The 121,896-nt window shown below is 42.3% G+C and overlaps 3 protein-coding genes across 5 annotated transcripts; 2 read left to right on the top strand and 1 right to left on the bottom strand.

Annotated features, from left to right (window-relative positions):
- The first annotated feature begins 4,820 nt into the window (after window positions 1-4,820).
- On the top strand, window positions 4,821-12,643 carry DLL4 (delta like canonical Notch ligand 4). Its single transcript, XM_062494860.1, has 10 exons — window positions 4,821-4,874; window positions 5,010-5,273; window positions 5,706-5,763; window positions 6,459-6,728; window positions 7,423-7,483; window positions 7,592-7,722; window positions 9,098-9,267; window positions 10,383-10,602; window positions 11,059-11,767; window positions 12,505-12,643. Exons 1-10 carry the CDS (start codon window positions 4,821-4,823, stop codon window positions 12,641-12,643), a joined length of 2,076 nt encoding a protein of 691 aa, XP_062350844.1.
- Window positions 12,644-43,137: 30,494 nt separating this feature from the next.
- On the top strand, window positions 43,138-44,216 carry CHAC1 (ChaC glutathione specific gamma-glutamylcyclotransferase 1). Its single transcript, XM_062495517.1, has 3 exons — window positions 43,138-43,380; window positions 43,482-43,517; window positions 43,785-44,216. Exons 1-3 carry the CDS (start codon window positions 43,138-43,140, stop codon window positions 44,214-44,216), a joined length of 711 nt encoding a protein of 236 aa, XP_062351501.1.
- A 13,157-nt stretch (window positions 44,217-57,373) lies between these two features.
- On the bottom strand, window positions 57,374-121,158 carry INO80 (INO80 complex ATPase subunit). 3 transcript variants are annotated; one of them, XM_062495871.1, is made up of 36 exons: window positions 120,985-121,158; window positions 113,526-113,711; window positions 112,112-112,278; window positions 111,948-112,015; window positions 110,242-110,403; window positions 108,337-108,457; window positions 106,920-107,134; window positions 105,848-105,901; window positions 104,177-104,380; window positions 102,735-102,930; window positions 102,474-102,541; window positions 101,954-102,163; window positions 101,298-101,378; window positions 100,104-100,199; window positions 97,451-97,510; window positions 96,729-96,871; window positions 95,563-95,647; window positions 94,952-95,069; window positions 94,483-94,568; window positions 93,477-93,644; window positions 92,888-93,021; window positions 92,152-92,219; window positions 90,958-91,051; window positions 89,660-89,837; window positions 84,166-84,306; window positions 78,985-79,210; window positions 73,861-73,988; window positions 69,543-69,637; window positions 67,190-67,262; window positions 65,632-65,790; window positions 64,245-64,347; window positions 63,595-63,683; window positions 62,666-62,821; window positions 61,418-61,577; window positions 60,425-60,634; window positions 57,374-59,746 (listed from the first exon to the last, which is right to left on the bottom strand). In XM_062495871.1, the coding sequence occupies exons 2-36, from the start codon at window positions 113,666-113,668 to the stop codon at window positions 59,529-59,531; spliced, it is 4,677 nt and encodes a 1,558-aa protein (XP_062351855.1). In that variant the 5' UTR covers window positions 113,669-113,711; window positions 120,985-121,158; the 3' UTR covers window positions 57,374-59,528. The 3 variants fall into 3 exon arrangements, with proteins under 3 accessions (XP_062351855.1, XP_062351858.1, XP_062351856.1); XM_062495874.1 differs by lacking the exon at window positions 120,985-121,158 and adding an exon at window positions 120,205-120,222; XM_062495872.1 differs by lacking the exon at window positions 120,985-121,158 and adding an exon at window positions 115,731-115,806.
- Window positions 121,159-121,896: the final 738 nt, after the last annotated feature.

The following is a 121,896-nucleotide window of genomic DNA, read 5'->3' on the forward strand; positions in this document are numbered from 1 at the left end:
TTTTTTTTCTTAGAGGCTCTCGGGGTGTGTCAGCGCTGAATGGATGAGCAACTTTCTAGCTAAGGGGCTTTAAAGCCATCGGGGAATCCGTCTCAAAAAGTGATGCTGTGCACATGGAAGGGCTGGAGAGCACTGAATAAATGGGCGAGTCTCTGACTAAGAGATCAAACTCACTCCGTGATCAAAAAGGTGACCAGCGAGGCCAGCCCCGAAACAGATCGTAGAGCCAGGAAGCAGGAACGCTCCCGAGAAAGGCGCGCAAGGTGCTCAGTAAAACACCGCACCGCGCTCGTACAGGCGCCAGGGATGCTGCACTGACCGACAAAATTGTAATTATAAACTTGAACAAGTGTAGGGCAGCCCGCGGGGCTCTGGAGTTGCGAGGGGTTTTTGGGCGCCCCGCAGCCCAGGACCCTGAGGGTGAAGGGGTCGGGTCCCGGGGAAAGGTGACTAAAGGGCGCCAAGGCGCGAGTACGCTGCTCCCCGCTCCGCGCCCCGCCATCCCCTCCCAAATGAGTGCGGAGAAAGGCAGGTGGGTGGGCAGCGGTGGCGGCGAGGGCAGGGGAGGGGAGAGAGCAGCCGTGCCCCTCGGGCATCCGCACCGCTCCCGGGCACAGGGAAGGGTCAGTCGTCCCCTAGGTTAGGGGAAAGAGGAAGATGCAGGGAGATGCTTAGCCCCCAGCTAAGATCGACCCGGCCAGGAATCCAGGCCAACTTGGCTGTGGCTTCATATTGCTTTAAGGGACAGCCTAGGACACCTTGGACACAGGAGAAGCAGGGACAGCCTCGGGCGTGTCCCGTTCCAAAAACCCCGGGTGGCACCACGGCGCAGCCGGAGAATCCGGCAGGTCCTGTCCCGGCCGTAGGTATGGATGCTCTGTACCTTCAACACCTTAAAAGCAGCCCAGCAGAAGCCACGCAGAAAGCTCATGGTGGCAACAGCATTACCGGGAGCCGCTTACGCCCAGACCTCACTCCCCGTGGGAATTTCCCCCCGTGGGTGAGGCAGGCAGATTAGAAAGCATGAAGCTTTCAGGAAAAGAGAAAAGAGGGGCTGATGGTCGCGATGCAGGTGCTGCTGGCTGTGTCTGTGCGGGCGATAGCGAGCCCTTCGCAGCCCCTTTCCCGGGTTTTGGCAGGCTGACAGCAGCACGACACGGGCAGCCGGGGACGGGGGGGCTCGGGCACGTCCCGCGGGTGGGGGAGCGCTGGACGTCCCCCCGGGAACGGAGGAGGGCAGCCTGGCACGAAGGCTCTGGGGGAGGGATGGCTTGGGCAGGCTGGCAACTTTCACCCGCCCGGAATTAATTAACGTTGTCTCGTTAGCGAGATGCGTTTGGCCCGGCCACGCGTATGCTGAGCCGGGCCAGCCTGGAGATAAATCGGCAGCAAATGGGGCGCGAAAGAGGGGAAGAAAGCGCCCTGACCTCGAGTAAGTGAGCTGGAGAGAGAGAGAAAGCAGGGTGGAAAGGACGGGGAGGCAGCGACCACCGGGTATGTCCGGTCCGGTCAGTGCCCAGCATCCCGACAGGGGCTGCGGGCAGACCCCCTTGGCAAAGCCAGGGGCCCTGCGGGCTTTTCCCCGTCCCTAGGACAGGAACCCCTCGAACTGAGCCGAGGATCTTAGGGGAGGTGGCTGGGCTGCTGCTCTCCAAATGACCCAGGATGGCGTGCTGGGCACAGGAAAGAGTTTGCAGGAGTTGTGCTTCTAATCTGCTCTCGGCCGACTTTCAGGCTCAGCTGTTTGATGCTATTAGTGAAACTTTTTTTCTCCCCTTATCTGAACTCTCTGTGCGTGTGTGTCAACATGCAGCAGGTGGTTTATTATATTCCCCTGTTATTATTTTATTACGAATTCTTTTTATAGCTGCAATCAAAATAATGGTCTGGAGTTTCGAGGAGGATTTAGCGTCTGTTTTGCACCACTCACTCGATCTTCTGAAAATATTTGGTTTTAGGGGGTAGGGAGCTGGAGCAACCTGTGCTCCCGCCGGGAACAAGCAAAGCTAAGTGTAAAGCTTGACTCGAAAAACAGCGGCCACTCAAGGGTTGTTGAGCGGGCTGAGGTGTGCTCGAGGGGCTTGCACCCCTTTGATCAGATCTGGGGGAAGGCAGAGGTGGCAGCTCTTCTCCAGCCGCCAAGGTGCACTCCTCCAGGACGGCAGAGAGGTTTGGCGGAGCTGTGAAAAGCAGAGATGAGCTTGTCTTGCTTTAACCTACATTAGCTCCGGGTCCATATGGTAGATGCTGCCTGTGGATCCTCAGCACCAAAGCAAGGCCCTATTCTTGCACGCCGCCCTGCTTGTGCCAGATGGTGCCTGGACCAAGTGGCCATGCGTGGGGTGGCTCTGGTTAGCCTAATAAACGTCCAATACAAGTCAAAAATCAAAACACACACATACTAACATCTGCTAGAGCCTGCAGTACCCAGCTAGCCTTTCAATACTGAATTAAAGAGCCCCACAGCCCTTCTGTTCCCCTAGGTTAGACACTCATTACCATTTATCAAGCACTGATGTTATCTGGCCTCTCATTTTATTTAGTACCGAAGCTATTAGCATCAGATTTGATTTTGACAGTTGACGCTGCTGCTGGTAAAGCCGGGATCTGGCCGGGTGGATCGCTGCAAAATTCCTAGTTCATCAGCGGCGACACATTCCTCCTTCCCACTTGTTTACGAGGCCGAGACAAAAGAGCTCCTCGCCTGTGCCCCTCTGCCTCGCGGCTTATCTCCTCCACGGACACGGCTCCCGTCCGCACAAACACGTACCCCCGGCGACAGCCGGGCTACTCGGGACAGAGCCAAGCCAAGGGTGCAGTCCCCCGACATTGCCAGAGTTTGTGCCTCCCGGCTTCGGCTTTCACAGGCGCAGTGGGGACCGGGAGAAGTTCTAATCCTCTTTTGGGTGGCGACCCCGACTTCTAGCCCGCTCCTCTGCCCAAACCAATCCCGGCGGTGCCCGTGGATTTCCCCCACGCTTTCTCTGAGAAGCCCTGTCGTGTTCCCCACCTGTCCCCCGGCCCTCCCGGTGACACCTCGGGCGTTTGGACCCTGTCTCCATGGAGAGCAGCCGCTTCAAATGTACGAAGGAGCACGACGGCCTGGGAAGTTTGACTAAAGTGTGCCCTCCCCATGGTGCCTCGCCTCCAAGCGATCCATACCCCCGGCCTTCCTTATCCCCCCCGAGCGAAGTCGGGGTGAGGAAGTAACGTTGCGAGAACAGACCCTTTGGGAGAGCAGAGGGGCGGGAGGGGACCGGCAGTGCTCTGCGCCCCGCGTTGCTCCCCAGGTGACCCACGCCGCGGAGGCCCGCAGCCTGGCGCGCCCGGCGCTGGCAGAAAGGTGGCAAGACCTCATTACCATACAGCTGAGGGTTTATCTCTCCCTCCCTCCTTCCCTCCCCCCCCCCCCTCCGGCCTCCCATCCATTTAACAAGCTGAAATAAAAAGCCACATGAAAGGCCTTCTCTGTGCTTGGCTTTAATGAGGGACACGCGACCCAACAATAAGCGCACGCTGCAATCAGGCCAAGGGCTTTATGGCACACGCCAGACCGCAACCCGGCCGCGGCCAGACACGGCCCGCGGCCCCGCTCCCTGCCCGCTTGCCTGCAGGCGCCCGAGTTTTCCCCTTGCCCGTGTTTCTGGGAGCCGGGACAGTCTGTGGAAAATCCAGCTCCGTCCTTGCTGTCGACCCCGGCCACCTCTCAGGAGCGCTCGTTCGCCACCGAACTCGGAAGGGCGACCGAGCGCCGGTCGATCCCCGCCGTGCCCGCCTCCCCTGCCATCACCCGCTCCTTCCTCGGTGGGCTCCGTTACTCGGGGTCAGCAATGGGGCCGGACCTGCGGCACGGGCGCCCCAGAGCTGGGGAGCCGCCCCGGGTGCCCGCCTGCCGGGCAAACATCGTTTTACTTTTGGTTTCTAGCCGGGGCCAGCCCCCGCCGGGCAGGGCAGCTCCTGCTCGCCGGCCGGCCGTGGCTGCAGGGCACCGCGCCGCCCCGTCCCGCCGCCCGGGACACGGCCGGGGAGGGGGGACACGCGTGGAGCTGTGGGGTGGAGGGCAGCGGGAAACAAACTGACTAACTAACTAACAAACTAGCGTATTTTTGAAACATTTCATCCTCTATTGTTCGGCCGCTGTAGAAAGCTGCCCTGTGGAGAGGCGTCTGATTTTCGAGGGAACTCTCTCTCCCAGGGTGAGCGCAGTAAATATCTCAACAGATGCTCGGCTCGTTCGTAATCAGCTCGGCTCCTCGGCGGGCAGCGCGGCAGCGGCGGCGGCGGCGGCAGCAGCAGGGTATTAATTCGGGATATGAGGGCTCTCCGCAACATTTGGTTCTTTTTTCCAGAAAGGAAAGATGGAAAAGGGGAGGGATCGCCCGTGAGTCTGACTGACAGTTTACATAATGAGCTTGTGAGGATGCGAGGCAACTATATAAACAGCTCGAAGCGAAGCAAGTTTTCCATTTACTGAGCGCTGTTAGCACCGGTTAAAGGAGGAGCGGTTCCACACTAAGCACTCCCCTCCGCGTCTCTCACCAAACCCACCCGGCTTTGGAGTTTATAAAGGCGACGACAGCGATCAGAGGTCGGCGGCTGGCTGCAGGATTAATTCCCAGAAGGGGACGGATCGACACCTGGATTTTACCTTCCGATTTCTGCTGGTCCTCGGGGAATATTGGGAAGAGCAGGTTGCTCCAGGAGAATCGCCGTGACGCCTCTCTTTTCTCCCTCGAACGAGAACCGCTTTCTTGGTCCATTTGAGGAATACAGAAGGAAAACCAAACCCACTAAGAACTGGAAGCTCGAATAACACAAGGATGACAGCCTTGCGCATCTTTGGCTTGACGTTTCTGTTAACGATTTTGCAGCAGGTAATCTCACACGAAAAAACAAAACAAAACAAAAAAAGGGTTGGCGAAACGTAAAGTGGGTGATGGAAACAAGTTTGCATGGCAAAGCCGGGTAAGGTCTGATTTGGCTGTTTTGTGTATCTCCTCTTTGTGCAGAGGGTGTCCGGCTCCGGCGTCTTCCAGCTGGAGCTACACGAATTCGTGAATAGCCACGGGTCTCTGGCCAGCGGGAAGACCTGCTCCCCCCACTGCAGGACCTTCTTTCGCGTTTGTTTGAAGCATTTTCAGACAGTGGTTTCCCCAGGCTCCTGCACTTTCGGCAGCATCATCACTCCGGTTCTGGGAATAAACTCCTTCAGCATCAAGGATACAGAGAGATTTGACAGCCCTATTAAGCTGCCCTTTAACTTCACGTGGCCGGTGAGACTCCACTTTAAACCCGATTGCGATGGTGGGGCAGGAGGGTGGCAAGAGCAGGTTACCCGCGGCGGGCTGATAACCTCTAATGCAAACAAACTACTTTTGCCTTTAGACTTATTGACAGAATTTCCTTTAAAAAAATTGGGGGGGGGGGGGGGGGGAGGAGGAGGGGAGGGGAGCCCAGTGAGAGAGCTCATCCAGATCAGAAGTACTTGGGATAACCAATGTTATTAAGAGAGATAAAGCAAGGAGCTGGGGGGCTTAGAGGTGGGGATGTGTATCCGTGGTCTGTAGGAAGGAGGGAAGCGCGTAGCCGCGGGGAGAGAGCGCAAATGCGGGGCAGGGCAGGGCAGGGCTGGTGTGCGGCGGGGCGCGGCTCGGGCCGGCTGTGCGCGGTGGGGTGCGGGGCTGACGCTGCTTTCTCTCCCGCAGGGAACCTTCTCCCTGATCATCCAGGCCTGGCACGCGCCTGACAACTACCTGCCGGAAGGTGAATACCGCGCGCGCCGCCGGCAGGGGGAGCCCGCGCGGCGGGAGCGCCCCCGGCCCGTCCCGAGTGTTCCCCCCCGCCCGGCGGCCCCCCCGGCTCAGCTGTTTATGCCATAACTCCAGGGCCGCCTTTATCCCACCATCAGGAGCCGGTCCCCCAACGATATCCATCAGGGGCCGCTTTGATTCTGCCTCGGCCTAATCTCCAACACAATTGCGTTTCCTCCGGTTTATTTTTGGCGTGGGAAAGCGAGGCGGGCTGCGGTGAGAAAGCCGGGAGCCTGCCAGCAAGCCCCGTCCGCCTTTTCCTGTATTTTACACCTTGCTCGAATTCCGCCCTTTGGAAAGGAATAATGGCTTTGGGATGTTTTTCTGAGAGGAGAGGAAAAGGATATTTCACAGCAGCCCTCCTTTCACAGGCCCCTCAGCTGAGTCCCTTTGGCCCGGGTTCGCACACCCTGGTGGCCACCCTTTTGTACCCTTGCATACATACATCGATGTCCACGTGCGTGCCTGTGTATATGTATGTGCGTGTGTCTGTGTGTGTGTGTGTGTATGTATATGTATATGTATATGTATATGTATATGTATATGTATATGTATATGTATGTACGAGCGGGGCATCCCGCTCCGCTGGCCCGGCGGGGTGGGACGCGGCGGGCTCAGAGCCGCTGACCCGCGCCCGCTCTCCCGCAGGCTCCCGGCCGCCCCCGGACGAGTGGCTCATCAGCCAGATGTCGATCCAGCGGTCGCTGTCGGTGAGCGAGGACTGGTCGCAGGACGTGCATCAGGGCCCGCTGACCAAGCTGCGCTACTCCTACCGCGTGGTCTGCAGCGAGAACTACTACGGCGAGAGCTGCTCCCGCCTTTGCAAGCGCCGCGACGACCGGTTCGGGCACTACGTGTGCGCGGCGGACGGGAGCCTGGCGTGCCTGCCCGGCTGGGCCGGCGAGTACTGCACCGAGCGTGAGTGCCGCGGGCACCGGGAGGGCGGGACGGCGGGCGCGGCTCTAAAGCTCACGGAGGCCTCCCGTGGCCCGGGCCGTGTTTTCATGCCGACCTCTCCGCTCCCTGTCTGGAGAGGCAAAGTTGCGCGCTGAGGACTTTGCCCCCTTTGGCTGCAACCACCCGACGCTGTGCTGTACCTCTGCTGAGCCTTAGCAGCAAAGAGCGAGCTGGCAGGAAAGGGACCTTGGCTGATAGCCCTGAATAGCAGTAGTTGTTGCAAGGTAAAAGGGTAGCAGCTTGCTCACGCAGTCGGCCACCAACCATTTCTGCAGCCAGAGGACATGAGACAGGTGTTGCAGTGCAGTAGTGGAAACATTTACTCTGAGCTCAGGGTACCACTGGGTTTTTTTAGCCTTTCATTAGCACAAGCCAAAGCCGTTTCTCTTGCTGCTTTTCTTTCAAGAGTTGCAAGAGTTCATGTTTGTTGCATAAACAGAAAAACCAAAGGACAACTTGTCAAGCATTGGCTCTCCTTGTTCACTTCCTCCTGCTCCAGAACTCCCTGTACCAAGAAATTTTAAAACAAAACTTTTAAAGTGTAAAACTCGTTTTTTAAAAGTGTTTTTTAATAGCTTTATATCCTTTAAAAGTGTCTTCTGTATCACCCTGTGTATTTACCTAAACATTTATGCTTTTTTATTTCTCTTCACAGCCATCTGTCTGGCCGGATGTACCGAACAAAATGGATACTGCAACAAGCCTGGAGAGTGCATGTGAGTAGATGGCAATTGCAGTCTGAACTTCAGTTTAAATGTTATCTAGCAATAGAAACTTAAACTCTTCTCCACGTCATTAATGTTTTAATTGGACTTTTCTTTTAGCTGCCGTCCTGGTTGGCAAGGCCGCTACTGTGATGAATGCATTCCCCATATAGGCTGCCGCCACGGGACTTGTAAAACACAATGGCAGTGCATATGTGATGAAGGATGGGGTGGCCTCTTCTGTGATCAAGGTTAGTTCTGAAGCTTGCACTTAGAGCTCTAGGTTGGGTACTCCTTCGTACTGCACTAAGGAATCTGACCCACTGGATCTGGAATTAAATTTCCCCGAGGTACATCTTCACAGGCATCAGTTTGTAGCACTACAGCCTTACATACCACTTTTTGTAGTAATTTTGCTTGAAAACAAGGAAACCTTTTTGGTAGCTGCAGCTTTTCTCTTGCAAAATAAGTTTCTCTTGGAGAAAGACCTAACAATCCGGATGAGTGTTGAACAGCCAAGTTTTCTGCCTGCTCAAGCAAAGTTTAACTTAGTCCTTGTACAAGTATAACAATTTAATAAATAGTTTCCAGCAGCAGTAAACACCATCATTTGGGCCTTCCTTATTTTGCATAGAAGGAAGTTAACTCATGTGATAAGTCTGGAGCATGAGAGAAAAATCATGTAAGAATGAAAAGTACAGGTTCCATTTTAAGGTACACCAGACCACTTCCACCTATTCAACCCACTGAATCACTGAACCGTAGCCAGCTGAGCAGTCATGTCCTCAAGGCCATATATGCATTGCTGGCACTGAGATCATTAAGTGCTCAAAGCAGGCTAAGTGTTTCCAGACAGTTATAGGATTAAGATGATGAAGGCTGAATTAAGCAGGAAAAGTAAAGTTGCAATTTTTTTTTTCTTCTTATAGTTATCTATTAACCAGTTACATTCAAATTACTCTATAGTATTTATAGAGATAATAAAGCTTTTCTTGCTTATGTTCTATGAGTTTACGCTTAACCTCTGTCTCAAAATTAAACCAGAAGAAATAAGACCATCAAGCTTGGCAGAACATTTTACAGTTTAATCTACTAACATCCATAACAAGAGAGCAAATAAACAATAAAAGATTACTAGTGTTTGTTTAAATCTGAAAGGCAAAACATCTTTTATTTTTCCTCACTGCCGTTCCAGGATGTGCCTCAGAGCACACCTTTTAAAGATGAGGCTCACTCTTTTAGTGTGTAACATGCAGTGTATGAAGTGTCCATAGTGCTGTGGTGTATATTTTGGAGAACACACTCTAATGAAGTACATTTTCCAATTTTGTGCCTAAATCCCATTGCAGCTAACAGTTTTTTGTCCACAAAAAAAGGGAGAATATACCAAAACACTATGACAGTTACATTTTTGCCAGTTCTCTCAAAATTCAGAGCTCAAGAGATAGATGGTAATCTGATTATGAGTGATAATAACCCAGATAACAATCTCCAGCATTCCCATTGATAGCAAAATTAAATGCTTCATTGGAAATTCTGTCTTTTTTTCTTGACTACAGCCTTTTTGTATGTATATTGTTTCCCAGCTGTCAAAGATGTTTCTCCTAACTCTTGGTATCTTTGCAGATCTGAACTACTGCACTCACCACAGGCCATGCAAAAATGGAGCAACTTGCATGAACACTGGCCAGGGCAGCTACACGTGCGCGTGCAAACCCGGCTTCACCGGCGTCGACTGCGAGCATGAGATCAGCGAGTGCGACAGCAATCCCTGCAGGAACGGCGGTAGTTGCACGGTAGGGGCATCTTAGATGTAAAGCCTTTGTGTGAAGCAAGCCGCGGTGTACCTTTTCAGAAACGGTTCTGTAACAACATAATGGGAATTCGATAGGACGCGGGTGCATTACTGACGCTCACAACTATCATACTGAACCCCGTCCGAGAGGTGTCAGGGGAGGAAGTCTGTTACAGGAGGAGATGTATCATCTAGACTGGAACTAGTCAACTGATCCTTGGGTTTCTGTGGCAGCCATTATGAGAACTCGGCAAGATCCAGGGTTGACGAGGGAGCAGATCTGTTAAAAATAAGCTTCTCGAACCACTGTTCATACAGAAAGGCACTAAGTCTGTATTTTAATAGCAAATAAAAGAAAACGTTGCTTTCCGCTATGAGAAAATAGTGTCAAACAGTAAAGGGGAAATCAGCTGAAACTTTCTGTAGAGCAGAATTCCACACTTTTAGATGCTGGTAGTTTAGTGTTTCAGCCTGTTTCTGGAACCAGTTTATGATAGATTCTCATCAATGATGCATTGGTAAAGGCTGGTTGATTATAGATATTAAATGTAATCTGATGCATGTTTAGATGAAAGCCAACGCAATTTTTAGATTAAAGCACAAGATCCTACCTCCTTTCTCTCAAGGCCTTGGACACACAGTACTTGGAAAGAAGAAACTGTTTGTTATGATTTAAGTGGTGGGACTTAGCCAAGCCAAAGCAACTTAAACCCTTGTGAAATAAAAAAAGGGCTCTCACACTGGGGATAAATGGCCTGATCACAGCTGTGAGGTCAACACATACCACTCTGCTCCAGGAAGGCCTCTGGGAACACCTCTGGATCCCATTAGACAGTAGTGGTGCTAGCAATGTTTTTGTCTAGCTGCCTGCATGCTCCCTGCAACTGCATCTGCTCTGCGTGTGTAGCTGCACGATTACTCCTGTACTCTGAGTAGGGTTGATCCACAACTCTGTCCCTCACAGTCCAACCTGCAGTTCTTTACTCTCCTGATGTCGTTTTTGCCACATCAGGCCGTGGATGGGAAGGGACTGAACAGTGCTTGCTGCTGACCAGAACTAAGTATGCAGGGAGGTATTTCCATTAAATAACAGCGACCTAATGTTGTGTTTTGCAGGATATTGAGAACGGTTATCACTGCCTGTGCCCCCCTGGCTACTATGGCACTCACTGTGAGCACAGCGCTCTGACATGTATAGATTCTCCGTGCTTCAACGGTGGCACGTGCTTGGAAAAGGAACAAGGGGCCAGCTACGCTTGCGTTTGCCCTTTCGGCTTCACAGGGTCAAACTGTGAAAAAAAAGTAGACAGGTGCACAAGCAACCCGTGTGCAAATGGTGAGTCTTTTTATCAAAAATCCTCATGACCCTGACTCCTTTGTGCTTTTCAGTGCAGAAGTGATAGAAATCCAATCTGACCTCCACTCTTCCTCTAGAACATTAGTCCCTCTCCCCCGCTGTATTCCACATCCACCCTAATTTTAGTCTCTTGCTGGGGCGGGACTTTCACTGGCATTTTCTGTGCAGCAAAACAATGCACGAGGTTTATCATATGATGGGGAAGATGGCAGAATTAAATTAAATAAACTCTATCACATATTTTGAAGGGGCATAATTTTAAGGGACGGTGATACAATTGGGTAAAGTAGAATGAACTTTCAGATGTGCACTTGTTTTGTAAAATAACCTCTCTCTTCTTGAAGTAGTATAACATGCTGATCAGGGAAAGGTTTAGATTTCTGAGTGAAGTGCATTGCAGTCTAATTTTTATTTTACTTTTTTTTTTTCCCTCAGATGGTAGTTGCTTTTACTTTGGGCAGATTCGTATGTGCCGCTGTCAGGCTGGTTTCTCTGGTCAGAAATGTGAGATAAACATCAATGATTGTGCCAGAAACCCATGTTCCAATGGGGGAACTTGTCATGACCTAATCAACGGTTACACCTGCACATGCATGCCAGGCTACAGTGGCAGGAACTGTGACATCAAAACCAGAGATGAATGTGCTTCTGGGCCATGTGAGAATGGAGGCACATGCTACAGTGGACTTTATAGTGCCAACTTTGTTTGCTACTGTCCTTCTGGCTTCATGGGCAACCGCTGTGAATTGCCAGTTTATTCAGTGCCCGTTACACTTCCTCCTAAACCAGTCCCCTGGATTGCTATATCCATGGGGGTGGGGCTGGTGGCTTTGCTCATATTGTTCTGCATGATAGCAATGGTCATCAGGCAGATGAGGATGCGCCCAGAGCAGGAGTTGGAGACGATGAACAACCTTTCTGACTTCCAGAAGGACAATCTCATTCCAGCTTCCCAGCTGAAAAACACCAATAAAAATAAAGACCTTGAAGTGGACTGTGGGCTGGAGAAATCAAACTACAAACCCAAGAACCATAAACTGGACTACAATCTGGTAAAAGACCTGACAAGTAGAGGGACACCGGAAGATAAATATTACAAAAGTGAAAAGTGTTTAGGAGAGAAGTCTCCCCTCCGACTACACAGGTGAGAATGCAGTTTTTATTATAGTCTTTCTTAAAGCCATTCATCTTTGTATCAGTCTAGAAGGAGCATATGAGGGGAAAAGAAACCTCAAGCAGATAATATAGAAAACAAACGAAATCAAAGCCAGGAATCTTCATACTGGAGTATGTATGTCACAGCCAAGTGGTATCCTTAGCTAAGTCAATTAATTTGAGTGTTTGTGCTGGGTGCTGTTAGTATGGATACTGTGAAGGAACCTGGATTGGTTAGGCCAGTGGTGGAAGTAAGAAATGTCTTTCCTTCCTCAGTAGATCTTGGAGGAGGAACAGTTAAGGCATACAGTAATTAAAAATATTTCCCTTTGTAAGAAGGCAAGATGATCTGCTTGCTGAGAAGAATGATGGAGTGAAAACAACTCTTTCTCAGAAGGAGAAAAGGGCGGGTATTCAGTGGCTTATCAGTCTTCTGATTCATGTACTGAAGGTCTTGTCTGGGATCTGTGTGTGGTTGCTACACCAAGGGCTCTGAGGAACATGCTGTTAGGTTGCACATGGCAGGAGCATGGGAAGGCTCTCACTATTCCTAACCTCCACTTCTCTAGCATAATATCCTGACAGACACAGAACGTGTGAAACTTGATCCCATGTACTTCCCTTTCACATAGCTATCTCATTCCACTGCTCCATATTCATGGTAGATTTTGAGAGTCAGGCTTGTTAGTAGTCAGCTAATGTTCTTTTTTCTCTGCCCTGCCTTAGTGAAAAGCCAGAATGCAGAATATCAGCGATATGCTCTCCGAGGGATTCAATGTACCAGTCCGTCTTTGTGATAACAGAAGAAAGAAATGAGTGCATCATAGCCACAGAGGTAAGTAGGTACAAAGGTGGACAGGCATAAATTCACAAAGTAAAGGGGCAAATTATCCTTTAGTATTGTATCTGAGAAGGTTCCTCTGTTTCCAGGGATCATGATACTTTCCAGCATTTTCCTCTCCTCTTCTGTGGCCCACACAGAACATACAAATGTGGAAAATTAGCCACTCTGATTTTATTAAACCAGAGGTTTTGGGCATAGATAAGTCAGTCGTAGATGAAAACACAGAACATCAGCCCGTAAAAATTCAGCACATTGTAGGATTATTTCCTCTTAAATAGGTGGTCAGAAAAGATGGAAATAATAATAATTCTTAGGCCTATTGATGTAAAGCCATGTTTTTTCCTGTGACTACAATGGATAATCTTTGTTCTGTGGAAGCAGGCAAAGCTATAGATTTCTAGCTGAAGATGGAGGTAGCAGAACGAGTTAGTGGATAGGCATAACAGCCATTTAGGAAGTCTGTTACAAGGTAATTTCAACCTCTTAGCATTTAAGCTCCAGCTAAATATTCTCTAACGGAAGTTAATTCTGTTACTGATAAAAAACATCTCGATTTTTACGTTGTATTGAAAAGTGGGATGCACAAAAAAAGGAAAGGCCTAACATTGAACTTTAAAGACTAAAAAGCAGGTACTGAGGAACCAACAAGTTCCTGAAGCATTACTAGCCTTTTGGAAAAAGTCTCAGTGGAAGTTAAAGGCAATTTGATGTTAACCAATACCTGTCTTCTTTGGTGTAGCCATCTTTAGGATTACTTTTTCACCCTGTAGGAAAGAGAAGCTTGCTGTGCCATACAGCAGTGATCTGTGAAGTCAGATCTGCAGGATTCAGTCTCCCTTTCCAAGGTGGATATCAGATTTCCCCTTGAAAGCAAGCTGGAACACAAGTCAACCAACAATATTAAAAGTTTAAGACCAAGTGAAAGCATTCAAAGATACAAATGACAGCTGGACGCTTCATTCCCATTAAGTCACCTAAATGCTACGTCTTCAAAGATCTTGCTGACCAAAGCTAGGGTCCCAAATTTGCATCAGGCATCTCCAGAAATGTTTCTATTTTCAGAAGGACAACCCCTAGAATCTCTCTCTGCATCATTCAGTCTTAATGCTTCTAAACATAAGCTGTTTAACTATATCATGTACTTTTCACAGATCCCTAATGTTAATCACCCAGGTTTGTAAGTGTTCTCCCCCTCAGGCCAGGTAGAGAGGCCACTCATCACACAGATGACTATTATTTTTGCTGGTAATTCTTTGCCTCTGGACCCAGCTGAAAGCACTGAGCACTGAGAATTAAACTGCAGTAATGTTTGGCTTAAATAGCTTTGGTTTGACATAGCTGAATTATAGTTTGTTAGTTCTGCACTACTCTGTATGCTGTGATTCCTTCTCATTCCTAGTGTTATTTTATATCCTGACAGGTATAAGACTGAAGATTGGCCCATTTGCACCTCAGATTTGGTGATGTCAGTAGATGGACGTTTCTGCTGCATTGTTTACAATTCAGAACTGGATTGGACTGTTTTTAATTACATGCAACTTGCTGCTCTCAGGCGGAGGATGGAACTGAGTGAACTGGACAGACTGTGAATTTACTGAAAGATGCAATACACCTTTTTGTTCTTACTGCCCTTGTTTGAAGTTTGATACCAGAAATCTCATTTGCTATTGAAAAGGGGAGGCAGAGGGAAGAGAGAGGTTAAAAATGTTGGTGTTTTAAAAGATGCTGAGACCAGTTCCTCATGGACAGACCCCTGGCTTTCCAGAACTCTGGTTATGGGAGGTGCTGGTAGATAAGGAGGCACATAACTGTAACAAGTGTTGCCATGGAAGGTGCGAAGCAAGACACATTGCTATGCAGATAATGGACACAGCATAAATGAGGTCTCCATTTTTTCTGGGTTTAAAAGTGCCTATAATGTGTCGAGAGAATCTAACAAGCCCAAACAGAAACTTGACTGCTCTTTTTGCAGTTACCTGAGCAGTACTGGGCAGAGGTGGTTGATACTTCCTGCTACACATCCATTTGCATCTCCTCCCTCCTGCTGCATGTACTGGAGACTGTGTAAGGGGTGAGAGGAGGAGGAAAGAAGAAAACTGAATTTACATGTCATCTCATTTGGTGATGCTTTGGAGAACTGATTGACTCAAGCCATGATGTGGAACGTGATTTTTGTGGAAGTTGTGATAAGGAATGTGTACTGCCTCGTCCCCACTGATTGGGAGGAGGTGTGATCCCAGCTCTATATAAAGCCTTACAAATGCGTTTAAAATCAATCAGCTCCTAGAACCTTTATGTGCTGAGCTATCTCAGCTGTTTTCATGCCCTTTGCACTACCAGTGATTGTGAATAGACATTACTTCTTTTCTTCTCCTTCCTCATTCTCTTCTCCCCGCCTTATTTGACACAAATTCAGGGGTTTATGTCGTGTTTCTGAATTACATGCCACCTTTTACTGCAAATAGTCTCAAAATTGCAGCTGTTACTTTCTGAAGAAGCAGCAGCTGTGTGACACAGCCTACTTACCCCCTATTTCTCCATCTGGTTGCAAAACTCCAACTCTTGTTCTTCATCCTGGTTCTAAATGCCCAGTAGTGAAGCACCCACTGAGATGCCCTCTGCCAAAACAGGTGGAGATTAGCGTTAGAAGGTTTTAGGTTCATCCTGTTTCTTTCATACCCACCCACTGCTGCATGGAAAATATGCTGTGTCTGTCCCCGGAAACCAGAGGTGGGCAGAAGCTCCTTTATTCTATACATATTTACAGCAATACTACCAGACACCCCAGTGGAAAGTGCCGTGACACTCGTGAATGAGACCAGGGCATGGGGCAGAATGAGGAGGGAGAAACAAGATCTCTTAGAAGAAGCCTGGACTGTGCTGTCTCTCAGACAGCGATATTCCTGCCCTTGTAAAGACTGTTGTTGGACTAGCCCATCTACTCCCTTGAACTGTGCAGACAAGACCCCTCCATATTGTCCACTACTGACCTTCTGCTCTGACCACGTAGGACCATTTTGAAGATGACCTTCACAAATCAATAATATGGGTTTTAGTTTGTCTGTTTGTAGTTTATTTTGAAGACTAGTATTTCAGTAATTTAAAAAAAATCAGAAGCACTGAACTTTCTACATTTTATAACATTATTTTGTATATAATGTATATTTATAATCAAAACAGAAGTGTAAATATGTTTATTACTTCTCGTGTAATGTTTTTAATGTGATGACAAAGTTTGAATTTTATTTTTTTTTCAAGCAATGAAAATACTTTCCTGCTACTACAAAGTTTGTTGTGGTTTGTCCTTTTACACATGTTATTCTGGGACAGCCAAGGGTAGCGAAGCCCCAGAGAAGTAACCTTGTCTGCCTGGTCCTTGCAGTCCTACATTTGCATTTCGCACACTAACTGATGTCAGCTGCTTTTTGTAAAAAAATTATGGTCTAAACGCATGTCAACAAAGTTGTTCAGCTGAGTGGCATTCAGCTGACATTTTGAAATATTATACATAATTATACTGTGATAGATAATACTTGAATTACATATATATATATATACATACACATACAGACATATTCTCTTGCTATGGTGTGGGACTGAACTGTCAGGCAAGTTATTTTTATTAATGCTTCACTCTTCCTCTCCCCGGACAACTCATCACATGAAAGATGCAGATTTAATACCATCACAAAGTGGCTTAATAAATGTGTTGTCTTGGGGTTCACTTACAGAACGAAACACTAGTACTACCTTTTTTAATCCTATTTCTTTAAATGCTTTTAATAAGATCCAAGCCTTGTCCACAGGTTACTCTGGCACAGCATCTACATCTACACATGTAAGATTGTACCCTTTTTTGTTTGATTGCAAGGGGCAAGATTTGTCTTTCACTTGTGGGATTAGGGGGAGTTTCAGGCTTTCTCCTCCTGAGTCCCCTACACTGCATCAGCAGCTGTGTCCTCCCGGCCCGGGGCATCGCAAAGTCATTATCCTCTACAGTGCTTTTGGAGGACATTTCCACCGAAAAAATAAAAAGTGTAAAAAGCACACTTGTATAAACACTCCCAGCAGGTTTAGTAGCCTTTGAAGCACATACATTTACAGGCAATTAAGTCTCTCACTAAATCAGCTAGGTGCAATACAGCCAATATCTGAGTGCACAAAAGCAAAACTATAAGAACAGGAAACTACTGCTGCTCTATTTTAAAATCAGGGGGTTTTGTTGTTGTTGACAATGTGCCAAAAAAAATCATCTGAGTATTGGATGTCTTTCCTATCTTTCCCCAAAATAAAATTTAAGCAAAATCTGCTACTTTTTTTCAAAAAATGAAAAATTTAAAACCCCAGTGACATTTTAAAAGCAACATAACAAATTCTTATTACTTTGTCATTAAGATACTGCAAATAATGATTCATAAGGGCCTTTCTGAATGTATTATTAAGGTTACATAAATACTGTTTACTTTAGATGGTTTTGTTTCTCCCTCTTTAGACCTTTTCACAGCAAAATTAACTTTCAAATCCCAGCCAATTTCCCCAGCTACCATAAAAAATAAATTTAATATGAAACTCAGAAATAAAAAGCCACCTCCCCCTCCCCAAACATTCACCCTGTAGAGCAAATTATGAAAAACAAGCCATTGACAAAAAGCTGAGCAGATGCTCCCTGCTTGCAGTCCTTCCTCGGCAATGTGAAATAAACCCAACAGATGCCTCTCTTAATTGAGCACATGGATTACATACACACATGCACTCTGTCCTGCTTAAAACAAAACACACACAAAAATCAAACAGGAAAATAGACAGAGAACTCTTCCCAATGCCTAGGCAAGCAGGAATGCTAAGACCAAAAAAGACTTGGCTCTTCCTGCTCAAAACATGACAGGAAACTGTACCCATAGACAGAAGGGAGTTGAAATCCATTAAAACCTGTGGACCTGATTATGTAGATCCCATGGGGGTAAAGCAGGTACAACACATACCTTTGTGTATCCACACAGGAGAGAGGAAAAAAAAACCAAAAAAAAAAGCAAGCATCATCTTACAAGGAAATCTGTGAATATTTACTGGAGGCAGCACTGCACGATGCAGCTACCAGAATAGATCACAGATCCTACACAGGAAAAACAGGAGCGGTGCTGGCTTCCACACAGGGGGAGATGGAAAGCATATGTGAATCTATGCACGTGTGCACATCCCCAAGTCCTTGCCAAAGAAACCACAAGCAAATTAGCTGAATAATATAACATGACCAGGATTTAATCTACATCTTTGGCCAAAACCTTCTTCACCGAGGGCCACTGTGCTCTGACTGCTCAGCAGCCTGGCTCCCCCAGGTGAGTACATCTCTGAGCCACGGTGTGTAAATTCACTGGGAGGAGCTGAGATCCTTCTGGCTATAAGACTCCTCAACTTCAGTTTCAGAGATTCCTCTTGAGGACCACAGACCGTGTCAGGACCAATATGTTGCAATAAGCAGTGCCTTTTCTCTTAACAAGCTCTTAACGAGTTGATAGACTTCTCAGACCAAATTGTACAATTTATTGCTTTCAGCATAATTTGCAGTAACTATGGTAAGATTGTGGATTTGGCTCAAGGACTGCAGCTAAACTTGGCATCCAGTTTTAAAAGACAGCACAAATTCACTTGAAAGCCATGTGACAGAACAACAGTTTTAAGAATGGACTCTGCTTCTGAGAAACTCTTTCATGTTTATTAGCACCTGTTAAAAACTATTCCATAGCCACGCAGAGCCCTTGAGTCTAAGTGATTTTGGAGCTGGAATGAGTGAGAGGGGTACTGCTCATGTTCAGCTCCCGCCCTACATCACTTTCCTCTTTGACGACTCTGCTGATGAAGGGAGACAGATGCTGGGATATACTCGTAGCTATAGCACCCACTGGTGCTGAGACAGCATGCAGCAGGATTCAGCACAGAGCACAGAGTTTACATAAGTGGGTGTAGGTGAGGGGTGCTTGTAAAAATTAGGGTCAGTACAGGACATGCACAAGACTTGACCAGCAACAGCTTTCAGACTTGAAAGAGCTGCTGAGGAAGAGTTAATTAGTTAGTGTGCAATTGCAGCCACCTAGTGCAACAGATGAAACTATCTCTGCAAAAATGCTTATCAGGTATTTTCAATGCTCCTTGGTCTAGTCTTTCATTAATTTATGCTAAAACGAGAAAGGCACCACAGGTCACTAACAAATCTCCACCACAGCAGCTTCAGCTACAGAGACAATTACGTATATATATATTTTTTTTGTTTGCCTGTCATTCCCTTATCACCCCTACCTGTCCCATAAACACACATTGCTTTTATGCAGCAAATATGACACTCCCAGTACATTTTTCTCTCAATCCAAACTCCAGTTGTGGAGAATTGACATCACTCAGTGGCCCTCTGCCATGCTTCATTGTTTTCAAAACTTCAATTTTATGCCCTCTCCATCAAGATTCCCTGACCTCGTTTTGCCTCTCCCTCCCTAAGCCCTGCTCTCTCTCAAAACTTAAAAAGTTTTGGCAGCTTAGCTCCCAGGGCTGGCAGGTTGGCCAGTGACACCCAAAGCAGCAAAATTTCTCCTTGATCATGCTTGCATCTGCTCCAAACCATCCTACTCTGCTCTCAGACATTCTCTGGGAAACAGCCCCACAAAGCTACCCTTTCTCCTGCTTCTGCTGGGCATTACCACTACCATCCTTGCTCCTCTTTCCTTGTACAGTTCTGGGGCATATTTCTGAAGCACAGTGGTCTATCATGCTGCAGGGCTAGGATGGAACTCTCTGGTCCATCAGCTAACTGATTGTGTACCCAGAAATAATTTTAGATGCCAAAGCAATTGCTCCACTGACAGCATTTGATTCCAAGGACCTTTGTACATTGAATGTACCTTTGTTTCCTCGCTTTAAAATCTTGATGACAGACCATCATCTTCCCAGAGGTGCTCCATTCTCAGATACATCAGCTGTCCCCTCCAACGAGGTTTTAGTCCCTCGGGAGATGCAAAGGGAAAGAGATCTGCTTTCCAAAGCTCACCCAGCAGTCACTGCCACCCAGAGGTCTTCACTGCATTCCAGCAGCACTCCACACATCCGGGAGGAACTCGGTGGTGACAGGTTCTGTGCAGCTCTCCACACTCCAGGAGTGCTCCCCTGGACAGGAAGAGTAGGTCAAGTTTAAAAGTGCAGGGCATGGAATGGACTGGAAAATAACTCCTGCTGCCCAAGTCTGCCTCTCACCATCCTCCCCTCTGACTGGGTCACTTCTGGCTGACGTATCATGTGAGAGGGGACACCTGCAGCTAAGGCACATAGAGGGGTCTACACCTGGAGATAACACAGCCCTGGTCGTTGTGTGATCTGTGTAACACACTGTGGAGGGGCTTAAACCTTCTTCATTTCCTCTGCAAGCATTCTGTTTTTCCTCTTGCCAGCCAAGTCGGAGACAGTGCTCAGACTCCATCTATTCCTGCAGCCAACCCACCCTGCCAGCTGCTCTGCCTGAAGATCAGGTCTTCCCCAGGGAGAGTCCAAAGGTTCAAAAGGAGCACCTTGCTCATAGTCATGTTTTGCAAACACACATTTAATGGAGGAAATCATGCAGTTTGAGGAGAGGCTGTTTGGTGATGACATGTTTCATCTGTACTTTATAGCTTATTTGTTTAATTGTTGCTTGCTTCACAGTGGTTTTGGTGATTATATTCTTAACTAATTGCCTAGAAGGTCACAGAGGCACCATGTTTGTTTTTACAAATGAAATTGAACTAAGCTGTATTTAACATCCAAACAGATTTGCTGTGAGTGAGGTTTATAGCTGGAGAGGCCTTCACCAGTCAGAACAGGATTTGGCTTTCTTGGCACCATGAAAGAGCTCTGATGATCCTCATACTGGGGCACATGGCTCCCATGAAGGTTTGTGAGCAGGGTTCACAAAAATCCCTGGTGCAGATATGAATCTCTGTGCAATTGAAATGACTTCTCTATTAACACTGTTTAATATTTGCCTTACGTTTTCTACTTTGGCAGAAAATACCAAAGCATTGCCAAAGCGTTTTGTTCTTGATCATAAACTCATTTGTTGTCTGGAAGATTGTCAACAAAGAAACAAAAGACAATCTGAACAAAATGTGTCTGGGGGGTAAAAACCCACATGAGATAAAAGCTTGGTAATTAAAAAAGAAATGGCCCTGTTCTAATCCTCTCTTTCAAATCAGCCCACCAGGTCCCGGTGTTAGTTTCTTCAATAGCTTTCCATCCTCTTATGTCTCCTTTTACTACAGAGACTATTTTCTTCCTCCCAACCCTCTCCCTTCATGAAGATTACACTGATTTTCATGCTATTAATGGTATTTATGTTTGTCATAAGTTGCTCAGGAGGAGGTTTTTGAAGTTCTTCAAAATTCTAGATACAATTCAGAATTCCTGTCCAGGTTTCTGGAGGTAAGAGTTCACTTACATCCTAGGAAGAGGTAGAAATACCTGTGTGCTTATAATTCCAAAAATCTTCTTTTTCACAGAGACAGTAATGTTAAGGAGCCCTTGCATCAGATACACATTTTTCAAACATGAAGAGGAAGAATTTCCTTGCCTTTTTGGCAGTTGCTGCACAATCTGCTCTCAGTCATCTCCAGCAGATGCAGATTCATCTCACCTCACTGCAGCCATCCAAGCGTGAAGCATCTAGTTTAAGCCAACCGTGTGACTTATCTAGGGTTCACAGAGAAAGGTAGATCCTTCCAGTGTTTGCTCCTGGAGAGACATCTGAAATAACTGGGGGTGAAGGATGATACTTGGAAGGGTCAATGTCATTAACTGAAACCTGACAACTACTTTTGAGTAGTTTTAAGATGTTTAACTACTTTTAAGATGTTTTGAGCTGGGCAAGAGGCACCCTTAAGCATGAATTTGAGAAGCAGGCAGTGCTTCTCTGAAGGGATGGGATGCAGACACTTAACCCTTACATGTCCTTGAGGAGGTCACCATTTTTATGGCTGGCTGTTTCTCCGTCCCGACATACGAGGTGAAATTGTTAATGCTATGTGACTCCGAAGGATGTTGTAAGGGCTCCTTCAGTCTCCTCATGGCTAGGGAAGTGCAAACAAGCCTTTACCAGTTCTGACTTATTGTTTAAGCAGCTGCTGAGGACAAAGAGCCTCTGGGCACACCAAGCCGTGGTACAGGGTGCAGAGCAGACAGTGCTCCCTGCCTCCCTCACAGCCGAGCAGCGTTTTCCTTGAGTTTGAGCCCAAACTGGGCTGCGCTGCACTGCCATCATCGCTTCCTGTTTGTTACTCACAACTCCATTTCCCGTTTCCTGCCTGATTATGACCATGCCAACTGTTTTTCCCAGTCCTGAACCAGCTTCCCAGCACCCCCATTTCGACTTCTACAAAAACACCATCACAGACACTGTCCTGGTGGCAGAGGGTGCTCCTGTGAAGCGCCATGTGAAGTACAGCCCTCTCCCCACACTGTCACCTTCCCTCTCCCTGCCCACTTGGGTGCCCGGTCCCAAGCTAAAGAAGCGAGTCTCACACATTCCATAAAATAGAAGAGAACAACATGCAGTGGTGGTGATTCCCAGGGATTTATTGCAAACCAGCAGAAGGCAGCAAGGTACCCTGCAGACCATGAGTCAGCTGGACAGAGAAGGTGGGGATATGAGGGACTCATGGGGCCGTCTCTACAGACACCCTCTCTGTCACTGGGCTGTCTGCTTACCCAGAGACCTGGCACTGAGCTGTGGAAGATCACACGAAGGCATCAGAGTACAAAGGACTACTGTGGTTTCCAGTACTAGTCCCAGTCCCATCATCCCCATGGTAGAAATGCTTCCACTTCCATAGCTGAATTTGCTTTCATCATCCAGACACTTCTGGTTATGCCTTTCTCCACTCTATTTAGGGCTTATTAGCATGTGGTATTTTCTCATTACTTGTAATAAAGTGATGTTCACAGTCTTGTTTTGGTACCTGAGGCAGCTGAGCCCTTTGAGTCTCTCTTTGAATGTTACATCCTCTAAAACTGAGGTGAGGTCCCTGCCTCACGTGGGAAGAAAACCTTCCTTTTACTGCTCTTTACACCCTTGTTTAAGCACCCAAGGAACTCATGGCCCTTAGAAGATGTCCCTTTCCCCCACTTAAGGGCTCTTAGTAGGTGTCCCTACTCCTCCAGCACCCAGTTCAGGACCTGACCTAGCTAATACATATTGCCAGTTACTTATTGTGTTGTGTCACCACTTTTCAGATATGAAGAGAAATAGAGAGCCTTTGCAGACATGCACCAGAGGTGTGGTACTTTGAAGCTGGTACTTTTATTTCAATACATCTCACCTACAGTAGGCAAAAAAAAAAAAACAAACAAAAAACAAACAAACAAACAAAAAACACAACAACAAAATCCAAACAACAACAACAACAAAACCCCAAGCCTGTTCCTTCACCTTTTGCCTTTCCAGTCTGTTTAAACTGTAAAGTATTTGAGGAAGGACCTGTCCTTTGCTGCAGCTTTCGTAATATTCAGGTGTTTCACAGATGCAACACAGGAAAGACCCTGGGCATTCTAAACTGCAGAGTGAAGACAGGGAAGTGGCAATAAAAAAAGCTGATTTCCTTAGCTGACCCTGAATGAACACAATGTGCATGTTTGTACTACGTGTTTTCTTACTAAAACACCTGGTAATAAGACTGTACCACTACGAGTAGTCCCCTTGCAGTATAAAGCTTTATGACCACTCCATTTGAGTGTTCTTACGAGAAAACTGAGCAGGCAACAGTAGCAGGGCACTTTCTGTACATTAAATTTAGAATAGACTCTCCCACAACAAGTGACTGTGGGGTACACTGCTGGAAACAGGCTGGAGAGGAATGGATCATGCCAGGTGAACCTGCAGCATCTGAGAGTGGAGAGAGTGCTGGTGTGGAAGGAGCTCTCACTGTGTACAAGCTGCTGCACTCAGACTTTGTCTTTGGAAAGCTGAGTATGTTCATCTGTGCCAGAGAGTGGGGAGAGCAGCAAGCAGGAAAAGGGAGTGTTTGCACCAGTTCCACAAGTCTTGCAGTCTCTGAGGAGCCGGGAGCACAGCATCCCTGAGCAGCCCTGTTCAGCCAGTAGAGGTCTGCAGAGTCGGCACAGGCTGAGCCTGCAGCTGCAGGCTGACTACATCTTCCTGTCACAAGGCACCTGGACTGAGCAGAACTGTAGGTCTCTTGGAACTGAAGGCACACCAGAGCTCTGTCCCCGTGCACTGTGGTTAATGGGGAACAGAATAGTGGGGCTTACAAAGGGTAAATATTGCCAGTAAGATTTGTGGCTGCAGGGATCCCTTACTAATACTGGGAGTACAGATGCATCATTGCATGGTCACAGTTCACAGATGTCTGGCCAAAATGGGTTCTTAAACACAGTTAAAAAATAGTTTTACACAGCTCTGGAACCCCAATTGCAAAGTCAAAAGTGACCACAGAAAGTGCACTGAGGCATTGCAAAATATTGCCTTCAAGGGTCAGGTTGGAGTCATGGGAGGAGGGTGTGTGGCACCCAAACCCACATTACAGTACAGACAAGATATCAGAACGTTCCACAGCAGCCAAGGGAAGGCAACTCGGGCATTTTCAATGAGACTCAATGTTAACACCCTCTCTAAGCTGTAAGAGACAAAGCAAACTCTACTCTCTGAGAAACCCACAGGGATCAGGGAAGTCTTATACCCTGGCCTTCAGTGACTACTTTCTGCATGGCACATGATGCAGTACATCAGGTAATACACATTCATTCAGTGCCAGTGTGCAGAGGAAGGGCATCTCTGAAAGTCACTGCTCATGTTTCAGCTTCAGCCTGCAGCTCCAGACGGGGAGCATTACTGCGGAGCAGCAGGCACAAGGAGAAAACAAACAGCATCCTTTCTCCTCAGTACCAGATTCTCACTGCAGGACCCTCCTCTGGTGTGCTCCCCAGCCACGAGCTGGGTTGTGGGCTGCAGCTGTAGCACCAGAGGAGTTCCTCGGTGACAAAAGACACTGTGTGGGAGACAGCAAGTTGCATCTCCCAGCCCAGTATCACAAAACAGACTGAAAATAGCTGAACCAGAAGGCTGCAGAGAAGCCACCTTCCAGTTGGTGTTTGAAGGCACAGAAAAGCTTTCTGCTTTTCTCAGATGTCCCTTTGCTTTAGGGGACACCTGTACACCTGCTTCAGCAGCAGTAGTATCCTTGGCAGCACTGGAGCCCTGGGGGAGGGGGGGGAGGCAGGAAACAGCTCCAGACTTCCCAACATGCAGAATTGTATTTCTTGTCAGAGGCTCATTAACATACAGGTATTTAGTCGGTGCCTCCAGGAAAACAGGGAGAGAGGCCATAGAGTATAGAGCTTCCAAAAGTTTGCAAGAGAGGCAGCACTCCTGTCAGCAGGACTTCAGGCTCAGAAAGCCTGACCTCCAGGGCAGCCTGGAGGCAGGTGGAAAGAGCAGACCATCTGCTTCTTTAGGTGTGGTTAAAGATGTCACCAGAACCAGGGTCCAGCACAGTTAGTCACTTCTGCAGCACTGATGTTTTGGGTGTGGCTGGTTAGCTTTTGTTTTCCTTTTCTCAGGTTTACACACATGCTGGAATTATACTAGTGAAAGGGCAGTTAGAACAAACAGTTTAAGGAGTATTTGTAAGTCTATACCAGAATTAGATAATACCTGATGGGGAGTGTGAGAGACAGGGAAAGAGGTGAACTCTGCAGTGGGCAGTTGCACAGCCTGACCAAAAATGGATGCCCCATCTCTGGAAGTGTTCGGAGACAGGCTGGGTGGGGCTTTGGGCAACCTGCTCTAGTGGAAAGTGTTCCTGTCCATAGCAGGACAATTGGAACTAGATGGTCTTTAGGGTTCCTTCCAACCCAAACATTCTAAGATTCTATGAAAAGGCATCAGAATGTCATTGCAAATAGCTGCACTGTGTACATTTACTTCGAGAAGGATTTCTCACTGCTGACCTCTGCTTCTCTTTCACTTTTGCTTCATTGCTTCAGACTCTGTTCCCTCCTTCCCGAGTAACTAACTGCAGCTCTCCAACCTTTCTGAGTCATGTTCCAGAGAGGGAGAGGCATTCAAGGCACTTCTAGGCAGCACACAGGATAGATATCTCGGGAGAAAACACCACCCCAGACCTGCAGACATCAGCCATTTCCAGAAGGGTGGATGCCATTCTCTGTATCTTGCTAAGTGCCGTTGTTCACTCCCATAAACACCACCTTTGCTTTAATGCTGTTAGTCCAGCCATCCTCTGTGTCCTAATACCACAGGGTTGCAGTTGCCAAATGAAAGAGAACCCCTCTTCATGGAGGCACACATCTGACTTCAGGGTGCAGAGCAGCCTCACCTTTAGTTTTGCAGAGCTGGATAATTAGGTCCAAAATGCCTTTGCATTAACCTGTGCAGTATTTGATGCACACATCTTATGTTCTCCTTTGGTCCTCTGCTTTAGTTTTATATAAAAAGCATCGCAAAGCAGTTGTAGCATGTAATTTCCTGTAAGCTGGATGGAGTGTGCTCTGGAGTGTGAAGAAAGCTTTGCTAGTAGAGCAAAGAACAACTGGTGAAGAGACATAGAGCTAATTTTTGTATGTCTCAGCTAGATTTCCTAATAGCATAATTGCACAGACTCCAACAGTTACATTTGTGTAAATCAGAATGAGAGAGCTTCAGGGTTAGGGATCCATTCCCTCTCTTCTCTCCCAGCTCCTACTGTACAGTCTCTGCAGCTGCCCTCAGCAGAATCCCCCATTTTTCTGTTCACCATGTTCTCCATCCGGTATTGTTTATCCACTGTAGGTTCCAGCAGGTTTGTACAGTGCTTGGAGATCCTCTCTGGACAGAGGTAGTGTTAACAATCAGGACAAACCCCTCTCTGCAGTCCTGTCCTCCACCTTGCTGTCACTTAGCACCCTGTGCCCAAGAAAATGGCACAGCTCCTACACTGACACAAGCAGAGCCCTGAAGAGGCAATACTGGAGAGATTCCTTTCGGCTGCAAACCCGGACTGCTGGAGCTGACTGCTTGTCCAAACAGAGGTGTTATTACCACAGCATGGCGCTGTGGGTCCTGTGGGCACTCCAGTTCCTCCACTCTGAGCTGGACAAGCTTAATACTGAGGAGACAGAAGAATTAAGAGAAAAGAAGAAGGGTTGGTCTTTACCTGGTGCTTCACTAACTTCAAAAGATTTCTGCATGAGTTCATTCTTTGCCCCTTCATCCGTGTCTCAACAAGAGGACTCAAGATCCCCACACTGATAGTTTCATGTGCAAACAGAAATCTTCATAAAAAGGAGAGCAGCCCTGCCACTGAGGACTGTCTCAGTGCATAGACTCTTTGCTTGCCTGATGTGAGACATACACATTTCCCATCATCAGCTGTTCCTTTAGGGAACAGTTAAGGTGTGTTTTTTCTGATATATTCCTGATATTTTCTGATATTTTCCAGTCCATGAGGACTGCTCAGGGGATGGGAGTGTTGTTAAGCAGTCACATGAGTCTTTTGAATAAGTCCATAAGGAATCACCCTTTAGGTCATAATTAAGTGTATTATTATATCTTTATTACTGCTATACTCTGGGGTTTCCAGCAGGCCACTGTCACTGACACAGGACTTGCTCTCCAAATTGTTATGAATGCTGTAAAGAGAAGATTTTTTGCATGGCTTCTCCTGGAATACTCCAATCTCAAGTAACTGCTCAGTACATGATCAGCTCTCAAATTCTAATGTTCAGCAAAAATTCATCCACCATAGACGATGCTTATAAAGGGAGGTATGATCTTTGCCAGCTATGATTTACCATAGATACAGTGCAATAAATAGGTACTTCTTGCCTTGCATGCCAAGGCTGGACTGAGAAAAGCAGAAGGGGTGGTTGGTTGGTTGGTTTGTTTGAGGCTTTTCTGTCTTGGGAGGTTTTTTCTTTGGGGTTTTATTTGTTTGTCCGTGTTTTTTGTATTATTTTTTGTTTGAATGAATACCTCACTATTTCTACACTTTGTCTTCATATTCCAGGTCAGCAGCTGGTGGTGAAGTTTGAGATATAACCTTGAAGGTTGAACCCTTTATGTCCTTTGGACCACAGGAACTGACTTTTGATCTCTTTAAAGCTACTTGCTCACACTTTCTTGCAGAAAAATTCCTACTAGTTCCAGGATGACATTCCTGCCAGACTCTGAATGTCATCATATGGAGATCTGCTCCCACACAGAAGGGTGCAGAAAAGATGATGTGCTAATGAGCTACCTTCTTATCCCTGCTGTCAGTTCAGTGACTCTCCCTCCTCCTCTTCCCTTCCCCTGAACTGCAAATGTAATTGCTTTCCAGCAGCACTGTGAACAGCCCAGTCCATCTGCAACCCTGGAATCCCTCCAGAGGGCAAAGTCTTGGCTTTTTCCTTCAAATTATCTTGTCTTTTCTTTAGAGGAGAAGGAAGGAAATACCAACCAGGGCACTGATGCAGCCAGACTGAGCAGTTGAAACGAGGCCAGCATCCCTTTTGCCATCAGAGTACCCAGGCTGTCCTCCTGCCAGTGCTCAGCAGGCCAGTGCAAGCCTGTTGTCTGACTACCATGTCACTAGCACAGTTACTCTGCTTGGCAATGCAGCTTGTGCCCCTGAGCCCACTCCCCTCAAGCATTTCTCAACACATTACAGCACCCAACAAGCAGTATAATATCTAATACAGAATGTTAGCCCAACACTTAACTCCTCTCCTGTGTTCTGCAAGGAAACTCACCATTTCTGCATGCACAGGGCTCGGGTGCAGGCAAGCAGGGTATTTGACATTGCTCACGCTGGTTGCCAATTAAACTTGGGTCAAGCCACTTTCCCCTCCCACTCTTCCTAGCTGTAAAGTGGGGCTGGTACTCATTCATCTGCCAAGAGGGATAGTTTAGACTCAATTAACTGGTGTAAAAAGAGTTCTGCATATTACTAGAGGACACTGATGCAGCATCTGAGCCTGCTCAGGCAAGAGGTATGCTCAAGCTAGAGCACTGAATAGAGCAAGGTCAACACTAACTTTGATAATACTTGTGGTCTACTAAAGCCATAGAATAATTTCAGATGTCATGGTCATCAGCATCTTTCTTTCACATCACCTCTCCATATGCAGATTAGAGTTTGCTAAGAAGAACATGATGTGATTCTTGAGGCTGTCCTGTGCAGGGCCAGGAGTTCAACATGGATGATCCTCTGGGGTCCTTCCAAACCAGAGTATTTTGTGATTCTGAGTGGTACTGCCTAGAGCCCTTGGAAATGAGGTGAATGAGAGATCAGCAGAGGATCAAAACCTGCATGGGAAGAGGAATTTGCCTGCTCCGTTTTCTTAAGAGGATCCATTGGTACAATGCTTGTCAAATAACATTTGCTTTAATTTCTCTCATACTGAGGCAACATACCAGGAAAAAGATTTGTCAATAAAAATCTGTCAAAAAACAATGATGCTTTCAAACAGTGTTGTTCCCCAACTCCCTTGTTTACAAAATCTATGCCAGCCTTTTATAGCTTTTTCAATTTAAAGGGTCATATTAAGAGCTCAGCGCTGTTTCCTGACCTGCCTTTGTTTCTCAGTTTCCCATTTGTAGATGTTTTTTGACCAGCCTGCTCACAAAGCATAAGATCAATTGTTTTCAAAACCAGAGCACTATGTTCCCTACAAACACACAGAAAAACTGGGGGATTCAGCTTGTAACTATTTTGATCTGATACCTTCTGGGAAAAGCCACATGTAGCCACCAGCTGGCCTTCCCAGACGGATTTCTCCCACTTAAAGGCTCTTCAGATGGTCTTTAATGCTCAGCCATATGATGCAATCTTTGCCACATATATCATGGATGCTGTAATATGCCACAATGACCCTTCTGCTCAGGTACTGAGTCCTCTCATGGCATGTTCTACCATGAGCAATACCTAAAACGTGAGGCTATTGCACAATCATATCATTACACCTTCTTTCCATTACCTCCAGCACAGAACCTCGAAATTCCTTTTTAATTGCTGTCAACATCTTCCTCTACTACATCTCTAAAGAACAGCCAAAAATAGCTCAAAGAAAATAGGCCAGCTCTGTTACAGGGAAGTGGTTGAAATTTGTCTGAGGGGTTACCTCTCAGGCTTAAAGCTCCACAGAGGATGCTATGGAGTCTAGCTTTGACTTTTCTTTGGTGTATAACCCAATGTTATGACAGAACTAGAAGACCTCACACCTGCTGATGTTTGAAAGAAGACACATGGCAAAGATATATTTATGTTCAACATACACCAAGTCACCCTGGCTTGAAGGGAGGAAGATAAGAGACAGTTCTTGGCTTAGATTTGGTCTCCCATATTTGTATTGCTTGACTGAAAAGAAGTGCTGTACATGGGCTTTGTTAGATGAATGAAGCCTGCTTCAGCTGCACCATCACAGCTTGGTGCCATTCCATCACCTTGCAGCGAAGTCTAAATCCTTCTGCTTCTGCATTTAGCCTGCCTATCCATGTATCCCCCCACAAATGCTCTTTTACAGCCAAGCCCTCGACATGCAGTAGTTGTCTGCTCCCCTTCCTTTTGTCTGCTCACCCATGGAACTCCAAGGTCTAAGAAATTCTAAGGCTCTACTGTGATGCTTTGCAGTACAGGGAAGAGACAATTTTGTAAAGCCAGTTTAATGAGGCAGCTAAGGGAAAAGAGGGATGCTTGGAGGTGGACTCTAAGCTACTGTGCCATCAGATGTTATCTTAAACTGCTGAAGAGCAGTTTGCTTGTCCTGCTCATTTAGGATAAAACATACACACACAGCTCTGCCAGCAGGTCTGGAGAAGCAACAAGAAAAGCTGTGGCTTTCCCACCATCTGGATCTAGAAGAGAATAGCCATCCACAGACTTCATTTGAGAAAACTTTGTGTTAGAGGCTCCCATTTCAGCACAGAAGGTAATGGAGGGGGGGACAGGAGAAGAATGGGTGGAGATGCAGCATGAAACAGTCCTTGGGCAATAGTGTGATTACCACAGCCATCTTCAGGATTGGAGAGAAAAGGCACCGGCAGTTTTGGAGGGATTCTTTCTGACTCTGAAGACCTCTCACACATAGGCTCAGACTTAAAGGAATCACTAACTGCTGAATCTTAAGCACATTAATAAGTTCAGCATCAAGTGATTTAAACACATTCTTATCAATCTTCAGTCAGGAATCTCTGATCCTTGTTTTCTTCTCTAAGTTTTAAAACATAGTGGGGTCTGATGAAACATGCAGATGGTCAGTCTGTGAGAGGGCAGCATTGTGACTGCCCATTCCAGTTTGAGGCAGTGTGACATGGGATAAAGCTGAAGGGTTTGGCATCAGACTGCAGTGACAAACTTTAGGAATAAGTTTTTGCCAAATAAGATCCTAGAGAAGAGAACACTTTTGTCCTTTCACCCTGCATCCACTTCTGCATGAAGCCTCTCTCCTCCAGAGAGTGCCCAGGTGCTCCAGCTGATGCTGTAAGCTACTTGCTGCTAGGCTGGGGTCTTGGCAGATTATAGCCAAGTGCTGTGGGATTGGAGGTTGAGATTAGAGGCCAATTTTAAAAAGGTAAAATTATTATCCTGAAGAATTATTAACCTTTTAAAGCCTTTAAGGCAACAGCCTTCCTATCTTAGCTGGTACAGATTTCCTAAAATGGGAACACAACTAAAATAAATGAAAATATATTGGAAACCGTCACCATTCCACAACATGGCATGTATGTGTAAAATTAAGAATAGGCTGTACATGTCCCAGAACTGCTGATAGCAATGCCACATTCATCAGAAACCAGAATAAAAGCAGCTGTACAGCCAGTTTGTTACAATGGTCAGGAGGCTCCGGGGGTAAGACCTTATTTATTTTCTTACTGAAAAGATGTACTCAAGGAATTGTTTCTATCCAAGACAGATAACAGGACAGATGACTTTACTCAACAGTGCAATCTGTACCAAGGTGGGATTCACATATGTCTGAGCATTTGAAATCTATGTGTAAGATGAGAGTCCTGAAATCTTATACTGAGGATATCATCAAGGGAACATTTTGAGGCTTCTCCTTGAAATAAGGGGAGGGAAATACCTCTCAGAAAAAGCTGACACTGTCAGCTGTTGTCCTGGCACCAGTCTAGTGTTCCCACCTCACTAAAAGCTGTGTGTGCTCTTCAGCCTGATGTAACCTCAGGCTATGTGTAACATCAGAGTTAGTAAACAGGTGATGGTGCCTCTGCTTGTGTACAACATTCCAGTCTGATCATTATGTAACATACCAACCACTCAAGCTATGACTTTGATATTCCACTGACACACCAGTCATCAGCTTCCAGTGTCACTGCCACCAGAGTGCCTGCAGGTTTAGTCTGTCTCGGGAGAAGATTCCCCACAGTCAGCACTGTGTCTCTCACTTCCAGCTTTCACACTGGACATTAAACGGGGAGGGTGCCCTGGTTAAATCTGGATCTGGATTCAACCAAACTACAACACCCTTTACTTTGTGCTGTTACCATTGGCTTTGGAGGAATGAGTCCTACAAATATTGTTACAGGGATGCAGGTAGAATTCAGATTTGATTAATTTTAGTAGATTACTTCTAAAAAAGCACATAAGCTAAATCAATCTCACTCTCCCTCTTTTCCACCTCCTCTCAAAAAAGTCCCATTGTTTCTTAAGAACCAACTGGGCCCAGGTGCATGTAGTACTACAGCCTACACTATCCTTTACTCCAGACAAGACAGATAAACTGCACTTACATTCTGCTTTGGCGACATTGTTACTGCTGCCACATACAGATATAACTAGGCAGGGTATTTGGCATTGGGAAGATACCACAGCACCTCAAATTACTGAAAAGCTGCTGAGAGATGACATTAGAATGGGAAGAATGACAAGGAAATCTCTGGCCTTGATATAAAAATTTGAAATTACTGAATTCAGTGTGGCTCACCTGAGTTTCTGCTCTCACATCAGTTCTAAAACACTCAGCCTCTAGCAGAGTTTCAGATAAGACAAGGTTAGGAACATTAGAAGAATTAAAATCTGCAGTGGAGATGTGTCCTGGCAGAGCTGGAAAAGGTTCATGCCAGAACAGGATTGATAGCAGAACCACATCAGACAGAGAAAAGCAATCTCACTGGGAATATTGATAGGTCAGGGTCAGCCAAAAGAGCAGCAACATCAGGACATGGTGAGTGCAGGAAAAAGTTCAGACTCACACTGCAGTTACATGCACAGAGAAGTTACACAAGCAGACAGGTTAACAGTAAATACCTTGTTCTGTCAACACTGGATGTTGTTTTCAGCCACAGCTATTAAAACCCTGGCAAAGTATGACAGCTCTGGATGGAGCAGAACTCTATTTGCTGGTGCCAAAAGGTCACTGATAGCTGAGGATCTCCTAAGAGGAGCTCAGATGACTTCAGTCGTGATCTTAACCAGCCAAGAGCTTGGTCACTGTCAGCCTCTATCATTTTGCTGTCAATCCCACAGCTTCTGTGCAGTCCAGTGCCTGTTCTTCAAGTCACTACGTTGCCTGCAGAGAAGAGGATGCAATGTCTCATGAGTCACTTTCCTGTTGCCTCCCAATTAGGAGCACGGCCCACAGAACTGCACTGTCAACACTTCCCACACACTGCTTACATGGCGAGAAGGTGCAGCAGAAACATCTTCTCTGCACCTAGAAAAGCTGTTGAGTTACCCTTCCTTGCCACACATTCCATCAAAACCTGGCAGAAGCCTTCTCACACATGCACTGGGAGCAGGGAAGTTATAACTAGTTCACGGAGAGTCTGCTCGGGGCTGCAGGAGCCCTGCTTGCTCAGAGGTTTTGACACAGCGCAGTAACAGATCTACCATTGCACACAAAGCATGTCCGCGACTTAGCCCAGAGAACAAAAGCAAGACACAGCTTCTGGCTAGGGACTTCTGGTTTCTGCCTGGAAGAGGGAGGTGAAGTCAGTGCCTGCAGGCACCGACGTGTCTAGGTGACACAAAGGTGGGGCAGAAACACCAGTGGTCACTGTAAACCCAGCTGCCAGAGCCGTGCAGCCCAGGGCTCTACTGACAGCGCCCTGCGTCACAGGCAGCACAGCACAGGTGAATCAGCCCTGCAGCTCCCAGCCTTATACGTGCCTGGAGTCAGCTTCCCCCAAACACACAGTGCAGCCACGGGGTATTCATCTCCATTTATGCCAATGCTCTGACTCACCCTGTTGATCAGCTTCTCTCTTTGCAGCCACTACAGCAGCAGGCTGGGTCAGGCAGCCAAATGCCTGAAGCCTGGACACTGGTGTTCCTCCTACCTATCTTCTGTTACCACCACAGCCTATGACTTGATAGAATATGTTCTCAGAAACCTTCTGTTTTCATTTTAGTGCAGGACAGCACAACTCATCTGCTACAGTGTTCCATACAGGGCAGGAAGGAAATCTTCCCTCCCCAAAAAGAGCACAGTAAGACACACATATCGCTGGGGTTTTTGTAAAGCCAAACCAGATTTCAAAGTGGCTGTGACCAGAGCCATTGCCTAGTAACCAGACCACAAAAATAATGACTTCTGTTCAAGACAGGATTCATCTTATTCCACTAGAAAAATTCTGTTCCCACAGGAGCTACAGCTGCTCTTTATGACCTCTCATTACAGAGGGCTTGGAAGCATCATATCTGCTAAAAACTCAGCTGAAAGAGGTTCAATGTTGAAATAATTTTATCTTCATAATCTGCATACCTTGAGTGACACGATATCCCCGTGATGGAAATGATAACACCGAGCTTTCTTCTACAGCAAACTGCCACAAAGGTTATGAGGCATGGAATGCACCAGGACAACCCAGGACTAGCCACAACCAACACACAGGACAGCTCTGTCCAGGCAGATGCTTTTCCTGTTTTGATCTTGCATGTGGTTGCGTGTAGAAGAACAATGTCCATCATTGGCCATACAGAAAATCCAACAGCTACTGATTACTTTTGAGTATTCTCAGCTGTCCATCCACACAAGATTTTGCTGTTCCCACAGGCAAGAAGGTGGTAGGCACTTGACTTCAGAGAGCAGCATGACTGGTTACAGGCAGGAGTCTACCCAGCTTTGCAGAGATGCTCCAGAATTGACTGGTGGCCCACAGGATGGGAAGGATGGTGTGGACTGACTGCTGGGCGGCACATGTTACTTATGCATTTGTGCTCCAGGCTGAATGAGAAGTGTTTCTGTGGAACCTGTGTGTCTTCACACAAGTTCTCATGCCTGTTATCCTGGCACTCATTTTTGTCTTCTGGGGCAGAGACAGCACGAGCTGATACACAGATGCTCTCTCTGAATTAAAGAGCTGGCAGATCTTGCTTATCATATTTGCCAGGGCACCACAAGGAAGACAGGCAACACTTAGCAGGTGTGTGAGTCATTTCTTGGCTTATTAAGTAGCTTTTTTTCCATAACATTTTGTTCTAAATAAATAGCATTGGGCTTTAAGGAAGGTGGTGATCACTAGTGTGTTCTGCTCCTCATCTTTGGAAAGAGCATCTGTAATTAGGAAGGAAAGGTCTTTGGATCTGCTGGGCTAATCACAAGAAGATTCAGAAAAGGAAACTCCAGACTTAAGTTGCCAAATTAAAGTACAATGAAAGCAGGGTTTTATCTTGAGACAGCTGAAAACTAAGTGCCCAAAACCTGAGTGGACATGACTTAGGAAATCACAAAAGGAATGGAGCTACTGTTGAGACAGAATCTGTCCTGTTAATGCCACAAAATCAAACATGCTAGATCACATACAACAGATTTACACCTATTTTTCAAACCACAGTTTTCAACGTATGTCCCAGAGGTACTAAAATAGAAAAACAAATATTTTCAGCAGGACTGCAAATTACCTTCAGACAGAGAGGTAGTCTTTACATCAGAACACAAAATTCTTCCCAGCATGGCCACATTTAAAGCAAAATCTCTCAGTACTTGTCACTAACAATAATCTGCTTGCTATGAGCCACAGTCTCAGGACGATTTGGGGGTTTTGGTCACAGCAAGGAGACTTTCAGTTATTCTAGAAATACACAAATCTTATTTACTGATACAACAGGATAAAGCATCTGTCTTCCTCTGTATTAAGCACCACATTAGGTAGGTCATTTGATTGCAACTCAAATGTTCAGAAGAGTGAAATATGAGTCGTACTTACACATTAAAAACTGTAGAGGAGAAGGGATTCAGGGAAAGAGGAAGTTCTTATCTAGACAGCTACTTATCAGTCTTTCTCTACATTGATCCATAAGTCCACGCACTGAGTGGCTGGGTTATTGCTTTGATTGTACAGTCAACACACACATCTTCCTGCCCCGAGCAATCAAGAGTCTAAACAAAAGCACTCTTACTACTCTCCTTTTTGCCTTGATAAGGACTTGTATGAGTGGGTAGCAGGTGGGTTTTCTTCCTCTCTCAGATGAAGACTATTAGTGACTATTCCAGGTACAAATTCATCCCTCTGGCTACTGCAAAGAGGGGCAGGGCTGCTAGGAGGCTGGCTCTCTCCTTACGGTGGGGTATGTCAGCATTAACAGATGTCAGGTAGAGGGAGGACTTTGTTCCTCTTTGTGCTGTTTAGTCTTGTAGACTTTGTCCTTACTCTCTCTTTAGAGGCCCCTCTCTCATCTCTTTAGCTGTGTGTTTTATGGGTTTTGTCCCTGAGGAGGAATCTCTTGTGCCTTTATTACACTTGGCAGCTTGCTGTTTCCTCTCTTTGAAAAGCATGCTGGCTACTCGTGGTCCTTTCTTAAAGTCTGGGGGTTGACTTTACAGCTCACTTCTCTGCTCCCGAGTAGAACATGAATTTCAACTTCCTTATACTCTTTGGAATTCCAGGTGATACTGTAATATTGCTTTATCTGGAGTTTCTCAGTAGTAAAGGAATGAGATGGTGATTCAGGATTTGCATTTGTTCTGCAGCCCTTGCTTTGCCATTTGTATATCAGATATTTCAGGACCCTCAGCTTGTGCTTGTTTAGGGCTCTGTGGTCATACTTTAGCTAGCTGTGTTGTAGAAAATAAATCCATAGTATCTAAGCCACAGAGAAGTAATGCTTGTTATGAAGACACTGTGACGATCTGGGTAAGAGCAGCTGCAAGCACATCAGGACAAAACCTTATCACTGCAAACTGATGAAGCCTCTCCAACACTACCAATCTGTGGAAATTCTGGTACCTGGCTATACTCCAGCTACTTCCTGTGATACTCCTGAAATGAAAGTAATGAAACTCTGCTCATCAAACAAGAGCACTGGATGGAAAGGCAGTAGGTAATAGAGGTAATGACATCACATAATCTCTGTTGCAGATAAATCTACATAAAAAACTTATTTTTTCTGTTATTGGCCCTTCATATGGAGGAGTGGGCAGGAAGATTTATAAATTTGCTGCTCTGAAGGTTAGGAAATTCTTCTTAATCTTCAAGCTAAGCCAGTCATGTCCAGTTAATGCTCATATCCCTCTGTGTGAACTCAGTTTCAATAACAGAACTTTAGTTTGCTCAAGTGTGATTTATTTTTCATGTCTCAAATGCAGGAACCACTTGGTATTTTCCAGTCATGGTACCTGCCCCACTTAGATATTTACATTATTTGCTAATAAACTTTTGGTTTGTGTTTTGTTGTTTTTTTTTTTTTTACCTTGCTTGACACAAGCACCAGGAGTTCTAAGAACAGTGCTTTTCCTTCAGATGTGGTAATTTTTAAAAGGACTCACAGCAGTCACCATCCTGTCTTTTATTGGTTTGCATCGAAGGTATCTTTGGTGTTGACAGTCATATCCCTGCCTGTAATCTCACTTCTATCTTGATCATCTTTTTATTTGACTAGAAAGCTTCTTACTGGGTTTTAAGCTCTTCGTAAATGTGCAAATTGGCCCTAACTTCTGCAGCTATTACTTTATTACATAGCTAAGTGCCGAAAGAGAAGTTTCTCTGTTGCATTATTCCTTTTCAATCTTCTGTGAGTTCCCTATAATTCCTTAAATTGTTCTTGAAATCAGCTGGTTAGCTCCCTAAACAGTTATCCTTCCCTACTTAGGATGCAAATCATAGATTTGCTTTCTACCTTTGAATTGAAATTTCTCTGGTTTTCCACATTTCTGTCTTTGGACTCTTCAATCTACCTGTTTGTAACAACCAGTTCCTTCATGTATTTCCTCAGACCTATTTAAAACTTTAGCTATAAACCCATTTTTCTTTGTTTTATACTGGAACTGAAACTAAATCACTTCTTGAAGTGAAACTGCTAAATGAAATTACATCAGCCCAGATAAGATGCTGACTTTTACAGCCAGGGCTGAAGTACCCAGTGCTATCCTTGTGAGCCCATGCCTTCTCCATCCATGTCTCGCCTTAAAGCTGCCACTGTGGACATCCACATGACTCCTCAAAGTGCCCCTCTAGTGTCTGGGTGGCAGAGTGAGGCCAAAGAGCACTTTGTTCCATGGGGAGCAAAGAGAGGGGGTTATACTGTACCAAAAGATGAGCCAATCTAATTCATGATTCACAACCTGGCATTCAGATGAGCTCCCAGGTTTGGGACACTGTGGGCTCAAGCAAAAGGAGTTTCCACAAGCCTGTACTCATGTTTTAAGATCAGTGTCCAATTTGTTCATCCCTCAAGCTAAGCTAGTAGGGAGTGTTTGAGCTTCTTTCCTACTCTGAAGGGAAGAAAGACAAAATTCCCTAAGCTCCTGCTACAACTCTACACAGTTTCCTCACTCTCTGCTCACTATATCTATTTTTAACCAGTAAAACAAAAAAGTCTGAAATTGTAGTTCAGATTCTTTATAGAGAATTTTTTAATGTACTATTGCTGGGAGGGACTTTGTCAGCAACATGGAGTATGAGAGAGGGACAGGATGATCAGAGCAATCAAGTCCAGCTCCTCCCAGGGGAGTCAAAACTGCCCACCAGCTTGAAGTGAGAACAGGGTGGGGGAAACTCAGCAAAACCCATTGTGCAGAGGATCACGCTGGTGTACAACTCAAAAGCCAAAGTGATAGTGCTGGGTTTTCTTAAAGGACCCCTCAGCCAACTACCAGGCCACTGGTATGATGGCATGTTAAAACACTCTTTAGATATATGGATTTATTTTTCCCTCTCATATAACTAACTCAAATACAAATCAAGTTTGTAATGTCTCCATCAAGTCTGCCATTCTCATTTGTGAGTTGGGCACACAGCAAAATCTCCCAGCACAGCTGACAACAGTCAGAGCTGTAGCAGTCGTGGGGTAAACAGACTAAATATGGAGTAGATCAGCATAAGCTTGAGTTCTGTCCTGCAGAAGAGTAATCCAAATTACCACCTTGTCCTAGACTTGTTTTTCAGTCTGATGTCCTTATGGTACTTTTCCCCCTGGATTTTACAGTTGCTCTCTTTCACACACCAGTACGTCCTTTGCCATTTTTTAGTTTTCTTTGCTCAGTACTGTATTTAAACCCATGAGTTAACGCATTTAACAATGGAAGTGTGTTTCCTTTGGATGGAGCAAACAAATTCAAATGCACCCATTTCCTACTGTTCTATATGTCTTTCCTGATCCCCGAGTTTTAATACAGAAGCCTTGACAATGTGGCTTCTGCATTTCCATGTTTGAAACAAGACTGACTGCATGTTTCTATGGTAAGTGTTCACATCTGGAGGGGATTTGTAAATGCCATAAGAATTGGATTCCTCAAACAGAAGTAAGACCCCTGGTGATGCACATGGATGTGGCTTTGTGAATATCAGGTGAATAGCACTGATTTGCATTGCTTTATAAAGTCTGTGGCATTGTTTGAACTTCATTTCCAACTCCAGTACCTGTAATTTTTACTGAAGCCTTCAGGAAAAGAGGACAATTAGTTTTTAGACTCTCCTGTCTTATCATTGTAGAGAAGAAAGCAGTGTGAAGTTGTTGGAAGATGAATGGTATCTGGAAATGAGCTGGTAATTCTCCTATCCCCAGCTGATATTTTCTGAACAGAACAACTTTTGGTAAGACCCAGTACATGCCCTCAGCTTACTGTAGTAAATAAGAGTCTTACACACAAGCCACTGCTATGTGTCATGCCAGTCCTGTTGTTGGCTCCTCTGGCTCTAAGGTGATTCACCACTATCCTGAAAAACAGGCAGTCCTGGCACTGCTGGTCACCCCACACTAATATGAGAATGCTTGCTCTGGGGAAGTACAGCACATACTGCTAAAGAGAAACTAGCTCTTCCTTTTCCTGAGACATTGAAAAACTTGTTTCAGGACTAACAAACAAAGCTGTTGATTCCCTTTTTCTCTTTCCCAAAGGTTCCAGGGCAAAGCAAACATTCTTACTGCTGTTAAGGGGGTTGTTTCATTATTAGTATATTAACATAGTATGACCATAATAAAGATTCCATTTATTTTTCCCTTAGGCACTTTTAAACAGTTGAAATTCTGTGGATTTTTTCCACCTCCTTTCGTTGTACTACAAAATCTACATCATATTCCTTAACAGTTAAGTCCACTGCTGCTCCACATCCTTTTTCACATGTTTGAACATTCCTGCGGTTCAGTTTGGTGGGCTGTTCCCCTGGCCTTTTGAACACAAGCTCCAACCATACCAAGAGACACTAAACCCTCTCCTTGATAGCCACCTGCTTCACTTAAATAGCTGCACCTATACTGCCTGCAGGACACCTTTTCTGCTCGGGCATTTGCCCCTAGTGATCCTCGTGCCCTTAGTTTATTTAACCAAAGTACAGTGAAGGTACAGTCAAGGTAAGAAATGAATGAAAGACAGCTTGAAACAACAACAACAAAGAATTTCTTAACCTCTTGCTGTATATGCTATAATGTCAGTTACAGTCTTCCCTCAGGTTGTGACCTGATGATGGAGCAATATCCCAATTTACACAAGAAAATCAGGGACTTGGGAGTTTCTAACCTCATGCCTCATTGACCTGGTTGTACAGCGCTGCAGGGAGCAGAGAACTGTCGTGTTTAACTGGTGTGGGATCTGAAGCTGGTCCCCTGAGGCTTTTGCTGTACCCATGGACTCTCCATTGCAAATCTGGCTTAGCCATGCAGCAGAGCCTTTTGGCAAAGACAGACACACAAATGAGACAGCTCTGCAAAGGAAAGGAGAAATTTTTCTCATTCACTCACCAGCAAGCAGGCAGTCGCTTCCCAGTGGTATAATTCTGAATTTCTTGGTCTAATTTTCCCTAGCTTAGTATCAGCAGATGAGATACCTAGAGCTTTGCTTGTTACACATGCATAATTCAGTGCATTTCTCAGATCACACAATCACAGAAGCTGCTGAGCTGGAAGGGACCCATCAGGATCATCGAGTCCAACTCCTGACTCCAAGAATTACACCATCCACCTGAGAGTGTTATTCAAACACTTCTTGAACCCAGACAGGTGCTGTGACCACTTCCTTGGGAAGCCTGTTTCAGTGCTCAGCCACTTTTGGATGAAAAACTTTTTTCCTGATATCCAACCTAAATCTCCCCTGATTCAGCTTCATGATGTTTCCTCAAGCCCTGCCCCTGGTCATGAGAGTGAAGAGATCAGCACTTGCCCCTTTGCTTCCCCTCATGAGGATGTTGAAGACCACAATGAGGTCTCACCTCAGTCTGCTCTTCTCCAGACTGAACATCCAGGAAAATTGAGAAAATTCATATCCTGGGAAAAGATGAAGAAAGAGGTCAGATTTGTTTTTTTTAAAACTAGTGTTGCTAAGACCAGAACCTAGCAGGATCTTCATCTTATCTTTTAGACTGACTTGTCTCTTTTTGTGCTCTTAATAATGAGGATGCACCTACAGACAAGTGCTTTAATTCTTTTTTTAACTACATATCAGGGGTTTGTTCAAATTTCCTTGATTTTAACAGGAAACAAAAAATAAAGAACTAAATATGAAAAACATACACTTGTTCTACACATACAGTGGGACACAGAAGACTGGTTTAATTCCCAGAGGACACTGGTTTCACTTGATTGAAAGGCCACACCATTTTAACATTTAGCTGAGGCAGGAGTCTTGTATGTTAGGGGACAGGAACCACATGACTGAAAAAATATAAGACTAGATTCATTTCTTGTTTTGCCAAATGGAGCTTTGATAAAGACAGCTGATAAGAAAAGGTTATGGAACATTTTCTGGTCTGACTAAGGATTCTGAATAGGGCAGCTGTAAAGAGGCAACAGATTCGCCTTCTGCCTATGGAAAGGAGCCTTCAGAAAAGGATTAAGAGGCTGCAATCCTGTGCCAGCATGGGTGTGTGTGGTGTGAAGGGCTGGGAGCATGCCATGCCAACCCCATACCTCTGAGCCTGAGTAAGACAGAGAAGGTGACTGGGAAAAGCGCAAGTGGAGAGGAAAATTAAGGAGCTCTGGGCTCTGTTACAGGGCTGACCTTGTGAAGGGTCATCCATGGTGACAAGTCAGAGAGTCAGTCGTGCAGGGCAGGAGGAAAGGACGTTCTCTCTAAGGCACGGAGCAGCAGGGCAGATGGGAGAGCCGTGCAGGCTCTTGTCCCCCGTGGTGAACACACCACAGTACAGGGAGCGCCCAGCACAGACCGTGGGTGTTGTAGCTGCAATGCCCTGTTAAGTGGAATGGAAAGGTGGGTGACAGCTGGATGGGCACCAACAGGAAACTTAGAATAAGTCTATAAATAGCCTGTTTAGACTGATTAAGTGCAAAGGAGAAGCACAATAATGAGAAACACTTAGGTGGTTTTGTTTCTCATTCTTTCTCCTCCTGTCTCACCAAAATGAGTAACTTTGTAATGTGAAAGTCTATCTCTTTAGTTGTCACAACATGCCTAAAGCTGGTTGACAGCTGGGTGTCCATCCCATACACAGACAACACTTGCACCCCTCCACATAACAAGTGTTACGTATTACAAGCTGACACTTCAGCTGACACTATACCCCAGTACAGTAGTAGGGAAAATGCACTCAAGTAGCTGGATTCATCACCATGTCCTTGCCTTAGTGTGGATGGTATTATTCTGTTTTGCCCACGTGCCTTATGCCTCGGCCCTGTTGATGTCAGGAGCTGTCGCGTTGCCCTGTCAAACATTAACTGCTTGGTTTTTCAGCGCAGCACCTCAGGTTCTGGGATAAAGCCAAAGCCGGGAGCGTGGGGCAGGCACCTGAGGAGGGCTGGCCCGCTCATTCCATCCCAGCTTCTCCCTTTTGGGCACGGCGCGCTCTGCTCCAGCGGCCCCGCCGTTCTGCCAGCTGCTGATCCCCTGGCATCTCCGGGCAGGAATCTCGTACCCAGCGCTGCCGGACGGGCCGACCCCGGGCCGGACAGCCCCGCCTGACGCAACCCGCGCCCCGCTTTGCCCCACTCGCGGCGCCGCGAAACCTCCCGCCCTCGTTGCATCACCCGTGCCGTGCCGTGCCGTGCCGGGCGGGGCCGGGCGGGGCGGGGCGGGCTGCCCGGGCCGCCTTTAAAGCTCCGCACGGCCGAGCCGCGCCACCGGCGCTCCGTGCCTCCCGCGGCTCCGGCCCCAGCCCCGACATGAAGCGCGACCCGCAGCTCCCCGAGGAGCGCCCGGAGCCCCGGCCCCGCCCGATCCTCCCCTGCTCGCCCTCGGGGCAGGCGGAGGGCGCGGAGCTGGTGGCGCCGCTGTGGATCTTCGGCTACGGCTCGCTGGTGTGGAGGCCGGGCTTCGAGTTCACGTCGCGCAAGGTGGGCTTCATCCGCGGGTACAGCCGGCGCTTCTGGCAGGGGGACACCTTCCACCGCGGCAGCGAGAAGATGGTAAGGGGGGGGGGGGGGGGACGGGACGGCGGGGGGGCCGCGGGGCGCCGGTGTCGCGGCTCGGCTCGGCTCTGACATCTCTGCGTTCTCTGTGCCCGCAGCCCGGCCGGGTGGTGACGCTGCTGGAGGACGGCGGGGTGAGTACCGGGGACGCCGGGAGCTGGCTTGGGCGGGGGGGTGCCCCGCATCACCACCTGGAAAGGTGTGGCAGCAGCCGAGTGCTCTTGAGCCCCGCCGGGATCGTGGGGGGGGGGGGTGGTGCGGTGTGTTACCCTTCTGTGCCCTGTTATCACTTGTGCAGAGACACCCCGAGTAAGGGAGCCTTGATTGGGAACATTAGCGGGCGGCTGGACGGGCCACTGCCGTTACAGCATCCCGTAACCACCCTGCTCCTTCACTTTTAGGCGTGCACGTGGGGTGTAGCCTATGAAGTCCGTGGGGAACAAATCGCTGCATCGCTCGAGTATCTCAACATGCGAGAAGCTGTCCTGGGAGGCTATGACACCAAGCTGGTGACGTTCCACCCTCAGGAGAAAGATGCAGAGGAACCCATCCTGGCTCTTGTTTACATTGCAACACCCCAGAACCCTTCCTACCTTGGCCCGGCATCTGAAGAAGACATTGCAGCTCAAATCATTGTCTCAAGTGGTTGTGCTGGTCACAACATTGAGTACTTGCTGAGACTGGCAGACTTTATGCGCTACTTCTGTCCTCAAGCAGAGGATAAACATCTCTTCTCCATCGAAGAGGCTCTTATTTCCATCCTTCCGTGTCTATACTACACAGAGGAGTCACTAGAAGAAACTGCAAGTGTCCCTCAGAAGTCTAAGGGTTGAAATAGGAGGTTTTTTTTTTTTGCAGGGTTCAATAGAAGGGACATAAGGGAGAAGAAAGCAGTGGCGACAATCTTAACTTTGATAAATTATACTGGACTGAGTGAATAAAAGGAGAATTAGCAAGTATTTGGGGAGGGAGGAAGTGGAGAGTAAAACGCTTGCTATAAGACTTGCAGTTAGTACCTGTTACACTCCTTACCTGTAGCATCATAATACCCATCACTGCTTTCCAGATGGAGAGCTGGGATCTTCACAAGAACTCTGCTCTGTAAGACTTGCTTCTGGAAGTCAAACCTGAGGCACCCATTTTCTTTAGAGAAAGAGACTTACCCTGTGCACTTCCTCTTTTTCTCTTTTGTTCTTTTATTTTGTTTTCTTTGAAGACTGGTTGAGCAGGACTTGACTGGGTTTAAGCAGTATATATGTAATTCTACCTCAGATTGGCAAAAAGATGTTTGTATGGTGGTGGAGACTTTGGCAGATTCTGCCAAATAAAACTTTTTTTTTTTTTCCCCTGCCTTGTCCCACCTCTAGTATAATGACCTGACACTAAATTTTAGAACATTTGTGCAATATAAAGTGAACAGGCCACTTTGTATTCTTGTGGATCCTACTTCCTTACGTTGTGAAGGATCACAGTAATGCACTTATTTTCTAAAATGTTGTACTGTATTTATAATGTGATATGTTTCCTCCTAGGAGGGGTATCTAAACTACTCACATGCCATAGTGGTATGCAGCCCACACTCAGTCTTGCATTTGTGCCTTCTAGTTTTAAATCTCTTCTGAGGAGCTAAGCCTGCTTTAATGACAAGCTTTTTTCCAAGCTTCATTGTCCCTGTGATGTTCCAGACATAACTGACTCTGTAAGAAATGGTCTGCCTGTGTGAGAAGTCTGTGCTGCCTGCAGGATAGCTGTCAGGATGCAGGAGAGTTTTAACTAGCCCTGCACTGGATAAACCTCTGGTGCTTCAGGATGACATGGTTTTCTGTAGAAACATTTGAGGGTTCTAGTTCCATACACAGGTGTCTGTCTGGCACATTTCCATTTGACTGCAGAGCACCATGACTGAGCATACTTGTAAGGCCTGTGAGCTGCTGAAAAGCCTGCCTTGATCACGTTAAGCAGAGGCACTGCTGCAAGCTCAGACTTTCACATATTAACAGCATGAAAACCCACAGTATTTTGTGAGAAAACTGCTGCTACTGCAACTGCAGCAAAATAGCTCTTGAGAGCTGACCCCTGGGACTATTGGCTCCTCCCAAATACCATGTGTTTTTTTTTAATTATAAAAAAGGCTAAGGACTGTTTGTATTACTGTGGCTTGTATGCATATGAAATGGTACCCTGCTGTGCCCAGTAATAAAACAAACTGACAAAGTCAGTCTCATGTACTTTGGTGTTGGTCTTTTTCATTACAGACTTCGAGTTCAAACTAAGAAGTCTTGATGGGTTTTTTTGTTTGTGGGCTTTTTGGGGTTTTGTTTGGTTTTTGTGGGTTGTTTGTTGTTTTTTTTTTTTTTTTTTTTTTTAACAAAGCCTTAACTGCTAATGCTGCTGAAGTTCCTATGTATTTTTTTGTGGGTTTGGTTTGGTTTTTTAATCATATTGCTTCTGAGCAGCATGCCTCTGCCAGATCTAGTGGAAGAACCAGTCTATTCTTTCCCTTTGAGAAAAGGGGATTCAGTGACTTTCTCTTTCCAGCTCTTGTTGATTGTGGACTGCTGGTACTGATAACAGACACAAGCCAGCCTTTCAAACTCTGCAGGGCAGGCACAGAAATGTAATTCTTTCTTGGCAGGTGAAAGGATTTTCATTCTGAGTGTAATCTGGCATTGCTATTTCCAAGAAGTAATAGTGGATGGACAAGAAACTGCAGCTGCAGCCAGATCTGTTGGCTGCAGTAAGGCAGTCAGTTATTTTTCTTCTGCCTTGTGCCCCACGTGATGTGTACAGGGGTGATGTGCACATTCCCATTCCTCTAGTTACCATCTCCCTCAGCACCAGCAGATCACTGTACCTACCAGTATAACCTGTCTCAGGACTTGAGTGATGGAGTGAAAACTAATTGAAACAACTGAATACACCACTAATTAAAGGCAGTCACGTGTTTCAGGGATAACAGACTAGGGAAAAGTACAGTTTCATGGTGGAGGCTCTCACTTCAGCTGAGCAGCTGCACCATGGGAGCTGGAGTATCTTCCAGTTGGGAAATCAAAGGGTTAAAGATTGAACTTATCTCCAAAGAAACACTCTCACTAGTACAAGACTGGAGTCAGAGTCCAGAATAACTCCAGATAAAACTATCTTCACACCTTTCAGATCTCCACAAAGGTGCCACTGGCAAGAATTAGTATCCGATGTGCACTGAGCAACCTGCATTGCCATTGCACAGGGAGAGCCTTGCCTTGTCCTGCCTAGTGTGGGCTGGCCACATGATCTTTCACATCTGGTAAAAGACAAGCAGGGAATGCTTGTGAACAACACAGCTGCACTAGGAATGTTCCTTCAGTGGATGTTTCTTCTTCCCTGAAAAACTTCACTGTTCTAAGCACAGGTACACTACTCCACTGTGCTACCATTTTCTTCCCAAGGAATTCTTTGTAGTGGACTTTCAAAAAAAGGACCCCATTTTCTCATCAGAAGTGGTGAATATGGCAGCTTGTTGCTGTCATCCTGTCACTGCATCTTCAAGTCAGTAAGACACTGAAGTAATTATTTCTCCCAAGGCTTTTACTGTGTCCTGTGAGTCTGGGAACTGGTCATGTTTTGGTCATTTGAGGAATTTAAAAGGTTAACATCCCAGATTTGAACTTTGGACATGTGAGTGAGGAGAGATGGCACCCTGCAACATTTGCTATGTGCCCAGATTTTGTACTGCTACAGAAAAAGGTGGGGGCTGCTTACCTCTGAGGAACCAAGTGAGAGGAATAGAACTGCTGCCTGGTGGCAGTCTCACAGCCATGGCATTCTGGAGTACCAGGTCCATGGTGACACACAAAGACACTGTCCTACCCCAGATATATTTCCCTATAGGTTTCCTCTCCCCCTGCCATGACTTGCCAGCCCAAACGAAGCAGCTGGCTCTGGGTGCAGCTCCAGCTTCCAGCAGCTCTGCCACTGACAACTGGCCTGGGAAAAACACTCACTATTGTCAGACGGTGGGACAACCAGTGTTGCCAGACACTTCTGGGGATGCTTCCTTATCCAGTGTCTTCCTCTTTCATGTACAGTTTTCTCTGACTTCCCTATGATAAGCTTGTGCCTATCAGGTCACCTCACATTAGAAACCGATTGCAATGGGAACACATTTACAAACACTATCAATTGCATATTTCCCAGGTCTAAAACCAGCACAATACATATGATTTCAGCTCCTTCTTCAGCCTTTTCCATTTTCCTGCCCATTGGTTCCCACACAGTCTTGAAACAGGGGCCTGAGTAACCATTTCCTTGAGTACTTTGAGACAAGATCTACCCAGCTGCTTTGCAGGGGCACAAGCCAACTAAATAATGTAGAGTTAATCCAGCCCCAGCCTTCATATGTTAAAGCACTCCTGAGGGAAAACAGTCCTTAAAAGGCAGGGGAAAGGATAAGCAAACTCAGCAATGTTAAAAGGATTCAAAGACCAAACCAAGAGGAAAAATCTCCGGGTTTTAGATGCTACAATATTGTTACAGTTTGAAGGTGGAGTGTCCAGAATAGCAGAGATCACACAGGTAAATCTACCAAAGTGATTCCAGCTTTAGTAAAAATGTAGTTTAAATAAAGCATCTCCAAGGTGTGAACTTACCTGTGCTTCATGTACTTTTCCAGACCAGAAAATTAATGAGACCAAACTCATATTTGTGGCTGATGACAATAAATGCATGCAACTTGGCAAGGGAAAGAGGTGGTAGGAGAGGGGAGAGGAGAGGGAACAGGCCAGATTTCTTCAAATGGGTGTGAAAGCAGCCAATGGCTTGGTCAAGTCTACCTGAGGAAAATGTACATTTGAGCATCCCAAGAGTGGGGCCAGCACAAACTTTTAATGCTATTGAGGAGCCAGCCCAGGATCTCAGTCCCAGGAGGAGCTGAAGGGGGAAGGTGAAGAGCTCTGCATGCATGCCCACAGGCTTGAGAGGCTGGTTCCCTGGGGTTCTGCCATGTGTGGCAGGGAGAGTCTTGCAGGTGGCCTGCAAGTCACAGGGAATGGCACATGCTGGACCTAGCATCTGTTACAGGAACTGCAGCTGGTTGTATGTAGCACACATTATTCCATATGCATCAGCTTGCTGCTCAAGAGACACTGAAATACGGATTTAATTACCTACAGATGTTTCACAGGCAGAGGAATAGCAAAAGATAAAACCCCAAAGAAAGCTTATCACTGCTCCAGGCCAGCCCCTGCAGCTGGAGCAGGCGAGAGCAGCCGGTGCTCCTGTGAGACAGAGCCTGCGGAGGCTGTGCTGGCTGGCACTCCCCTTGCAGCAGAGGCACTTTGTGTGCACTGAGCACAGGGTGGATATGTCCAGAAACCACACCTGGCTTGGTAACAGCCTGTTCTTCTGCTCCCGCTACCAGAAAAGCTTGGAGGGAAAAGAAAGCAGGGGAAAGAAAGAGGGTCTAACTGGGTGTACAGCTGCACCAGGACAAGGGAAACAGACTTTGCATGAAGAATCCAGACATTGTCACCTGTGTACTTTGACACTTCTCCATGTAACACATTCCAGAATGTTCAGCACCAGAATGGGGGCACAGCTGACATGTCCCAAAACCTGGTAGTCAATCCTTGGGCTGAGACTTTAAATCTTTAAAGGTTTTATCACATCCAATACAGTAATTTCAGCCCAAAGGCAGAAGGGAAAACAAATGAGCAGAATTTGGATGGGAGTTGTTCCCTGAGTCAGACTTCTTTTTCACTTTGATGTTTTCAATGACAGGGCACAGAGTTCAGTAGCACCAAATCCAAATGTTTGTTAGAACTCAAGGACTGATGCAGCATAAAAAAAGTGCAGTCCCAGTGCATGATTGAACAGTGATGTGCCATCAGCACGCAGCCCAGCTCAGTTCAGAATCAGTCCCTGTGCATGGGAGGAACAGGAAAAGGATTAACAAAATTGATTTATAGTCAGGCTGTGGAAAAACTACACTTATAGCAAAACTAGCTGCTGCTCAAAGAACTTAGGAATTTCCTACTAACTAGTTGCCTTGACTTAGGTGAGAACCTCCCTGATTTATATGCTGTATTAAAATCATGAGAGAAGCCCCTTGTGGCTTTGAAGGAGCCTTGAGCCCTGGAGAGGAGGGCGGAAGGAAGTAGGCATTCTGGGCAGCACTGGGGAAGCTCTACATGCTTTGTTTACAAACCCTGTACACTTTTTGTTTGGCTTTTGGATGCGTTTTATCCCTTCTCAACTCCCTTTTCATCTCATCGTAATGCCAGCCACACTGATGAGTGTTTATGCTTGTGAATTCCTGAAGCACAGCCAGTACCTTGAACTCCAGAGAATGAGACTGAAATAACGTAAAAGGTCAGGGAAGTTCAAAGACAGAGGTGCTGTTTTCCTAGCTGGGGACACCACACTGTTCCCAGACCACACTGGGCTGCTCTGGGAACACAGGAACAAAGACTTCTCTCTTATGTCCTCCTGTTTACGCTGCTTTTTGCCTCCCTCACCTCATTGCTTTAAAAGGACTGATTTCCATGAAGCTTCAGTTAAAACCACCAGGGATCAATTTGGCCTAAGCCTGACAACTGAAGAGACACTTGATAGCTACCGGCACTTAAAACTCCTGTCACCAAAGGAAAGGGGAAGTTTTTATCCCACCACCCAAATCGTGCTGGCTTACAAGCTGCTTTGTCCACAAGCAGGTACCAGCTACTGAAGCACCTGGAAATCTGTAAATTTCACTCACAGAAAGGCAAGTCAGAGGGTGACTTTTGGAGAGCTTGGAGAGGAGAGGTTTCATGTATCCATGCTGGTTAGCAAGCCTGACCTTCAGAAACATGATGAACCCACACCTGAGCTGGCTAGGCACATGCTGGGTACGTGCAGCTCACCTGTGCCCTGCAGAGAGCTCTGGCACACCGGGCACCTGCCCAGGCTCTGTCTCTGCAGGCTGGGGGCTTCCCTGCCAGCCGCACACAACACCACGCGATGTGGATGTGCCCACTGGCACGGCCACCACCTGCCCCAGGGCCCTCGTTCACGGGTGAAGAGAGGCTAGGGAACGGTACAGGCTGGTGTGAGCACTGCGTTTCACTGCTTCCAGGCCTCCGCTCTCTGCTTTGCCTTAACCCGAGGCTGTGGACTGAGAGACACCAACAGCACAGACAACATGGAAGTCATTTCACAGACACACAGCCAGCCCACTTACGGCAATTACATCCTTGTGTACAACCGAAACGCCTGGGGGGCAACCACAGCCAGCTTGCTGAAATTAAACTCTGTCTACATAAAGCATATGTGACATTTGAAAACATTTAGAAACGAACTTCTAAAAGCAGATTTTCATCCCCTCCTTGTCTAGACGGCACACCAGCCTTTCCAAATTCTGAGTCCGCATCGAGGAAGCTCGTGATGCCATGGGAGGGAAGGGGGGGAGAAGGGGAGAAGGGAAGGAGAAGAGTGGACAAGGGGAGGAAGGAAGGAGGGAACCAGAGGAGGGGAGAAGGGAAGGAGGGGAGAAGGGGAAGAGGGGAGAAGAGGAGAAGGAGAAGAGGGGAGGAGGGGAAGAGCAGGTGCTGCCCTGGCCGCCGGGGCCGGCCGGGAAAGGCAGGGGCTGCCACCTCTGCCCACCCCGCGGGCGCCTGACGCGGGGCAGCGCTGGCAGGTGTGCGCTTCCACCTGTCACAGCACCGAGCGGCTGCCGGCGCTGCAGTGACCTCCCAGGACTGCGGCTGACTCGCGTTGGATGTGCTGGAGGTGCACAGGGCAGGGAGATCCTGTTACAGACTGCTGGGGTCAGCAGCTGTGTCCTCAGGGTGCTTCTACCGGCGTCATGGGCTGAAATCTCTCACTTATTCTTGTTTTCCAGTGAAGTACTCATTTCTTTAAGTAAAACTGAGCCAAAAGTATGTTTCAAACAGCTAGCAGGTTCTCTGATTGTACATAAATTAATTTTAGATTATACATACATTCGTTGTTTGCTCTGCTTTATAGGAGCGTGTTTTACTTCAAGTTGTTACTCTCCACAAACACATAATCCCATTTTTAGAGAGGGAAAAATGCAGGAGTGCCCAGTTCCCCACAGCTATGATAGATGCTGCTTTTCATCTTTCCTTTGACAGCAACTGTTAAGACTCAATTACCTCTGGACATACTAGGCAGGAGACAGATGAAAGCGTTTCTTGCTGCTGCACAGCACAGTTGATTCTGGCAGCATTTCTGTCTCTAAACTACAAATATACTGAATCTATTTCTGGAATACATCCTATAATTTGAGGCCAGATGAGCTCAGGACTGAGGGAAAAAAGTAACTGTGGGACTAGGCTCATTCAGAATAAATATCCACTACTTTTTTTCCCAGAGGATTGCTACCTCATTTCATTTGATGGGAGGACATTAAAATGAGCAGCAGTTCAATTCCTTTTTCTTTTGTCTGGTCCTGTATTTGCTTATGCCTTTATGCACACAAATGGGGACTGTTCCCCATTTTGGCTTTTCTCTGGCAAATCACTATAGCAACATCTGCCTATCACTGTGGCACCTTGGCAAGCTTAAATTCCTCTGTGAAGAGGTGTAATTTCTATTGTACAGATGGGGAGCAGAGACATCAAGAATATGATTTCAAAAGTGTACAATGACTTTCAAAGCATACTGGGAAATATTGAGGGATGATGTTTTTCAGAGCACTTGGAACTGTACATTGGGTGTTCAGTGATACCACGCTGGAAAAGAGATAGTGTGTGCTCCTGTTATCAGCACTGCATCCTGACGCAGACATGCAAGAGTCATCTCATATTTTCATGGATACTCTTATGTTTGCAGTTGCACAGTGAGGATCTGTGTGGTTTCAAGTTTAGTGATTTGCTCTCAGTATTCTTAAATTTTCACATACCAAAGCAACTAATATTTAAGCTCAGCAGAGAAACATTTTTTATATAGCTTGGGGTGTTTTTGCTTTATAGGCACCACTCAAATTTCTTGCAGTATCTCAAGCTCTTTTACCTGCTGACAGCTCCAAACATCTCACTTGTGTTAATTCCTGTAACACCTCAAACATGAGATCTGGTCTAAATTAGAAATTTAAACAACATTACTTTTCCCATGTACTATCAATTATATGACTGCAAGGCAGAGCTAGACTTCTCTAATCTGTCTGTGAAGTTTCTAGTAAAACAGCTCTCACTCTTATTTAGTTACTTGATTCCAAACAGACACAATGATACAAAGGACAGCATACTGCAGTGAAACCAAATTACATCAATTACACAATATATACCCCTGATAGCATATGCTAACAGCAACTTATCAAAGCCAGGGAAGCTGCAAAGCTCATGGTTGGTTGTTTCAAAATCATATAAAGCACTTCAAAGCAGCCAATAAAAAGAATTGTTAGGACTTCCAGTCCCAAGTCAACACTGTTTCAGAAACCTCCTTATGCATTACAGATTCAGCATCATAATGTCAGTAAGCTTCCAGGTAGTCAATTGGAATTTATCTGAGTGTCTAATTACTAAAATATTAAGAAAAAATTAATTTTTTGGGCTGACCAGATTAAATAAATATCTCAGTAAAATTATGACTGCAAGTTAGTTACAGTAATTTGTTCCAAACTCCGAAAATGCAGAGAATGATGAAAGACTGCAGTCTTCTGAACAAACAGACATTATGAAGCTGAATTAATATGTCAGGGGCACTTGAAATCCAGAGACTGGAATTTCCCATTATGCACCTTTAGAGCTATTTCGAGATCCACTTCAACAAAAATGATGTTCCTGCCCATAGTAGGAGGTTGGGAACTTCATGACCTTCAAGGTCCCTTCCAACCAAAATCATTCCACAGTCCTACAAAATACCATAGTACTGCGATTGTAAATAAGATTAAATCAATGAAAAATCTAGATTAAATGGCAAGAAGAGGGATGTCTGCAGGCATGCAGATGTTGTTCAAAAAAGTGTTCACACAAACTCTATGGAAAGACCAGGAGCAGCAAGAAAAACAACACTCAGAAGGGCCCTCCCATTGGCACCCACCAGATGCATGGAGTAACCCCCCAAAACAGGTTTTTGGCAGTTCATTTTCAAAATTCTCTGAAGGTTCACATAGCCTGAACACCTCTTCTGTTTCCCCTGCTTGCAAAGGTAAAACATAGGAGCTTTGTCACAGACAAATGAAGTATCACTCAAGGGTGTGTCCGGCCACGTGCCATTGCATTTACTGTGCAGAAGCACACTCCACTGATCAGCATGTAGCTAATTGCAGTCACACGCCAAAAGCTTAATGTAGTTCAAAAAAAAACAACAAAACCCCAAAGCAACATTCAGCCAACTACATGTGAAATTTGATGACTCTCCCGTTCTTAAAATACCCCATCAGCCTTCCATAGGCCAAGTGAAATACAGACAGGTGCTCTGCGCTGCTGCTTCCGACTGACTGTAGGGAGAGCAAGGGCTGCCAAAGGTGACTGCTTTGGAAGCACTTCTGTGAGGAACTCAGATGGGTTTAGACCAATCCTGATACAAGTTTTGACTTGTCTATGAAGGAAAGTTACTTGAATTACAGAAGGCTGTGAATTAGAGAATAGGCGTTCCCAGCTAACGCGAATGTTCTTCCTCAGCAAAGAGCTTATCTGGGAGGGGAATTCTTCAGGAATATTGTTGAAGAACAAGCATCACAAAACCACTTGTCTATGCAGCAGCTGGAAAACTCTAAAATGTACCCATTGAACTGAATAAAAATGAGAATTTCTGTGTTTGAACTCTACTGTAAGATCAAGGGAAACTGTAACATTAAACTTGAAAAGAAACCTGAAGGACAGTCACCTGAAAGATAGATGACATCTTACCACGGAATGGAGGGAGGGCTCCCACTGTAATGTATTTTGATGAAGACCCAAGTTGGGAAGTTAAGATGTAGGGATATATCAGAGGAACACAGGAACAGAGACAAGAGGTGAGATTAACAGGATTTGCATCACCTAATAAGAGAGCATTTCTTAAACACATCTTGAGAAGAACGCTGCTAGTTTCTTGTTATGAATAAGCAAATTTGAATACATTTAACAAATAGTCAAAAGATCAGTTTTGTGAGACAATCCAAAACAGTAGTAAATTTCAAAATAAATTGCAATCTCTGAGCAACAGTAAGAATTTTTCTTGTATGCTTAACTTTATCTTAATTCTCAGTCCTCACAACAGAGGTGCAAGGCATAAGGGTCATGCATTTAAAAGTTAACACTTTAGACAGAAGCATTTCCCCTACCAACCACTGAAGACAACACTTGGGTCTTAAAAAGAGTTGGATAAGGTTGAGGACAGGGAGGAAAAAAACAACTGCTTGCAAAAAAGGGTCACAGATATGACAAGAAATACAGTAGTGCTTGGATGTCTAGAAGCTCACACAGTCACCTGTTAAGTACAGCAGACCTAACAGAACCAGCAATACTGACAAAAAGGAAGAGGCAGTCCATGGGAAACTCAAGAAGACACAGAAGTGGTGTTCCAAAGCTTTCATCCCTCATTCTATCAAGGATGCTCACCAGCTGAGGAAGGAAGGAGTGATTGCTTCATACCTGAGTACTGAAACACTTCCTCCTGCTTAGGATGCAAAAGAATTCCCTCATATGCCCCTAGAACATTCTATAAATAGAGTACAGTACAAAATGCCTAGAAGGCCCACTTTGGAGTAACCTCACTTTTCTGAAGAGGTAGGCAGGATTGAAGAGGAAGCTGAAGGAAACGCAACTCATCTTATCATGCATTCCTCCATTTCAAGAGGCTTTTGTTGGATACTTTTCAGACGAGCACAAGCTAATTTGAGTGCTACAAGAACAACTTGTTTACTCAATAGATCTGCTGGTTGAATCTGAGAGTTGGGGCATCTGTATTGTCCTAATAGATGCTCCCGATAGAAAGACTGAATCATCCCTTCCCCTCTCATTCACTGCCATGCAACTGGTGCAGGCTGCAAATAAAAAAATCCTTCACAATTCCAGGAGTATAAGATATGATTACCTTTATTTTAGTACATACGTCTCAGTTATACTTCACATGCAAGCAGCATCCCTTTGGGTAGTGAGCTACAAATTGTTTTCCAGCCACTCCAACAGAAATTTCCAGAGATCAGGGCGTGTGCCACCATCCCTCCTTAAGCACGAAGGGGAACACAAGACATGCCTGTAAGGCTCCCTGAGAGTTATAATGTGTGTTTCAGATAGGAGAGTCAACAAAAAAAAAAAAAAAGATGAAGGCAGAAGTGAGAAGCTGAGGAGCCTGTAAGTCTATCTGGGAGCAGAAGCAGGCCAGCTCACTCCACTGTGGAGACCAGGACAGGACATGCAGTGCAGTGGTCACAGGGCAGCACTTCTCAAATTACACTGATCCACATCCTGCACCAGAGTGATTTTATCAGTTGTGCTCTTCCTCCTCTCAGCTGCAATTTGGCTGTTCCTGAGCTACAATCAAAGTAGTGTAGATCCTATTCCTGCTGCATGGAGCTTTTCCCACTGAGCTTTGTGTGCCTCCCCCACTGGGAAATGCTGCTGAAGGAAATACTTTGGGGATATGGAAATAAAGCAAGATACAGCTCTAGGCAGACAGATAACTTTCTACAAAGGGGACACAGGACAGTGAAGAGCAGGGACACTGTGGTGGGGAAAGCATGCGACAGAGAGGGGAGAAGGCACAGAAATAACACTATATTTGGACAGTGCAGCAGTAATATCCTGAAGTGAAGAATTAAAGCAGCTCCTGGTTCAAACCATCCTGCAGTAACCTGCAGTTCATCTCTCTGCAGAATAAGGAAAGGAAATTTAGTGGCTGGCAAAATGGAAAGGACAACAGACTTGAGCCATAATAGAAAAGAGAAAATGCAGGCTAGGGGACAAAGGGTGTTCTGGGGACCCTTCTGAACTACACAACCCTAATAGGCTAAACTACAAAAAGATGTGTGAGGCTGAGACACTACAGCCCTTTTAATATAAATCCCAACTTCTCAGGACCTAAGAAAATTATCACCTTTAAATGTCTTCAATAGTAGCATTGAGCAGTGAACCGTATTTAACAGTTTTGTAGACATCAGTGAGTAAAATGCTATCATCAACTAGCATGAGGAATACACAGCACTCCCAACATCCCCCAAACCATACTGAAAGCTATTTCACCATTCCAGCTCAATACACAGACTCAGCTCATTCAATCATTGTGTCCACCTTTTGCAAACACCTTGATCTCTTGGAGTAAAGGGACTTTCTCTGCCATTAATCCATATGAGTGCATAACACACAGTTGGAGTGAAAAGATGCTCAGATGAAATTATAAAGAACAAAGCGTCAGTGTGCACTCTCATTTGCTCACTTCCCCAGGTATTAATTACAAAACTACCTCTACCTTCTTAAATAAATTCCCAGTCTTTGTCTTTATAGTACTGCTTTCTTCCCCAAACCAAGAAATTAGACTAGGACAGCCATGACATGATTTCTTCCAATTTCTTGATTACTATCACAATCTTTTCTCCTATGATGCATAATACCAAGAATGTTGAAGTGTAATGTCTTATAGAAATTGAACTGACTATGATCTAGCAGTTCATTTATTTTACAACTATGTTAGATCTTCATGAACTTCTCAGCCTGACACAAACTGTGCAAGCAGATGAGCTACCACTGCTTTTGCCACAACTTGTGATGTCATTTGGTACTTTTCTTGATGACTAAATTGTTTTTAATATTTTAAAATTTTATTTATATTACATTAAATATATTTAAGTTTATTTTATAAACATATTCCAAATGTATTTATATTCTTAAATACGTATTTTTATTTTTATACTTATCAGTGTTTTAAATATCAGTATTTTAATCTTGCAAAAGTATAGCATGTGACAGTATGTATTACATTTCTGCAAGCTTTTCAAATTATGATTTTTTTTCTCTCCACTTTGGATTATAAATTAATGCAACTGTCTAGCAGTTTGGAGAGAAAGACTGTGCATAAAAAAGTCCTTTTAACTCCCACTGGAAAGAAAAAAAAAAGGAAAAAATAAGAAATAACTGTAAGAGAATGGTGTCTTAACAATCAACTGTGCGGAATTCAACCACTGAAGTTCAGGCACTGCGTAATTACATATATTATAGTTGCTTCTGTTTTCTTGTGACCTGCTGCACACTTACTCCAAAATAGATTATGAGGTCATTAGTGAATACAAACATGGGGTAAGGGTACAGTTGTAACTGAAGAAGGTTACAAACATGATACTTCGCAGAGCACAGACACTCTAGAGCTTTACACTGAGCAGGGTTTGTCTCCAGAAGCACTTCCAGATGCACACCCCTCCATGCTCTCTTCCCTAATCCTCTCATTCATACAGCTATATGCATAAAAACCACAAAGACACTGATTTACATAAAATTATCTCACTCCATTTTATTTAAGATTTTCTCCTCCAGTTAGTAAAAGAAAGATGTGTCTCTCTTTATACATATGTACAAGTTCAGTTACAAAAATAGACAGCACATTCAAAGAGAAAAAAAGGCTTGGCATTTGTCTGATTCCCTCTAAATATCATATATACATGTGAATAGAAGGGGACGGGGGAAGTCTTCATGAGTTAATTAAACATCACCTCCCCCTCAATTATCCCCTGCAAATCTGTTCAAAAATCAATCTAACTAAGTTCAGTTCTGCTATTTTCAGGTGTGCAAATCAGAGGCAGAACCAACAGGAAGCACTCGCTCTACACTGTAGGACGCCAGGCAAAGGATTTGGGGTCAGAAAAAAAAAATTATAAACATAAAAAAAGAAATCATCTTCCACTGTCACAGCCCAGACCTGCAACTCAACTTGCTTCTCTCAAGGGATGAAAGTGCCCCGGCAGAACAGCCTCTTAATTCAAAGTGTGAGACAGAACAACTGTCCCACACCTAAATCTCAGTGCAATGCAGACAACGCTTACAGCAAAGCAAGGGGCTATGGGCAGGGTTTGTGCATCCAGAATGGGGAAGGAGCAACCAGGGAACAAGAACACGGATGGGTGCCAGCAGCACTGCCTTCTATCAGCCTCATGGGACAGGCTGCTGCCCGCACACTGCAGTGAACTCAACCACGCAGGTAATGTGTGATGATCACAAAGATGAAGGGAAAACACATTGCAAGAACAGTCAATGGGATGGCTGGGATAGGAGACAATTTTTTTTCCCCAGAATTTGGCTGGAAGGGGGAATGGCACAGTTTTCTCTCACTCAGGATTGTTTTTCATTGCTCCTCTCACAGCACTGCAAGCCGCAGATCCATGTGCTGCTACAGCACGGTGAGAGAAGCAGCACAAACTCCTCCTCTGCACTTCGGTTTTCTTCCTTCTCAAGATTTGTACAAATAGAGTGTTAATTTGTTTCTAAGCTTTTAGTAGTTCTGCGCACTTCATAAATGAGAGAAATCATTCTTGACATGGTGAGTGTTTATGCTGAGGAGAACTCTGAAATGCAAACCAATCACTGGCCTGTGGTTTCTTCCACTGTGTGAAGTAGAGGCTGTGCTGCTGCTCTCACGAGGCCTGACAGCACTCCCTGTATTCTGCAGCTCTGAACATCTTCCTGACAAATGCTGCTGAAAAGAGTCCACTCCCTGGAAACCACCTGAGACACCTTCCTTTGAATTTCAAGGCTTTAAAGAATCCAGAGACCCACACCAGAAGAAGCCAATAATTTTTTTGATCACACGTCACCTTCAGCATAGCCCCCAATTACTCCTGCATGTTCACTGACCAGCTGCCAAGACAGAAATGTCTTGTGACTCTACAGGATTCTACTGGGATTCAGATACTGATTTCATAGCCAAAATTAATGCTGGGCTTCACCTCAGGCTACAAGAGAGGAAGTACATTGGTGTGACTTCAAGCGCACACAGGTGCAAGATATTGCATGGAGTAGTTGGATGCTTTCTTACCCCAGACTCCCTTCCCTCCTTCTTGCAGTGTCTGCAAAGATAGTTTTTTGGAATACACATAATCAAAGTGCTCACATCAACCACCCACTCCCACTGTGCTTTGATTTCCTTTCCACACGTGCTGGACAGCAACAAGGCATTTGTTAGCATGCCTTCAACTGGCAGGGTGGTCTACTCTGAAAGCCAGTGCAGTTCAGAACAGCTTTGGGGGTTCAAAATTACTACCGACCACCTGAGGTGTGGGCACCTTTGCTTTGCTTCCGAATTGAAGTTTCTGATATGAGACTGCTGGTCAGGTTTAAACTTTTGGAGGTCCCACAGACATTGTTTCCTTTGCTCAAAGGGGAGCTCAAGGGAGAAGGGGCGTTTGAAGGTCCAAAATCTGCAAGTCCGGAAGGCCGAATGATTGCTGTTTGTAGAGGGCTACTTGCAGACATGCCTAGCAATGGAAAAGAGAATCACATTCTACATTAGCATATTATTCCACTTGTGGTTCTTCAACAGCAGACAATGTACTAACAATCAGTCCTAAGACTACTCTGCGTTCAAGACTTACAACAGTGTAATGAAGACGGAGGTCCTTAAGATACAAAACATCTTACAGTTATACCCTGGGCTATCTTCAGCTGGTGTAAAGCTGCAGCTCAATCACCATAAGTTTAGCAGGTTTTGGAGTGCGATAATCTAACTTCAACATGATGCAATGCAGGAAAACCAGAGCCATAGCCATGGCATAAACAACACTATCTGATCTGTCTGAACACCACATAAAATAACGCCCAAAACCAACAAAAAAAAAATTACCAAAAGAGAAAAAATAAAGAAACAAAAAACACAACAAAAACAAACAAATAAACCCCTCAAAACAAGAGGAAAAATATTTGATATGAGATAATTCAAAGGGCAGACAAAACTCAAGATCATCTGAAGTAAAACCGGCTATCCGCTCACACCCTTACCATGTCACACTTTGCACTGCCTGGATCTTAGAATATAATGGACAAGCAATACCAACAACACAACACTTAACCTATCTGTTGACAGGCTGTAAAGCAGCCATGACACGCAAGCTGTGGTGGGTTTGCTCTGTGCCTGGTGCCTGCCCTGCCCCACGTACCTTTGGAGACGTTGTACCCGTAGGCTGCGTACGCCGCCGCAGAGGCCGCTGCTGCCCCCGCCTTGGCCCCTGCCATCGCTGCTGCACTCCCTGCTATCGACTTCCGGCTCCTGCCCTTCCCAGTGCCACCTTTGGAGCCACCTTTGGGACGACCTCGGCTTCGACTTGACTGGCCTCTCGCAGTGAGAGATGTATCTTGCATTGAAACACCTGAGAGAGGAAAGGATGTACAGTGTTTCACGTGCCTCACCAGTGAGTGCAGCATCAAAGCTGCCCACCGGTTACATTAATACTGTTCCTATGTGCATTTACAGTAACAGGGACACTGTGAGCAAGCAGAGGTCTCATGAAAGGAATTATGTATACAAAACTTCACTCTTCAGCAACAGTGTCTTACTAACTGCAACTACTTGTGTTATTATGAATCCAACCTACAAAGAGATGGAGGATTCTGAGTTCTACTTTAGGATTATGCGTTTTCTTATTTGAAGGTGGAGATGCAGTTATCGTCCATCTGCTGTCTCTGAAGAAACTCATCAAGAATGATTCTGAAAACTACAGTAATTAAAACCACTTGACATTATTTAAAATCACATTACACTTGAAAAAAATTGCTCCAACCATGCACTGGAGATAGAGAGCTAATTATCAACCCAAGAGCAAATTCAAGGAAAAGCTTAGAGATTAATAATTCTGTGATTGTCTGTAATTTGGTAACAAACTTAAGGGAAAAGTCCTCCATAACACAGGAACAAAGGACACAACGTTTTGAAGTAACTAACACAGAAAAGAATTAAGTGTGGTGAATCACAGACTATAAACAGGTATTTCCTCTCAAATCAGAAGTAACTTTGCAATGAAAAGGCAATTATTTTCCCCCCAAATCTTGCCAACCATTCATATATCCTGGGTAAAATTCAGCAAACCCATCACTCAGTCATGCAAAGTCAAGTTTAATAAATGTTAATAATAAATCAAGGCAAGAGTACCTACCATTCACAGTGTCTGAAACTGAGCCAGTAATGGAAGCAGGAGAGTTTGTTGCCCTTGACTGAGGTGCTGACGAAGCTGGATCATCAACAATCACAAGCATATCATTACTACTCTCATCAGGAGGGATAGAGCCCATATGTAATTCACTGCTGATGGATATCTAAATGTGACAGAGAACAAAGCCATTAGCTGCTCAGCTTAGGAAAGAGCACAAAGATAGTAAGATCTTCAAAACCTACACAATCACAAGTAATTGGTACTTGTTCTTTCCCATTTCCTCTACAATAGCAGCATAGGCAGGACACATCATCTGCCTGATCACACCACACTTTACTTACACCCTGAGCAGCAGTAAAGACCACCACCCACTATTTAATTTCAGTTCATGAAAATACGTGTTAAATTGTGATGCAAAAGACTAATGGGCTCAGCAGAGATTTAAGTAAATTGCTGTTCAACTGTGCATTTTCAACTGCAAAAGAGAAAATAGGATTCTTAACCCACTACTACTGCTAATAAAAATCTTGATCAATAAAGGAGGAGTACAATACAGAAACCTTAATCGACATGGCACAGAACAAAATACATTTGCTGCTAAAAACAGTTTGCAACTCTTTACACAGAGATGAAGAAAAATAAGATGTGTCCACTGAAGATTTTTAATTTAAATTCCAGAGGAGAAAAACCACAATAATTCAGAACCTGATGCAAGTGAGGAAGCAGAGATGGAGACACAGGCAAGACTAGTGAGGGGTACTTAGAAAGACAATGAATGTCAAGGAGCTATTTGAGGGATACTGTTTGGCTTAGGAGCAGAGTGCTCTTGCTATGGAAGATATTGGTATGGGAGAGGGCACATGGTTATAAATGTGAGCATGAGAAACGCAGGAAAAAGTGACAAGAAAGAAGGAAGAAAGTAAGTGGGACTCCAGGTAAGAGTAGAAAAACTTCACAGACTGGAAGGGAGGAATGCCAAGGCATAAATTCACTGTAAGGAAAGGGAGGCAGAGAGTAAAGGAAGAGGAGGATAACAGAATGTCAAATAACATGAGGAGCTGTAAGGCAGCTTATTAGCAGCTGTTGCATTTTCAATAAACTACTTCCATTTGCATAGTTCACCTTTAAGACACGTCCCTTTCCCACACACTCAAAGCTCTACAAGAGCTAAAGTAACAGACAGCAAGAATCCTACAAGATGTAGGTCCACAACTGAAACAGTGTGTGGGTTAAAGCAGTGGTGAGTCTTACCTCACTGAAAGGACTGGGCATGGCAGAGTCTACACTAATGAAAGAGTCATCCCCATCAGCAGACAGGTTGGAGTTATCAGCTGAGGGAACAAATGGGACCACAAGGTTCATGTTCTCTTTCTTTCTCTTCCCATCCAATTCATCTTCCTTCTTCTTCTGAAATAAAGAAAGTAATACCAGGACTGAAAAGGCAATAAAACAGAAGAATGGGAACAAGCAACCCAAAATCTCAAAATCTAGTGCAGTATTTTAACTCAAGGAATGCCTCATAAACAATTTCCCAAAACAAGTTTCTGAAGGAAACAGATGGTAACAGAACCCTTTAATGCTCCTTCTTTAGATTTCAGAAGGGTTTGTTTGTTTTTCTTCATATAATAGCTGGAACAATGGAGTATTACTCTTACAAAATTACTTTGACTTCTAGTACCTTTTGGAGTGAGCTTGTTTACCATTACACAAAGTTCCAATTAATTAATGCAAAGCCTCACTGTCTTAAAAATCCAGAATTTTCCTAAACTGTTTTTAGTGATGCTTTTTAAACAAACTGATCTTCTCTAGTTCTACACAAGGCTCATAGCTATGTGGGTTTTATCCCTGTTTGGAGCTTCCTTTACATTCCCCATTTGTTCTTGTAGAACAAAATCATGATCAAGTCACCATCAGTTGATTGTCAGGTTTGTTTGGATAGGCAGTACTTCCCTAATTTTGAAGCTGCTAATGACTAAAATACAGGTAACTATGCATTACTTGTTTTGTAATATCCCTCTTCTGTGTCAGAAACAACCACAGACTGACATACCACAGCAAAGGCAAGAAGGTTTACTCATTAAGACTGCCTTGGCATAGAATGTTTTCACATTCCCTAACAGTGATCCCAAAGCTCTTCTGGCTCTATCTCTGACACAGGCAACCTCTCTGCATCAAAGTACCTTCTCAGCATATTTTTCCCTTTTACGTTTACGTTCCTTCACACGATTTGTTTCTTCTTGCTGCCGTTTCTCTTCTTGACGCTGACGTACTGTTGGAAAAGAAATACAAAGCTGTCACCACTGGAAAGATATTTCCTATCCTTTTATGAATCGTACAAGAAGTTCTAATTCTAACAGAACTGGGAAAAAAAAAATCAGCTGTACTGAAACTAAAACACATTCAAAACATTCCTCTACTAAAACTATTTGTTTCCAAGTCACTAAAACGTCTTACAGGGAAATTAGTCTTTCAAGCAACATGAAAGAGTATGCCTCTAACTTCAAAAATATTATGAAATACAGCACTTTTACTTATCTTGTCATGACCTACATAATTCTTGTCAAAGCTCTGTCATTCAGGAACAATGTAATGATCCTGAATGAATGCCAATGAAAACTTAATCACATCATCATGTCTCATTTTGCACAACTTCATTCAACTCAGCAGTGATATCAAACCAGCTTGTACTAACAAGAGTTGGCAATACAAAAAGAGACAGGAAACAGAAGTTGTTATCAGCAATACATGTGTCTGTAGAGATAAAAACACAGATTTCATAAGGTAATGAAGTGGAAAATGGAGGAATTGCTGAAACACCAATTTCACATACATTTCTTTTCCAGTTCCTCATCATCCAGCAGAAGGCTGACCACCTCTTTTGGCTTCAAGGTGTCAGGTTTGAAATTGCCACCTGAAATTACCATCCGTTGAATCTAGAAGGAAAAAAACAAGTGAAGAAAAGGAAAAATTAGTCAAAGCAGCCATGAAACATTTCTCATTACCCACCAGTGAAAGCCAGCTGCAAAAATCATACATCTCTCTAAGTCAGACTTGATCCAGTTTCTCTATCGTACCAAAGCTAATAGCAAAATTTCAGGGTATACAAGAAAATACAAGAAGCAACTGAGAGAGAAAGCAGAAAATTACCATCCCTTATGGAAAGTTACATATTTTTGAAGCAGTATGTGATAGGCTACAAATTACAATAGTATTAATTAATATACTGCCAAACAAAACAAAACAAAAATACAGCAACAGCCCTCTCAGGTATAATTTACCCATTCAAATTTTCAAGTAGCTGCACAGAGGATCATAAAAGATCACATTCTTAAAGGTTGCAACATTTTCAGTGTCCTTGACTGAAAACTGTATCTCCACCCTGAGTCATGCTGCAGTTTAAGCAATTCACTCAGCCTCTATTACTACAACTACATTAAAAAAAACTCCAACAACTAAGAAAAAGCGTAACTTAACAGAAGAAAACAAGCTTTAACATAAGGCAATTTCAATGATTTTGATCATCAGCAGAAGACTACACCTAATTTTCAGGCTGATTTCAGGTACCTCTAGTGCAGTTTATCAGAAAAAATGGTTTCAACAAATGAAATTTGAATGCATTCAGTTGCTGCAACATCATGAGCAGCATCCAAGTAAGACAAAAGCCATAAGAAACTCCAAGTACACAAAACATCTGAATGTTGTATATAGTGTACCTACTGCTACCAAAAAACATTAACCTCCTTAGTTATTTTCTTGCCAATAAAGTATCATGAGGTTTAAAGTTCTTAGTACACTTACTGCTTAGCGCTGCACAACTCTGAGCTTTTCTGGCAACCCTTACACCTCAAATAATTTCCACTTGATTACCTCCCAAACATCTTTTTTAAAAAATCAGCTGTTGTGTAACATGAGAGGAATCAGTAACTCTGACACAGCAAAGACAGAAGCCCTAGTCTTAAAGAAGCCTGAGTAGTTCCACTGCAACATAAGAAATAATTTTCATGAAGTCATACTATAAATAATTAGCTTCTTTCCAGTTCATATAAAGTCACTGGACTGCTGCTGTGTTAGAGACGCATATTTGAAGAAAGACACTTCCTTTTGCCTTCTCTTCTGTCTCTCCGCAGACAATTTTTCTGTGTCTTTACTCATGCTGACAGGTGCTTTATGATACCATTCCTGTAACTTCTCGTTCCAGGTGAGCTCCTTATTCCTACCTCACTCTTTTCCTTTGCCCGCTGAAGGATGCGCTCCTCAATGGTGCCTTTACAAATCAAGCGGTACACGGTCACTTGTTTGGTCTGACCCAGCCTGTGGGCCCTGTCCATGGCTTGCTGGTCTACTGTTGGGTTCCAATCACTGTCATAGAAAATAACCTGCAAAGCAACACCAGAAAGGATTAAATAAAAACATACGTTTAGAGCACCTGGTGATTAAACACACAGAAATCCAATATACTGATAACAATGACAGTTCAATCATGGTTCACAGAATCACAGCCCTGCTGTAGGCTTTGTTAAACCAGCCTTGCCCAGTCCTGTGAAGTCTCTTCCACTGTATTTCAGGTGAATTTAAACTAACTGACACTATGAATGTTTCAATTTCACAGAACTTTAATATATTTTAAAAAGACCTGACTGGGAGGCTCAAAATTCTGAAGTTTGTTAACACATTAAATAACTGTCATACAATTAATTACAGACTAACCACATCATAGACGCATTTTAGTGTTACCATCGTATCAGAATTTTATGCAAAAAGTAATACTCCAATTTTTATTCAAAACCCAGATTAAGTCTAACATTTCTAGTACTTTGACTGTAAAATCTGAAATGCCACATTAAATTAATATTGCACTATCATTCTAATAGTACTTTATGCACAATAAGCAGAAAAAACAAAAGCATTTTTAAAAATTTTAGACAGCAAAGTATTAAGAAAGTTACACTGAAAAACACAGACCTAAAAGTGCCCATGCAAGGAGCCTGCCTGAGCTTCCATCTGTTTATTTCTTCTTTTAAACCCTGAAAATCCTACAGATACTTGTTTTCTTCTCATTTCTTGTGACTGACAGCAAGATATGATAGGATTTTTTTTGATTGAGAGATCTTTGGGTTTGTGTGGCTACAGACTTGAGGTCAAATCTGCAAGCACACCAGGTGCAGGTTAGAAGCAAAAGAATAGCTATTAATGAAAAGATGAATGGTTCATCAGTATTCCTTCCCTAGTGATTAGTGGCAGCTGCTCCAGAGTACAAATCCTTGCAATTCACCTAAATCAGTTTGTCTTTACACCTCAGGGGAAGAAATTCATCCTTCCTGACTAGCTGATCCTCAACAACAAATGGTTCCCTACTTTCATAGGCATTGTTTCATTCCTCTGGGGGAAGAAAAAAGGGTAACTGATAGCTATTCCACTGGTTCCTTTGCAAGTGACCTTAGGAGCAAAGGGTCATTCATACAGTGAAGGCTGTTTCATCTAAGTGTCATCTGCACCTGTAAACCCCTTCAGTGATCCAACTCTTTTCTGGACTCCGTATGTGTGGAGTGGGAAGAAATTTCCAACTGTAACCAAAAATTGTGTACCAAAATGTCCAATACTCTACACTTTATCATCAAGATAATATTACATTGCAAATAACAAAGTAAACAGGCTATGCAATTTCACAATGTAAATAGCAATATTAAAAAGATTGATCAGTATGGGCAAGAGAGTGTCAACTTTTGGACAGAATGACCAATTTTCCCATAGAAATTGTTACCAAATTTCACCTACCGTATCTGCAGCTGTAAGGTTAATGCCCAAGCCTCCAGCTCTTGTACTTAACAGGAACACGAAAATATCATTCCTGTAAAGGAAAGAGATTAAACCCCCTTATTTTGTGCATGAGCAAGGAATAACCACAGAAGCAATTTTCTGACCCATATGAAGCGATCAGGGCTATTTCTATTACTTGAACAGTTCAGAACACTTTGTGCTGTTCATTCAGAGTCAAGGAAAAAAAAAGTATGAAAGAGCTGAAGAAGGTAATCTACAAATGAGGACTGACTGAACATGTCAACACTCAATTCTCATTAGCATTCTTATTAATCTGAATCAAAAGAAACCAGGGCTTGTTTATCTTGCCCACAATGGGAATTAAGATTTCATATAGGCAAAGAACAAGCTATTGTTTCACAGAACTGACCCGATGTTAAAGAAATTTTGTCTTAATGATGCTTAACTGATACAAAAAGAAAAATGAAAGTCAGTATTGTGTAGATGCAAATTTTGTTCAAAATTTGGTGCTTTGAACAGAACAAACAAGGAGACAAGCCTACATGTAGCATGACCAAGTACTGATGAAAATTCAAGTGATAACAGCAAAACCAAGGCTTCTGCTAGGGTTGTGAACTGCACTAGTATCTCTGTAAGGTCAGCAGTATTTAGAAGTGTTCAAAATCTTATGGATCTGTGAACAGACTGACACAAACAAAGCAGACAATACACTAGTAAGGACTCCAAAGACATTGACATATTGTCCTTCTCTGATTAAGAGAAGACAGTTTGGAATGCCACATCCTTTTGGTACTATGCTGTCTGAACAATTTGGCAAACGTAAAACAGTAAAGTACCAGAAATTCTTGCTGAATGAACGGGAAGGAACTAAACCCAATCTTTAGACTTTATCTTGCAGGTAACAAAATCAAAGGAGTCAAGAGGTGCCTGTTTGCACTGAAGGTAATCCTTGGCCAGGTAATCTGTTCTCTTGTAACAATACTGGGTTGTGTGTAGACAGTCACCTCAATATCCAGCTGTGAAATGCTTCTGGATATGCCATATGGGAAGGAAAGTGGACAGAGCCACAGACTACGTGAATAAATTATCATCCCATATTTTCAGCACCTTACAAGGATATCCTGTGGAATAGTTTAGTCTCAGTCATGATTTTTCTCCTGGAAATATTTCTCATAAGTAAATCATGTATAAGAGGAACTCAACTAACACTTTAATAGGAATTCTTGTTTAGACCGGCTGACCTACATTTCAAAGGGATTTCCTGCTGAAATTATTATTTTTCTTCAGTTGTTTTATTCATTAATAAAAACAAATTCTGTTCATTAATAAAACCACCTTTTTCCACTTTTTTGGAAGAAGCCCTGGGATTCCAGGAGGATGTCATAACCTGCAAGGAACTTGTTTCTGACACCTGAAAACAGGCAGAAAGAAAGGTACTACACAGTACTCTCACTTACTTCTGCACATATTCAAGTTCACTAGAAGACTCATCATTGCAACATAGTCCTTCAGCCTCATGAACCAGTGACCTGAAAGGCCTTGACTCCTATCTTCAACTACAGTACTTTGGGACCAATAGCATAAAGAATTTTCTCAAGTCTAGAATGTTGCTTTCACCCTGCAGTAAACAACTATCTATGAACCTAACTCCACTGAAATAGGGAAATGACCTCCTTACAAGCTCACATCAACATATACGAAGGATAACCTTACTGTGAACTACTATACCAAAATGACATTGCATCAAGCCATAGCTCATGATTAAAAGGAAACTTAATAACCATAAATTCAATCATTGTAAGTAATGCACCCTGATTTGCTTATTAAAATTGTCAGGACCCATTTTGGTTTACTTAATGAGAAGAGTTACCCTTTCTTTCTAGCTAATAAAATCCCCATTTTATCTTTTCATATAATGGGTACACTAGTTTAAGGTTTCTTAGTAAAATACGGTTAAATGGTTTGTTTTGCAGAAAACTAGATCACTTTGAAAATCTTGCAGATGCTAGCGTACTCAATCTCATCTTTACAGTGTCAATTGTCAAGGCATTTACTAACCATTGAACATGTGCTGCTTTTCTAATGAGCTTCTTTCTAAGCAATGGCCTATTTGGATTAGCAAGGAGTACAATAGGTGGCTTACACTAAAACTGCTTCCAGTTCTCTTTCACAGATTCATATCAACACCACTGACTACTGGTCAGCAAACCACCAAGAAACTGTTTCAGATAAATGAGGTCAATTTGCTATAAGGAAAGGTAAGTGCAGATTTCATTTATTTTCACTACATCTAACACCAATTTCCTAGGTACATGTATTCAGCACAAACACACCTTTCAGAATACATTACCTGTTCTGAAAATCTGCTACCATGTCCCTTCGTTCAGAAATCTTTGAAGAGCCATCCAATCTCATGTAGGTATGTTTCCTATAAACCATGTATTCCTGCAAAGAACAGACACCAAAAAAATACAGTTGTTCTTGAAACTGTCCAATCTTGTTTCTTTCAGAACTCCCCCCTATAAACAATAAAAGCAGGATTGCCCAACTACAACAAGGTTCCACAAACATCATCAACAAATGTTCTGTAAGCAATAGCTGATAACACAATCCAGAAATTAAAGCTACTCAATCATATGTTGGCTTCTGCATTTCATGTAAGATATAAATGCCAATGTCAGTTTGGAGCTGGGGAGATATTTGCTACACTGCAGACCCGGTACATACCTTTTCCTATAAATAAATAGGTAAATAAAAATCACTAAAATGGGAAGTTTGTTTTCACAGAGTCTGAATTTTTACTAAACCTGGAGTTTTGACTCTGCAAGCAAACCTTTCCAAATAAATCAATTGCACCTGCTCCCTGTTGATTTTATACCATTTGACTGGTAGTTTTAAAAACCTGGTGCTGTATAATGTCTGTCCAGGCCTTATCTCAGCAATGAAGAGCCTGTGAATCTTTTTCATACAAGAACACTGAACATTACACTGGTGTGTCAGCCCACAGCTCCTGCCAAGCAGCAGAACTGAAACCATTTCCTGAGACACAAATCAAATGGCATCAGCTAGGAATGCTGTAGGCAAAGGCTTTTTCCATTCAGACGTATTTGTCATGCTTTAAGGTTGTCAGCATTTTTTGATACCTGTGCAACTATCAATAAAATCTGAATTACCTACAAAGCTCAAATAAACACAATTTCTCTGGAAAGATATCCTCTGGGGTGATTAAACAATGGGATCCTTGCTTGGGTGACAAGATGCAACATCTACTGGTTACACGAGTTAGATTTAACCATACTGGTGCATGAGTCTTTCTGAGATGCCATGAGTACAAATGAAGACACAAGGGAACAGACAGTGCTTTAGCAGCAAGAACTATTGGATTCATCTTGCTCCAAGTCACAGTGCTCAGGAGACACAGAACTGATGCTCTGTGAGAAGACATGACAGTGTTTGCTCTCTAATGAGCCTTCTGACAGTATCATGCCCAGTTCTCCTTTTCACCTATCCTTCAGGGATCCTGATCCCTTTATGTTCTGCAGAAATAGCAAAAGAGTTGCCATATTGTAAGGAAACTGAGAAAAAGACTGATGCAAGAGGAAGCAAGTTTCAACATTAGGCAGATGAAAGAGAAAACCAGGTAAATAAAACAGTGTGGAAATGGCCAAATCCACACTTGGACTACCTCTATGAAATAGAGCTCATGGCTGGTAGGATTTCTGGAGTACAACAACAGAAAGCAGAGAACAACTACTTCACTGCACAGACAAACAAATCCTAATTAACTATTAAATTATTCAAATTCTATGACAGGTTTCTGTCACCAACTAAAACCAGAGAGATGGAGTTGTCAGGCACTATGCCACCTTTTCTCTAGATTTGATCAATTCTTTTACTGTTATCACAATATCTCTTTCATTTCTTTGTTACTGTCTCTATCTGCCTTTATGATGATTCAATCTTTTGATCTTGATTTGATCTTCCCCCATCTGTTAACCATCTTTTCACTATCTGTCTTCTAAACAAACTTCAGTACAAACAGAACACAACTTCATTCATTCCATCAGGTGCATTCATCTTATTCCAGACTTCATACGTTTTCACAAAGGCATAAAGTGCAAAAGAACAAGTTATTCTAACACCTGCAGTAGTGGCATTTATTCCCCCAGGTCTGTAAACTAGCTTTGTACATTAAGCATTAGCTAATGATCTAACAGGTTCTGGTCTGCCTCCATCCACCTTCCTCTGATCAAGGTGGATGCTTCACAGTAGTGCAACAGGGCTCACATGAAACATCCTTTTGCTGTGAACTGGTTTTGTGCAGTACTTTCCCAAATATTAATAGTAGACCCTTTCAATTTAGAAAAAAAGTTCCACATTGTTACTCATATCACACTTCTCAGCAGTTCAGTGTTCTGATCCCTCATAGAAAAGGCATGCTTTTAGCTAAAGAGAGAACCCTGATGGCAAAGAAGATATTTAGAAGTAAATATACCCGGTCTCTACTGCAGCTGTGGAAGGCACTTGATGACTACTCCTTTTCCTAGTTCCCCCTAAGGAATGATGGAGTGGGGTAGGGGAAGCCTAACAGGGAGGCTTCAGTTTCATATAGAGATCCTTGTATTAGACCTGCTTGAAAAATCTACCTGCCAATCTTGTTTAGTGTAAGAGGTCATCAAGCCATCGGAAGCATCAGCCTAGGAAAACAATAAAAAACCCTTGCAACAGAGCACCTACACAGGAAACAACACACGGTGACCTGAGTATTGTAAGAATGTAGTGCTGCTAAAGCCACTGCTCCTCTGGGCTTCCACACTGATACTTTCTCAGGAAAATGTTTTCCCTTCATATTATTTCACAGTCTAAATTGAGTACTCTTATATTTCCAGACACTCATTAACTTTTGGCAGATTATAACCAAGACATTTTACTTCATGCAGAACATAATTTGACCCCTTATCTTATGAATACAATCTGATCCCCACTGAAACCATGGAGACAATTACTCTTAAAGAAGAGAGCAATCAGATGGAGAAAAACAAACAAAATCTTTAAAGGATGAAATACACATCTGCATGAAAAAACAATACTGAAATTATAAATTATCCTCTTCTGTTGAAAGACAACAATTTTCCTCATTGCATTTATATCTGCTATTTTATAATGGCTGAACTATGCAGCAACTCTTCAGCTGAAGCTACATAAAACAAACATGGTTTTATAACTTTGTAAACAACGTCCTTTGTGCTCTCTGCCCTGCATAGATTAGGTTAGTGCAATATAATCCAAATACTGTTAAAAAAGACATCCTGTTTTTTCATATTTAAGTAGGCAGATACATTTGGATAGATCAGGAAAAAATAAATATCTACAGACACACAACTTTTGCAAGGATTTTCTTACTGAGTCCTTACTTGTTTTTCAGCTTGCTAAACTTTAGCTTCAGTTACTTGGGTGGGGAGAAATAAAAACAGAGGACTTAGTAGGTGGATTATTTGGATAATAAAACACAAGTGAAGTTGAACATTCAAGAGATGGAATAGCAAAACAGTGCGCTTACAAGTCTTTCAAATGGAATGTTAAGAGAAAAGACAGAAGCACTAAACACAGCTTTATGAGCTTCATGGTGTAATGCAGGGTATCAACAAACCTACACCATGTCCAATGTTTGCCAAAAAAAGACGCATACAAAGCAATGCCAGGCAAAGTGCCAAAATACAGAATTGCAACCATGCAAGTTCTGTTTTTCCTCACAGCAGCAAAAACAAAACTCAGCTTGTGATTTGTTACTGAACTATTAGCTGCTGACCTTAAAATATGCGCTCCTGTTCATACAGAACTCATGACTTAGGCAGCTATTGATTTGGGCTTCTCACTTTTTCTCTTCAGTTTACTGTGGAGAAGACAGTATCCTAGCTCTCTGATGGCATGGCTGCTCATCAAATAAAGATTTATGTTTTTTTTCTTCAGAGGCAGAATGTCTGGTTTTAAATTATAAGTTATGACTTCATTCCTTACTTCTTTCCTATCCCATATGCCAGAGAACCTCTTAATTGGTTATGAAACTTCTGCAGAGGAATCGGGTATTAGAGGGAAATGGTAATAGTCTGTGAAATTACAAGCAACATAAAAACTGTAAAATTTACCACGGTTCTTCCTCTTCCTTCCAATAGAAGGGCATGTAGGCATCAAATGAAAAAGAAGGAACCAGTTCAAACCAGCATAAGAGGATAATTTAAGCCATGCAACCCTTGCCACAGGGCAGTGCAAATGCCAACACCTAACAAGGTGTCAAGATGCAAATGAACAACTTCATAAAAGGAGAATCCATGTTGGAATACTGAGTATATAGGAGGCATACTCAGTTCAGAAACCCCTTGAACTGCACACTGCTGGAAATTGAGTGAGTAATGGTGAAGCATCACTATTCTGGTACACTTTCCCCATACCATCTGCTGTTATACACTGGTATCAATAGAACACTAGGCTGGACCTTATGTCTAACTTTGTATGGCAGTTCTTACAGTCTCATACTAATGCATTAATTTGGTATCCTCTGGTAATTTTATGGCAAGTTTGCTGCATCCAAAATATTGTACTTTCTCCAAAACAGTGTTGCTAAATCTCCATCTTCATAATTTGTCTTCTGTCAGCTATAGCTCTCCTACCTCCAGTAAGTCAATCATCCGAGTCATTTGGGAGTAAATGAGAACTCTGTGTCCTTGAGATTTCAGCCTTGTCAACAGAAGATCAAGAGCATGAAGTTTTCCACTGTCAGTGATCAGACTCTCTTTATCTAAAAAGAAATAGAAGAAAAGCAGGTAACCAATAAAGCAAACCCAGATACATGCAACAAGTTATCTTCTAAGTTTTCCTAGCACTTCCCTGCATTATAAACTCTGAAGTAAGGAGCTGTGATTGAAGAAACTGCAATTTCTGTTCTGGCTGATACTGTTACCATTGTGATTTTAAGTAACTTTTGTTTGGTGTGATGGGAGCATATGTATATACTACACATGGTGAAATCTCATTACAAATTGATCACAAGTAAGTGCTCAATCCTGTTTTTGGACAGCCATATCGCTCATCTAAGGTTTTATTCTGAGCAGATCAATAAGCACTGTATGCCTTGACCCTTGATGAAATATTTGCCACTTCACACATCAAAACGCTGTCTTCTGCACATTTGCTGCTACCTGCTGCTGAGCTTTAGACTTATCCTCCACAGATCAAACCCCTCAGGCCCCCAGAAAAAAAGAACATTGTCTATGTCACTGTAAAACAACAATCCCTCACAGCACTGCCTAGTTCTTCCCTGCCCTCTCTTTTTTGTTTTTCCTTTTGTTTTGTTTAAGAAATGTTTCCAGATGGCAATCTTTTCAGTCACTTCAGATTTTATACTTCATGTCCTCTCTATTTCAGCACTGCTCACGAAGTATTTTTCAGGAAGGAGATCTTCCTGTTTGTACATTCTGTACATAAACTTCAGTAAACAATACATTACTGTTGAAAGAGGATGAAGAGAAATTTTCTTCCAAAAAATTATCTGTTGGAAAGGCCATTGATGATTCTCTATTCTTCTGGATGTCTGAACTTAGGTTTACAGCCAAAACGGAAAGCTGACAACTGCAGATGGTGCAGGCTAGTACAGAACCCAAATATTTTCAACATGTCTAGCAGGTAATGTTCTCTAATGTCTAGCAGGTAACACTTTTGCACACTTCCTCCTTCATAAAATGAATTAACTCATGGGCTGAAAAAAATTTGCTTTCTGTAAGGCAGTTAACTGTCTTGCCCAATATCCCAATTAGAAAAAGTTACATACAAAATTAATTATTTCATCTGACCCCCGTGCATTTTAATATAACCCAAAGCAGGTTCATACTAGTAGAAGAGAGGAGCATAAATCACATAATAGCACTCCCAAAAAAGATCTTACAAGCACAGCAGCTAATATAGTCCATGGGTACCAAAGTGATGTCGTAGCTGTGCAGTGATGTGACAGAGTAGTCAGTGATTCCTGCAAGTACAGCTATGGGCTTGCTGAGAAAAGCAGGAATAAAGCTGTTCTCTTTCAAAAATACCTTTGACTTAAATATAAATAATGGGTTTGATGCTGGAATCTACATCAGAACATCAAAAAATGCAAACAAATGTCACCTTTCTGAAATAAAAAAAAAAATATCTGAGTTTCCATATGGTTTAAAATAATTAGCTATTCCACTTGCTCTAAAAATCAATACTGTGAACACTCTCTCCTATGGTAATTTTAGAGCCATGCACCTGCAATTCACTAGCTGACAACCCAAGACAAGATAAGTCTGTTCTTTCTCTTTTGTCTGCCTATCTAGATAGTGACTGTTTTTCCCCCTTTTGCTCTTCCTTTTGGCAGTGATGCTCTTGTTGTGCCTGGAGCAAGTACCACGTCATTGCTTTAACTGTTAGCAACTACTTCAGGGAGTCCATTAACTGGAGAGTAAAGCCAAGGAAATGCTGTAAGGAAAACTCAAGCCCACACATCAGGTTGCATTTGTTCTAAGTGCAACATAATGTATAATGATGCACTCATCTCTAGAACAGCATTCAGTCTCAATTACAAATAAATCATTAATGGCTTCACATGTTCTTCTAAGGAAAACCAAAATTTCAACTTAGGCAATTAAGCAAAATAGAAATTACTTACAGCTAGTTGGTTTTAAAATACACCTATGCTAGTCAAAACCTCTGCACAACAGCAATGTTTACTCTTTATACAAAATGTTATTATTTACTTTAATTATAAATACAACCATGACATTCTGCTATCATTCTAATTGGTCAGCTTGCTATTTCAGAAAAAATTATATTGAGTGAAGCTACATGAAAAGTCTAGATATACGTGACAAACTACCATGATTATTAACTATAAGCTACCTCAGAGAACCAACAGGGTTCTGTTCAAAAGTCAGTGTTGACAGGATCAGATTAACATATTAGCAAGTTTCCAAAAGTAAAATGCTACTGTTTTCTTCACAAAGGCATGATTAAGTAGAATTAACCTTTGCTAACTGGAAATGATTCTTGTCCTTTGCTGCTGGCTCCTGAGGTCTCCATTGTATAAGTTACTATTTTTACATCGCAATGAAATGCAAATTACAAGGATTTATTTGCAGATGATCTGAAAAGTTAGTAACTCGTTAACAGTTCATAAGTCATCCAGTATTTCAGCAGCAGAGCAGACTGCACTAGTGAGAAAGTTTCTGAGTTTTTTTTAGGAGAGCAAAACAGTACTACCAAAAAAGATTTATCATCTCTGGAAGAGAAAATAATTTGTCCTTAACCTGGCACCTTTAAGCATGCTATCATCCTGATGCCATTGTGTTTTCCAAGATCAAGTATTTTTCCATGATGAAAGACTGCCACCTAGTGCTTCAAACAACAAATTCCAGAAAATGTACTTGTGCCATCTTCAGAAAACACCAAAATTAAACAAAAGAGAAAAAAACACAAAACCCCCGTGTCTTCCACCTCTAGTTTTTCTCACTTCTATTCTAACTTTCTCTGATCTACAAGAAGAAAAGGACAAACTATTACTTTTTTTTTAAAGGGGATTTCCAAAATTTGCAGTTCTACATGTTTCTACTTTTAATGATCACCAACAACTTCAAATGACGAATTCTTTGGATTTTGTTTTCTTTTCTGCTTAAAATAAACGTTCAAAACTTTAAGTCAGTCAGGAGACAGAGGTCCTGTACTGCATTGTCTAAGAGCTCTCCCTAGGTCACAATTTTTGGGTTCTTCAGCACTGTATGAAATAAATAAGAAAAAGGAACCAGATGAAATGGCTGTCAGTCGGGGAAAAAAACCAAACCCAACTGCCTTCAGCCATGCTAGGATATGGACATAAATTATCTACAAGGGGATACAGTGGGCCTGGGAAGAATAGTTACAAATGATTATGACTCAGAATAACCTTTGTCAGGAGCTGTGGCTCATGACTGTAGCTGGGCTCAGCGCTCTCTGGAGAATGAGAAAAAGTGCCTCTGGACATGCAAAAAGCAGAGGAAAGAGAGATAAAGCCTGGGTTCCAGTTGACACCCCTGGTTCCCCTCCTGTCGGCACAATGGGGTCAGTGAGGAGCTAGCTGGCTCTCACAGTAAACAGCCAGTGAGGCCAGAGCTTTTTATCGATACTGAAAGGACTCAGACACTTCCTGCCATTTAATCCAGGACCATTTTTCTTTCAAAGAACAGGAAAAACCTCAAGAGATTCCCACAGTGATCACAGCTGAGCCTGCTGCCAGGGTACTGGGAACGCTGAGTCTGGGAGAGGACAGATCAGGGTTTAGGAGAGAGGTGTCCCCCTTTTCTTCTTGTCACCTATTTGCCACAGACCTTCACAGCAACTATTCCATTTGACATGTGCTAGACTTTAGCCTTGCAAATGGCTCCTTCAGCACATCACTCACCCTCTGTAAGACACTGTGCCTGTTTCTATACCTATGAACACAGCTGTCCTGTTGTGGTGTGTGTCCTTGCCTCTTGGAGTGAGTTTAGGTTTGAGTGCTACTTTCCACTTAGTTAAAACACAGATGTACAACACTACTTTTTTACCCCACTTCTAGATCCAACACTTCCTAAATTATGTCAGCTTTATGTAACACATTCATCCCAACCTCCTTCTCAACCAAATTCTGTTGTGTTTTGACAACAATTTGCCTAACCTTGCACCTGCTCTTTTACTCCTGAAAGCTTCTTGTACCCTACCTTTATTCCTCTAAATTTTTGGTGATAACGAAGTCCCCAGCTTAAAATGGAAGTCTTTCAAGAGAATGCAGCACTGTCTCTTTTCTGCATTGGCTACTTTTCTGCATTTCTCTATCCATGTCTTCTATCTTAATTTATCTCTTTAATACTTCCCACTTTCTGCTACAGAGAATAATTTTCTTTTTCCAAATACCTGGCAAACAATAAAGAGAATTCCTGAAGATATTATAAAATCATCAACTATGACTGAGTATTAATCCATTGCAAGCTCATGAAAAATGGTTTCTCTGTTACTTAGGTACAAATGTGCATGTGCTTCAAATTGCTCCAAACACTTAAGAAGGTACCTCCTTAAACTGGACTGTAGCAAGCAAAAGGCCATTTTCCTTTTACTGTACTAGCTTCCCCTGCCAAGCATCCTTGACCCAAAAGGGTCTGGGAATAACTTTGCATCTGGCAGTGTAAGCTGTTTTTCCTCTTGGCTATCTATCAGATCTCTAGTACTTTCTACAGAATTCTGCTTGCTGCTCAGGACCATCTTCTGACAGCTAGAGCATATCTGGCCCACGAAAGTCACCACAGTACTGGCAATCAAACCCTACAAGATCTTGGACTTCTTTAATTCTATGAAAAAAATAAGTACATTTATTTTATTGGTACCTTTTTCCCACTTTACAAGGAAATATGAGTAAGTCTTCTTTATTACAATCAAAATTCAGTAAATCCCTCATGCCTTATTTTTCAGGTCAATTTCCTCTGAATTTGGTCCTCAAACCCATCCTTTCTCTTTACCTCATTTGGAGGTCTGACATGCAAAGAGAGGTTTGTAAGCATTAGGAAAACCTGTATTCGATTTTTTTGGCATCCATTGAAGATTTACTTCAGACAGAGGATGCAAAATCATGGTGTATTTTAAGATACCAGGGTAAACTTTCAATCACGAGGAAAAACAAACACACAACCATCCCCAGACAAGCATAAATTACCACTAAAGAACAGATGTCTTTATTTATGTCATTTCCATTCCACTACAACTTCCAAACTTACCTGGTATCCTGATAAAAGACCAGCCATTCTGAGGCCTGATCCCTAGCAGTCCTCCTGGATGCTCTGGGAAGAACTGGGAACACTGCTTCAGCCAGTCAGCTGCTAGCTCAGGGGATCCATGGAGTACACACTGCTTTGCTTCAAGACTTCCTCCTTCCCTTAGTGCTCTGCGCTCATATTCTGCACTTCGGTCATTGCAGTAGAACTCCAGTGGCACAGCTGTCACCTACAAGTAAAATAATAATCATCAATATTATTGTTCACATTTCTCCCTGTCCCCAAATCCCCAGTTGAAGTACCTTACCACAAGATAAAATATTAAAAGTCAAGTCATTACAAAATGTAGAAGCAGACAACAATCTTTGGTTGGACTTAAACCAAGCAAAGATGCAACATCTCTCCACACAAAAAATACTGTATGAACGACCAGGCACAGAAAATCTGCCTTTTGATAAACTATGCCTTGTGCCAACTGCTACACAACTGACAGCAAATCTTGAAGAGTAATATCCTTGCTCTACCTCCCATATTGCCAAGATTTAATTATTTATTTATTTTTAGTTCCACTCTTCACAATCAAGTATTTTTCTTATTAGCAGAAATGACATGTACTGTCCTTAACAGAAATTAATGTGGTAATTCAAAGTTAGGGAGAGTCATAAATTAGAAGGGAGGGGAACAAAAGGAACAGCATATTTCTTGGGCTTTACATCGGCTTAGAACAAAGTGGGCCACAGAAATAGCCCTCTTTTTCTTGTGGCATTCTATGAATCCTATGCCCTATTACCTGCTTCAGTATATACAACTCAGCTGGACAGACCAGTGTTGCAAACACAGGAAGTTTGATTTCATGCCATGTGAGCTGTTCTGGAATAGCTCCATCAGTTTAACTCCCCTTTTTTTCTGCCCCATCCACCCAAATCTGTACAGAGTGGAAGGTGCACACGAGCCAAACAGCTGAATGCCAATATCAAGATGCTGAAGAAAAACCTCTGTTCCAGCAGACAAGGCTGGATTTTGTAAAACCTGCAGCTTTCTCTTATCTCTCCCTTACCACAGTAAAAGACAACAACCAAAAGTGAAACTGAGCCATGGTACACAGCAGGACAGACTGCTCTGCTGGATCTAACTCCAGATACTTCACCAAGAGTTAAATACCATGATCCAAAGTAAACACAATTACAACACTTAAACACAAATATAAATGCAAAACAATCCACTGTCTAGCACAAAAAAAAAAAAAAAGAAGCAGATTACCAACTTTTTTTTTGAATGTAAGTCTGTTCCGGGAAAACATTCTGGGGTGTTTACACAAACTATTTATAATCAAGTTTATAAAAGCTAATAGAAGCTTTTACATACTATCTAAAGACTTAATAATGTGCTATAATTTATTTTCATTTCTATGAGTAGAAATGAAACTAGAAATGAAACTAAATTTTACTATTTAAGTAAGAAATGAAAATAGAAATAGAAAATAAATAGAAAAATAAAAATAGATATTAAATACATATGAAAATATCTAGAAATTAAAATAAATTTTACTATTAAGACAACCTTACAGTATAGGCCAGTAACAGAGAAATTTCAAATGCCATGACAATTTTTTCACCAATGCAAGAAGTAATGGTATCATTAATTTAGAAGTCACTGTTGTTTTTATTTCAGATGTACAATGAAAAAAAACCCCATGTACAGCCATGTAAGTTAAAAATATTGTCAAAAATCCTAACAGTGTGCAAAATTACATTCCCTCCACAACTATGAGAAGAGAAAATCAAGCTTGTCAGAGTTTTCCCATTTAAAAAAGTCAAGTGGGGATGTACAGGAAGAAACAGTACAGGAGCCTATAGGTTTTCATGGTGAACAGTAAGCAGTGGACTTCCTGCAGAACTGAGATGGGGTGGAAATTAGGGTGATAATGGGATATCTGAAACATTAAACACAATAAAAGAACTATGTTTGTATTGCAGATGAAAAACTTCTATATTTGAAGGGGGTTTAAATTTTTGTTCCAACTTACTCTGGTGTGATGAAATTGCTACATATTGTAAATAATATATACAACATTGTATAATGCAAATGAAATTATTTTAACAGCTTATCTAAATGATAAGCAATAAGATAGTTTAATTACCACCAGTTTTAAACACTGCACTTTAGAACTGTAAGGTAAAGAGAGCAACCCATACCTCAGGACTGCCTGTATCTTAGATGTTTGCTGTACCTCTCTGAACATTTGTCAGCTAACTCAAAGTAACAGGTATTAAGAAAGGTTTCCTAGCTGGAACTGCAGCCCATACCAGTTTTACAGGTGCTCTTCTCATAGGAATAAATTAATCTCATAGAGACCTCCCTTTACAAGGGCCAAACAATTGTTTAAATGGATTAATGAGCATAGTTGTAATATGCAACAAAAAACCCCCAAACCAATGAAGAAGCACACAGTCTTCGCAATAATGGTAAAGCCACTGCTTTTCAAGATGCCAAGAGCTATTTTAAAATCTATCTATGGGTCTTACACAAAGCCACACAAAACACTGCAAAGTGAAAGGGGTTATGACTTTGAAACACATTTCCACTAAAAGGTACTCTTAGAGTTGCTGTTATCCTGTACTGCCACCTGCAGTCAAAGCATATGTTTGACCTTTGTGAGAAAGGGCAAAACCTCTTTGAAAACACAAAAAAATTCAAAATGCTAGCAAGTTCTGTCACTTGAACACTGCTATAAACCACAAATAATGCTACAGACTTAAGTTGTTTAAGAGACACTATTCACCATCCTACTTCAGTTCATTGTTTCTACACTAAACAGACTGGAACAAATACTCTTTTCAAGCACAGACAACTTGACATTCTGATTTCCAGGACCAAGATTTTCCACCCCTAGAACAGACAGTCAATACACACAAAACAGAGCAGACTAACTTCTGGCACAAAAACATACCTTATCTACTGAAAAGACTACACAGATTTATACACCAGGATTTTTACAAGACAAACAAAGTCAGAAGATTCTACAAGCCATGTTTGAGGAACACCTCAGCCTAAGGAAGAACTAGTAGGAAACAATCTTGTGTCAAACTCTGTGTGCCTCAGTGTTATTTCTACATTAACAAGAACTAATCTTCCTTCGTATCTTGTACAAAACTGACTGACCTCTGAGAACCTAAGACTATCCTTACCACCAGTTCCTTTTTTTTTAAGAAGGCAGGCACACATTTCTAGAGTAGAGTCCTGTAACTTCTACATGCTCTTACAAGAGAAAACAACACTTTTCTGAAACAGACCAAAAAAATTATCTTTCATTCAAGTTTGTTCACTCTCCTCTTTATTTTGTCATGGCACATTTCTTCAAAATTTTTCCCCAAAGGTTTTTGTGGTTTTATTCATAACAAAAGGTAGAGCAGTCCTTAGTACTAAACCCTTCTCTGTCAACACATTATTTTCAAACTGACTGATTGTAAGAGTCATGGTCCAGAGACACATCAAAAATACAGTGATAGAGATGTATGAATGCACTTCCACCCTAAATTAAACAACTTAGTTTAGCTAAGGGAAAACCAAATGCTTCCTGAATTTATCTTCATGTAAAGTTAACCTTTCAGACATTGTGATATGACCAAAATTGCTTCACAAGATATTCCACTGTGTAAGAAATCTACTGAAATGAAACCAAACAGTATTACTCAAAATTTAATTAATTAGCTTCTTAATGACAATGCAAGATCCATCCTCCAAGTTACCTTTTTTATGATTGAGTCCTGTCTGTACTCACAAAAACTGCCTGCACAGAAAAGATGCTACATCTCCTCATGTCCCTCTCCCAGCTGCTACATAAACATACGCTCCTATTTCTATCATTTGCTCCATTACCTTCCCAAAATTAATCACAGGTCAGACAACAACAGAAGGCTATAGTTTCTGCAAACATATGTGCTCTTTCTGCTCTTTCAGGTCTTCTACACTCCTGCCAAAAGTTTCTAACAAGCATAAAATTAAGTGTTTGTACTACTAGAAACAAAAAGCCTTGTCTTCACTTAACTATTTTTATACAGCAGCCAAACCAAAACAAATAACTTTTATTCATTAGCATAAATGTCAGATACAATTTCTTCTTGCCTTTCCCTTCATTTGTAGACTTCTAAGCCCTTCTCCACCCTTTCTGATGTAGGGGAGCAATTCAGCATATTCTTCATCCATGATGCGAATTTAGGTACAAGGAAGGACAAATTAAAGGAATCTGAAGGCAAAGTGTTTTTCACAATTTACTCTCAGAATAACCTCCTGTTCTCCAGAGAGGCAGTACATTGTAACAGGGAGGTGACATGAGACTTCCAGCAGTTCAGCTGCATTCCCAGCCCTAGAACCACAGCAGCAGGTAGGTAGTCAGCTTGCATTTGCGAGGTCCTGCTGCCATCTACCCCTTTCCAGATGCAGAAGTATAATTGCACATCATTTGATGAGGCCTACAGAATAACTTCAACAGTGACTAAAGAATACATCTGCATGGGCTGGCAATAAAATTGTATTTTGTCCAGTTTTGTCAAGATCCAACAACATGGAATGCAACAGCCATAGACCTAATGAAGGTCTCTCGTGTCAGCCCAGGAAACTTCAACTAAATTAATTTCAAAATTAATTTAATACATGACGGACAGCCTCATGCAGTAGCACTTAACATCCAAAAGACCTAGAAAATGCCAACTTATAAAATGCCAATCCTTATATACTGCAATTTGGTATTTCCTCTCTGAAGCACAAGAGAAAAAACAAACACCCTTTTCAAAAAAGCATGGCTTCCCACCCCTCTTCTGTCATCAGAGTTGGCCGATCATCTCATTCTGTTCATATTACACCTAGATCTCCCCTTTGGGTTATCAATTAATAATTTACTTCAATATCTCTTCTATAACTGCTTTAGGTACTAGGAGAGAAAGTGAAATCTCAGAACAACTCCTGTTGGGTGCATCTTACCACTTTACTTCTCATCTCAGTACACATTACAGTCACTTCCCCTATGAAAAACCCACTAATGAATACCGTAGCAAAAGGATATCCTCACAACAGCTTCACCCATCGAACAAAAAAGTCATATATCATTGTGTTCCAAAGACACAATTCTAGCAAGGTTTAAAATACAATGGAAAATACATAATTTACAACTGAACTTGGACTTACCCGTGGACTGGCTATGCACAGGAAGGACGGCAGCTCAGTCACCTGGCAGCATCGTACACATGAGGTAGCTGATTTCCTTCTGTATATGACATGGTCTGAATAGCCAGTAACTGCTTTACAGTGGCTGCTGAACACAAGGTTCTGAAAACAACAATAAAATTAAGAAGTTACTACATCTATGAAGAAATACTCCTCTCAAATCTTGTATACACCCATGAGGAAGACAGCCAAAGCACATTCCATACATGTTTCTCTTTGAGTAAGGAAAACTCTACATATCTTCTGCAGTGAATATGTGAAGAATATTTGTGTAATTATCAGAACATTCAAATCTGGAAATGTTTACAATCAGAATAGATTATATAAATACTTGTCTTGATGCTCAGCTGGATACAGAAACAAGTTTTTCCACCTTTGAACCTTTTGACCTTAGCTTTTCTAATGAAGTACAGTAACATTCTAATAGGTCTGACCCTCAGGGTGTTTTCTAGCTACTCATTTATCTATTCTGAATTAAAATGAAATTTTGCAGAGAGAAAAAAAAATAAGAATTGAAATAAGGCTGGATTGGTATCTTTAGACTTGCACCTTTCCAAACTTTTTCCTTCCTTCCTGCACAAAAGGCTCTAAATATTATCCTGAAAACTTTAAAAATGCCAGCAGGGTTATACACATGAACAAACCCATGTTTAAAACCTGGAATTTGCCAAAATGTCCTTTCGATACCGAAAAATACACTGATTCAGAAGTGGGGACATTCAGATGACAGTACAGTTTAAAGAAAGGAAAGCTCTTTAAAGATGCTCAGCTCTACACAGAAAAATAACAAAAAATTTTCTTTCCTTGCATCAGTTACAGTTCCTTTTTTATTGTAAATATCTGCATCAAACAATGAAATAAACTGCTTATAGACTAAGTCATTTTTGCCACTTAGCTTTTATCCTGACTCTTTGTTATTCATAGAGATCAATAGTTCTACATTATATTTGTTTCCTATAGTATGCAGAGCATTATTCTGCACATAACAGGAAACTAGCAATAATTTTAGAAGCATGAAGAGGTATACCTCTCACTGCCATAGGATCACAGGATGTGACCTTCTGGCAATTTGAGCACTTAAGTTCACTTAAGTAAAAGGTAAACAGGACCTCAAGTTTTGTTATTTTTCTGCCCATGTTCCTAATGCACCAATATTAATGGCACACTACTTTTACTTTCCAGAGCCTCCCAATTTTATGAAATCCCAGTATTTAAAGTTGTAAACATCCAGATACACGACAGAAGCAGACACCCTGAATAGCACATCATACACTGGATATATATATATATTTCTATGTATGTCAAAAATGCTAGAAAACAACCACAGTAGGAGTCTATTATGGATCATGCATTCTGGGCCCTTTTATTACCATTTCCTGGGCAAGATGCAGATGGCAAGCACATACCATTTGGAACCTGCTGACAAGAGAGGAAAACAGTCTGACTGTACGTACATGCCAGCATTACCTGCACTAAACCCTATCCCCTAAGCATGTCTTTTGGCTGCTGCCAGCAAGACTCATATGGGCTGCAGCTAGCAAAAATAAGGTTCATGCTCTGACTGAACATTTCCTTCTCTATATATAAAAGGTGAGAGTCTAAAGCTGACAGTAGTCTTTCACTGACACTCAGCAGAGCTAAAAAGCACAGGTCAAAGCTTGGCCCACACTGGAAAATGTGAAGTGAGCCCAAAACCAGACTCTTATTTAGCTGGCAATTCTTAATCAGTAACGCTGGCTTAATCAACAACTGCTTCACATGTTTATATCAGTCCCAACAGAGCCCCTGCGTGTTGGCTTAGCTGTCTGTATTAATAAGATGTTGATCAAGATGAAAACAAACCCTTGCCCCTCTGCTCTAAGTGAGTTTTATGACATGCTTCACAACCTGGTAAAACAGGCTATGTGCTGAAACAGCAGGGTGGGAATACATGTCTGTGGACAATGAATATGAATGCTGGCTTACTCATCTGAGAACCAGAAACAGTGGCAACAGAGCACCAACACTACTGCTGAAAAGGGCGAGTCCTTTCCCATGATACATTTGTGCCACTTCCTGTGCTAGTTTTGTCTCCTCTCCAGAAGCCTATTCAGATACACATGTGATCAAACAAAAAATTCAACAGCCATGAAAATACAAGGCCTTCTGCAGTTGGCGCATACAAGGCTGTGTCACGGTATGCCTGCATCAGCAGACACAGGGTTCCGCAGCTGAGAATAAAGAAAAGACAGCAAGAGCCAGACAGGGAAGAGTGAACAACTACTGCCTCTTTCTTCCCCACCCATGGACCCTACACTGGGAGTACAACTGATTTCATGAATCATTATTGCAGGCAGTTCACAAGAGCTTTCCCATAAGTCTTACAACAGCAAGCACTGACATACTGATTGTGGCCCTGGTCAATACAGGGGTCTGGAAATTACTTCCTGGAAAGTCAGAATACAAGAAATGGATAGCGAGGAAGTTAACAAACTGTAATTCCAAACCTATGCAATTTTGTTACTTAATTCTCTTTTGGAAAACTATATCGAAGACCTACGTAAGATGACTTGAGGGCAATTGAAGTACCTAGGAGTAAACATAAATAAAGCTTCAAGAAGGTATCCAAAATGAGAGAAAAAGATTTGTACCTGGGCATTAATCTGGCTTTGAGTGCTAGATTCCTGTGAACAAATTATGTTCAGATCACATAAGAAACATCCCTCTGAATTCTGACATATGCAGCTCTTTTAAGTATTCATGAATGGAGCAGTCACCAGATATAACAGGGACAGTGGAAACCCATCAACCCATCAGCTTCCCATCAACCACACACTTGGAAAAGACTGGGTAAAGTTACAGAACTGAATGCAGCCACAGCTCTGAAACGGCTCACATACTTCAGTACAACAAAGCCAAAAAACAAAGAGGAAAATTGTTAAAACCCACAAACGTACACATCTACAACAACTGTGCAATCCAAAATAAGTCATGAAAGAGGCTCTCCTATATTGCAAATAGAGCTGCACATAAATATGGGGGATTGCTACTAGCATCTTAAGCACATTAACACTCCTGAATTTTTTAATGGAAATAAAATTAGGATAGAAGAGCTCATGTAAAGAGAGCAGATTGTACATTAATTTAATTCAGTGCATACAAAATCATACGTATTGTGTGGAGGCGTTGAGCAGGGGCAATGAAGAGACCTCACACTCTGCAAGCAATTTCTGTATTTACATGATGAAACATAATACTATCTTTAGACAGATGTTACTACAATTTCAGAAATACCCATTAAAAAGAAACATGTTTCTTTTTCTACTGATTTATTTTCATGCTTTGCCTCTTGCATCAGAAATGCTGATCTGAGCAGTTAAGAAAAGCCTTTCCAGATTTTTACCATTTCCTTTTTCCTCTTGTCTCACCCTCCTCACTCCCTACATGTTACTCTCTTATGAAGCCCAAGAGGAAGCCTTGGGGAATGTTACATTGAAAGCTTCTCCAGTTTGGGTAAGGAAAAAGTTCCTTCATTTTCACTCACAATAACGTACAGTGCTAAAAGACAGGCATGTAAAGGGCAGCTTGTTTTTCAACTCCCCTTTTGGTTTTGCACTCCCCATCTACCATTTTTTTTTAAGATGTTCTAAATGCAAGCTCTGCAAACAAAATTCTGTAAACACAGCTTATTTTAAAGTAACTTCAGATGGTAATTTGTCTAGTAGTCAGGTTAGAAAACAGGTTTATAGTGTCTGTCATAACTGCAGGGCTATTCTTCCTTTAGATTTACTGGGGTTATCACAAATGTGCTCTATTGCACACACTGAAGAACTCTGCTCCTTAGCTGGCTGCTTTTTGTATTGAATGTACTGCAACAGTTGCTAGTTACACACAGTCAACAGCCCTGGGAACCCTTAGGACACAAGTACTGACTTCCTCAAAGAACAGAAATTATTTGGAGAAACCAAATTCATGTTTAAATCTTGCTACACTGTGGTATAGATGGGCCTATCCAAAAGCTTCACATTTAATCACTATTATTAAAACCTACACATGCATATTCCACATCATATATTTAAAATCTATAATCTTAATCCATCTTCTGTCCTTCAGAAAATTTAATGATTTTCATTTTGATATTCATACACACCAAACCAAAGGCTATGTAAGGACATAAATCATCTTTCTACATATGCAAAAATGAATGCTACTTCTCTAAGAGCACACAATTTCTGGTATCATCTTCTTTACTACCACATTTATGACACCACACAAATTCTCCTTTACCATGCCAACAAGAGGACAGAGCTACACTACAGTCTCAGAGATAGTGTACTGCAGGCACTACAGAAACAGCTGACTGTAATCTCCAAAAAAACTAGCTGAAAGCAAATTCATATAGCAAAGAGATTTTATCAAGCTAGACATGGAAACACAGACCATTGAAATACCAGCACAGCCAGAGTTAACAGGCACACACATTCACTTGGCTGGCTCTTTGTTTGATAACTACGAGGACTCATTTTGTTGGCTTTGCTGTTAATGCTGCAAAACATGACACCAAGTCCAAGGTTGGTTTCCTACTGCTTATGCGTCTTCAATTTCAACTTCCTCTACACACTATTCAATTGAATTCTGGCTATCTCCTTTCCCCTTCCAGACTCATGAGCAGAAGCAATATTCCCTAGAGAAAACTGGCACAATCTCACTGCTTCGGAAAAGAGTTCCTTTACTGCATATCTGATAACTGCCCTAGATGCTTTCCTGACTCCACGCTATCACTTCTGTGAACTTATTTCCCAGTGAACTCAATCAACGAAGCCTTAATCTAACTCAGGAAATCAACTGCAATTTAGTCATAAAAAGGCAAAATCTTCACACATATCCTAGGCCAAAGATTAACAAAAATGATCTTGCATTACACAGTAATTTGAATACATCTGGATCTACCAGACCGCAGCAGAAGCAAATTTCATAGTAGAAATATACCACTGAAAAAGCTTGTCCACCAACCATATAAAACATTGTCAGGCTGGTCTCTGTTCGCCCCAGTTGCTGCAACAATGTATCAAATTTAACAAGAAAACAATCGTTTCAGTCTGAAAATGAGCATTTTGCACATGAAAAATTACAAAACCCTTAAACTTACATATAGTCTATACCTGACAAATCATGAGTATAGTTCTGTTGCTCCTGTATCTACTTTTGGTGCTCCAGTATTGTTCTGAAACCTTCTAAATCAGCTGATTTATTCATTATAGCAAGTTTTGAAATGTAACGCCACATGGCAAGGAGATAGGGGTTAAACTATTTTTCTGTTCAGCACTCTAAAGTCGCTTAACTGTATCTAAAGAAGCAGATAGTATCATCCCATTTCCAAGTTTGTTTCCCTTATTTTATAAGGACAGAATGGTTTTCCCCATTTCTCACTCATGAGGATTTTCTACTGTCTCCAGATCACTGACATATTGCTTACCTGCAGCAAAGTGCAGCTGTGCAAGTTAGGGAAAGACAGAGGGAAATTTACATCAAGCAAGAAATCCCTGTTCCTCAGAAAACATGACCCCTGCTCTTTGTCCTCTTCAGCCTCCATCCAGGAACGCATGTGATGGAGCCTGTATGATGCTTTCAGAGACAGGAAAAGAGCTAACCATCTGAAACAAAACACAGGAGATGCATTTATTTGCTGCTTTGTGAAAGAAAGGCTTGAATATATTTACAGCATAACTGACAGAAATGGGTTTTTTTTCAGAATATCAGGCTTACAGGGTCCTGCCTTAAAGAAAATTATTTCTGCTAGACATCTTCGAATTATTCTTATTTCGATTTTTTTCTAAGGTGGTTTAACTAGATCTAAGTGAATAAATCAGGATATACTTTGAAGCACTTAATCAAAAATGGTCAAGCCCCAGTTAGCCACTACTGTTTAAAATTGCACTGACTTCTCCGTAACTTACTCTCTATATAAATTATTCATAACAACCTGTGTAATGAATACAGAATTTATCATAAATACCACTGAGACAGATCAAGATAAATCTGAATTACATTCAGCACTGAAGTGCAGTCAAGAAACAGTAATTCAAAATAACCAGAACAAAAAAAATAGTATTACATTTACAAAGCCCTAAAACAGAACATCTCTATTTTAATAAAGACTTACTTTTAGTCTAAAATTTCTTACAATCACTATTAACTTCACTCAGAGTCCCTTAGAGAGTGCACTATAACTTAAAAGATCACCTCTTCTTTCAAGATAATACAGTTGATGCTATAAATCCACAGTGCTAAGCCTACATCTCAGAAATCTATTCCATATTAAAAAAAAGACATGTCGAAAGTAGGCAAGAAGGCTCAGGGCTGAAGAACAACTACCACAGCACAAGCTTATTCCACGTGTGCTTAAAACATATGCTCAAGTGCAACTGGTAAGAATTGCACTGAACTGGCCTTCCAAAGTCTGGATTTTGCACCTGACAACACAGCGTGACCCAAAGCAAACTTTCCTTTTGCCCTTTGATCATCCTGTGCGTTTACAATGTCAACTCTTTGTAACATGGGGCTTCTTGTGACGGGGGCAAAAAAACTACATTGCATAATGGTGCAATTCCTCCTATATCTGGAGAAGCACTCCAGAAGTTGTTCTAGTATTTGATAATGATAGAGAAACTACAGTATTAGGAGGCATAGAAAATGCAGGTTTAGAGAGGAATGACTGACATCATCTGTACTTTTCCTGCAATTACTGGAAGAGAAAAAAAAAGGTGGCCTCACCTGGCTAAATGTCCCTGATTCATAAGGTTTGCCATTTCTGCTGGAGAGACATCAATAAACCGGAGAAAAGAAAAACAGCTTTCTTCATTGATGCCTAGGTCACAGAAACACTGAAGTTAGGCCAACACATTTCACACACACTCGTAGCTGAAAACTAAATTTACTTCATCAATTCAGGATACACATTCTATGACAAATGACAAATCTAAGTGAGTAAACAGAAGATCCTAATTTTCCCTAGATATTTTAGAAATACTGAAAATTCAATTTGCCTGACTGCACATGCCAGTTCATTTTTCAGTGTGGGCAAGAAAAGGGCACTTACCAAAAGAGAAACAGATTCTAGGCCCAAGGGCAGCCAGTAAAGACATTTGTTTCACTTATTAAGAATCAATAGGCAGTGTGCATATTTGCAAATTTGAACAATTATCTTCCAGACAGCTGACCAGAATATGCATACCTCAGCATGCCTGTCTCACATTCCTCTCACCCAGGAATGTCAAATGGGTTAGAAGGAGATGCAGGTATTGGAAGGGAAAAGCCTTGCAGGCTCACCCAAGTGCATTGCATAGCCCCAAGACCAGCTGAAGAGGTCCATGCTAACAGATTTCAACATAGTAATGCAGCCAGTATCTCTCTTGCTTTAGACTTCTGAAGATTTTCCCATCCCAGCAGCTGAGTAATCTAATTAGCTCTTGCAGGAAAAATACTCAACCGCCTATAATAAACTGTATCTGTCAATACCAGCAGATTTTCTGGGATTTTAACTCTTTGATAGATTCTGGGTCACTTGCAACTCATCTAGTTTCTAGCTGAAAGTAGGTTTGCAATTTAAGATACAATACAGAATGTACTGAAACGAATCCAAGATTTCTTAGAATTGAATCTGTGAAAAATTCACATTAGACTAAAAAGGTAGCACTAATCTCTTGAAGGAAGTTAAAACAAGACAGACTGAACTAAGATAGTGCACTAGGATTAAGCAGTAGCTAAATGACAAGTTATGCACAGATTCTTCCAGCTGCTTTCCATCCTTTCCTCTCTGAGCAAATTAAATGTATGTACAAACACTAACGAAATTCTAGTAAACTCTGATGACATTATCTCAGAGAACTAATTAATCTGGCCTCTCAGCCCTTCCCCCTGAAGAAAACTTACTAAAATCCAATTTGCTTCCCAAGACTGTAAACCTACCCTTCCTGTGGAAGAGAGACTGCTGGATGTGGTCTGGTGCAAATGGCGAAAGCAAAACCCGTAACCACCTGAAAATGAAAGGAACAAAATGAAGCATCACTAAGGTGTTAACACATAACATGTTCAATCACACAATCAGCAGAAGCTACAGAGTAGCCGTTCACTTCTTCACTGTATTTTAGTGCTCTGAATATCTGGACTTGCAGGGCAGTAGAAGGCAAGTGCCATCAGTCTACAAGCACTGCTGCTAATTTGAAACTGAAACATATCATTGGCTGTGGAGCTGCATTGTATGTTCTAGAAAAGCTGATCCTGTGTTCATATATGTCTCTCTCGTCTCTTCCCTTAGCACTTCTCATAACTGAATGCAGACAAAATTAATCAAGAATTGCCATGGTTGGAGAAAATAGCAAACTGCATTCCAGCAGACTCTCCTCATCCAAGGTGAGCATTAAAAGCTGTCAAGGCACTAGCAGATGCTCACGTTATGCCATGTTGCAACAGACAAATACTGATAGCTGCCTGGAATGTGCAAACTCACTGAAGGGAAATCACATGGGTTTTGTTTTAAGAATCTTGAAGTTTGATTCTACTACACATCATCAGCAACAACTCTAAATTTCTTTTCCTGACTTTGTTACTCAATCAAAGGGACACTGTGTGATTAGGACTTGCAAAAATAAAATAATTATGAGTAGTAATACTAAATATGCTAAACAGGATAGAATAGACTTACCTGTCCCGTGAGTGGTTAAAGACCCTGATCTGTCCATGACGGTAGATGAACTTGGAAATCTGGTATGGCTTTAGGGAGATGTGAAATGGAGACCAAGTTTCTTGTCGCTCAAATAGCTCTGGGTGATTGCACACCTGTAAGAGAGAGAGAGCATGTCAAAAGCTGGGAGGAATGAACTTAGTCCAATGCAGCATCTACGTCCCAAATCAACCATGACCAATGATCACTAAAACTTCAGTGTTGCTTAATATTGCATGGTTATTTTAGTGCATCTGCTCAAATTTGAATACAGCATCATACCTTTTGCTCTTCACATAATAGCTATTACCTCTTCTTCCCATGTGAATGGCTTCCTTCAACCAAACTAACCTTTGTAACCTAACCAGTTAGCAGATGCATGCATCATATGGCTAAAGCTCTTCTTCACCCAACATCATGCTATACTGCATCTGAAACACAACTGAACTGCATGTAAACTTGCTTACCTAAGCCAGATTTTTTTTTTAATGTTGTGTTTTCTAGAAGACATATTTTAGTTCTGTGCTAATGAATGATCATACTTCCCAAAAATTATTTTAAATAGCCTTACCTTCCTAAACTGCATGACTAGATTCATGAGACTACTAGTGGTGGTCTGTGCTTGCTGAGTAGTGCCCATTGACGACTGCAGGAGGTCATCAATAGAGATTTTGTTTTTCAGAGCTTGGTACAAGAGCTTCTGTCGACTTGTCTGCTGGCAGTACATAAGAATTTCAATCTGCAAAATGATAATGAAGATTTAGTCATTTCTATCTCTAAAATGAAGGATTATGACATCAGTGCATACAAAGCTGAAACACACGTTGAGGAAAACATAACTTTCTCAGATAATACATTTACACACAGTTGCATTCAGATCTGCATTTCAGGATCTAACCTGTAAAGGACTTAGCTGATAGGTGTTTTGGAAGGCTCACGTAAGGATGTAGGTGACAGACCTTTAAAATTACATGAACATAACTAAGTAAACAGACATTCTTAAGAAGCTGACATCACACCTCCAGCTGAGTTTAAAATCTGACTTCAATTCTACCATCCTACACTTCCCCACTCAGAGTGACAATAAGGAGTGTCAGGAGCCCACAACAGTGATGGGTGCACTGCACAACAACAGTGTCTGTGGGAAATCCACAGACTAAGAAATTAGCAAGCACATCAGAACAAACCAGATGTCTCTCAGCCAATGGTGCCAAAACCCAGGGACTGTTCACCACAAGATCATCTAGTATTGCTCATCACCCAGTCGCTACTGCATCAATCTCCTTCACTGCCATTAGGGATACTTCTGCCAACTTAATCAGGACTAAAGATATTTCATTTAAACTGGTAACAAAATGCTTTCCCTGGAAAAGAAGTCTGTTAATTAGAGGTTCTTTGGTTACATTCACATCTAATGACATTGCTGGGATGTGGTGCAAGAAAGTGAAGCTCCAAGAGAAGTCTACAGTCAAACTTCAGGTATACAAACTGACAAACAAGTTTGCAAAAATCAGATCCAGAACAGAGCTATGACAATACAGCTATAATACTCACTCCAGATAAATACTTTTTCTCACCTTATCTGACAGCTCATTTTCCACATCTTTCTTGATTCTTCTCAACATGAAAGGCTTTAGGATCATGTGCAAGCGGGATAGCTGGTCTGAAATAAAGGGAAGGGGAAAGAAAGAACAATTACTTCAAGGAAGAAAATTATATGGCACTTTACCACAAATGAAGTCCCTTATTGCTCAGCCATTTCACCCCATCTGAGTTCTTACAGAATAGAGTTGATACTTCTCTGTTGATTTTTCTTTGTCTAAACGAGTGCTGTGCCACACTGTTTTTTCTATTCATTACACATGCTATATTAGTCAGAAACAGAAACTTCAACGTAAACTATCGACAACAATCCAGTAATGTTCCAACCCCATTATGAATCTTCTGCTTTAGATGTTGTATTTTATTGAAAGGTTAGCCATTATTAGTTCAAAAAGGCAACAAATTCTTAATACAAAAATGACAGCAGTTACACACTGCACTCACTCTCATCAATGGCAGATTTGTTCTCTGCATGGCTCTCTATGTCCTTAGAAAACCACTCATTGAACTCTTCATGGGAATCAAAGAGTGTTGGCATGATAAAATGCAGCAGGGCCCACAGCTAAAAGGAGAGGAGAAAACACTAGATTAGCAAGTCATCCTACCGTGGACAAAAATTGAGGATCCCAAAAATCTTGTAGCTCTTTATAAGCAAAATCACTTTACTAGTGATTGTGAGATGTGGCAAAATTAAACAAAACCTCAGCTGCATTTTCTTCCTGCATCCCCCCAAAATGCCACAGATAACAACTTAAAAAAAACAACATTAGAAAGCAGTGAGAAACACAGAATAATTACTTCAGCCAACAAAAGGAAAATTCACTAGAATTAGATTTCATCCTGTAATCTATTACTTCAAATATCTTTAGTTTTACTTTTATTTGAATGTGCGGCAAGTTTTCCCTCCCAGAGCTCATTGATGTTTGTTTTCCAGTGGTTTCCCACAAGCATGATCTCACAATCACACAAATACAACAGGTTTCTCAACTGTTCACATATATTTAGTATGTATTCTTGTTATAAAGAAAATTCCACTCTTGTGAGCTCCCAAATACCTCAGCCATCGTGTTCTGGATTGGGGTCCCAGTTAACAACAACCTGTTTCGACACTGGAACTGTAGTAGGATCTTCCAACGAACACTGGTGAATAAAAGCAAGAAAAATAATTTCTAGAGAAAACTGTGGAATGATATGAAACATTAAGGTACTTCAAGGCCAATTGCTTCCATTGAGTTTTCCAAATGATCTTTGGAAGTCACTGGACAAAACTATTACAGCTGTTCCCCTGTCTTTCAAAAGACAGCTACAGAGAAAAGTAGATTTTTTCCAATTTAAAAAAAAAATAAAAGAACATAATTTATTTTATTTTTCTAAGTATCTTTTTTACTCATTTTTAAAACAAATTCTTACTAACAAAATCTCATTATCATAATAATTAACTTTCCAAAAGAAACAGGTACTTTGAATCAGAATGTCATGTATTTTTCAGACTTTACAAGAGGAAGTGTATAGACTACTGTGGCAGGAGTGCCAAGCTATACATTAAAATCCTCTCAGAGGCGTGGTCTCCCAAGAATGCTGAAGAGACAAACTTCGGTCAGAATGAGGCTGCATCTAAAGCAGTCCTCAGCTTACTGAGCACAGTGGCAACTTGGATAAAGGTTATGGGAAAGCAATTACAGAAGTAAAGACGGACAAATCCATTACTTGAAAACAAACAGAAAACTTTTTGGCATAGAGTCTCATGACACAGATTGGGCTTTACTGCAGCCAACAGTACTCATGGGGTTCTGACCTTCATTCATGTCTGGAAATGCCACTGAGAAAGGAATCAAAATAATGCACTTAATGGTGCCAATATAAGCAATATAAGCTAAAGACTACAGGCCATTCACCAGGCAGAATTCTGTGAGCAGTCAAGAGGGAAAGTGAACATGATTTCACACTGTTTTGTTTAACTGTCCTGTGCTCCATAAAAGTTACTGCTCCTGAGTTACCTCTTCATTACATATTATATATCTGGAAAATCAAAATGCAAGAAGTCTAATGGATTAATTCAATGTCAGAGATATATATAGATACTTAACCAGATTAGATACTTAAGGGGTCTTATGTGTGTCAATTTTAAAGTTCTATCAATTTACATTCTCTTGATACTTTCTTGATATTCCTCCAAGAGGCTGATCCTCAGAAAAGATTTTGTTTCCAGTTAATTTATTACCTGGAGCTACTCTTGAGTGCTTGTGCTTCATCCAGCACCATATACTGCCACTTCACTCGCTGGAAATACTTCACATCCTGCACTACCAGCTGGTAACTGGTAATTACCACGTGGAAAGGAGCATCCTGAGTATACAATGTCTTCTATAACCGCAAAAGAAGAAACAAATGTCCACATACTGTAAATACATTGTCAAGAATTCACTGCAATTTCAAACTTCTGCTTTACAATCTTCTCATTACTATTGCATTTTCCCCAGCTGAACTTTAATTATATCACAGTTACTCAACTAGTGGACCTGGACTTGCACCTTGAACAATTTCACACATTTCTTAACATGCAAGACAAGACCTGGGTACTGAACCCTACAAAACGCTATTGTTAAATAAGGAACAATCTTGACAGAACTGCGGGGATTCTGGACTGGGACATTCTGAGTTAGGTTACTCAAACAGAGTAAACAGGCCTTGATACTGAAACTTCCTGCTTTATTTACAGAGCTCCAGTTCTTGATCTAAACTCCACACTGCATTGAATTGCCCTGTTTGGCAATGCTCTTCAGCACAAGAGAAGTCTTCCACCTCATTATCTTAATGAGAATGCTACTACAGGAATGAAGAAACTCTGCGTCCACACATTAGTTCAGTTTGGGGACGTGTAGAACAGTTTCTGGTTTACTCTGCACAAAGAAAAATCAAAGCACACATTTATGCTGGTATTACCTGACTCCAGAACTTTCTGATCACCTTTCTATCATGGGGATTTCCCCAATAAGGTAGCACCTGAAACAGAAAAAAAAAAATAGACATTACTTTCAAATAATGACACTAACTCTGGAATTTTATAGTCTACAAAATGACATACCTCTTTCTCCAGAACAACTAAAAGGGAAATTATCTTTTTTACCACCAAATAAAATCAGAAAGCATTTAAAAATATTTTGAAAAAGAGCATTGCAGGAAAAGGTATATCAAGCAACTTGACCTGATCAAGCTATGCTGAGAATCTAAAAATGCCCATTAGCATTTAGCACAAGCCATCGAGTCAGGATTTTCTAAAAATTAAAAATGATACTTTGCTTATGGCAGAAAGAGGTCTGCACTCAACTGCTATATAAATCTAGAGGACTAGAGGGCTTGTTGCCTATTTACCAACCCCCATGGTCCTGTTGGTTTTCTATTCAGAACTGACCCCAAAAACCTGAGATGAAGTTAAAATGTCTGGCCTGGATATATTTAATACAAAACTTTAAAAGCAAGCACTACTGCCAGAGAAATCGGTTAAACTATCTACAGTTCAAAATTGCACAGCTCGTTACTCAGAGCTTTGCAGAGCACTGACTCCTGTCACTGGTTAATGACGTTGTACTGCCATCTCCTGCCTAGTGGAAGGACTTACAGTCAGCTAAGACTGGGAGGTCTGGGAGGGAGGAAGAATGCTGCTTTCTGACGTGGTGAAAAGTCTTACAACTTCAATTGGCAGGTTCAAAAAGCTTTTACTTGAATACTCTTCCTACTGCTCTGAAATGAGGATGATGTAAAACAACCAGACTAATCGAAAAGTGATTTGTCTTTTAGTTTACCTATTCTGCCATGGACATAAATTCACTGTGATTTACTACAAGCAGAACTGACTGCACACATCTGTATGATTAGAGGCAGAAACAAAACTCGTTGAAAAAGACTGATTGAAGTTGTAAACATGTGACAGTATGTTTAGAAAACTTTTTTAAAAAATATGTTTTGTTCCATGGATGAGGTGAACATCAGCATGCAGTAAGATCAGCCATGCCAAAGAACAGCTATACAATGACAAACAGTTTGGAGTTTAAGTCAAAAAAGAGAAAACTAGCTTTGCACAAGCATCCTGACTGCATTTTTCAAACATATGCTGTATTTCATTCCTGAGAAGGAGAAAGCATCAACAGTTGCTTGCCTATTCTACATAATGAATTGATCAAATAAAATGAGAGAAGCAGAAGTTTTCTAATCAAGAGCCCCTATTATTTTGGGCTATGAAAAGACACAAATGGATTATTTTTAGGTTGTGTTGCTTTTTTTCCTTTTGAGTACCTTCTCAATAACACAAGTGTTTGTATTTCTTCATTAGTTGCTTTAAAGGCTTGGTAATGCAAATTTATTCCAAAATGCAAGTCACTTGAATAATCCAGTACTGAACTATGATCTAGAAGAATTGAAATATTCTCTCTTCTCCTCATACAGATACCTCAAACTATACAACACCACAACCAACATACAGTCTCATCAGGGATCTCCAAAGCAAGCTATTTGATAAAAGCTAAGTCCTTTAATTCTGCCCTGCCCCAGACCAAAAAGATCAAGTATCACTTATAGCAATATATTCAAAGCTTTTTCCCCTGCACTTTTTAAAGTAGCCAAGACAGTCAAACAATTAGCCTGATGTCACTGGTACACTGGTTACTCATAACTAGGTGTCTTCTACTGTTTTCTGTAAAAAGGAAAACCTCATGTTTCAAAAAAAAAAAAAAAAAACAACAATCAAGACTTCTTCATATCAAAGGTTACTATATTAGCAATTCAAATACTTAAACTATTATCTGTTCCTCTTTGCAGATGTAACTGCAAGCTTCTGACACTATCCTGAATTCTGAAATTACACACTGTTTTAGTACACATTTCTTTTCAAATTTTCCTTTGTAACACTCCAATGTTTTCCACTAGGGAACAAAGAAGCAGCTTGTTTTTCAGTAACTTATAGTTCCTTGCTTTCTGATTTACTATTTCCATTTACTATGTTTTCACATTCACAATATATCTGAAAAACTCCATTTGTTTTATTCCAATCTTTTTGTTCTCATCTGTGCTTCACTTCTCTCTTTTTTCTTGATTATTAACTGTATGTCCATGATTCATCTATTTTTCTGTAATAACTACATTTTGCTTCCCTCTTATCTGTTCAGCGTTTGTTCACATACAATCTTTATCTGACTCAAATTCACATGAATGACTGAAAACACAGCTCTAACCCTAAAGACATTACATAAAACTTGGTATATAATTCTTGGTTCTGCTGCCAGGCCCACACATTAAAATTAGACATCCATTTGCTGACCTAATATGGTTCCTTACTGAGAAGATGTCTTTAAGTAAATGCAAAATGAAAGCCATGTGATTAAAGAAAGAATATTTTTAAGCCCTAGATAACTAAACACTCTAGGAAAAAAACAGGACGATGGAAAAAATACCAGAAACAGGCTCACTACAGAGTTTTACATTCCAAGGTCAGTAAGCATCCCATATGCGATACAGAACTCAGGAGAACAGAATTGTTTACTCTGTTTCTGTTTACTTTTTCTGTTTCTGAGAAAAGAAGTTCCTTAGATATGTTTATTACCTTAAATTTAGGTACGAATCTGGCAAACTCCTGGTGCCAGTTGTTCAGAGTAGAGGCAGGTGAAATTATTAAAAAAGGTCCCCAGATGTTCTCTCTCTGGAAAACACATAGAAAAAAATAAAAAAAAAATAATTGAAGGCAAGTGATATAGAGATGGTTTGATAAGGCTTTACATCCACTGAATGACAGTGGCTGCATGAGAGAGAACTGCATGCAACGTAGCAAAACTCTCAGAGCACAGCAGGGTGATATAAAATCGAACAGAGCAGATCTAACATTTAACCAAGACTTATTTCCTAACAGCAAACTTGTTCCCAGAACAAACTCCTTTGTTTCTGAGAGTTGCCACCTTCATATTACTAAGAGCCTCTGTCATTTTGATAAGGAAAAAAACTTCAGGTGGCATTGAAATACTTTGCTCTGCCACATCACAAATTACAGTACTCTCTGTTAAATAACTGAGTTGATCCATTAATATATTAGCAGTTACAAGCTGGCCCTCGTAAGGGAGAGGCAGAAGAATAAAGCTCTGTGTAACCTTCCAAAAACCTCAAGGTGCAGTGTCACAGGAAGACAAGCTTGTTATTCCTTTCATACGCATACCTTTACAGTATTTTGGCCAGTAACATAAAGAAATGCACACAACTGTCACTTGATCACTAGTGCAGCTAATTTCACATCTAGTATCACTTCACTGATATCTCCTATTTAGGGCGACTGGATTGCGATCAAGACCTTTATTTTTTAAAATTAATTTATCTATTTCTGCATTAAAAAGTAAGCTCCTGCTGCATATTATGTTTGTTTGCCTGCCCTTACACAGAGGAATCACTGTGCTTCCTAAAACACCCCGGTGGAATATGGAAATTAATGCTAATTGCCACGAAGCTCAGAATTTGAGCACTTTGATCTGTAAAACTCAGTGAACTCAAGCATACAATTTGTTATCTCCTGAGGCTTTTACATTCAGTGCAAGTGAAAAGATATTACTCTGTGAATAAATGGAAACTCTATATAAATAAAACCAGACATGTATACATATTTATAACTATGTCAATGGCTCCACTTGAAAACAACGTATAAAATACCTTTTAAAACATTTAAGCTTTATAATCTAAAGTTCATTTCCAACATGTAAAAAGTATGCATCTTTTATCAAGCATACTACCCAGGAACAAGCTACAATCTACCTACCTCAGCCAGATGTGCAAGGAGAGCAATACTTTGTACTGTTTTACCCAGACCCATTTCATCTGCCAGGATTCCATTGATGCCCTGCAAAAGATCCATAAATGAACACCTTTGTTTTACTACTTTTTACTCTACAAAGAACTGACAGAACAGTTGCTACTGAGTTGAGTGAGAACAGCCCTACTATAACAACTCTGAAGCTTTATCATCTCTTACATCTTCTCCTGAGAGGTAATTGATCTCAACTGTATTTGACTGATCTCTCTGATTTTTCCCCTAAACGTCTCTGCACTTCATGATCCCATTGTGACCTGGGCACACTCACAAGGACAAGACTGCCTGCAGTTTATCAGCTGTCCCAAGACTGAAACAGTATGCAAGTCCAAGTGGGAAGTCTCCTCCACATATGATTTAAGTGAAAAACAGCTGTATAAATCACACAAAGAATACTGAACTCAGTGCCCCATTCAAAGTGTTACGTCCTAAATAATCAAGAACAGACCACTGGTGCGTGGCCTACCTAATATTTTTCTTTCTTCCAAATACATTAAAGATCAACTATACACAGTCTTTTTTAAAAACAGTATGTTCTTTTGTCCAACTTTAATGACTCAAATAATCCCAGAAGTTATAAAAATTTGCAAGATGTACTAATATACCTGCTCATATAGGTTGGCCAGCCAATTCATGCCTTTCAGTTGATAAGCTTTCAGTTTTCCATTGAAAATGGTAGGCTGTGGAATATCTTCTCCTGCTCGGATAGATGGATTTGCTAAACTGTAGCTCTCTCCAAACCCAGTACCAGACTTGTTAGCAGCCCGTAAAGCAGCTGCCCGGCTCTCCTTTGCATCTTCATCAAATGATCTGGTCTGAACAGGAAGAGCAAGGTTATGCATACAACAGTGAATACATTAACTTATCAAGGAACTGCAGTGTAAAAGGCTTTACAATTCACATTAAAACACAAAACTCGCCAGAAACAAAGAGAAAATGAGCCTGTTCCTATAGCCCAAATCTTTATGCTCTGGTTTTCAGCACAAAATGTGTCAATGGAATTAAATTCAAATCTGGCCCCCAGATTAACCTATTTGACTTTGCTGCTATGAAAGATCCTGGTACTGTGGCTTCTGCCAATTATTTTGCTTGCTCTCTTACTTCATGGATCTGAAAAATACATACTCGGGCTTGATGAATCTGGTAAGCATCCTCAGCATTCTTCAGAGCTTGGGCCTTGTAATAGTTGCTATCTGAAAATACAACATCCATATTAGAGCTCTGCAGCAGTAACCACCCAAACAGACAGATAAATTCCAATAATTGCAGCACTCCCTCTTGCAGAGAAGGATGTTGTGCTTGAACTTGTTAAGTTTGCATGATAACCCACAGGGTACAGTAAATTTCAAAAGAGTGCAAGGAAAGGACTGTAGATTAATCACTTACCATAATCTTCTTGGGTGATGTTGACCACTACTCCTCCACCAATATCAATCTGCCTTTGGGTAGAACTGTCTTCCAGTTTACGCAGGATTTCCTCCTGTATCCCATCATGTCCAATATCTCGTTTACGACTCATAAAATGGGCATATAATTCAGTCTGTGTGATCAGGAAGTTAAGTTTTCGCTGCTGTCTCTTAGCCTAAAAGAAGAAAAGGGAAAAACAAAGAAGGAGAAAAAGAGACAGGAGAAGAGTCCAATGTTAAAAATATAATTAAACAAAAAGAAGTTATCTAATAATGTATCAACAACTAATCTACCTAGATTATGTTAAGCACACCAGTTTGCTAAGTGCTGCATTATTAGTTGCATATAAGAACACTGCCCAATTCCATAAATATCTATATTAAAATACAAAATTTTAGTAAATGGAACCTTTTTTGAATTCAGTAATCATGACAAAAAACACCATAATCTAATAAAAGAAAGTTTAAAAGTTTTGTTTACATTGAAAAATTACAATATTAAGAAAACATAGCATGACCTTAGTGGTCTACAGGAAAGGAACTCAGCAGTTAAGAAATGCTCTCACAGCAACCTCACTCCCACATTCTGAATTATGGTAGCACACAAGGAATACATCATTAGGTCATACAGCTGCGATATTATCATTACTCAGCATTCAGCAAGATCTTGCAGAAGCTCTGTTCACCCTTAGATTCTGGCAAAAAATGCCGATTGACCTAAGTCAGCAGAAAACCTCACAATATCCTTATGAATTCACAAGAAAGAGAGCAACACAAACAACACAAGCATAATTTAAGCATAAATCTAAATATAAGGCATTCTAAAGATTCAACCTTTCCTCATATAAGGTATACAACCTAAAGTAACAACCACAGATTCACTAGAGAGCTCTTACAAGGAAACTTTCTTACATTCAATCCCTTTTACTCTGTAATGGAGTTCAGCAAGTTGCTAGTTGGCCAACAGAAAAACAAGCAGAGAAAAATTCTGTGCCCCATACATAATTTACAGTATCAGCTTACAGCAGGGGAAAAAAAGGACAGGGAAAAAAATTCAATGTAAATGAAAGTGTCTTCCCTTCTGGACCCAGAAAGATCTACACACCATCACAAAACACTGGCCCTTACCAATACTGAGCTGTGTATGTCTGTGAGACATGCACTGCTTCTCTAATTTCTTCCTCAATTTCACTCAATTATAAAGAATTCATGCAGTTTGAAGGGTTTTTTTTAATCACGTCTTGCTAACATTAGAATAATTATGGAAACAAAAATAAGGTATCAGAAGAAATATGTGGAATAGCACTGAAACGTAACAAATAACTAAATTTCATGGCTTGGACTTAGAAACTCAAATCTTCCAGTCACGTCTGTGTCTTCTCAGCAGATTAAATACCAGCAATCTTTGATTTTGCTATATACCTCTCTCATCTCCTCATCCAGCTTGCGTTGCTCCAGAGCCTCCTTCTCAGCTCGTTTCCGATGCTCTTTTTCCACCTTTTCATACTTTTTCCAATAGAGAAGCATCTCCTTGGTGAGACGACGCGCTCGTGGTAGAGTTTCCTTACAGTTTTTCTGGGCTTGGATAGCAGCTCTACGTACCTCCCTCATGCACTGGTGGGCAAGCTAAAGGGAGATAAGATTTAGGAACAGGGGTAAAATGGGCAGATTGTAAAGAAAGCCAGCAATAAACAATATCAGATTTAACTATAACCAAGTCTGATATTTCAAAAGAGAAAAAACTGTGATACTTTACTCAGCAGCAATGTTTCTGAAATGACGTGAGAGAATGCAATCTTCCAAAAAAATTCTGAGACAGTGGAGAAGACAAAATCTGAAGACAGTTTCAGCATAGAATAATACTTAAAAGACTGATCTGACAGGCAGGTCCTTAAAAGACCTACCTCAGAAGAACAAAATTCAAGGCTTGCCTACAGTTCTGACTCACCTATTTCTTGACATTCTTCTGGGGTTATTTTCTCCCTTTTCAATAAGAATATACTTAAGAATACTGCAATAGCAGTATTAGTAGAAAACAATTCTGTTCACATTAATACACAGAAAAGTAAGGAAACATTCTACAGTTTTGCTACTATTTCAGGAAGAAGCATAAGACAATGTATTTTTTGGTTCTAGTATAAACAAATTGATGTCATTGTCATAGCAATCAAAATTGCTGGACTTTTTGTGTATGACTGGTTTTTCTTCTTCAACTACAATTTGCATATCAACAATTCTAATATACAGATTTCAAATTATAAAATAAAATAAGGCATAATAAAGTGGAACTTTAAAACCTGTAAATCCTACTGCCAAGTTTCTTAAACATACACAAGAAAGTCCCATTTTCTGCATCCCTTACATGGAAAATGCTCCCTTTCTCGATAATGTATACACAGAAGAGGAAATTTCCTACATCACCTTGTCTCTAACAATTTTCAGTCATCTACCTGATTACCTTTTTAATCATTAGCCATATAAATGAATCAGACATTTGAGCATAACCCTTGAAAAGTGCTCAGAAAGCTGTAACCCAGTGTTTTTAAATGAAGTTCTCTAGGCAGAAACAATGCCGACTCTCAGAGAAGACTGATGAGAAGATGGATCACTTCTGCAATCACTTAAGATGAAAACTGCTCTATTTTTAATCTCAGGTCCTCTACATATTTATCTAAATTAAAGCACTTAATATTCCAAGAGACCCTTTGATTTCAACCAACATACTTAAAACCAGCACGATTTAAGTACTGGACAGATGGGCAACTCAAAATTCAAAGTGTACCAAACCCACTAATGTACAGTATCAAAGATGAGTAAACTTACAGTGTACAAACTGAATCTTTCAAAAGCCAGAAAGATCTCATGAAAGGAACTCATGTTGCTTGTTTCATCTGTTGCTTATGAAACAAGACAAAATGACAACTAAAAAATGAAAAGCCTTCTAATAAATCACAATTACTCATATACAGTGCTTTCTCCTACACTGCCCTGCTAGTATTGTCAGAATTGTAAGAAACAGAAGAAACATAAAGAGATTACAGTTTGCTTATTATATCCAGTACAAGGAACAGTATGAAATTAAACACGACCTACCTTTTTGCTGTTGGTTAGGAAGAGGTTACGGGCAGAAGCTTTCTGTTTGTATGCCTGTAAAAGAACACAACCTGTAAATTAGTTAAAAGGTAATGGATTCACAGTACTCTAAAAAAAACACTGTCTGGTCTTCAGCAGGTACATGCACCAACTTCTGTCATGCACACTACTGTACAATTGAGAATAGGTACTGCAAATATTCCTCATTTCGACTGAAACAGTTTTTCATCCCTAAATTACTGAAGGCATACGTAAATACATTCCAAATCCTGAAGGAAGCATGCAAAACACCTCCTTTTTCACAACTGCTTCTTTAATTACTTCTGTTGCAAAGCAGAGTTCTCCTATTCCATTTTTATCACTGAGGAAAACAGTATTATCCATTGTTTCCCAAAGATGCTTAGAGTTTATATAGATCCATGTTCTTCACACATTCAAAATGAATCTTTTGAAAAAATATGGTCTCTCTCACTGCACATATCCTGTGTTTAGTTTTTAAGTTCATAAAGCATGATACAGTCATGACTTGTTCTAACTCCCTAGAATTCAAAGTCTGTTAATTGTGAACTTCAAAAAGTAGGTTCTAAACTCCACTCTGACCACCTCAGAAAACTATCAACAGTGAACCCAGCCTTCTGTTTCAAATGTCCCTGAAGCTTGTCCTGTAAATGACACAAACACTTTTCCCTAGTCTGTTTCTGAGGTAAGGTTTGAAAAACAGGTGCTGTGACTGAAACACCCTTTTTCTGAACTTTACTGTAAATCTAGATAGTGATTTGCTCTATACTGCCATCCTGTAGATCAGTGTTGAGCTGTTAGAGATTAGTGCACTTTTCCTTGCTGAGGGTTGAATAGCCATGGGAAAGCACTGCATGATCCATTTAGGTACCACCAGTGATATTTCAACTACACTTTGCTTATGGATTACAGAATTCCAGTTAAGTCATTAATGACCACCAAAAAAATCAGATCTTACTTTACTTTGTTTTACAGGTGTCAAGTCCTCACTAAGTTAATCTTCTATTTCATCTTCTTGTATCATCAATGCCCTACTGCCATTAGCCAAGCTCACCTTTGGCAACTCCTTCTTGACAATGCTAAGCCACACTTTCCGCCGACGTGCATTAAGTTGCTCAATAGACAAATGCTTTTTCTTGGACCCAGGTGGTGGTGTATCGTGGGAAAACTTGGCAAAAACTTTGGTCTGGTGATGGTGGCGTCGTGGTGATTCCTCTGAAGAAAGTTCTTCATCCCGTCTCCTCTTTTTCTTTACTTTTTTCAACTTGCCTGCATAGCAATAACAATCATAAAAAAACACTTCTATTTTTGGGGCACATTTAAACAGGCACCTTTCCTGAGTATATTCTCCTAGTCAATTTAAATGTGGAAGTAACAAAAAAGCCAAATCCATGTTTGGCAATTCTGCTACGATGAATTTATACTATTAGGTATTTCTTCACTACTTTATAATGGAAAGATTTTCCTGTTTAATAGAGGGGTGTAATTCCACTCAGGGAAACACGCCTTGAGAGTTAAAATGTCTAGGACTTGGTGCAATTTTTCTTGCTTTGTGGCAAAATTCTACTTGAAGATAGGTAAAGATAAGACATTCAAAGGTGACATGATCATTTGGTACAATAAGTCTCAAAGCAAACTTCTCAACAATGAGAAGATTGCATTGAAAGAGACTGGCATGTTGTCATGTCATACCAGCTTTCAGAGGAAACAAATACTGTTATCAGATATTAAAAATGTTCACTAAGAGTAAGCAAAATTATGGATGCTGCAAGATTAGTGGAGAAAAAAACACCACAGCTACAGGAACTTGTAAAAAGAAAGGAAGACAGCCTGAAATAACCCCTTTAAAACACAGCTCAAACTTAAGTGCTTACACTAAGAGAGTTCACCTTACACTGACAGTTCACAGCCTTCTCTGCTTCTTTACAGATTTATAACTACTGCCAGCCCAAACAAAAAAGGGCAAATGTGCATCTCAGAAACTCCAGCTGTTATGTCAGAGTTATAACTCTATTCTAACTGACATCAAACATCAACTCCGAGTTCCCTCTATTTTCCAGAAAATACTCTCACTCCCTGTAACTTCCTTGTCATTAAAACTACATATTCAGGAGTTACTGCAGCAGCTACTGGGTAAATTCTTACACTTCTCAAGGATCAATCATATTTTCAAAATACTCTTGAGTAAATGACCATGATATGAAACGTTTATGGATTCCAAACCACTAAATAAGATCCACAAAGAAAATCTTAAGCCATGAACTCTCCAGTCACACACCTTTTTCCCACCCTAACTTTCTAGAACCAGACAATAAAACACAATGTTTTCTGAAGACATTTTTCTTTGTCAGAACTTGGCATCCCCCTGCAAGACCCACAAGTTTTGAACAATTATGTTTAATGAAAGGAAACACCATAGGAAAGAAGTTAAACCACATCAGCCATTTAAAACCTAAGTTTAGTGACTTTACCTTTTATTTTTTTCTCTTCTTTAAACTTCTTTTTCTTGGGCCCTAGCAGGTGGCGCTGCTGCTCGTAGTAGGGGTCGTAGGTAGAGAGCAGCCCTGCACTGTAGTACTGGTACTGCTGCAACTGAAGGGTGAAAGTGAGCAGGTAACACAGACAGGCCCTAAACAAGCTCAGATCCTGAACATAAAGAAGACATCAGGAAGCATGCACTTCTCCATATTTTGCATTTGTTATCAACTATCAGAGAGTGTCTAAAGTGAAACCACTGCTCCCAGGGGTGGCCTCAAAGTTTTGCACTGGGAACCAAGCCCACCTGGTTAAGAGGGAAGAGCAGGCAGTGGAGGATGCACTTTCAAAACATACTGCTCTGTCTTTTTCATAAGGTGCTGCCCAGCAAGACATCATATTACATGAAGAGGTCCAATTATTGTTTTGCTTGCATTCCCAAATTACATACATGTTCTCCTTTCTCATCCAAAGGATGTAAAAGGACAGGTTTAAAGAAAAGGCACTTAAAAGATTTCCACAAGGAAAAACAACTTGAACACTCAGATTGTCAAGTGAAAATACAGCTGCCTCAGCATTTTCCCCCTAAATGATGAAAAATGCCAGTATATTCCCAGCATTATTCAAATGAAGTACTGAAGAACTCCACACAGGTTACACATAAACAGGCAAATTAAAGGCAATACCACTCAGAAATTAACTATTTAAAACCTAAGCATACTTTCAAGTTAATAGGAGATTTTGAAAAGTGAGACCATGAGTATAAACAAACTTTTCTGATATATGTTCCCATCCCCCCATAACTGCGTACTGCTGAGCTGACAATACACCTGCTGGTTAGTTTCACTGGATACTATTTCTTATTAGTCTGGAAATAAGTATTTGTGTAAAATCTAACAAAATTATGACCTGGATAAAAATGTGGTGTATGAATATTTGTATAGCTATGCAATATTTCAAGAAGCTAACACAATACTGGTTCAGAACTTCACAATTAAACAAAGGAAAGAAGTAGAGAGAAGCTAAGACCTGTGTGGGAAAATATTTCTTCACTCTTCTGGAGAAATTAGAAAAGAATGTAAAACAGGAAGGCAAATTTTAACTTCGGACACATTCTCAGATAACAGAATAGGATAACCACCTTCATCTAAAACTTTCTGCTGCAATTTAAATCAGCAGTGAACATTTCTGCAAAAGCCCTTATAATTTGAAGAAATATATTATTAGAATCAAAGAAGCCATAGAATTTGTTAAGCCGTAGAATTTAGCTTGACATTAAGAAAAACAGAAAAATGCAGCAGACTATCTTCTTCTAAGGGAAAGAAAGAGAATACTGAAAGAAAATCTAAAACAAACAAAAAAAGGGTAAAAAAATGTAAAAATAGTCAAGTAAAACCTCAAATCATGACAGAAAATGACAAAGTAGTAAACTAAGAACTCCCTTTCAAGATTGTAAACATCACATTACTCTTCATCACTTCAATGATGATATAAATATATAAATTGAATAGCAGCTACTACCTGTATTAGAATTTAAGACGCATAATCTCCATTTTCATATACACTGTATATATATAATCTAAATCTTGTGTTGTGACACCCATTATTTGCTCTATTTGCGCTCTCCCAGCAACTGGGAGAGAGCACTATGAGAGCTATATGAATATGTGCCAGTACTAGTTACTTACATTACTGACAGATTCACAGCATCTTTCATTCTATATGTAGGTAATTGATTAAATAAGCCTTGTCTAAAAGTGATGTTAGACAGTTACTGTCTACCAGTGTATTTTCCAGTCCAAAAAATTATAAATTTCGATAAAAACATTAAGAGTAGTTAAAATAATGCTGTTAAAGGAAAGAATAAAAATCAAGGAGATGTAATAATTTTGACTTTTTACCTCTTTGTCTTTGCTATATTTACTTTGATGCAATTTCTTATACTTGTGTAATCGCAGCATATCATGAAGTTCGTCCCTTGAAAGAGAAAATTCTTCTTCCTCCTCTCCATCCTCATCACTTGGTGAATCTGTGTCACTGGAATCATCACTCAGAAGGATACTCTAACAAGAATAAATGGAACTAATTTAACAATCCCAAATCCCTGTGCTGAATTACTTATGAAAAGCACTCTTCAGCCTTTACCTAATAAAGGGTGTGGGCCTGGCCCAACAATGATACTTAGCACCTACAAAGTGTCCATCTAAAATGCCTCATAGAAAATCAGTTTTCTGAGGCATGTACCTGTGCAGCAGTGAACTCAATACACATACTCTGATTTGGAGGAAAGGTGTTTTCTGTTAGTTTGTGGTAGGTAAATAATTTTAGTCCACTTAATCTCTTTGTGATCTCAGAAAAGCAGCAGTGAGAATAGCCAGGATAACAGCAGGGGTATTTTGCAATGTGCAGTTTGCAGGTGCTTCCCTACCCCGTCTGTAGTTTGTCCTGGTATTCCACCACTTCTACCTGCATCAGTTTCCGCAAGTTTGGCTCTTGTTCGAACTCTTGGCAGCATGTTTTTGCTAACTTGAGATGGCTACAGTACAGTGAAAATGCAAAGGCAGCATAAAGCCACCATTCTGCTCTCTTCTGCCATCATCACTGAGACCTTGTACTGAGTTCAACTTACAAACAACTTTTCAGTTGAGTCCCAAATCTCGGTTTAATAAATTTTATAGTAGATCAGTTTAATTTGGACAGTGTACTAAAATTCACATTCTGAATGTTAACTAACTGCCAAGTCCACCACTAAACCACATTCCCATGTGCCACATCCACATGCCTTTTTGACACCTCCAGGGAGGGTGATTCCAACACTTCCCTGGGCAGCCTGTTATAATGCCTGACCATCCTTCCCAGTGAAGAAAATTTTATTAATAAACAACCTAAACCTCCCCTGGCACAACTTCAGGCCATTTCTCTTGCCCTATTGCCTGTTAGTTGGGAGAAAAGACTCATCCTCACCTCACTACAATTTCTCTTCAGGGAGCTGTAGAGAGCAGTGAAGTCCCCCACAAACCTCCTTTTCTCCAGGCTTAATACCCCCAGCTCCCTCAGCTGCTCCTAAGACTTGTGCTCCAGAGCCTTCCCCAGCTCCACTGCCCTTCTCTGGACATGCTCCAGCACCTCAATGTCTTTCTCATAGTGAAAGGCCCAAACTGGACACAGCACTCAAGGTGTGGCCTCACCACTGCTGAGTACAGGGAGACAAGCACTGCCCTGCTCCTGCTGGCCACGCTATTGCTGATACAGGCCAAGATGCCATTGGCCTTCTTGGCCACCTGGAAATACACGCTGGCTCATGTTCAGCTGCTGTCAGCCAGCACCCCAGGTCCTTTTCTGCTGGGCAGCTTTCCAGCCACTCTTCCCCCAGGGCTTCATGGGGTTGTTGTGACCAAAGTGCAGGACCTGATACTTTGCCTTATTGAAGCTCATGCAATTGGCCTTGGCCCTTGATCCAACCTGTCCAGATCCTTATACAGAGCCTTCCTGCCCTCCAGCAGATCAACATTGCCACCCAAGCTTTCTGCAAGTGACTGAGAACAGCTAGGTGGGTAACTCTACTCACAGATCCCATAACAGCTGCATTTCTTTCCAATATTCTTACCTTCAGCCACTTTCTGCTTTTCTTCAGTTTGGAAAAATTATACAAGCTCCCCTTTTCAGATTTTGGTTCTGTTTAGAGAAAAAATAAAAAATAAAGTTCTTAAGAAATAATGCTTTTCCAGACTAACCCAAAGAAAGCAGAGATTCAACCCAGTACATGCCTACCTGGCTGGAGTACTCCATTCAGGGAATGTGTGTTCAGCATCCCAGAATTCCCTGCCCCAGAAGTCTCTCCAAGCAACGAGTCTGAAGGCTCTTCCTTAACTTGCATCAGGGGATCCCCAGACTGAGGCAGCAAAGAATTGTCATCCAATCCATCTTCACTTTCATCACTGCAAGAAGATCCATAGTACAGTGACAACAACAGGAAAACATTCAAAAGAGAAGATGCCCAACCAGCTTTCTTACATATGGGCATTTGTCTAAAGGTTTGAGAATTGAGACAGCTTCAGATGTAATTCTACACATTAGAAATAATGCTGTCAGTAACTTCCCATTAACCCATTAGCAACAGTTAATCATGAGATGAGCCTGAGTATGCTGTCAACCTCAGCTCCAGTCTTTAACTAGGCATCTAGTGTTAGAAGCATGAACTATGCAAGTCAATCTGAAGCACAATATTGTCACACTTATTGGGACATGTGAGAAATGTAGATATACCTTTTCTAATCTTGTTGTGGGTTTTATTACATGCTTGTAAATATATCTGTTATGTGTTTCAGTTACCAGTTCTGTAACTCTACAATTCCAAAACACTGATGAAATTAAATATGTAATTGTTTTGGGACAGAAACACACACTTATGCCTCATTGCTACAATTTCCACAAATTCTGCATCTAACAATAGTCTTTCCATTTTCTTTATGATTAAAGGCTGTAAGTATCCCTGAAAATCTACTTAGGACTTCCTCACCCTACTTTCTGCAGACAAAGAACGTTTTGGCCACTTAGCTACAAAAAAGAGCTTTAAAATATTGTACTAATTCATACATGAGCTGGTAACACACTGTATTCTCACTGTGAACTGAGAGAAGCACAGTCCAAAATCTTTTATACAATCATAGAATATCCCAAGTTGGAAGGGAGTTACAAAAATCTTTAAGTCCAACTCCTGGCTCTGCACAGGAGAGTCCCCAAAAATCACACCATGTGCCTGAGAGTGTTGTCCAAATGTTTCTTGAATTCAGTCAGGCTGGTGCTGTGACCACTTCCCTGAGGAGCCTGTTCCAGTGCCCAACCATCCTGTGGATAGAGAACCTTTCCCTAATATCCCACCTAAATCTCCCCTAACAAAACTTCATGCCATTCCCTCAGGTCCTGTCAGTGGTCACCAGAGAGAAAAAATCAGAAAGGCTTTGTTTCAGAACTCAAAGCTAATGCTAGATTTATTATTAAATGTAATAGTATTTTTTAGATTTCTCTAGGCTGAACAATCCAAGCAACCTCTCCTCCCCTGAAGCAGAAGAGTTTCTAATGAACAGGTAACTGATAAATTCTTAATATGGTGTTGGCTAGGAACAATATAATAAAAATGCCTTTCCTTGGCACTCCCATGGGAAAGCAGAAAAGCTTTTGGTACCTGGATATACTCCTGTTAAAGATGGCAGACGTCTGTCGTAAGAACTGATCCAGTTGAAGAGCTTTTTCCAGGTATTGCAGATAGAGGGGTTTTGCCAGCTCTGAGCAGCTGCCATCCTCCCTGGCACCCAGCTCTGAGGCCATAGAACAAACTTCTCCTCATGCACAGGTGCCTCTGAACACACAGCTGTAGAAGGAAACAACGGCCATCAGCACCACAACTCCTCTGAAAGGAGCAAAGCTGGGGAGCAGACAGATCTACCAAGGCAATTCTAGGCAAAAGCTTAGGTTGCAGTTAATACAGATAGTAAACAGAAACTGCCATGCAACTTTCCACCATAGTACTACCACAGCCAAAAACTAGATTCTTAGTCTTCTGGTTTATGATTTTGTGACTGTTGTTTGATAGGAACAAGCACTGTTTTAACCTAGTATGATATGATAATCCAAGTGGTGATATAGAAATTCAAAGTATTATGAAGACAGTCCTCAAGCATGTAAAGTAAGCTTTCATTGTTATTAAATATAACAGGTTTAACCCCGAAAAGAGGGTATGTATAATATATATAATAACTGACTCCAAAAAGGAAGAACTACTTAAAATATTGTTCCTCTGTTTTTTTACCATTCAGTTCACAGCCATAGCCTATTGATTACTTGTAATATTTCTCCTTTACCTTAAAGCAATGCTATTCTTTCAGTATTGAAAATATAGCTGTTACCTGCTGGCAAACAAGCTACAAATACTTGAACAAAAACCCTTTCATTCTAAAGTGCAACTGTTATTAAAAAATAACACACAAAAAGCAATTTGCAATATATTTTTTAATACTTACAAATATAGAACGTATTCTAGCATTATGTTTCTCAACTAGTAAAAACTGTCCACCTCATTTTATTCTTTTGCTCTGCATTTAAGAGTCCTAATAAAGCTAAATGCACCCTCCTGCAATATTTGCATAATACACACTCTAGAAACAAAGGTATCAAAACACTTTATTTCTATCAACTGTAGTTTTCTCCTCCTTCAACTACAAAGGACTTCATAACAGCTGTTACAACAGTAGCTCTGTCATGTCAAATTTTACTTTTCTTTGACTATAAAAGATGCTATCATTGTTACAATAATAGTGTGAAAGGTACATGATTTCCAAAGTCAGAGCTGTTACTGCGTAAATGAAAGTGCTGTCAAGATCTTAAATACTTACAAACAAATCAATAAATATCTCAAGCTTTTACTTCTGGTGAAGGACAAAAAAATCACAGAATGGTTTAGGTTGGAAAGGCCCTTAGAGAACATCTAGTTCCAACCCCTGCCATAGACAGGGACACCTCTCACTAGAACAAGTTGCTCAAATTAAAACCAGACAGACATAGATTAATTGTTCTTCTGAAGGATTCTTCAGGTTTCTATGGCTTCTTAAAAATACTATAAAACCTGAAGGAAACTTCACATTTATTGATTGAATGACATTTTATATTTGTTTAATTATTAAATCAGTGACTAAATTGTTTCATGCTTATATAAGTGAACATACAGATTGAGCATCCAATCTTCAAGTTGTTCTCTCTTCACATATACAGACCCAAAACCCAGCATCTAACCTTCTTTAAACTTTTTATCCTCCAAAATTACAGAACAGATTCAGAACTCCAAAGTTACAATAAACTATGATAAGTGATTCTCATCTTAAGACTAACGGCTGTGCTTGAACAAGAGCAAATTGTATTATTTCTTATTTAATACTGGGTCTTGAGTTAACATCCTCACCCACAGAGAATAACCAATAACACACCAGAATTTGTTAGAGAAGGTAACAGCTCTGTGATAAAATCATTTTTAGACTGAAGCTTTCTACATATTAGGTCTTTGCATACCTGACAGCAATTGAATGACTGACCTCTGTCATCAAATACTCATGTCCAGCAGAACTTGGCATCACCTGAAAGCTTTCCCTATGATAAGGCTATTAAGATGTACATTTTCCAAGGAACTTTCATCTGTGTCATAGTGCTTAACAGGCATTTGAAACCAAATCAACCAAACAAAAAAACTAAAATCAAGAACTGTCTTCCAAGAGAGAGGGCCATGAACCACAAAATCATTTAGGCTGGGAAACACCTCTAAGATCATCAAGTCTAGCTGCTAATCCAATGCTGCCAAGTCCACCGCTAAACTATGTCCCCAAGTACTACATCCACACACCTTTTAAATACCTCCAGGAACAGTGACTCAACCTCTTGCCTGGGCAGCCTGTTCCAATGTTTGGAAACCCTTCCTGTGAAGAAATTAAGTAAAGGGGTTAAAAATGAGAGGAAAGATGAAATTTATGCCTCTAATGGAAGAGATCATCCATGAGGTGGTAGAAAAGAATACCTTGAAGGTGAAAGGGGTTTTCCTTTTCATATGAGCACTAATAAAAATTACATATATTACAAGAGCAAAAATCTCTCCCTAGTATCATAGCAAAAGAAGTAGGGTGATTCCTTTTCTCATTCCATTTCAAAATGTATCCATCAACAAGGGCATGTATTATATTAACACAGTTAACTCAGAACACAGCATCTTTCACCTGTCTGCTCTTTGCAGAAAACCACATTCCCAAAACTCAACTTTCCACTTCCACACTTAATATAAGTCCTCCTTGACCTGACATAGTATAACTACCCTACGTTTCACCCATATAAAAGGACATGATTTTGCTTGTCTTCCTATTTTAATTGTTCCACAAGGCTGTACATAACACATTAATTACTCTTGTTCTCAAAACAGTTGCTAGTCTGTGTCCTGCCTACCAAATACACAAATAAGCACAGGAGAGCCTAACAATATCCTTAAAATATATTTACAATGCCCAAAAGAAATTTAGTAAATGTTACACAAGTATACTGAATAGTGAATAACTCAGACAATTAATTCAGCCTTTCATTTATTTATATGCTGACAGTCAAGAGTGCTCCTCTGCTGATCAAGTAATAATACAGAAAGCTAAGTGACAGATAATTCTTCATTCTTTCACTTCCACTCTAGCTTTTAACAAAGATTTCCAATAGCAAAAACTGATTGAACACTGAAGTGAGAGAAGATAGGAACAAACAAATGAAAGGCACACAGCCTGATCCACTACTGTATGTAACCCTTTACGACATCACCAACATACTCTTTTGGTAGATTTACATGGTGATGACATTCATACCACCTTTCTCTGACATTTTTGAAACAAATCTATCCTTTTGCCTCAGTTTAAGGGCAAAACACAGATTTTCAAAATGATTTCATTACTGGTGGTAACTTTAGGTAAATACACGTCACAGGGACAAAATGAGCAGAAGCTGCAGAGTAATCCTTGTGCCTTTCTTACTGATATATACCAATTTTTTGTTAAGTTTCAGTATCAAATTCCATAGCTATTTGTCTTCTACCTTCCTCTCCCCCAGAGTTCAAACGGTTTATAAAATCAGCATTTGGAAATAAATAGCTTCTGCACTGCCAGGCTGGCACTTTGAATCTTCTAGCATTCTTAATCAGAAGTTCACACTTAAGCCATTTAACTGTATCATATGGACCACTAAATTATTAAAAGTACAGGTAAAATAACAGGAATGTAGTAACTTCATGCAAATAACCTTCATAATAATTGTATTTTTAATATCCAAGCTCATTTTTGAAAGAGCCTTCCTTATCCTGCTTTAAATCACATTGCTTAGTTCAATGTTAATGTAGGTGTGGGATTTCTTCCCTCTCTCTTGTTGTCTCAAGTCTGCCCATTTATAGCATCCAGTCAGTAAGTAAACATCCTGCACTGGAGAAGAATCCTCCAAGGACATCTCCTGAGAAGAGTTAGGTTTTACAAAGAGGTTTCTAAATTTTTTGCCCACTGACCTGCACCAACCAAACAGCAAAACCATGGTCTCCTGAAGCAACTTAGCTTTAAAAGTAGATTCTCCCAACTTAAACAAACATCCATGGCGTATTTCTGAATGGACACCCAAAAAGCTTTTCTTACTGGCATCAAACAGGAACCCCATAAGCACTAAGTGCAAAATGTGCCGCTTGTGCCTGGATGGGCTGGATGGGCTGGATGGGCTTTGCTTTGCAGAGCTATTTGAAGCAGTACTTTTTCATCCATGAGTTTCTTGTGGTTTTTCCATTCAGCTGCTGCCACCTCTACACTTCAGATAAGGCCCAGAGGATTAGTTTTTCTGCTCTTCATGACTAACATCATCCATCACAGTAAATAATGATAACCACTCTTGCTGAGGGCACATACACAAACACAAGCTGCCATGCAAGTAAAAGGCACAGGATTGCAGCTGATGCACAGTACCTCTTCCTAGGAAGGCAAATCAGGGAGGTAAAAATAATTGAGTCCTGCCAGCCACACACTAAGTGAATGGATATGAAGTGTGACCAGCTGGCAGGTGAGCACTAATATTTGTTCCAGTATTTCAACCCACAGAAGTAGCTTCTTTTCTTTACTCCATCCCATCACTGTGTGACAAAACATCCATGTGAACAAAAGCCTGAAATCACAGAAAGTATGTATTCCTCATTTATTAATAGCATTAAAAGCTTTATCCATAGCAGGATTAAAAACTGGGCAAAAATATAATCATCTAGGCCACCTTAGCTGCCTTGCAATTTTACCAGTTTTCTGGGTTTTTCCCATACATAGGTTTTTTGTGCTTTGCAATTTGACGCCAATTTATTAAGACAGATTTTCTAAACTTATGCAAACCCCTAAAATACTTTTCCTTCTTGAAGAAATATGGAATTGAGACATACAGGTCTCACTGGAGCAGCAGAATACTTAACACTGTGAGATTTTCCAGTAGTAACATCTTCAGAATAAATCCTGACACAAATATATATCTCGGAACAGAATATTCACTCCATCAAGGTCTGTGTGGAAAACATGGACTAACACAGCAATAACAGCTAGGCATATTTTTGTCAGACTTCTTCATATGTATATAATCTCTAATTGAGAAAATTGTGGTGGTACAAAAAACTTGAAGAACTATTTTGCTTGAAGGAGAATTACATCCTCTCCTTTCCCCACTCACATTTTAGCTTGCTTTGGTAAATGTATAGTTACACTAACAACAATTTCCCAGAGCTATAGACCATGTTTTAGAGCAAAATATAATTCCTATACAGGGTTTTTTTAAGGCAGTGTCTTAAATGTAACTGGGATGTGTAAGACATTATGGCTTTTCAAAAAGCAAATATGGTATTTCTTATGAACCTAAAGCCCTCCACTAACCTCAAGTTGAACAAGTAAAATTAATGCATATACAAGTGAACTCTGAGTTCACACCATTTGAGTTTAAAATTTTAAAAAGCCATTTTAGCTGCTTTTCTGAGTAATGAAACGTAGCTAAACTAGACGCTTTACTTTGATGTTCTGCTTTTGTGGTAAGGTTTCATATTGTGTTACAAGGAATGAGACAGCATTTCAGTGATCTGTGTTCCACCTTTTAATCACTTTTAAATACAGAGAAGAGCCAATGAGGCACTGGCTCTGGGTTTTCCAACTCCCAAAAAGAAAACAGTTATAGGTAGGGCCTAATTAATTACTTAACAGAAAAACTATACAGCAGTATATCAGAAGCACTGATGTAGTAAACAGCAGAATACCTCCAAACATACCGAACACAAAAGTTGGCATGTCAGAGCCCTGCTTCCATATTTAAACTAGCAAAAAAACAAACCTAACTATGTAATTGTTCAATTATAATAATTCTTGTCCCAAAAGAGCAGTTAATAGTATTAATGGAGGCCTCTGACAATGCATTTATACTCTCTGCTCTACACAGCAGCACCAAGTTACCCTCGCGCTTTGACATTCTGTGTACACAAAATAACAACTGCATGGATATTTACAGTTTTGTTTGGTTTTTAGTCTCTCCACCCCAGACCACAATAAGGGAACTATGTCCAAAAAAAGCCCTAAGAGGACCTGCCATCTAAACCAATCTCTAGCATGTAGTCTAGCCTGTCCAAAAGCATGCTTATTACAGAATTTACAGCTTATTAAGTTATACCCAAATGGAACAAAAGTTGCTCATTTGAACCATCAAGAATTTGGAGGCAGTATTTTTAGCAACTTCAACAATATACATGTGAAACATACACAAGAAAAGAATTACAGGCAATACCCTTTAGCCATAGAAAAAGGTTCAAGCTACAGCTCTGTTTTAGTGTAGTTTTCCCTATCTTACCAACCTCTCCCTGTCATGACACTCTTATACATATCCACTAAAGGAGTGACAACACAAACGATTAGTGTAAGTAAAAAAATGTGTTAGTCACACACATACGGGCATATCAGATGTGTTGCACAAATCCATGCAGTAGATTTGTTTGTAAGAGAGGAAACTTAAATCTGAACTATACACATTTCACTATAAAAAATTAATTTGACTTGCACCATTTACTTCACGCAAAAGCAAAAAACCTTGAAGTAATTTATTTTTATCTGCAACACGGCAGAGGGGAAAATCCTCCACAGAAGACCGGCAACAGGGTAAAGAGTGTACAACGCTAAACCATGAACAGAAATTGCTCTGAGTCACACAGAATTGCACTAGGCTACCTGTTTGCAAACAGGAGCAGACTTTAAAGCCTAGCTTTAGATAAGTGCGCATTCACCAGCGCGAACACAGCACTCAATTACGTTTCGTGGGCACCGGGGAGGCACTTTCTATCAACAACGCCACGAGTCTGGCAGGCGGCCCCTTCCTGCAGGTGCCGGTGGCTATTCCGGGAGCGCTGGGGCAGCCCCGGGCCCCGCCCCGCCGGGCTCTGCGGGCAGCAACGCGCCACGCGGCCTCACGCACAGGGGCGGCCTGGCCCGGCCCGGCCCTGCCGCGGCTCCCGGGTCGATTGCGGGGCGGAGGCCGCGCTCTGACGGCACCGGGGGGGATGGGGGCGGGGGAGCGGCGGGCGCGTTCCCGCAGGCGCGCCCCCCGCAGGCGGCGGGGGGCGCGCGCTCCCGCCGGTGACGCGGCGCTCCCGACCCGGCCGCGCCGCCGCCCTCGCCGCGCGCTCCCCGCCGCGCCCCCCCCCCGGCGCGCTCCCCCCCGCGCGCACGCGCCACCACCCGCACGTGCGCCCGCAGGTGCGCGACAGCGCCGCCGCCCCCCCCACCCCGCCGAAGCCCCCCCCCCCCCCCCGCCCCCCCCCGCCCAGCTCCCGCCGCGCCTGGCGGGGCCCGGCCGCCGCTCTGGACGGGGGCTGGGGGGTAACGAACGGCGGCTTCACGGCCGCCGGTACCGCGAGGCGCATCCGGCGGGCAGGGCGGGGAAGGGGCCTGTCTCTTTAAGAAGAGGCCCGGCTGCTACGGCCGCCGGTCGGCGCGGGGGATGAAGCCGCGGCCTGCCCAACCGGCGCCCCCACTGCCGCCTCCAGTAGCCCCGGCCCGGCGTGCCCTTGCGCAGTGGCCGCGGTGGCTCACCTGGGTAGCGGGCCCGGCGGCGACGCGGCGGCGGCGGCGGGGGGCTGGGGGTGTCTCCCGGGCTCGCTCCCCCGCTTGCTCCACCCGGCCTCTCGCCCCGCGTTGCCGGGGCTGGCGTTGCTTGTCTCTTGCCGCGGGGCGCTCCCGGCTCCTGCCTCACCAAGATGGCGCCCGCGCTGGTGCTGAGGAGGAGGCGGCGGCTGCGGGCGCTGGGACGGCGGCGGCGGCCACTTTCGCTCACTGAGAGGAGAGGAGCAGGGACACGGGGAGCCATGGCGGGGGGGAGGAGAGGCGCCATGCCCAGGCCTGATCAATCGAACCCTGCATGCCGCCCCGCCGCCCCGGCCCCGCGTCGGGGCCCCGCCGCCCCGCCCGCGTCACCGTGGCCGCTGTACGGACCCCACGTCCGCACCGCAGGCTCGGCCCCGCAGGGGCTGCGCGGGGGGCCCTTGCTCATCGATGCGCTCCTTCGGTCGATTGGTAGGGTCTGGCTGTGACGGAAATTGCCGAAGGGACTCGGCCAGGCGGCCGGGTGAGCCAGCGAGTCTCGCGCGAGGCGGGGCGGGGTCTCGCGATGCTGGCGCGAGGGAGGCGGGTGCGTCCCGGAAGTGACGCGCGCTCGTCCTTGAGGCGCTCCGGCGGGCGCGGGTTGGGCCCGGCGCCACTCGGAGCCCCGGGGTCCCCTCGTTGTCACGCCTGGGCCCGGGGCAGGTGGGGAGCCGGTGCTGTGCGTGTGCTTGAGCTTGTGCCGGCTTGACAGCCCCCGCAGCTGACGCGAGCGGTGAGGGGCTGGCGGCGCTGGAACCGGGGCGCCGTCAGCGGTAACGTGTGGGGGCATTTGGTGAGGCTACGTGCGTTCTGCCGCTTTCGCTTTGTCATGCACTAAGAGTTGCATCAGAGGAGCTCTGGACG

Source organism: Cinclus cinclus, chromosome 6 (assembly GCF_963662255.1).
Source record: "Cinclus cinclus chromosome 6, bCinCin1.1, whole genome shotgun sequence".
In the NCBI taxonomy this organism is placed as follows: Eukaryota; Metazoa; Chordata; class Aves; order Passeriformes; family Cinclidae; genus Cinclus; species Cinclus cinclus.

What these genes read in the sequence shown, in the direction of transcription:
- INO80 (XM_062495871.1), bottom strand. Translation starts at nt 113,668, where the DNA reads ATGGCCTCAGAGCTGGGTGCCAGGGAGGATGGCAGCTGCTCAGAGCTG. An exon ending in CAAATCTGCCATTGATGAGA is followed by an intron (nt 94,569 to 94,951) that starts GTGAGTGCAGTG and finishes CCTTTATTTCAG; the next exon opens with ACCAGCTATCCCGCTTGCAC. An exon ending in ACAGCTGCACTTTGCTGCAG is followed by an intron (nt 84,307 to 89,659) that starts GTAAGCAATATG and finishes TGTTGTTTTCAG; the next exon opens with AACCTTGTGTTCAGCAGCCA.
- DLL4 (XM_062494860.1), top strand. Translation starts at nt 4,821, where the DNA reads ATGACAGCCTTGCGCATCTTTGGCTTGACGTTTCTGTTAACGATTTTG. An exon ending in TGACAACTACCTGCCGGAAG is followed by an intron (nt 5,764 to 6,458) that starts GTGAATACCGCG and finishes GCTCTCCCGCAG; the next exon opens with GCTCCCGGCCGCCCCCGGAC. An exon ending in CGGCGAGTACTGCACCGAGC is followed by an intron (nt 6,729 to 7,422) that starts GTGAGTGCCGCG and finishes TTCTCTTCACAG; the next exon opens with CCATCTGTCTGGCCGGATGT.
- CHAC1 (XM_062495517.1), top strand. Translation starts at nt 43,138, where the DNA reads ATGAAGCGCGACCCGCAGCTCCCCGAGGAGCGCCCGGAGCCCCGGCCC. An exon ending in ACCGCGGCAGCGAGAAGATG is followed by an intron (nt 43,381 to 43,481) that starts GTAAGGGGGGGG and finishes CTGTGCCCGCAG; the next exon opens with CCCGGCCGGGTGGTGACGCT. An exon ending in CGCTGCTGGAGGACGGCGGG is followed by an intron (nt 43,518 to 43,784) that starts GTGAGTACCGGG and finishes CTTCACTTTTAG; the next exon opens with GCGTGCACGTGGGGTGTAGC.